Here is a 106,801-nt window from a genome sequence, read left to right as displayed (position 1 = left end):
CCAGCATTTGACTAACATAGCCTTAAGACCTAATTAGCATAACCTTACTAAAGCCAACAATTATGACTTTCTTCAGAATGCTTCTTTGGATTATAGTCTAGCCTAGAGAATGTACATGTTCAAGGTTAAGACTGTGAACATGCACTCTCTGAGAGCATACACACTAAAGAGGTTTGTAAACTTCAGTTACTAAATCCTAAATATTTTACACTTTGCCAGCCATACTGTCTATCACTACTTTACCTGGCCAAGGTAGCCAAAAAGCATTCAAAAGGCCAGTGTGTAAATGATTAGGATGTCAGTAAGCCTTACAAGGTCCATGAGGACTCAGTGGGCAGACAATGACTAATAAAGTGGAAGGAGAGAACTGACTCCGAAGTTGTCCTCTTGATTTCAACCTGTTCATGACACTCCCACCCCCACCCCAACACACACACACTTTTTTTTTTAAATTAGGCAACTGACCACATTTGAGTTATAGGCTGTAATTTGCTGACCCCCCTATGCACCCATCACATAACCTAAACCAGATGCTGTGCTGTTCAATAAACAAAACATCTGACAGAGCAGCGCTTTGGGAACTTCTACTTGCTTTACCTTGCAAGCATGACTGTATTCGTCCACCAGCCCATTTCCACAAAATCCAGAAAGATGAAACTGAGGATACGATACACCTTTAAGGGTGAACTAATCCCCAACACTTCCCTCACAAGCAACAGCATTTTTATCTTGATAGAGGTGGGGTGTAGTTCCAAGAGTCTCTACTTAAGTCTTTCTACTAAACCTGGACACCTTCCTTGGCAGGTCGTACAGAGACACACATTTGGATATTGGGGAACCGGTCAGAAGATGGAATCTGTAGATCCACTGTAAAGCAGATTTGGTCCAGCATTTCCTTGAGTATGAATCCCTTATTTCCCACAGTGAGGAATGTTTGAAGAGGAGACACTGCTGTGGTTCTTTTGATCTACAGACAACAATGTCTGTGTGTGATGAGTGTTTTATCTAAAAGTATGGGCACCACATGTATGTGATGTTCAGAGGCTAGAAAAGGGCATCAGATGCCTTGGAACTGGAGTTTTATATTCAACCCTTTGGGCACTAGGGCCCATATTCAAAGTCTTCTGCAAGAGTAGCAGGTACGCTTGGCCACTGAGCTACCTCTCTATCACCGTTATCTTGACATTTATTGGGTCTGGAATCGACCAAGAGACACACTGTGGGCAGATCTCAAGGGCATTTCTGCAAAGGACTCACTGAGAGAGGAAGGCCCTCCCCAGAGTCAGAAGCCCCTTCCACACTAGCAGTTACTACCTGCCTGTCTTGATTCTTGTACATCAGTCAATTCATTATTGTTGCTGCCATCAGAATCCAGCTCCTTTAGTGTCCCAACATGCACTGAAGACCAAGGCTCTCCAGAAATCTAAGTAGGTCTCCAACACCAGATTGGTGCTAAGGCATCTGGACTCCTCACCTCAACAAGCTCCCTAGTTCTAAGACTCCATCAGGTTAACTGCCACCATGTAAAGGCACCTGATGAATCCCGGTTGTAATATATTCATTCTATGGGTTTTGTTGCTCTAGAAAATCCTAAGACTGTGTTTCAACTCCTTTGGATGATTTTTCCTGAGAGTAAATGGCTCTCTGAATTGATAGTTTGTCAATCTTAGAACTCTTTGTGACTCAGATGCTGACCAAACTTACGATTTTCCTTTGACTTCAATTTTGAAAAGCTCTATTTATAGATCTTGGCTATCTGTCCTGCTCCTAGGAACACCTGTGTGCTACTAGCAATCTCCACTCAAGCTGTTAACCCGTGGCAAAGCTACCAATCTGCTTCTGACAGTTAAGTACTACTTTGGCTTTCTAAAGGAATATGGTGAGTTTTCCGGTTAGACAGCAAACACTGCATGTCCACTTCCTGAGTCCTTCTTGTACAATTCTGTGTAGTATCTATCATGTCTACTAATGTGATACCAGGCTGGAGGGAGGCTCAATGGTTAGGAGCTATCTGCTCTTTCAGAGAACCAGAGTTCAGTTCCCAACATCCATATATGGTGGCTCACAACCACCTTTTTTTTTTTTTTTTTTTTTGGTTTTTCGAGACAGGGTTTCTCTGTCTAGCTCTGGCTGTCCTGGAACTCACTTTGTAGACCAGGCTGGCCTCGAACTCAGAAATCCTCCTGCCTCTGCCTCCCAAGTGCTAGGATTAAAGGCATGCGCCACCACGCCCGGCTCCACAACCACCTTTTTAACTCCAGTCCAGGGAATCAGATGCCCGGTACACACATACATAGTCATATATACAAAATGATTAATAATAAATTAATAAATAATTATTAATTAAAAATAAATAATAAATTTTGTCAGATTAAAAAAAAATGTGGGCCATTTTTCCCCAAAGTTTTCAAAGCCATCCCAATGGCCTAGTTTTAGCCTATGGGGCCTTGAGAGGATGGTCTGAGGTCAGTGAAAACATACATCTTATATGGGTTTGTTTTATGAAACCTATCCAGAACACACAGAATTTTAGAAGGGCAGCTCTTGCAATCTTTGAGGACAGCTTAAAACTTCACCAAAGTTAAGCTATGTAATTTATTATTAATTATCAAGAAAGAGAAGCAAGGCCGGGCGTGGTGGCGCACGCCTTTAATCCCAGCACTTGGGAGGCAGAGGCAGGCGGATTTCTGAGTTCGAGGCCAGCCTGGTCTACAAAGTGAGTTCCAGGACAGCCAGGGCTACACAGAGAAACCCTGTCTCGAAAAAACCAAAAACCAAAAAAAAAAAAAAGAAAGAGAAGCAAACTAGAAAAAGTGCTAGATAACCATATACAGACACGTTTGTTTGTTTTTTTTTTTTGCTAAAGACCATGTTCTCCACAGGTAACACACAGGAGAGGACTTCAAGGGCCTAAGTACACATTTGCCTAGGCCCTGTGTAGAGACTAAGGAAAACCCAGAGCGGCATTATCCCATGAAGGTGTTTGGTTTTAACCACTGTATCAACTTGTGACATTAGGAATCAGAAATATACTGTCTAAAAACTTTAGTATTTGATATAGCTGTGAAATTTAATTATGTGATCAGTGGGCTTAACCTGTAACAGAGTCTAGACAGTTTAGGTGTTTTCAAATTTGTATACAAGTTGTATATAGTCTCAATTACATATCTGTCACGGGCAACAGATCCACATACTGATGCAGAGGGACTAAACTCTGGTCCTTTACCACACATACCTTGAGGAGGACTGCCCTAGGGTACCAGGTTTTATTCAGCTCTAAGTCCCAGAGTAATTCAAATGGTATTTAGGAAAAAAGTCCAACCCAAGGTCAACTTGCTCATGTTCAACCAAATTAAAATGAAAAAAAAAAAAAAAAAAAAAGTCTTGAAAATAAAACCATGGTGGACCACAGCATCACCAGCAGAAATGAGAATAAAGTTTGGCCAGCATGGCAATGAGAACAGTTCCAAGGGCCGATCATTCCTGTTCCTGTCTCCTCACCTGTCCTTGTCAAGCTTTTGTCAGGAGCATCAATAAAATATTGGCAATTCAGACCCCACTCATCACCACAGATCAGCTGGTACATTCATTTTCCCTTCCTCAGCGCATGGAGGAGTCTCAAATTCAGACCCCGAGTCTTCCGTTTGATAAGCTGTGCTGGCTGGGAAGTTCCCAGACCGAGGCCGCAAGCACATTTCCATAGAATATGTTGCATCCTTAAATGTGGTTTTAGCCCAGGGGAAATGATGTTACGAACTCGAAGTGACTCAAATGATAAATGTGAATTTCTTCTTGCCAAAGTTATTTTCCAGCAGGTGGGGTGGGGTGGGGTGGGAGGGTGGATATGATCAGGATACATTGTATACATGTATAAAATTCCAAAGAATAAATAAAAAATATATTTTTAAAACGTTATTTTCCAAGTGAACTAGCTAGGTGGCCTAAAAGAATATCCATAAAATATATGGCAACCATGGTGCTTAGAACCACTGTGAAAAAGCAGGTTGATTCAAAGTTAGATAATTTAGAAAACATGTTGATAATATATCAATCACTAACATCAGCTATATCGTAAAACGTTAAGACTGAAATAAGTGCCAAGGAGACGAAGACAGTATTCTTTTGCTGAGCTGGAGGGCTGGGCCATGGTAGAGCCTAACAACACTATACAGAACTATCCATCTCCTAACACATCTCACTCTGCAGTTTATAGAAACTAGGGAAGATTAGAAATAGACCTGGATGAAAAATAACCCACACACTTGCTCAGAATATTTATTAGATACTACCCCATAGGGCTTGCAGGGAAAAAATATTCTGGCTACACCCCTTTCCCAAGCACCTTCCTGAACCAAGGATTCCAGGGAATCTGATGTCCTATATATAAGCTAAAACCTATCTGGGTAGAATGGCCATTCATGTACCAGATCTGACACTGCAAGTATGTGTTGGCCAGGGAGGAAGGCAAGGGTCTAGGGAGAATGGTCCAGGTACTAGATGAAAGGAAACAAGATTGGCCTTCATCCATCACAGCACTGGTTAAAAGGGCAGAATAAATAAGACTCTAAACAGAGAGGACGTAAGGACAGTCAGGGAGCAAAGGAAGGCCAAGAGTTGGCTCCCCCTAAATCCCAGAGCTGTAGAAAGAACCAGGGCAGCAACATGAGTTCTCAGGAGGAAAGGGGGATTGGGGCTCAGCACCTAGGGACAGGAAAAGCCCAAGGCTTTGCTTCCAACCCGACCATGGCTAAGTGCAAAATTCCTTTCCCTTAAGAGAATTCCAAAGGAAGGCAAGGATATGCGGTGACCAGCCTCCAGCCCCAGCTCAGGCTACATTTCTCCTCTTCCCAGAGGCCCTGCCTAACAGGAGCACAGAGTCAGGACTCAGCTCCTCCTCCCCAGACACAGAGAGGGAGGAGAAACAAGGCGCGACGTCCCTGGGAATCAAGGGGAACATGAGTACTGCCATGTGTAACATTATTTGGGGAGTGGGAAGAAGTGAAATGCCCCACAAGGGATGCCTTCCTTCACCTGGCAGATAATTGGCCTGTTTCTAACAGCAGAAACCCTGATGGAGTAGGACTCATAGAAAAGGCCTACAGATCAGCTGGTATGGCACAGTCTTGAATGGGATGGAGAGTGTGGGTGGGGCAGCCAGCTCCCACAGATGATACTCCTGCCTCAGTTCCCAGTGACTCTGTTGACTCCAGATGTTCCCCACGGCTGGGGCTCAGGGAGGAAACTGTGCTGTGTTTCACATGATCAGACACTGTTCGCCATTAGCACCTGGGGGGCCCGACAGATTGAGAGCATCCAGGTCAAAGTTGAGGCCAGGAGGCTGGAGAAGAGACAAAGGGACTGAGACAATCACTCATATTTCAAGTCAGAGCTTCTGAAGGTCTGTCCCTAGCAGCCACAGTGATCACCCTATATGGATTACCTAAGGATTACTGGCGTCTGCAAACTGAAAACTGGGTTAAAATACAGAAGACAAACTCACCATCTCCCCAGCCAGCTCTTTTGGAGGATGGCCCAAGGCCTGTAACTAGAAAACGGAAAGAATAAGAGATTAAAAAAAAAAAAAAGGAAAAGTCCCAGAAAACACAAAAGCAACAAAAAAAATCAGGCTAGCAATCTGATTCCTGCTGGCCACGGTATGCAGTCTTTGTAGTGACATTTTTGAGAATTCTGGAATTTTTGTTTAAAAAAACTCAGAAAGATTGTAGGAATGTGCTTTCGCTTTAATCCCAGGAGTGGGAACGTGGGCTGCTTCAGACTGACTGCAGCAGCTGACCACAGTCTGCCGCATGTTCTAGCAGAGGCGTGGCTTTGCCAGCTGCAGATTGTGTCTGTGACTGTGTGAGGTTTAGAATTCCAGGAACTTTCCTGAGGGTACATAACTCAAGGGCCCCAAGGGGAGTGAGGGGTTGTTGGCCGTTTAGGGATGTTGGTTGCTGTTTGTTAGCAGCCACGATCAAAGAAGACACATAGAAAAGAAACTAGATTCAGGGGTTTCTTTCCCCTCTCTCCTTGTTTCCCTCCTATCTAGTGTTAGTGGGTGAATCCAGGGGTTGGGGGGTGTGAAGGATGGAAAAAAGAAGAGAACCCACAAAGTAGCAAAGACCAGTTACAAGTCTTCTTGTACTCTGTCCTCCACTCAGGTTAGGCGCAGCAGCCTGTGCAGACATCTCCCTGAGGAGTGCACCAGGGAAGGCAGTGTGAGGAGAGAAAGCCTTACCTGCTGCATGAGATCTAGCATGGCCTCAAAGCGAGCCCTCTGAGTAGCCTCGCTGTCTGTGGGCGTCTCGGCCTCAAACTGCTCACAGATTTTGACCATGACGCTGTGCTGCTGCTGGTACTTCTCAAACTGCTCGGGAGGAGTGGAGTCCTGGTGACTCTGGAGCCATTCTGGATACTAAAGAGAGGAGATGGGCGGGAGAGAGTGACGCAAAGCAGGAGGGAAGGGACCAAGAAGAAAACAAGGCTACATGAGCAAGCCCGACATGAAGAGCACAGAGCACTGTTGACTCCGACAGGTCATCAGGATACACTGGGGTACGCGGTAACTGCGGATTAGTAAACTAAAGCAAGAGTGTAAAGGGCTGTTCTAGTTTCATTCCTGATGCTATGATAAAACATCAAAAACAACTTGCGAGACCAAAGGGTTTATTTCATCTGACATTCCAGGTAACAGTCCATCACTGAGGGCAGTTGATTTTTTTTTTTTTTTTTTTTTTTTTTTTTTTTGGGTTTTCGAGACAGGGTTTCTCTGTGTAGCCCTGGCTGTCCTGGAACTCACTCTGTAGACCAGGCTGGCCTTGAACTCAGAAATCCGCCTGCCTCTGCCTCCCAAGTGCTAGGATTAAAGGCGTGCGCCACCAGCCCGGCTTGATTTTTAGCTTTCTTATATAGCCTAGGGTCATCTGCCTAGGGTTGGTGCCACCCACGGTGGGCTATGCCCTCCCACACCAACCATCAATCAAGATAATTCCTCACACACATGGCCATGGTCCAATCTAATCTGGGCAATTCCCCAACTGAGGTTCCCTCGACTCTGGGCTTTGTAAAGTTGACAGCTGCAGCTAACTAGGACAAGGGTCACATATGGTTTCTGTTGAAACACTGTAGGTCTGTTGTTGTAGTTAAGATTTATTTACTGTATTCATTAGTGTTTTGCCCGCATGTATGTATTTGTACCATGTGCACAGCTGGTGTACTTGGAGAGAGTGTCAGATTCCCTAGAACGGGAGCTGTGGATGGCTATAAGCCACTGTGTTGAGCCTGGGAAGTGAGTCTAGGTGACCCTCGGCAAGAACAGCAAGTGCTCTTTAACAAGCCCCCTCTGTTGTCATTATTTGTAATTTTGAAAAAACTCTATTTATTTGTACAAATGTTTGTCTGTACGTATGTCTGTGTGCCACGTGTGTCTCAGGTGCTCTCAGAAGATGGAAGAAGGCTTCAAATCTTCTGGAACTGGGGCCATGGACCACTGTGAGCTCCTATGTGGGTGCTTGGAATTGAACCTAGGTCCTCTGGAAGAGCAGCCAGTGTTCTTAACTGCTGAATTATCTCTTCCCTAGCCCTGGTGTTTTTAAACCTAAAAATATAAAACCGAGGAGGGCTGGAGAGATGGCTTGAGTGGTCAAGAGTGCATACTGCTCTTGCGGAGGACCCGAATTAGTTCAAGTTCCATTCCCAACACCCTTATCAGGTGGCTCACTGGCAGCTGTAACTCCAGCTCAAACGTGGTTTGATGTCTGTGGCCTCCATAGGCACCTTAACTCGTGTGCGTGTTTGTGTGTGTACACCTAATTTAAAAATAGTAATAAAAATAAATCTTTTAAAAACAAAGTAAAGGGCTGGTGAGATGGCTCAGTGGGTGGGAGCACCCGACTGCTCTTCCGAAGGTCTGAAGTTCGGATCCCAGCAACCACATGGTGGCTCACAACCATCTGTAATGAGATCTGATGCCCTCTTCTGGTGCATCTGAAGACAGCTACAGTGTACTTACATATAATAAATAAATAAATAAATAAATAAATAAATCTTTAAAAAAAAAAAAAAAACAAAGTAAAAACTACTCTTAGCTTGAGAGTCAGACTGAGGCTGCACAAACACTGGGCTGCAGACTCCTGGTCTTGCTCTTCAGTCACATGTTGCCCGTGAGGCTGAAGAACTTGTATTTCTCAACTTCATTTCTCTGGTCAAGCTATAGCTCTTTTAAGCATGAACCACCGCTTAAAGCACTCTCCAACGGTTCATAACACCACCACAAAATCCTGTGAGTCCCTACTGGAGAAATTAGTAAAGTTAAGAATATAAGAAGGAGGGCTAGAGAGATGGCTCAGCGGTTAAGAACACTGACTTTTCTTCCAGAGTTCAAATCCCAGCAACCACATGATGGCTCACAACCATCTGTAATGAGATCAGATGCCCTCTTCTGGTGTGTCTGAAGACAGCTACAGTGTACTTACATATAATAAATATATAAAGCTTAAAAATATATAAGAAAGAATGAATCAGTCAAACTCAAAGTCTTGAACTAATTTATAGAAAACTAGAGTGCAAATTTCCCCTTTTAGCTCAAACATTCCCAGCGTGGACAGATGGTCAGCTTAATACTCTCAATAACAACTGTGACAAACAAGGCGTTTTAAAAAACCGTACTTGTCCATTCAAATTACCCCTTTACTATGCATCGTCTCAGCAAAGTGGCCCACGAGCTGATACACTGAAGTGAGGATTCAAGCCAGCAATGGAAACTCACGAACCTTTTCTGTGATCTCCTTCAGGGATGGGTACAGCACATCCTTAGACAGGAGGTTCTGCATGATGCTCTGCATGATGGGGAGAATGCTCGCTTCCCCATCCCCCTCATCCATGCCCAGCCCTTCCATGGCTTTCATCAGCTCCTCTTCAGACATGCCCGAGTTCTAGACAAGAGAAAGAGAGGTGAACAGGCACCCTGCCTCCCTGAATGCTTACCACTTTTTCCGGTGGAAAGAACTATCTAAATTTGCCTGTAACAAAAACCAAAGGGGGCCAGATTTGGGAGAGATATCAGAAAGCTTTTTGTTGTTGTTGTTGTTGTTTTCAAGACAGGGTTTCTCTGTGTAGCCCTGGCTGTCCTGGACCTCACTCTGTAGACCAGGCTGGCCTTGAACCCAGAAATCTGCCTGCCTCTGCCTCCCAAGTGCTGGGATTAAAGGCGTGCGCCACCGCCACCACCACCACCACCCCCCGGCAGAGCTTTTTTAAAAACTTTAAAAAGTAAACTTTTTAAAGTTTTATCTTATTTATGTTTTTTTTTTCTTTTTTGACTGTGTGTAAATTTGTCAGAAAATGTGTGAAAATGTCAGAAGCCCTGGAACTGGAGTGATAAGACAGGCGTGAGCTGCCATGTGGGTGCTGGGAATTGAACCCTAGTCCTCTGGAAGATCAGCCAGTGTTCTTAACTGCTGAGCCATGGCTCCAGGCCCCCTCCCCACCCAGCATCTGTTTTGTGAGACTGCTTAGGAAGCACTGAGAGCGGCCTCCCCTCACTCCTTCCCCCTTACCTGCAGCTCAGTGGCGTTTTTGGCCAGGCCACTTAACGTCTCCTTTAGGCAAGAAGTAAACTCTTGCTGAGAACTTGCATCGCTGCCTGGGAGACAAAAGACCCAGGGTTAGCTAGGATCCTCACTGTCAGCTTGTCTACACCCATCTAGTTACCAGCCTGGATGGAGAGCATTTACTAGCAAGCTACTACCACTTCCAAATCTTAGTTGTTCTGTAGTTACCTTCACGGGCATGCCATGAATCTATATTGGTACTGTGTTAGCTGTTCTCCACAGTAACACTCCTTTAAAAGGGTTGCTTTGGGAGAATCGTATTGATTTGTGAGGATTTGTGAGGTACGGTCTCACTCTGTAGTTCCAGCTGTTGTAAAACTCACCATGCAGATCATGTTGGCCTCAAACTCATAGAGATTCGTCTACCTCTGCTTCTGATGTGCTGGGATTGAATAAGCCACTACACCTGGCTGGAATAATCTTTTTTCATTACTTTCCAAAATATCTTACCTTTTTCCTTTTAGTAAGCTAGATTCCCACAGCTCTTTCTCTTGCCTTACACCCCCCCACCCCCAGCCATGGCTGTGACATCATGATGGTCATCAATTTTACAATCCTGGTACTCTCAATCAGTTAAGAGGCCTGTCCAGTATTATGTTTGGGGTTTCCTCACCCACTCTCCCAGCTGCCTCTGAGAGCTTCTGGAACTGCTCCACCAGATGGGGCTCTTCCTCAGCCAGCTCCTTCATTGCCTTCTCAAACTCCGCAGTAGCTTGGGAAGCCAGCTCACTGTCAAACAGTTCCTGGAAAAATTTCTCTTGGGAGGCGAAGAGAGCATCCTGCAAGGGTGGGGTGGGGTGGGGAGGGAGACAACATTTGCCTCCTATAGCATCACCCTGGGGCTAGCCGCTTAAACGAGCTCATATTGGGAAATGAAACATCTCCCCTCCCACGAGCACCTCCACTGAACATTCCATCTACCTCTTCTCCGGAGGGCAGCAAAGACTGGCCACTGAAGGTCTAATATGAGGTAGCATACAAAGCCAACCACTTAAAACCGCTCTTTCCTCTTTCCTCGTTAGCCCTCCGTAAAACCACAGGTCCTCGTTTCATAGGAACTGAGGCCTGGAAGAACACTCAGCAGTGTGAGGCAAAGGCACCCTCTCAGCCACCCCTCTGGCCCAGAGGGCCCCCCATCCCTGCTCTGAGCTGCATGGCCATCCTCCCTCTCCCTTAAGTGGGGGAATTGATACTTTGGCAGTATCTCCTGGCGCTCTCTTCTGGGGTCCTGAAGCGTCGGGAGCCGAGATGGTCGGAGCATGTTCTGGGGAGGGTTTGGCTTTGTCGAAATCATCAAGAGCACCTTCGGAGACAAGAGAAATCATCAAGAGCACCTTCGGAGACAAGAGACGGACGTGGTGGCGATGTTGAGGGTGGAAAGGGCTAGACAGCCGTGTGATTTGAAACAAACTCTTAGGAAAATAATGATACAAAGTGCTGGCTTTCCTGGACTTCTCTCTCTTTTTCTGGTGTCTCTTCTGCCTGGACTACTGGCCAATAGGCTTCCCACCTTCCTTGAGAACCATCTAGTTTGTTGTGACCAGTTGGGAAGGAAACCCTTTTACACAGAACCAGTGTTCATCTCAGAATTAGGAGGAGAGAATTAAATAAAAGCTGTGCAAAGAAATCTCTATATGCACACTATAAAATTCCCTTAAAAAAAAAAAAAAACCCTGCTGGGTCGTGGTGGCGCACGCCTTTAATCCCAGCACTCAGGAGGCAGAGGCAGGCAGATTTCTGAGTTCGAGGCCAGCCTGGTCTACAGAGTGAGTTCCAGGACAGCCAAGGCTACACAGAGAAACCCTGCCTTGAAAAACCAAACCAACCAACCAAACAAACAAAAACCTACACATTTCATCTAACATGAAGAAGAGGGGAGAGAGAGCCTTATTTCTTGGAATTCACTCTGAGGCCTTAGCTAATATCGTCTGTTGAGGAAGCACAGAATATACCACCCGGCTTTCCACCGTTCTGACTACTAGGATACATTCGACAAGAAGGTATTAACTCTTAAATAATGCTCCAATTTAGATCGCCCTTAACAGGCACCTATAGCCTCCTTGGCCTCATATGCAGTAAGCCTGGGCCAGGCCAGTCACTGGGCACTCCTCACTTCATCTGTTCATTTTCTACCTGCTTATATCGCTGTGACTGAGCAAGAGATAAAAGGTTCACCTCTGCCCTGAAAAGCCTGTGTTGTCACCATCACTCTGCCTGCCAGGACTAGGGAAAGGGCACTGGCCTCACTGGCGCAGGAAACGGGAGTGGAGTGCAAGGCCAAGAAAGAGATGAAGGTCCACCATCTTTTCAGGAAGAGGAGACCTTTTCCCCTGGGGCTGGCTCACTTTGTTTTCTCCAAAGGATAAATAAGGGATGTCAGGCATTGTGGTGCCATGCGAGAATGCGGAGGAAGGGACTGGAAAAATCACAAGTTCAGGGCCACTCTACAGTACTCAATGAGTGTGAGGTCAGCCTAAAACTACACGAGACAGTCTCTCAACATCACACTAATTTTAAAAGGAGACTTCTTTGACTACTCGCACGAAAGAACTAAGGGTCTGGTAAAAGAATGAGGAAAGACTGTGCGGTAAAAAGGCGTTTCGGGTTAAGAAAGATACTATCATGGACATATGGACCTTTGGAGCTTAAAGATTATTTTGTTCTGTGAATCCTGCTACTGAAAGGAGAGGCGATTTTAATAATTTACAGAAGGCGATCCTGGTGGGTCCAGCCTGTGATCTCTGTACTCCCAGTGGCGGAGGCTGAAAGACTGCCGCGAGTTCCAGATCAGCCTGGGATACCGAGTGAGAGAGCCTTGCCTCAACAACAATCCGACAATCGAAAGCAAGAGAAGTTTGTAAGGGGCTCGTGAAACAGCTCTTTACGGTTAGTGTTCCCCTTCGCAGGGAGATGTGCGGTTTGGACACAGCCAGCTAATAAAGAGGGCCGGGGTCGAACTCAGACCACCTCCCCCGCTGACCACTGAAGAGATTCTCCCGCCCCGCTCAGAAACCTCAAGTTCCTCTAACCCCCACGATGGATCCTCTCCCCGATACTTCTGGTCTTTCCCATCGTGCACTCTTACTTTCCAGAAGCTCCTCCAGTTCCCGGTCGTCTTCGACCCCAACACCGCAACCTTCCTCAGCAGCCGCCATCTTACTGCCTCCGACTTGCCGTAGGAGGTGGAACCACTGGCGCCACCACATGCCCCGCCCCAACCCCGCCCCCATGACTTGAGCAGCCAATAATATCGTTCTACCGTGCAGGACCGCCATTTTTAAAGGGACAGGAGACTGGGTTTGTTTTTGTTTTTGTTTTTTTTCTTGGGTTGGGCCTCAAACCTAGGTTCTTGCACGTATTAAGCAAGCACTCGGCTACTGGAGCTACAGAGCCACAGCGGTTTGCCTTGAACTAGATAGATTGCTCAAGCTGGTCCAGAAATCGGGGTCTCCCTTCCCCGTCTCCACTTCCAAACTACTTGACCCATGAGGCCCAGCTGTATTGTGGGGGCGGGTCAGAAGGGGTGGGAGGGTTTATTGCGTTTTGCTTGCCCCATCTTTAACCTGGAATCTTTAATCTGGGTTTTGTTTTCAGGCAGGGTTTTCTAATCCTACTGTCTCCACCTCCCAAGGACAGAGATTACAGCACAGGGCTCAGCTAAAATACGAAGCTATTAAACGAGCAATTTTTCGCTTGAGACAGGATTGCCAAATTGAAGCAACCTTGGTTTCATCCTCAAAGCACACGTGGTAGGAGAGATGTCTATCATGTGCTGGCTCTGACCTCCGAATATGCTCCTTGACATATACACAAAACAGATAAACAAAGATCATCCAATTTATTTTTAGCGTATAATGAGCATCTACTGTTGTATACAATCGTGCTGAGCACAGTGAAATCTACAAGTGGATCAGGGATGGTCCTACCTGTAGAGGTTGACTGGAGATAGAATTGGAAACACAGATGTTACTTAAGCAGATTAAAAAACAAGCATTCTTTCTTTGAATCATTTCTTTCAGTTTTCTTTGTGTGTTGGGGGGATTGTCTTGTTTTTGTTTTATCGAGAATGTTCTGTATGTAGCCTTGGCTTTCCTGGAACTCTGTAGACCAGGCTGGCCTTGAACGAAAAAAATACTCTTGACTCTGCCTCGAGGGTGGTGGCATTAAATGCGTGTACCACCACACCTGTCTCTCTTTTCTATTCAGCTGGCAAGAAGTGGCAAATCCCTTTGGAGCTAGAGCAATAGGTGGTTGGCAGCCACCAGATGTGGGTGCTGGGAACTAACCTGAGTCCTCTGCAAGAACAGTCTTTGCTCTAAACAGCTAAGCCATCTCTTTAACCACCATGATATCTTTTTTTTTTTTTTTTGAGACAGCATCTTGCTCTTTAGCCAATTGTTCTGCTTTAACCTTCCAAGAATCCGAATTATGGCTGTGAATTGCTGTGCCAGATTCTTGCCTGACCTTGAAGGAAGAATGTATAAAACTTAAGAAAATATTCCCGTAATATACACATTTTTGAGAAAGCAGTCTTAGTTTGAGGATTATATTTAAGAAAGCAACTCTTAAATCTGAAAACACTAAAGTCCTGTGCTCTTTGGAGCAGCTTTTCCTCCTCAGTCAGGCACACTCCCCCCCCCCCACACACACACACAATGTATGTTCCAGTTTACTCATTGCAGCAATGCTGATAATCAGCATAAATAACCCAGATACTATGAGGAAAACCTAAACACACAACACACATATAAAACTTTAAAATGTCTTGAATTAAAAAAAAAAAAAGATTATGTTCCTGCCATGTATAAAAGGAAGGTGGGGAAAAACACAGTGATATACTTATAAATATATACTTTTTGAAGGCCATAAGGAAACTGGTAAGTAGTTACCTGTTTGGGGAAAACTAATAGGAACTGAGTGGCTCAGGAAAAAGATACACAAGGCAGTTAGTTTTTTGGGTTTGTTTTGATTTTTTTTCCTCTGAGACAGGGTTTCTCTGTGTAGCCCTGGTTGTCCTAGAACTCATTCTGTAGACCAGGCTGCCTCATACTCAGACATCAGTTGGCCTCTGCCTCCCTAGCGCTGGGATTAAAGGCGTGTGCCACCACCACTGGGCAGTAATTGTGAGTGTATAGGTGGAATGGTGCCTACACACGATGATGCTTGTGTGGAGGTCATGTGCTGCCCTGGGGAGCAAGTTCTCTCCTCCCACCATGCGGATCTCCATGATCAAACTCAGGTTGTCAGTCATGACCTCCAAGTGCCCTTACTTCCTACGCCATGTCACTGGCCTGACAGTAAAGGTCTAAAGACTGGTGTCTGAACTTCACGGATATATTATCAGTTGAAAAAAGAAAGGGGCTGGTGAGATGGCTCAGTGTTAAGAGCACCGACTGATTGCTCTTCCAAAGGTCCTGAGTTCAAATCCCAGCAACCACATGGTGGCTCATAACGAGATCTGACTCCCTCTTCTTGAGTGTCTGAAGACAGCTACAGTGTACTTACATATTACAAATAAATAAATTAATTTAAAAAAAGAAAGAAAAAGAAAAGAAAAAGGAAAGGATTTAAAATGGATTAAAATGAAAAATTCAAGTAATTTCAGCACTAAGGAGCTGGGAGACTGGAAGATTAAAAATTCAAGGTCAGTTCAAGGCCAGTCGAGGCTGTAGGAGAAGCTGTATAAAGAAACACAAAGAAACCAATACATATTTTGAACATCTTTTTCCTGTGGCTATAGAGAGCTCAATAGTAGAATACTTGCCTATCATGTGCAAAACCCCAGGTTCAATCACCAGTAACTAAATAAAATGTCTGCACTTATCTATTTTTAGGAAAGGGGTCGAATGCCATATGTCGTACTGGGAACTAAGTCCAGAACCCTGCCATACTAGGCCAACACCCTCCCAATGGAGCTGTCTCCAGCTGTGCATTTATGTGCAGTTGTATGTGCATTTGTGGACATAAGTGCAGGCGCTCATGAAAGCCAGAAGAAAACATCAGATCCCATGAAGCTGGCATTACAGGTGGTTGTGAGCCACCTTGCCTGGGTGATGGGAACTGAACCCAGGCCCTCTGGAAGTACAATACTTGCTCTTAACTGCTGAGCCACCTCACTAGCCTGTTTTTTGTTTGTTTTTGTTTTTGTTTTGTTTTTTTTGAGATAAGGTCATTCAGGCTAACCCTGAAACTAGCTGAAGTTATCCTAGGTTTAGAAAGTGGTATTTTTGTATATGAATGTTTTGGTTGTTACTGTATGTAGATCTGTGTACCATGTGCATGCAGTACCTGCGTTCACCAGAAAAGTGAGTTAGATCTCATGGAACGGAAGTTATGGATTGTTATGAGTAACCATGTGGGTGCTGGGGAATTGAACTCTGGAAGAACAGCCAGTGTTCTTAACTGCTGCTGAGCCACCTCGCCAGTCCCTTGTCTTGAGCTTTTCATTTTTGAGTCTCACTGTGTAGCCATTGGACCACTATGTAGACAGGACCAGGTTGGTCTTGAATTCTGTCGTCCAGCTGCTGGGATTAAAGGCATGTGCCACCATGCATGGCTGGTCTCAAACCCTTGACCATATTTCCATCTTGTAAGTGCTAGAACAGATGGAGCTACCAGGCTGGGCCTGTATTATGTATTTTAAATCAAAGGAATAATAAATACATCATTTATGCAATTATTCTTAGAAGCATGACACTCTGACAATTGAGATAGTTCCATCAATTTGACACCATCTAGAATCCCCTGGAGGAAGGACCTCAGACAATGTCTATGAAGAATGGTTTTGTTAACTGATATAGAAAGACCTGGCCACTGTGGGCAGCAGTATTTGCTAGGTCTGGGGTCCTGAATTTAAAGGAGAAAGCTACCTACCTCTGCCTGTCTCCAGAATGCTGTTATTAAAAGGAGGTAGACTTCTCTTTTTTTCTCCAGTCCCATCAGTCCTGGGCCAGCCAGGTCTACATTATCAAGTTCCACAGCAGTCAAGGGAGACTCTGTCTCACAAAGACAGACAACTCTGGCTGAGGACTGGCAGGAAGGCTTGAAGTCAGTGCTGCCCACTCTTGACCATGGGTATCATGTGACTAGCTGCTTCAGGTTCAGCCACCTTCCCTTCCCTGCAATGACGTACTGCCACATGGCATTGAGTCAAATGAACCCTGTCTCCCCTAACGTGCTCTTGTCTGGGTGTTTTATCACCCCAATGGGAGCAGAAGCTAAGACAACTATATGCTTCTAGTAAATATGTAATTTATTATGGCCACATTCTCTTTTATGTGCACATAATATGTAAAACACATAGAACAGTGATGGACACCAATAGGAGCCCAGCAAATTCTGGCTGTAATTTGAAATGAATAGAGTTGCAGTAAACATGGTACAGGGAACTCTTTACACCAGTCCCCAACAATGTAGGTGTTTCATATGTCTCTAAGAAAAACTGTATCATTTTTCCCTAGTCGAGGGTATTAGTTTAAAATGAATATAATGCATCTAATGATTAAAAAGTGATCCTGAGGCAGAGTATCTGCTCTGGTGAGAGAGACAGCTACAGTGTGACAGGGTCATGAAAGTGAGTGTCAAACAGGGAAACGGCAAGCAGGAGGCTCTCAGAAATTTACTTTATTTAGTGAGGGCAACAGAACATAACGACGATGGTATGTTATAAAGGATAGAAACAAATCAATGAAAAATGGTACACATTTTGCAAAACCAAATGGCTTCTTCTCAGCCTGAAGTGTGGGGGCCACATAAAGGAGGAACCTATTTATGACATTAAATGCCCAAGAAAAAGATGGGATAGTTAACAACTCGCGTGGCTGGGGAAAGTGGCGTTTATTGAATCCTTCTGTCTCGTACTGGAATTGACAGGAAGGTGGTGGGAAGGGAGGAGTATATACTAAGAATCTGATAAACAAATGGCCAGCACATAGTTTTCATTGTTCCTTGGAAGGCCTAAGCTGAAAGGCAAAGTCATCTATGATCACAAGCACAGTAACCGTCAAGGCAGAGGTCTGCAAGAACCAGAAAGTCAAGCTTGAAACTTCTGATTTGCAATAGCAGAGAGAGGACATGACGTTTTAGGGAGAACCAACATCAACAAGCTGAATGTGGCTGTAAGGGGAGACTCTGAAGAACAGTATGGGGTTAACCATGCACGCGAAGGAAGGGCCTTAGCGAAACTGAAGAGGACTGATCCTCAGCCCAATCACATCTTTGCCAATCTCTGTCACCTGTGGAAGTGGAAACAGCATCAGGTTAGAGAACTCCAGACGGCTTACTCCCTAGACCGCCGATGAGCAGTCAGATGGACGCTTGGTGCTGGGAAGCGAACAGTGGGGAAAGTGCTGGCTTTCCCAGTGTCCCTGCCTCAGGGAGCGGGGCAAATGCAGAGTGAGAGAACCAGCACCGCGCTTCCTTCTCCTGTCCCTTCCCTCAACATCCCACACACGTCCTTTTTTTATTGGATCCCAACCCTGCTAGACACATTCTTGAGGACAGTACTTACTGTAGTGACCCTGCAGATTTGCCCCTTGAACTCAGGGGAATAGCAGGCCCCACTGAGTGGACACTTCTCCACTGGTTTTCCACGGTAGATGGGCCGGTAAGATGCAGCACAAATGTCAAAGGGGTTGTGCATGTCATAATTGAGCTGGCAGGCATCTGTGGGGTTTTTCTCACAGGCAGATAAGATTTTTCTTGTCTAAAGGAAGGAAGGAAGGAAGGAAGGAAGGAAGGAAGGGAGGGAGGGAGGGAGGGAGGGAGGGAGGAAGGAAGGAAGGAAGGAAGGAAGGAAGATTTTATTTAAGAGTACAGAAAGCAACACAATCTCCGATACAAGGTGTAAGTATATGCTGGGCATGATGGCCTATTTCTATAATCCCAGCACACAGGAACAGGAGGATCTCAAGTTCTAGGACAGCCTGAGTTTATACTGAGACAGTCTCAAAAACCAGGACATGACAACGCAAGTAACTATGCTGTGAGAATACAGGTTCCATCCTCTGCACAGGACATATGTGAAAAAAATGACAAGGCCACTGTGCTGGTTGTACTGCTACACCCCAGAGCTCAGAAGGCAGACGCAGGAGGTTCAGGAGTTTGAGGGCCAGTTTGGGCTACACAGTGAAATCTTTCTCTTTCTCCAACATGGTTCCACTGCTCTAAAGCCACAATTCTGTCCACATCTGGGGATTAGATTATCAGGATTGGGCCCCAGAAAGAGTTGAGACAGGTTTCTAGTGCCCAAGGAGAATGTTTTTGGGTGGAATAGATACTGGAATATGAGTGAAAAGTATCAGAGGACAAGATGGGTCACCTGAAGCTTAAGGATAGGTGCATCACCTGCAAGGGCACTGGAGCTACTCTGGGTTGTAGCGCCACAGTAGAAGGGCCAGCAAGCCCAACACAAATGTCAAGTTAAAAATTAAATCAAGCTGGCTGTGGTGGTGCACACTGTTAATCCCAGCACTTGGGAGACAGACAGAGGCAGGCAAATTTCTGTGAGTTCAAGGATAGCCTAGTCTACACAGTGAGTTCCAGGACAGCCAGGGCCACAGGGGGGGAAAAAATGAAATCATAACTTGGACAATGTATTTTTCTTCTCTGTATTGCTCTCTCAGTACTAAAATACAGTCAGGTCAACTATAGGATCTACTCCATTTAAACATCTATATAGAGTATTTTAGAATGCCATATCTGAATAAATTATTACTTTGGTTTCAAGGGAAAAAAGATGCCCCAAGGTCAGTAAGTAACCAGAGGGCAGAACACTCTATTAGCTTTCTTGGGTTCAGTGCTGTATGTACATTGTTTCAGGGAGAAAGATATTGGCTTCTGCATCTTCCATTTAAGATCTGGTTCCCCTCAAGTCACTGATGGAATTCCCCTGTACCTGCTGAGCTACTTCAGGCTTGGGCCCAAGTTCCAGCAGGCGTCGGGCAAAGGTGGCAGCTGTCTTGAAGTTCTTGAGCTTGAAGAAAAGGTTGAGGGCTGTCCGCAGCACCAAGATCATATGCACAGGCTGCAGATTTGAGTGTGTGAAGTAGGCTGCCATCTAGTGGACAGAAAGGAACACAAAGCAGGCTGAAGTTCAGCTGTTGTTTATTAACAGCCACACAATTATAAAAAAAACCAAAACAATACAAAGCCAACACAACTATCTATAAGACAGATTAGCTCTTCCTCTTAAACTACAAGAACTCATGAGTGAGGACGACAGCGGAGAAATGGAACACCTCGTCACGGAGATGACCTCCAATTTCTCTTCCTCCCCAAAGCCAAGAAACTTCCAAACCAAACAATTTTAGCCGGAACTGAAGGTTATGAGGATGTGCCCACGTGGTGCTGGTCTCCCCATCTTACCTCACAGATGCGCTTCTGCTGGTCTAGGGTCTCCTTAGGTAGCTTCTTCCTTTCTATCTCCATGCACAAACCCACAATGTATTCACGGCAAATGGTGATGAGCTGCTGGGCCTGAAGAGGTTGCAGAGGACAGTCACGACATAGACAAGACTATGGAGGTGGCCAGGATCGAGTAAGTGGCTAGACTCCTCCTACCTCTGCAATCTCCTGTTTATTGTCCACAACAAGAAGAGGCACACTGAGTAGGATGGAACGGAATTTTTCCACAGCTTCCTCAAACTTGCCAACTGTGGTGAGCTGATAACACAGTTGCAAACGTTGGATCAGGTCATTAAGCTTTAGGCCTACAGCTGGTACTCCATTCTTTAGCCCTGCATCCTTCCTGGAAAGGGAAAATTATGAAGAAAGAAGAATAGTCAATAGCAAACTAGGATTCCGTTCTGTTCTTATCAAACACAGTCACCAACCCACTACTGTGGGAATAACTGGAAATAGGATGGCAGCTGGTATAAACCAAACCCCATGTCACTGTGGCTATCATCTGAAATATCCACTCTACTGAAACACACAGCAGAGAGCAAGGGGACTTACCAATTGCGATTAGGGTAACTATACATGGAGGGCAAGCAGGGCAGCGCTTGATAGGTGGTGCGGCCTCGGGCATATGTCTGTAGGAACAGTTGCTTATAGGGGCCAAACTGGATTACTCCCACCTGATCATGGAGAAGCTAGAACACAAGAAAAAAAGAAACATAGGGATTTGTTTTCTACCAAGTAAAAATTAAATCAAACTTGGGCAAGGTATTTTACTTCTCTGTATTGCTTTCTCAGTACTAAAATATAGTCAACTACAGGATCTACTCCATTTAAACACCTATAGAGAGTACTTCAGAGTAACCAACAGAGCGAGTGACAGCAAGTGATCATGGCTGTTGCGGTTGTTATGTCACCATAACACTTGGTACAATGTCCATAATAAACACCCACTCAGGAAGAGGTGCTGATTTTACTAATGTAAGCAGCAGAAATGGCTGACTGGCAAATATGACCATAGACCAAGTGGAGAGCAGATAAAAGGCCTTTATGAAACAAGTCTCTTTAACAAGGCCAACCACTGCCACGAATACACACCTTGGCCCTGTGGGTCACATCATCCCCATGTGGTTGAAAAGATGAGTCAACCATTCTCCTCAGGACTCTGGAATACACACTCAAGAGGAAGGGCCAAGGCTTTTAGGAAGACTTACCCGCATGGCTGTTTCAAAAGAACCTGCCAAGATGTGATCTACTGGAAGCTGGGAGTTATTGCACCAGATCTAGTAAAAAATATAAAACATAAGCCAAATGAAAAATCTCCTTTTTCTTTCCAATTCTTCTCCTCCATATCTGTTAAAAGCAGTCAATATTTTTCACAGTAATCAAATATTAAGCAGCCCAGAAGCACTTATCTCTATAGAATTGTGTTTTCCTGCTTACTTGCGTTGGGCTTGTTCCCTTGGTTGGGGGCACAAAGAACCCATCTTCAGCACTACCAGACACCCCAGAGGGTACATCCTAGAAGGAAAAAAGAAAAAATATTAAGGCTTTATTTATTTGTTTAAACAGAATATGACAGAACCTCAAACTCACTCTGTAGCAAGGATTGAATCCTCCTGCCTCTACCTAGAGTGCTAGGACTGTAGTCTTATGTTGCCATGCCTGATTTACATAGAGTGGGGATCCAATCAAGGGCTTTGTGCATGCTCGGAAAGCGTAATACCAATTGAGCTACGTTCCCAGGCGATTTTAGCCATCCAAGTACTGTGTTCTGGTGAAATCAACACACTACATTTAGATGCTAACCTTTGCTTGAGAAAAGAGGTGATGGTTAATGGAAAGACAGAATGGGAGCCACCTCACCAAGACCAAAATGACCTATCATAAGCTGCAGTTCAGACATTAAACACTTCCCTCTTTCAAATGAAAGATAAGCATTGGATTAGAGGGAGGCTGCACATCTCCTTCTCCTTTGCTACACATGAACTGAAACAACAAGGCAACAAACGCTGGCTACCCCATCTCAAGTGGAGCTATGTATCAGAATAGGAGGACTTTCTGGAACCTCTCCTTTGTGGATACTTCAGACTTCAGGATGGGCACACTACAAGGTGTGTGTGGTGTGTGTGTGTGTGTGTGAGTGTGTGTATGTGTGGAGAGAGAGACAGAGAGAGACACGCACCAACTTTTTATAGGGTGAAATCGAGAGAAACTGCAGAGCAGGAACCTCACATACCAGCTCAGGTGGGAGCTCCAAATCTTCTTCTACATCCCAGCCACCTCCTTCTTCTTGTCCCTTTCCAAGAACATCCTCTCCCAAACCTTCTGGAGCCTCCACAAACCCATCTGTAAGGATAATTCATGATCAAAATAGACTTGCATGGGAATCCCGCCCCAAAGGCAAAGTATCAGGATCCTATTGGCTCCATGAACCAGAAGCTTGTAGACTGCTCCACAAATCCTTTCTGCTCATGGAGCCCAACAGCTCAGCAGTCAGTCCTAAGGCAGCGTTCTTACCTTCATCCAGCTGCAGCTCTGCGTCCTCTCCCCAGCCTTCAGTGCCTACAGTGTCGATGTCAATGTCAGCAGCCAATGCTCCTCCCTTCCCTACCATGGCAAGGGCAGAGGGAACAGGTTAGAACCTAGCAAGTCTCAAGTGCAATTGATCTCCTCTACAGGCAAGGTGCGTGCTTTCAAAACTTGCTCAGAACTGTGTCCTCAGAAATATGTGTCCATTTAGAAACTGGTAACTGTGAATGTCAGTAAATATGTTTGATTGTATTGTTAAATCTCAAAACGAACCCCAAACAAAAGACAAAAATAATTGCCAAGGTTCTGTCTTGTTCTGCACTGTGTATCTGTGTGCATGTGTGGATGTGAGCAACTCTACTCGCAATGCTGGGGATCCAAACTCAGACCCTCAGGCTTGCATGGAAGTCATTATACTGACTGAGCCATCTCCAAAGTTCCCATCCATAGACTATGAGTTATTGGTTTTGTCATATATAAGTTATGCTAACTTGATACAGTTTCCACAAAGAGAGGAAATAGAAGAAAGATAGCCAGAGGTTTTTTTGGTGTTTTGTTTTGGTGGTGGTAGTGGGGGTGGGTGGGGGGGGGCAGTGGCAGAAAGCTTGTCGAGTATGCACAAGGCTCTGGCTTCAATCCCTATTGAAGTTGGAGAGAACAAACTCCCTGCCACCAAAACCCAGCTGCATCTGGCTGCCTACTCTTAGAATTTCTCTCTGAAATCTTTCCTAAGTGACTATTATTACAGTCTGCAGAGAAAGAGACATGGTGGGTGCAGGAGGTGAGCAAAGAATGGGCCAGACTTAGACTCAGAATGCCTGACCTCTGCTTAGACACAGAATGCCTGACCTCTGCTTAGGCTCAGAATGCCTGACCTCTGCTTAGGCTCAGAATGCCTGACCTCTGCGTTGGCTCTCGCTCAGAAGTGAACTAGGATAAGTGTGTAAGCAGACAGTAGGGCTCGGCTTGGATGCTGGGGAGAAGCATCGATGGACAGGAAAACACTAAGTGGAGATGCGGACATGTGTGGTGGAACTAGAGAAACACTCCAGTGCGTGCTCCGGATGTCAGTGGCAGTGCAGGCAGCCACTTACCATCATTTTCTACGTTTCTTCCTTTCTTTTATTTCTTTTTCTTTTTTTTTTTTTTTTGGCAGGGGCTAGAGAGCTGAGGAAGGGTTTCACATTGGCCAGCCTGACCTTAAACTAGCTTCTGTGATGGCTGGCTTTGAATTCTTGTTCCTCTTGCTTCAATTTTCTAATTGCTAAGAATACAGGTATGTGCTATACTAGGCTCAAGTTCCCTTTAAAAAGATCTCAAAAAGTTTACCTCAGTTTGGAGACATCCTAGCATCACAGTGCTCTGTGAAACTTCACACAGAAAGAAGAACAGGCAAAGCTGGTAGAGGGACTTTCTAAACAGTTTTTTTATTTTTAAATATTCAATTGTTGTTCAGTCCCCAGGTATGGCGGTATCAGACCCCTGGAGCTGGAACTACAGAGAGTTGCTGATGAGTTGCTATGTGGCTGCTGGGAGCTAAGCCCTGGTCCTTTGGAAGAGCAGCCAGTTCTCTTAACTGCTGAGCCATCTCTCCAGTCCCCCTGTTTGTTTTTAAGAAATGGTCCTATGTAGTCCAGGCTGCCCAGAAACTGCCTATGAATCCAAGGCTGACCACCAGCTCTTTCTGGAATCACAGGCACTGATCAGTCATGTGCGTGACGCTGGGGTCTGAATCCGGAGTTTTGAACATGCTGGGTAAGCACTCTGCTAACTGAGTACAACTCAGACCCACTTAGGATCGTTCTCTATAAAAACAGTATTTTTTTATAAAAAGTGCTAAGAGGAATGGGCACTTACCCTTGCTTGCAATGGAGCCTTCAAAGAACCCTTTGGACACGGTCAGTAAGGGCCAGTTTGTATCCAATGGCATGATAGGTGCAGGTGGCTGGAGCAGCTTGGCATTAGGATCAATGTCTGGGATCTGAGAGGTGGAGTAAGAAAGACGTTAAATGCAAATAGCTCTCAGGAATCACACACAAAGGGTTAAAATGCTTCCTCTCGACTTATCTCCCCTTCATACCCCCACCCTGGTAGAGTAAAATTTATGATTTTAAATTATCCCAAGATGGGAATGAATCCTGTTATCAGAGATGTCTGTGTAAATACTCACTGTCTCCTTCTCAGGGTCAAAGGTTTCCTTCAGGCTCTCAGCTTCTTCATCTAAGCCATGGGTAGCAGCTGAGAGATAGGCTAGGGATTCTACAGGAAAAACAGGGCTTGTGGTATAGGTACATTTCCAAAAGAACGCTAGTTTCGTAGGGATGACCGCTATCTCCTAGTATTCAAATGCTTGCATAATACCCAAACATAAGTGTAGGCTGAAGTTGTTGAGCAGCTTCTAATGGACAGAATATGTCAGAAGTGATGCAATGTCACACCCAAGATTGGCTTACAATAACTGTGGACTGTTTTGGGTGTCATCTTGTTAACCTGTTCTGAAAGAAACCAAGTGCCACGTTGTGAACTTTGTGATGGAGAAGGTAACACGGCAAGATGATAGATACTGTTTCTCAGACAAAGGGGAACAAAGATCCAAGAAATGCCCACACCCATGCACGTGAGAATGGAAATGAATTCTTTTCCCGTTGGGTCTCTGTGTCTGTAGGCCTAACAAACTTTGACTGCAGGTTTACACACACTAAACAAAAGCTAAAGCACTCTACCTGTGAGGGATGTATATTTTATCTGTTACAATCTTTGCATATTTATGGTGTGTATGTCTGTATGAGTCTCACAGCATGTGGAGGCCAGAGGACAATCTGTTGGGAGTTGGCTCCCTTAGTTGTTTTAACTTGGAAAGGAGCAATAGACACCACAAGTGTGGCAATCCTCTGAAACAGCCCAAGAAGTATGCCAGCAAGACAGATAAAAGGGAAAGGAGAAGAAACTTGAGGAGCTAAAAGAAAAAGCTAAAGGGGGAAGTAAGCAAACCTGGTCTATGCAGTAGGTTCCTGGCCAAGGGAACCTTGGCTGTATAATGGGACCCTGTCTGTAAAAAGAACCCTGTTTGTTCGCTGTGCCTGATGACAGTGATCCTTCATTCCGCACTATGTAACATCTGAGTTCACTGTCACAATAATCTGAAAAGATCTCAGTTCTTTTGCCACTTATCACTAGAAGTGTTATGTTATAGTCTATTACACATTAAATGTTTGTTAAAAATAATTTTAAAAGGAACTATAATTTAAATATTCTTTGGAAACTATGTCACGTTTCAGGTTTTAGAGATTTTCAGATTTTGTAACACTTGCATAGAAATTACAGTCTGAGTATCCTCATCTAGAAATAGGAAATCTGGACCCTCAAGAAGGCTCAATAGATAAAGACTTGCCACCAAGCCTGGCAGTCTGACTTTTCTCCCAGAAATACAGTAAAGGAAAAGAAAACCAGCTCCCACAAGTTGTCCTTTAACTTATGCACACGGACAGACACACACTGTACAATCCAGAGCAACTCCCAGAAAAAATCCTTGCAAAGGTCTCAAAGGATCAGGAAGTCCTGGACAAATACTTACTCTGCCCACAGTTCTTCAGGATCCGTACTCTCTCTGACACATCACCTAGGTATAGGGCATTCTGATAATGGCCACTCATGTCCTTTCGGATCTCAGCTGCAGCAAGTCAATGAGAAACCAATTTAAGCCTTCTCTCTAAAGATCTCTCTCCTCTATTTATCTTCCTCCTTCCCTACAAGTCCCACACTTCCAAACCATAGTTTAGAGAACTCACCGATCTTCATCATCTTTCGAAGTTTCTCCAGGTTGCCAGTAATAAGGTACAGGAAGGAAAGTTTGTCAAAGTTTTTGGTGCGCTGATAGCACATCTCTACAATTTGGTGATTGCCCTGTAGCAGGGCCACTTCTCCTAGCTTCTCCCAGCAGTTCTTGTCGTCCAGGGCTTTGGCTGCCTCTAGAGCAATCTAAAGAGTTCCCAAGGTCAGTGTTTAGTGTAGGCACTATGACTCAAAACTAGCGGAGTCTAACAAAATATTTGTCTCTAAAATTTCCCAAGGAATTCTCTATACTTGCAATCACTACTTTCATGCTATTTTTCTGGAGAATTCTATCTGCAAGTGTGATCTGAATTCACAAGATGAGGAGTCACACCATAGTGTTCTCACTCACCCTCCAAAGTTCACTAGTACAGTACAATCACCTATCTACTGTGTACTCCACAGAGCCAGTGCTCTCCTAGCCTAGTGCCTTAGCTTAGAAGCTCCACAGTAGCTTTAGGTACTTTAGGGCAGAGGAAATAATAAAAGAAGGAATGAAATACAGGACTGGAAAAGCAGCTTTCATAAGCTCCTTTATCCTTGAAACAATGTCTGGGCCTCAACATTTCATAAGTACTTCATCCAGCAAAACCAAGTGTCAAGGAAAATGAGCAGATTCTTCAAATTTCTTGCTATCTAGCTTCTATCCTAGAAACTCTTAAATTCAGTATGAATGGTAACAAGAGCGGAACTACTGTGCAGAAGAGGAGACAGGAAGATGTGAAACAGAAATAGCAACAGAAAAATAGCTCAATTTAAGTAAAAACATCCAAAACTCTACTCTGGCTAGAATGTAAGCAAGGATAGCGCTTCTGGGTCCAGCCTCTGGCACATTAGGTTACGCTGGTCCCGAGCCTTCCTTTCTCTACAGCTATCTGGGACTGACGACACAGTCCTCTCACCTCAATGTTTCCACACTCCAGGGCCAGGCTGAAACGAGTTTTCTCATCCTTTACAAAATGCAGCGCCACTTCAGGATAGCCCTTCTTCTGGAGATAAGCGATGATTGACTGGCCTACCAGCTTAGCGTTCCTCACCATGTGGAGTACCTAGACATTCGGTGTGATAGGCAGAAAACAGATCACTCATGAGGAAAAAGCAGCACTGCCTCCTTCAACACCTCGTTAGGTCGCTTTGCTTCCTACCTCATCATACTTTCTGTTGATCAGGGCCAGTTTGAACTTGAACTCAGTGGGATCAATGGTTAGCACCCGAGGACGACACTCTCTGTCTAGGCAGTATACATTATTGCCCTTCACTCTGGTGACATAGATGGGTAAATCCAGAGTTCGGATAATCCCATGGTCCCTAGGAGCAGGGGACAAAAGGCACAATTTTCAGAAGGGAGAAAATCCACCTTGTAAAAACGGAACAGAGTTAAGACAGCCTTTCCTTGTTATCCTTTCATCAAATGCTACCTAAACACTGGTACAAACAGGAAGTGTTTCAGAAGGATTTTACTCTTTTCTATGACAGAACAGGTGCTACAAACTTTTGCAGTTTGAGGAATTGAGCCATGGGCACTCTAGGAAAGCAAACTACCAATGAGCAGTCTTCCTTCAGAAATAAAAATCACTATGATATATGCATGCATGGATTACGTAGTGTAGACATGCATGCTGTAGTGCATTGGTGGAGGTCAGAGGACAGCGCTGTGCAGTCAATTCTCTCCTTCCACCTATACAAGGGTTCTGGGGTCAAACTCGGCTTGTCAGGCTCACACTTTTTTTTTTTTAAACCTGCTGAGCTATCTCACTGGTCCCTCCCCAGTTCTTTATAATTTTTTCCCTAAATTTTGAAATTTTTTATTTTATGTGTGTGTTTGCACACAATGCAGGTATGTGTGTGAGCTGGAGGAAAACTCTCAGGACCTGATTCTCTCCTGCCACTCTGAGCAATCTAGGGATTGAACCTGGGTTGTCTGACCTTTGAGAAACTGCCTCTACCCACTGAGTCAACACAGACACAGAGAGACAGGCAGACAGACAGGTAGAGACAATCACACACACACACACACACACACACACACACTCTGAGGAGTCTAGGGATTGAACCTGGGTTGTCTGACCTTTGAGAAACTGCCTCTACCCACTGAGTCAACACAGACACAGACAGACAGGCAGACAGACAGGTAGAGACAATCACACACACACACACACACACACACACACACACACACACACACACACACACACACACACACACACACACACACACCCCTTTAGCATATATATATATGCCCAGTTAGCTTTTTCATGAAGAAAGTTAGCAGAGAACTGCTGTTATGTCTCTTGAGTTAGTACAGTGATTGCAAGAAGCCACCTTCTCCCAAACTTTTTCTCAGATAATTAACTTACCCAGTGGTGACAGCATATTTGATGTGGTTGCTTGTGGTATAGATAAACACCCCACTTTCATCCCAGGCCCCACTCTTGACACGAATGTTCTCATGAATGTTACACAGAGCATCCAGCTTGCGGTTACAGATCACAATGGCTGTAAGAGGCAAAGGGCATGAGTGCTCTGTTGGACAGGGTGAGTGTAGTAAACTGGCAGGAGGAGGTGGCCTCTAAGACGGTGGATATGATGAAGCCTTACCATGCTTGGCCAGTAACGCTACATGAGACATGTCTGCCGACCAGATAACATATTTCACCTTGGAAATCTTCACTGATGCCAGAGTTCTGGGATAGCAAGAGAAAGGTAATCATGAATGGGCCTAATTCCCTTGTCTCAAACTATGACCTATGCCTTTTCCATCTTTAATCAATGCAGAATTCAACTTCTCAATGTAACACCAAGGAAACACTGCCTACACTGTAGTCAGTGAGCTAAAGTGTTTTGGCTCACACTCTGCACTGCCCCTTCCTCATTCTCTGTCTTCGAATCCCCTCCTCTTACTAGGCCTTTATCTCTATCAATTTTTACCACTAGACTTATTAAGTTCTTTAAGAACAGGATCTGTGCTATTCAACTTTGTGTTCTTCTCATCCCAAGAGCTGTACTCATTCCTTGTTCAGGTGTGTACTATAAAGACACCTGAACACACAGCCCTGGCTACACTGCTGGAATGCATGCACACAGTGGTGGAATAGCCATGGAAAGGGAAAAAGGATTACAAACAGTCTTGTAGGTGAGTGTACAAGAAGCAGCAAGGCCATGTGGCAAGCTTAGAACAAAGCCCTTATTAAAGATCCCCACTCTCCTTCATTACAAGTCTGTCTGTCAGGAGCATCAGTCATGTTACCGCTTCTGCTGGACGTCAAAGAGTGTGATGGAATCTGCATCCCGAAGCAGGAGGTTGCCTGTACCAGCATAGAAGATTTCATCACAGTTTGGCACCTGGATTTTCTTGGTGATCTCATTTTTCAGGTTTTTAATCAGAAGCTGAAACGAGAATGGGTGGAGTTACGAGAAGTGAATAAATAAGGCAAGAGCTTAAGATGCCCCTCAGCAATTGCTCCTTTAATAAAGAAGTTTTTCCCCTGTCCAAGTCATTTATACATCAGGTTGATTACTAAGACTCTCTCCAGGGCCTATCAATATTTATTTATTTGTTTGTTTGTGTGTGTGCATTCAGTGCGCACAAGTATGCTTGCAAGAACGTGTGGTACATATACTTCATGGTGTCCAAGTGTGTGTGTGTGGGGGTGTCAGAGGACAAATTGAAGAACTCAGTTCTCTCCTCCTACACATGGGTCCCAGGGATTGAATTTAGGTCATCTACTTTGGTGATAAGCGTTCTTACCCACTAAGACATCTCACTGGCCTCTAACCTCTTTCCCTAAAAAAAAGAGAGAGAGAGAAAGAGAGAGAGAACGCTGGAGAAATGGTTCAGGGGTTAAGAGCTCTGGCTGCTCTTCCAGAGGTCTGAGTTCAATTCCCAGCAACCACGTGGTGGGTCACAACCATCTGTAATGGGGTCAGATGCCTTCTTCTGCTGTGTCTGAAGACAGCAACAGTGTACTCATATAAAATAAATAAATCTTTAAGAAAGAAAGAGGAGAAGAGAAGAGAAGTGGAGGGGAGGGGAGGATATCCTAAGAGGCCTCAGAGTGCAGGCCTGTAATCTCAGCCACTTGGGAGGATTATAAACTCAATCTCTGTCTTGGCTGTAGAGTAAGTCCATTCCTAGTCTAGGCAGATCTTCACCAGTCTCATTGAGACCCTCAAAATCACACAACAAACACAAAATTACACAAATGAACACGTTAAAATGAAAGCTGGGGATATAGCTCAGTGGTAGAGTACTCAAATGAACAAGGCCCTAAATTCAATGCCCTGTACTTAAAAATAAACAAACAAAAAAAATCAAATAAAAGATATTCATGTAAATCTGAGTTTCTCAATCTACTAGAAAGAAAAGAGCCAAGGTTTAAACTTTCATTGAGTATTTTATTAGAAGACCCTTGCTTATCTTATCTTGCATTGAGCCTATCACATTTTATGAATGTCTGTCTGTCTGTCCATATGTACGCATTTCTCTTCCCAGGTACTGGGACTAAAGATGTCTATCATCATCTGGCTCTCTAATCTATTACATTTTAAGTACCAATTAGGGGAGTGGGACAAGGAGGAGAATATCCCTCTCATCTAATTCGTGTACTTAAAATCTGATGGTTTTAGCTTTTCCAGATTCAGAAGCCAGAGGTCTAGTAACACCAACCTAATCAAATCGACTTTCCCTCCCCAAGGGGTTAGTCTATGACTAGGGCTGATGGGAGACCAGGGAAGTATGGGCCACCATTACTGTACTCCCTAAATTAGTTTCCACTTACTGAATGCATGCGATCTAGGACAGCAAACCGATTCCGAGCAACCCAAACCGCTGTCAGGCCTGAGGATCGTTTCCCTTCAGGGGCTGAGGAGAACAAAACCAGAGTGTGGGAGCATGTGGTGAGCCACTAGCAGGTGACAGAGTCAGGTGCCATGGAGCTGCCATTTTGGCTTTGCCAGTTCAGCTGCTTCCTAACTAATTCAGCCATAACCTCGGGCTATTGTCAGTGACTTTCCCCTCCTTTCCCTCCAAACTCCAGCCCCCACCCCTGCCAAGCCTCTTATCTCTAGGCCAAGTGGCTGCATTTCAGCCAGCACTACAGACTGGCAGAGATGCTGCCCATCTTGGGAGACAGCATACTCCATCAAGCTAACGAGCAGAGGTTTCCTAGCCAAGCAGAGGCACAGCAAGCAGCCTGTCAAAGTCTAAGACCTCCTATCCACGTGCTGGAGAAGTGACAGAGCCCAACCCCAGGACTCAGCTGTGCTGCTGCTTTTAACATGCTAATGTAGGCCTCCAGCTCAGGCAGGGTAGGACACAGCACTTCCAGCTAAATCTTGACAGGCTCGTGCTGGGCAACACAGCATCAAGCTGTTGCTCGGTGAATGTCAATTCACTATTATCGCACTGAGGAGAGCTATAAAATGTTCCTCAGTTTGCAGCTGATTAGAATTTTGAAATGGATACTCTACTCTCTGAGAAGCTTGAAAGTATAAATTCAAATAGTCTTATCTGTTTTAGCAGTGGAAAACAAATCAGAAAACATGCTGGCCAGCCCGGTTTTGTACTTCTCTGGTACCTGGAGTGCCAAAGAAATTACAAAACAAAATTTTACCACAACCCATACTACTCCAGCGTCTGCTTTCTCCTCTCTGAAGTCCATCACTAGACCATACCTTTATAATTATTATTTCTCCCAAAGGATGGAGAACAGAAGGTCTAGTAATTGTTAACAGATATGGAAAAACAACAACAAAACCCAAGCTGGAGGTGGGTGGCATCAAACTGACTAGGAAGGCTTTGTGGGGGAGACTTTGCTTTATGGATCCCCAATATACACAGGTTTCCTGCTTCTGTCCTTATCTCACTCCAAAAACACTTAAAAGGCTGAAACGAGTTGGCATAATGTGTAACTCCATTACCAAGGGGAACCATGAGTTCTAGGCTAACCTGGTCATACAGTGAGACCTTGTCTCATACATATACATATACATATACATATACATATACATATACATATACATATACATATACATAGCCATAGCCTCTCCAAAAAAACAAAGTAAGCCAAAGAGTATTATAGTAATAATGACCTGTTGGCACTCACAAAAGGAACAGAACTAGCAAAATATTTCACAGAACTTTGGAGGGTATAAATATCAAAATGTACTAGAAAAAAGGAGGGCTTGTGGAATAAACTTCAGACTGGGTAAGGCCTGCAAACCCACTAGAAGAACTGCATTGAAAAGAACATAAATGCCAGGCGTGGTGGCGAACGCCTTTAATCCCAGCACTTGGGAGGCAGAGGCAGGTGGATTTCTGAATTTGAGGCTAGCCTGGTCTACAGAGTGAGTTCCAGGACAGCCAGGGCTACACTGAGAAACCCTGTCTCGAAAAACTAACCAAAAAAAGAGAAAAGAACAGAACATAAATGAGATTCCCATCCATCCACAGAATGTTCTGTAAGCAAGTTCTAATAGTAAGGATGTCAACAAGAGATGGTGGTGATAAAAGAGGCAGGCAGGGGTCTCAGCTGGATCCTGGGATCCCAGGTGGGTCATGGGGCTGTGAGCAGCCTCATCTTTTTGACAAGCAAAAGGAAGCAAATCGGATCTGGATATAGATAGGAGAGTATAAATCCCCACTCCCAGGATGAGACATTGCAAGACTGGAGCCACATTTTTAAATAAATGAAACTACCAGGGTGAAAGTCATATCAGCTGACAATAATCTAGGGTAACATGCTGTGCTGAAAGGGAAAATGGAGAGTTTCTAATAACCAAATTATAAAATATATATATCTAGCTGGGGTAATAAAATGGAGGCAGAACATGAATATTTCACACCACAATTGCCTCTGGTGCAACTGTCAGCAGCACCTGCCAACAGACAAGAATGATGTAGCCATGGCCTGGGGATGGGATGTGCAAAACTTGAAAAGAAGTGATGCTACCGCGGAGAGCTGGAAGCAAGCGGCACCTACCGTCAGGGTTCTGGGAGTCTGCGTCTTTGGGGATGGTGTATAGGTCGTAGGTACTGTTCTCTAGATTGCTTGCTCTCTGGAGGGGAAAAGGGGAAACATGTTTAGTGAGGGAGGCACTGCAGACCCTGGCTTTTCCTGACAGAAAAGACATTTCTCCTGCTTGTGTTACCTGCACCAGAGGGTGTCCTTTTCCTATGTAAGAACTGCAGTCTCCTCTTAGCCAAACAGCTAAGCACTGATGGCTCTGCTCTCTTTACTCTCTAAATGTGCAATGTTACCTGACGGAAACCCAAGGTTTCTCTATTCCACAAATTAAAAGATGATGAACCTGAGGTCTCATTTGATTACACTTGTCACATTAAAGAAAGAAAACAAAACAGATCGAAGGAGACTTTCAAGAATATGGTGGTGTTAGATATTAAAGGAGATTCCATATGCAAAGTTACCCAGGGGACACTTTTCATCTAGCCACCTGGGTCCTAAAGCTAGAATGACATTGCTTCATTTTTTTGCAACTTGTGTGGCAGGGAAAAGGGAGAGTTCTGATAAGTCTGATAACGTCACTGAAAGAACCAGCTTCCCAGCACAGGTCTCTCACGTTCCCCTAAGCAGAAGGACAGAAAAGGCACTCTTCTAAACAACAAACAAGTGCCAACAATCCTGATCACCTCACAACCCTTAATAGGTTACGACAACTGAAACCATCTAGTTTGAGCCTACGAGTGTCTACTGTGTTAGCTCTTATAATAGCTCTATCAGGAAATAGAGCTATCCAGTAAAAGCTCTATCAGGAAAGGAGACAACTTGCTTAGCAGGTACCCACATGTTTAACTTTCAGTACTGAGGAAAAAAATATTTTACGAGGCCATTAGAGGGCAGTAAGGGCAGTAAAATAGTAACAAACACTAAGGAGAGCCCACAGAGACTCGTAATTACTTACGGTGCAGAGCAGCACTGCGTTTTCTGCTGGATTGTATGACATGTTGAATACTGGAAACTTAGAACCGCTACATAAAGAGGAGGAAACAGAATCGGGTAAGAACAGACAGGAGAATCTATCGCTTCAACGTTTATACCCTCAGGACGCGCATGCACTACTTCCGTACTGAGGAGATAGATCCTGTATTTTTTCTCTTTCCATTAAAACTTGACTACTCAATAGTTCAAAGCACAGCAGAAGTTACACCATCGTCAGAGGTGGCAAGCAGTGATGGTTCGGCCTGGTACAAACTGCTGCACATAACTGCAGTGGACACCACAGAGTAGCATAATACGATCTCTCTGCCTGCTTTCTATCCCTGGGACTGTTTGCATAACCCATCTTTCTGTTGCAGTGAAGCTAGCGGGTGGTTACCAACCCCGAATGCCAGTGCTTACTACCATGAATGTTTCAGAGTGCTGCAGCTGGCATTCCAAAGCTCCTTTGGCCAGGCTATCATAGCTTGAGTTAACAGTTCAGAGACACAGTTCTGCTGTTTAGGCTTGTAGTCTTTTGTAAAGGTAGAATTAAGATAAACTGCAACTCCTAAAAATTCTCATTATTTTTTTATTATTCTGTACTGTAGTCATTTAGGTCTATCACCCCTCTCTGCCACAAGGTTCCTCAAGGCATAAATGGCAAAGGCAAAAAGTTATATTACCAAATCGGGCTACTCTCTACCAAGAACTTTCTGTAATCTGCAAGAGACTTTGCAGGCATCTGTAGTAGGATATCTTCACCACAGGGTCACTGGCAGTCTCAAGAGGAGACTTCTCAATTCTCCTCATAGACACCTCTGAATCTATCATAAAGGAATTTAAATTAAGGAGGTTTATTCAATGGGCAGTCCATATCTGACAGCTGAGATTCACAAGGTTGGTTTAAAGAGCCCTGCTTGAGGACAGTGCATTATGACAAAGATGAGAGGGTTTGGAAAGGAGAAGTCAGACTTGCCTCCGCAACTGCATCACAGCTACATCTTTGGAGCTGTTGAAATCCAGCTGACGGAGGAATCGGTCCTTTACATAATGCAGCATGTTACCATGAACAGCATAGGCAGGACGCTCACGTTCCAGCTTAAATACAATCATCCCACCATCATGGCCTAGAGAAAAGAGGAAACAATCAGCTGTTGGCAAAAAGGATTGCTAGAAATAGAAGAGATGCACGAGGATGATTATATTCACATGTCAAAAGGGTAAGGGGCATCTACTACAGCTTGGAGATGGACTGTGCCTAGGTTCACGTGGAGAAGCTTGCTGTGTGATACTGAGGTGACAGCATCTTTAAGAGATGAAATGTCAGTAGGCCATTAGAGGAGCACTCTGGGATTAATGTCCTCTTAGGATATGCGTCATCGGAAACCTGGGGAGAATGTTGATATACAAAGAATATCCTGAATTCTCTCTGGATTCCTGCCTGGTCATGTGATCTCTCTCTTGACCACTCCTTTCATGATGCTCTGTGTCACACTGTGACTGAGCCAAAAGAACCTTTACCAAAGGACAAACGTTGGGGCTGCTCCACCTTGGATTTTCAACATCCAAAATAGTGAATAAAATACCCCCCTTTTCAGATTCATTTATTTTTATTTTATATCTACATGTGAGTGCCTGCATTCACGTTGGAGCATACTGTCTATGCTTGGTGCCTGGGAAAGCCAAAAGAGGGCATCAGATCGCCTGAAACTAGAGTTATAGCTATAAGATACCACGTGGGTACTGGAAACACCTTTAGTCCTCTGTTAGTGCTCTTGACCACTGAGCCATCTCTCTAGCCCCCTACCTCCTACTCCCTTTTGGTTTTTCAAGACGGTTGTTTCTCTGTGTAGCCCTGACTGTCCTGGAAGTTGCTCTATAGACCAGGCTGTCCTCAACCAGACACTACCGCATGGCTCAAATCCCTTTTTAAAAAGTACACAGTGGCTGGGCGGTGGTGGCATACGCCTTTAATCCCAGCACTCGGGAGGCAGAGGCAGGTGGATTTCTGAGTTTGAGGCCAGTCTGGTCCCAGGACAGCCAGGGCTATACAGAGAAACCCTGTCTTGAAAAAAACCAAAAAAAAAAAAAAAAAAAAGTACACAGTGTGAAGCATTTTTGCTGTAGCTATAGAAAACAGATACAATAGCTAAATACATTCCATTAAAAAAATTTTTTTTATTAGGTATTTTCCTCGTTTACATTTTCAATGCTATCCCAAAAGTCCGCCATACCCCCCCCCCTAAATACATTCCTAAACTCACAGTTTTTAAAAACCTTTTCCAAATAGTTTTCTGTCACTCATCTCCCTGGTCTTCCTTCTCTTTCTTGAACCCAGGACCTCATACAAACTAGGAAAGCAGCCTGTGACAGCACAGTCTCCCTTTTCTCACTCATGTTCACGTTCTTGAATACCCACTATAAGCCTGTAGGCCACCACTGTCATCGTCCTCCCTTCCCTTGACTTTTTATTCAAGGCATCTTCAAACACACATCACTTTCTATACTTAGAGTTTACAGACCATCTCCCTTAAAGCTCCACTAAGGCAGGCAGTATTTATGCACTGCTCTGACACCAGCATAAAGAGCATGGGCTGATATTTTATTATGTATTTGACAAATGAATGAAGTAGACTTGGCTTCTACGTTCTCACTCTGAGAACTCTAAATGTTCACTATTAGTCTCCTATGAGCTCCTAAAAGCACATCACAGAGAATGAGCTTAAGGTCAAACAGAGCTTCATGGTGAAGATCACTAAAGAGCTCCATCTCCCAAAAGTAAGAGATGAGAATGAGAAAAGCTTCCGGTAGGTGGCTCTGAAAACTCTGCTTCTCTTTGTTTTCCTATTACCACTTATAAGAGACAAAGCTAAGGAAGAATCACTTTGAAATCTACAAACTTTCAACTAAATCCCAGGAGCGAGAAGAAGAAATGGTCCTTACCTGCTGCAAAGAGGTTAAGGTTGGGATGGGCAGCCAGGACCCAGAAGCGATCATGATCCCTACGGAAAGTCTGAACCCCAGTCCTAGAAAACCAAAAGGTACAGAAGAAACCGTTAATCAAGGCTCTTCAGTACAGCATGCACAAGGAAAGTGAGTAGCAGGCCTGGAAGATGACTTTACAAGTGCACTGGAGACAGGGAATGCTGTGCACTCAGCTAAGGATCAGGACCACACCCACAAGGAACACAGTGGGAGGGAAGGCTTCACACTAACCCAGGCCTAGGCAGGCCAGTTTCTCCCTTGTCTCTCCTAATGTACTTTTAGTTCACATTTCTACCTCTTTAGCTGAACAATGAAGGGAAGAAAAAAATATACTCAAATTTAGAGGAGAAAAAGAATACAGGGAGATTTGTACCTAAAAAATATTGTTGCTATTTTAGTCTCTAAGGGTTTTTGCTGTTGCTTGCTTATTTATTTATTTACTGCTTTACAGCAGTGTGGATTACATTTATGGCCTCATGCATGACAGGCAAGCACTTTAACCACTAAGCAATACAGCCTTAGAACTTCAGAACACAGGACTTGGTTTTTCATCATGCTGAAGAGAAAAAGAAGTATTCTAATTTTTTCCTTTCCTTTTACAGATATTAATATTGCATAAGGAGTGTGTGTGTGTGTGTATGTGTGTGTGCGCGCACGCACGCGCGAAGACAAAGGATAAGACAAAGAAAGGGTCCTTCTCTTGGGTTTGGTCACATGACATAAATAATTCCCTTACCGCTTAGACATATCCCAGACTCGAATACTCTTGTCTTCAGAATTGCTGAGGATCAACTCTTGGCGAGGGTGAAAAACAGCACAAGACACATTGTTGTAATGGCCCCGGCAGGTGTCAACCTCCCATGCCTTTGATTCTGAAGAACAAAAGGAATTGTTATCACAATTCTCTGTAATAACTCTGGGATCTATAAATCCAACACCCATTCTTTAAAAAAAAAAAAAAGATTTTAGTTGTGTTTTTAGTTTTGTGTGTATTTATCTGTATGTGGTTTTTTGCATCTGAGTGTAGTATCTGTGGAGGCCAGAAGGCAGCCCTTGGGCCCCTGGAGCTGAAGTAACAGATGTCTGTGAGCTGCCTGACATAGGTGCTAGGAACCAAACTCAGCCCTCTGTGGGTCCACTGAGCCATCTCTAGCCCCAGCTTTTTGAGGAGACAAGGTTTTGCTATATGGCTCAGGACGGCCTTGTGCTTGTGATCCTCCTGCCTCAGCCATGCATGCTGATACTGCAAGACTATACCATCATGTACATGCATGCTGATACTGCAAGGCTATACCATCATGTACATGCATGCTGACACTACAAGGCTATACCGTCATGTTGACACTGCAAGGCTATACTGTCATGTATATGCATGCTGACACTGCAAGGCTATACTGTCATGTACATGCATGCTGACACTGCAAGGCTATACCGTCATGCTGATACTGCAAGGCTGTACTGTCATGTACATGCATGCTGACTCTGCAAGGCTATATCGTCATGCTGATAGACATTGCAAAGCTATACTGTCATGGACAGCTGTGATGATGCTCTTTAAATGCAAGTGCTAAGTACTATTGCAAAATGCTAAATCAATTTTCCCCAAATGGGACAATGTTTTTCATGTAAGTTTCTTCCTCTTTATTTTATGTTTATTTTTTTTAGTTACTTGAACCTTTTTTTGCGGGGGGGGGGGGGTGTCAAGACAAGGTTTTGCTGTTGCTCAGGCTACCTTTGACCTCCTAGGAATTGTACTACCTCAGCCTCTTTTTTTTTTTTAGGAAATCTTTTTTTTTTAAATTAATTAATTTATTTATTATATGTAAAGTACACTGTAGCTGTCTTCAGACAGCACCAGAAGAGGGCATCGGATCTCATTACGGGTGGTTGTGAGCCACCATGTGGTTGCTGGGATTTGAACTTCCGACCTTCGGAAGAGCAGTCGGGTGCTCTTACCCACTGAGCCATCTCACCAGCCCCTACCTCAGCCTCTTGAGTAGCCACAGCTACCTCAGCTCCAAAATTCCTGTTTTTCTGTACATCTCTGTTCTTTTATTATGTACCTCTACTGACTGTAACAGCTATATTAAATAATTCTTTATGCTTCTACTCTTATTTTATCCACATAGTATATGTATTACTTGCTGATTCTGAGAACAAATATAAACTCTATATCATGGAAATTTTGAGTCACAATAATATAAATATGGCCCTAAACACAGTCTAAAACAAAGCAGCTACTCACAATTTGTCACATGAACTTTTACTCTTGACTATGCTCATATCTCTCAAAATCAAGATACTGCCATGAGGGGTGTGGAGGGGAGGAAGAGACAATGATCATGCACTTAGGAATAGCAGTAAATAATCAACTAAGGCCTAAGGCAGAAAAATAGGCCAAAGTCCAGAAAACCTGGCTACTTCCCCTTGCTGGCTGGCTGCCACTTTCTTGGCTATGGCAACATCGCCAGTACCTTACTCACCATTCATACGCCAGATCTTCACTTGCCGGTCATCTGCCCCAGATACAATAAGGGGCATAGTCGGGTGGAAGGCAGCCCAGTTGACTCCACGGTCATGACCCTGTTAAAAAGAGAAAAAGTGGGTCTTCTACAACAGCTGTAAAAACACAATTCAAAGAAAACCATGCTAGTGTTTATAACAAAATGTGTCTGTTTCTTTTTCTGTGATACGGGCAATCAAAGTCAGGGCCTTACAGGTGCTGAAGTCAGTACTCTATCACTGATCTATTTCCTCAGCCTCTGAAATACTCAAGGCAAAAGACTTAAGAGATTGTGCCACTGTAGAGATCATTTGTTGATATTTTATTTTCATTTGACTTTTTTTTTTTTTGTAACAAACATTTGGGTTTTTTTGTTTGTTTGTTTGTTTTGGCTTACTATAAAGCTTTGAACATTAGAATAACCATATCAACATGTCCAATATTAATTCAAATTCTCATGGGATGTTGCAAACATTTCCACAAGGAAATTCAGCTTTGTTTATAGTTAGGTTTTCCTTACTTTTTACTTGTCTATATATGTTTTATTTCTACAAGTAATTGCAACATCATAAGGATAAAGATTTATAAGTTAACGCCTAAATTCTCAAATACCTTGAAAGAGTCCTAAGATCCCACTGGAAAATCTACAAGTTCAAAGCTATTTTTCAAATCCTACTAAGATTTTATTTGCCTTTATTGTTATTCTCCATGACTACATAGTGGTGTTTTCCACAGGATGCATTATAAGTGATGACATCGTTGTTCTGACAGCTAATAAAATGTATGCTGACAAAATCCACATTTTAAAGGTTCTCAGGTTTAGGCTGGAGGTGTCATCCAGTAGAAGGGCATGTGCACAAAAAAACAAAAACAAGGGGCTACAGAGATGGCTAATCGATTAGGAGCATTGATTGCTCTTACAAATGACCCAGGTTGGGTTCCAAGCACCCAGATACTGTTTCTAACTTCAGTTCCAAGGGATATGGTACCCTCTTATGGCCTCTGAAGGCAGCAGACAGACAGTAACATGGTACACAGATACACATGCAAGTAAAATACTCCTCTACATAAAAATAAACTAGTTAAATTAAATTCTTATGAAGCTTTAAGAGTCTAAAGGGCATAAAGTTAAGGACGCTAACTTCATGACAGTCTCTATGCTATTTACACGACCGTACTTCATTTCTTTGGCAGAACGATGCACATGGCAGTGTTGAGTGAGAAGTGTTAGGGTATTTTGTATTTGTAAAAACATGTGGGTTTTGAAGTTGGAGCCCAGGATTCAATGCATACAGCTGGACTTTGGGGAACTGTAATTTTTCTAAATCTCTTTTTTTTTCATCTGTGGGATTAAACAGTTCACATTTCAGCGAGTAGTTTTATAGTAAGACTTTAATTTTAGAAAACCTAGTTTCTTTTCTTAGGCTTTTCTATTTCCCACCATGAACAAGTTTCTTACATCTTACACATAACTGGCTCTTGGTACTTCTCACTGATTTTCTTTGGGATCTCTCCTTCTACAAGGTCTAAGAATGGCTTTGCTTCATGACAGTAATGGGACACATGTCCAGCTTTCTTCCTACTGGATTTACAAGATGCTATAACTCTCTCTGAGGTGACATGTAATCTTCCTTTCTCTGTTGGCTTACTTAAATTCTATTCCTCAAATCTCAGACGGTCTCTGACACTTAAATATTTGCTGAAAGAATTGAAAAATAAACGTGGGCCAGTGAGATGGCTCAGTGATAAACTGCTTGCTACTCAAGGCACAGTTCAAATCCTGGGACCCACAGAGAGAACTGAGTGCACAGAACTGTCACTGTGGACTCCTCACGGGTGCTGCAGCACACATGCCCACACACATCACACACTCATTTCCAGATGAAAATTAAATCAACAGCATACCGAGATTGTCTCTAGAGAGTAGCATACCCTCACCCACAGTGAGCGACAGAGATAAGTACCTCTAGCACATGCTTCACCACGGCATCCGTGGTTCCAAACAGATCAACGCCAGTTATTCCTCTCACATCCGACTCCACCGCACCAGGAGACAAGTTTTTCTTCCTTAGACCTTTGGAGGGTTAAGGAGTGGGATGAAAGATGCAAATATAATGTTATCAGTAAGAGCACAGTAGCAGAATCACGAAAGGTACAGCGAAAGACTAAGATAAAATGAAATGGGAAACTACAACTAGAGGGAAGGAAGAACCACACTCACAAGCCTACTTACCCCTCACTAGCTCTTCCCTAACACTCAACGATCCCTTAGTGGGAGCCAATCCAAATTCTGACACAACTAAGTTCATTAAATCTCACCTCCAAGAGCTGTCTATTTTAGATTAGTAACACTACCCATTCTTTAATCTTCCCAAAATGTGGCCTCAAATGGTAATCATTCAATGTCCACATTCAGGTTCATAAAATCTATACCTTTTTCTATCACCTTAAAATTTTATTTATTTATTTTATTTTTACCTTAATTTTTTTAAAAATGTATTTTATTAATAGATATGTATGGATGTTTGTCTGCATGCACATCTGTATAACACATGTACGCCTGGTGCCTGTAGAACCCAGAAGAGAGCTACAATGTCCCTGGATTTACAGGTGGTTGAAAGCTGCCAAAAAGGTGCTGGGAATTGAAGCCAGGTCCTTCAGAAGAGTGGTCAGTGCTCTTAACTGCTGAGCCATACCTCTAATCCTCATAATAAAAAATTTAAAGAAATGCTCCTGGGGAAGATCTCACTTTAGTGTTTTCCAAGCTGGAAGCAATTTACAGGAAAGTTCCAGATGCACTGCTGAAGTAGACATAATAAACAAAACAGCTGTCTAGCTTGGAAGAACTATTACAAATACTATGAGAAGATATGGCAAAGAGTCCTCACACTTCCTACTTACCTCCTGAAAAGGACATCAAATAATTAAAGCCGTCAGAATTCTTCATGTTCTTGCATAAAATGCTGATTATAGATATGAACATACGTATTTTTTCCATTAAAACCTACAGAAGCTATTTTTCACTGGGAGGAATTATTAGCCCATAATTTTTAATGATAGGAAACAAAGACATCAGGATAAGTGTCTGATCTGTGGCGACCCACGCTTATGACCCATCTACACACCTTTAAAGCCTGAGTGCTTGCATTAAGGTGTGGCGGGTCATACATGCAATTTCTACAATCAGGAGGCAGAAACAGGAGTACTGTTTTAAGTTGAGCCTGGCCTACAGAGAAAAGTCCTATTCCAAAAAGCAGGGAGAGGTAGGGGAAAGCTGACTAACTGTATTAAAACCAGAACCAAAATTATAGTACAAATACCAGTTTCATCAGATTTGTTTCTGATAACAACCTTTAAAGACAGGTAATAATCATATATAATTATACCAAATTACATAAAACAAAATTAAGACTAAATTCCTACCTTTTAAAATATTTGGGAAAGAAAATACCTAACATTTGTTGAAACTTTTTAAAAAGACAGTATTTTAAAGCAAAGACTAAATAAAACATATCATTGAAAATAAACCCTGGGCTGAAGAGATGGCTCAGCAGTTAGGAGCACTGACTGCTCTTCCAAAGGTCCTGAGTTCAAATCCCAGCAACCACATCGTGGCTCACAACCATCCATAATGAGATCTGATGCCCTCTTCTGGTGTGTCTGAAGATGGCTACTGAATACTTATAATAATAAATAAATCTTTGGACTAGAGCAAGCGGGCTGGAGCAGAGGTCCTGAGTTTAATTCCCAGCAACCACATGATGGCTCACTATCATCTGTACAACTACAGTACACTCACATACATAAAATAAATAAATAAATCTTTAAAGAAAGAAAGAAAGAAAGAAAACAAACCCTAAGAAGCTCCACACTAAAATGTGTAGAGAAAGGAAAGAAGTTCAAATGACTCATCTTGCCAGTGTTGTAAACTATTTTGTATTTCTGCTAGGGTAGTGCCTAATGCCAGCACTGCATAAACAGTTTTAATTATTTTATGCCCAATTTAAGAGATGCCTTAGCCATAGGCATAGAGACATAAACCGGATGAAAAACAGGAAGTGTTTTCCTCACACTTCCTAAATACATGATCACAAGGATGCCTTACACTTATTTCATTTGTCCCTTTAATAGGATCTGTCAACTTTATCTATTGAGTGAAGTGTATAAAACAGGTTCAAAAAGATACAAAAGCAGACAGCTGTGAGGACCTTCACCTCCAGTAAGCGTCAACAGACACATTAAAGGGAAGCTGTGGGGCAGAACTGGGCCTTTGTTGCGCTTGCCTGCAGTGATCCAGGAAAGGGGAAGGGCGAGACAGATGAACAGTGACAGGCAGTGAAAAGATACTTAGAGATAAAGTGTTTGAGCCTTCGACAAGGCACTCACTAGGACTGAGCGACAGATGGAAAATTTCTACAGCAGCTACCCAAATCCAGAGGGAGAAGAGCACACTCTCAGAATGGACCAGTTACGTTTGCCTCCCAGTGGGGACCAGGGATGCAGAAGAAAGAGAGGGATGAGGAAAGGATTTGGCAGCATATTAATATATTTTAGTGGATATTTAAAAGAGTGAGCCTGAATTACATGGGCTTGACATGCAAAGATGTAAGCATATTAAAATAATTTAACTGACAGTTTACTTAGAAGCACAAGCTGAAACAGTAACCCATCTTCCACAGTTAGATTTTAAAACTCTTCCCCTTTAAACAGATGATTTTAGGCAGGCTAACAGAATATTCAGGTTACAGTGAGCTCCAGAGGCCAAATCCACATGGGAGAGCTGTTAAGGGACTGCTCTGCCTTAAAGAGGTCTCTCTACTTTCTCTTGGTGTTACCCACTAGCTCAGAGTGTTCTTTTCAAAAGAGAGAGCCAAAATTATCAGAACTTCACCAGTCCCCTAAATTTGGGAGTATTCATCCCCTTATTTTAAATATACTTTCTTGAAAATGTTAATGTCACTCCCTAAGAGACCAGGAGAGTTGGTTTCTCTTCCTGTGTTCAGACGTATTGGAAATACAACAAAATGAAATCCTGAAGCATATGCTAATTTTGAGGAAAGGGCAATAAAAGTGTAAAAGTTTAACCCAAAAGCACTTCCACTTAAATACCAAAGCACCCCCCTTCCACTCTGGTTAAAGGATTTAAAGTCAACAGAGTCAGCAGAGAAACAATAAAGGACATTCACATTAGTGTAGCAAGTTAGCACAACATTCCCACTGGAGCATCTACTATTTATAGCAGTTGCAGTACCACATAGCAGTCCATGCAATTCACACATTCAAGAGCAGCACAAACCCCATAAGGTCATACTCTCCTTCACACCTCTAATCTAAGACCATTAATTTTGATGTAAACATGTTTCCTTCCTGCAAATGATGATGAAGGGTACTTCTTGCCTTGAGCATTTTCATGGTCACAGATGAGAACCTGGGCACCTTACTTGCCCAAATTGCTTTCTTATTTTAATTAACAGATTTCAAAAAAAAAAAAATGTTATTTCTCCAATCACTTTAGCTAGACCACAAGGAACATGCTGTGCTGGCAGCAGGTAGCACAAACCACCACCACTTTAACGTGGGGCAGGACAAGGGTCTTCTCAGTCCAATGTTCTGGGGATGAACCCCTGGAACCTAAAATCAGCAGTTTAGGCACAAAATTAACCCAAGGAATTAGATGTACACCATTCCTGGGAAAACTGAGAAAAGTCACTCAAGGTGCTTCCTATTGCAACTTTTTCACAGAACTCAGACTATTCTACAGAACTGCCCCTGATTAGCTGGGACAGCAGGAGCTGGGAACCAACCTCATTAGGGGTGCGTCTCCTGAGACCCTCCTGAGAGGGTGTCTTGAATGTGTGCATGGTGAAACCCCACAGAAAGCCACAGCTAGGTTATGGAGAGAGTGAATGCTAACCTCTCCAGTACTGGCAGAGAGGAGAGGGCACAAGCTCATGATGCCTGTACCAAGCTCCTCCTGTTGGCATGGCTGGTCACATCTGGGTGTACTGCAAATAGCCTAGTCGGTCTGACGGAAAACTGCAATGGCAAAGCCCTAGAGAATGAACAACCTATCTCCAAAACAATCTTGTTTACAGCACTGTCTTGTGACTTGAAACTTTTGGAAACTGCATGGGACAGTGCTTCCACTCTCTAACTGCCCTCCTCTTTCTTTGGTTTTGTTTTGTTTGGTTCTTTGAGTCAGAGTCTCGTGTAGCCCAAGCTGGCCTTGAACTCATTGGGTAGTCAAGCATGACTGTGAATTCCTGATTCTCCTGCTTCTACCTCCCAAGTGCTAAGATGATAGCATGTAAGACCATGCCTATCCCCTTGGTTTATTTCTACAATATATAATATCATCACATCCCAAATAGTGTATTCAGGAATTCAATTGTTTTACTTGCTGTTCGCTAATGGTTTATAAAAATAGCAAACACTAAACTGCCGTAGCCCAACAGTGTTACAGGGAAGTTGGGTAGTCACCACCATAGCAGTACAATGGTGGAAATAACTCCTTTATTTCCACAAAGAAGCAGGTAAGGGACTAGAAGGGCCTTCCTGCTTTGGAAAGAAACACTGATTTGTATATCACCACTGACATCCAGAGAACTCAATCTCTAAGGCTTTCTGAAGTGGCAAATAAAAATAACTCAGTGAGTGATTTTTTTAAAATAATGTAATTGGGTAGAGAAGCACAGCATTTAGAGTCTCAGCATAGTCCCGATCCCAGCACAAACCCCCTCCATACGCCACAGATATCTCTCAGTATTTAAGTTCTCTGTGTAGCTACATTTTAGATCTCTGTATGACACTCAAATTTCAACCCTTATATCAAAATCACTATTTGTAAACTATGACAGGAAGAATTAGCCTAGTTATCCAAAGTCTATAAAGTCTTAGAAAGCTTATTAAAAGTTTTCTGGATAAAAACAGTTGTAACTTCTTCCCACTCTATGTTTCTTACTATAGAAAAAAATCTAATTGGTAGACTTTTCCATTTATAAATAAGGCAACAAAGTTCATGAATCCTGTTTACCTGCAAAGTCTCAATTTTTTTTTTTTATTTTTGTAAAATACGTGAATGGAATAAAATTTGTAAAATATTTGAATGGAAAGCTTGGTTCTTAACCAAATAACTCAGATGTACATATTTTAATGAAAATCTGAGGTAACAAAAGAAGTTAAAAGTTATTTAAATCAAATTAGCTTCCTAGAGTAAGCCACTTTCACAGAAAATACTAACATGAAGAACTTTCAAAGCAGATCTGACACCTTCAAAAATAGGAATGGAATATTCTAATTTTTGTTGTTCTAAGCCAAATATGCTTGCTATTTTAAGCAATTGCAGTTTTGCGCCAGACATGACCAGACTGTCCCCTGAACTTGGGTAGCTCACCAGAAATATCCCAAACGCGGACAGTCTGGTCCAGGCTAGCTGATACCACCAGGTCTTCAGAGGGGTGGAACTGAGCACACATTACATAATGGTTGTGCCCCGTTAACACACTGCAAAGAAAAAAAACATATGAAATTAAAGGCAGAAATCAATAGCCTCCCTAAGTTAAATAAATACCTTTCTTCATAGTCAACAAATGCTTGTCTAATTGTATTTTGTGGAGGCAAGGTAAGTCATCTAACAACTCTGAACTAGTAATAAGCAATGCCACCTGTGCTAACAGCTTCTTTAAAACACGTATTTCTTTTTTGTCCAGGCTGTGCTGGTGCATGCCTTTAATCTCAGAACCCAGGAAGCAGAGCAGGAGGATCTCTGAGTTCAAGGCCAGCCTAGTCTACAGACAGACCTCCAGGACAGCTACGGCCACACAGAGAAACCCTGTCTTAAAAAATAAAACAAACAAGAGGTATTTTTAGTATTATTTTCTCATTAGGGGAGCAGCAGCAGTGGGTACCATGCAGTCAGTTCTCTCCTTCCACCTTTGCATGGGTCAGACGCAGGGTGCCAGGCTTGCATGGCACCTTTCTCCACTGAGCCATCTTTGCCTGCTCCAGGAAGTCTCTTCCTGACATTAAATGTTTAAAATTCAAATTTCATGGAACAGAGATTATACAATTCTCTCAGATTAAAGACATAAAAATATGAAAATAAATGCAATCTTAGTAATTCTTATAAGAAATATACTTTATAGACTTTAGTAGGATACCTCTAAAGGCTGTGGCTCTACACAGTCCCTACCTCTTATGTGAATTCTGGAGGACCAGTTCAAACATGAAGACCTACTGCCCAGATCCCAATTCAAGTTTTATAGGACTAGAACTGAAAAGCAGCTTAACATTCTATTCTAAAAGCCTACTTACATGCCTTTCTTCCTGCTAAGATATTACAAATCCAAATTGATGATATTATACTGAAAAGGATCCTAAAAGATGATCAGCAATCAATCGGCAGACATGGCCCACAAAGGAAGGAAGATGAGTGATCTGAAAAGCAGCTGACTATAAAAATCTAGAAAGAATTAAACCTCTTTTGAGGCTACTGCCTCTTGGTTTACCAGACACAGGTTCTAGACTGCCAGTTCCACACCCGAATGGTCTGATCATCTGAGGCGCTCAGAATCCAAGGATATTCCTGAAAGACATTTCAGACAAGACTCTGAACAATCTTGTGCTGTCAGGCCAGAGCCTTGTACATGCTTACAAGTGTTCCATCATCCCCAGACCTTGGTTTTTCAGACAGGGTCTCACTATGTAGTTTAGGCCAACAGCTACTTACATGATGGAAAAACGTTGTACGGATATAATCCAAGTGCCCGAGCAATGTGAACAGGCAGCGCCGAAGTTTGTAATTCCAAACCTGCAAAGACAGAGATTCAACAAAAGCCGATGTAGATGTCTTGGGCTCCTGAAAGGTTTACCAGGTTTCTTTTTGTTTGCTTGTTTGAGACAGGAGTTTCACATAGCCCAGGTGGTCTTTGCACTTGCTACATAGCCAACAATGACCTTGAATTGCTAATTCTCCCGCCTCCACGTCCTGAGCGCTAAGAATTACAGGTGTACATACCCAGTTTTATATGCTGCCCAACTTCATGAACACTAGATAAGTATTCCACGTAAATGAACCATACCCTCAGGCCCGTCATCTGTTTAGAAGTCTGATGTTGCTGTCCTGCCTTTTGCTTTTATTACAGTGAGTCTTCACAGAACTGCCTCCGTCCTAGTTAATATCACACCTGAGAGTAAGGCGCTAGGATTATTCACGAGCTCCTAGCTTGGCAATCTAAAGGCTTCTTCTTAGCCTGGATCTCGTTCTGACCACTTTATCTTTCCCCGATTTCCTTCCTCCTTGGCATCTTAGAAGGTTTGCTCTTCGAAGCTTGGTTTATCTCCAAACTATAAAATTACTCTGTCCTATATCAATGCTTCTTTCCCCTTTAGGGTTGGTGTTTGATAAAGATATCCCTTTTTCTTTTTCTCCCCCCACCCCCAGGGTTTCTCTGTGTAGCCCTGGCTGTCCTGGAACTCACTCTGTAGACCAGGCTGGCCTTGAACTCAGAAATCCGCCTGCCTCTGCCTCCCGAGTGCTGGGATTAAAGGCGTGCGCCACCACAGCCCAGCAATAAAGATATCTTAATGCAGACTTAAGCACAAGGGTTGAGAGAAAGAGAGGTACCCAGAAGAAAGGAAGACACTCCCAAGAACTTTTCAAAGAGAAGTCACAGAATGTAAGACACACCCACATGTGGGCATGGGCTCCTCAAGGGAAAGTTGCCTCTGTCTTTTAAGATGATCATTTGCCCGTTATTCAAACTGTTCCCTGTGCAGCGTCTTCCACACTAGGACTTTAGCTCCCTCTTTGACAAATCACAAATATTCAGTGAGTCTCTTAGGTAGCGCAAGCACATCAGAGCCAATGTAGAACTATGCATTCCCCCAAACTCCAGAAAACTGTACCTACTCCAGCTTTGTCTTTGCAAGTTAATGACATCCTCTTAGGGCTGAGGATGTAACTCAGTAGTAAAGTACTCGCCGAACACACGAGGCCCTAAGATCAACTCCCAGCACCGAGGGGAAAATACAGCAATGGTGTCTCATCCACTTTTCTCCCTATCCCTCCAGCAGTCATCACAAGTACCCTTAAGCTTTCCTCTCTACTCAGATGGTGTTGCCCAAGTTCAGGCTCTGCTCACTTGCCAACGCATTTATAAGATAATATTCTTATGGGTATCTATCTCTCTAGACCTTCCCAACTCATCCAATACCAACTGGAGATTCTCAAACACATCCAGCTATGCCACGTCCATCTCTGTACCTGGACTGTTCTTTGAGTATTTATTATTATATCATTCACCAAACTACACATATTATGTGAGTGTACATTTATCCCTGTGTTAAAGTCTCTTTGAGAGCAGAAGTCACTTTGTATCTATCTTTCAATCCCCACACAGTAAGCTTCTGGCATACAATAAGTGTTCAGTAAGCACTTGCTGGGGAAGTGCTCTGGATAATGTTAGAAGTCAAAGTTTGTACACATGAATTCTGTCTCTCACTTCTTTCCATAATTCTCAAACCTGACCACCACATTCTCGTAGTTATTACTCCCAGCCATGACAGATCCCCTGTACCTTAATCTTATAATCATCGCCTCCAGAGACGAACAGTGGCTGCTGCTTATGGAAGTCAATGCCACGCACTGGACCTAGGGAAGGAGACAGGCAAAGACCAGTAAGGAAAGCTATCCTCTAACGTCTTTGTCAAAGGTGTTTTAAAAAATGATTTATTTGTGTGTACGTGATTGGGTGCCCATGTGCAGGTCAGGAGACAAGCTGCAGTCAGTTCTCTCCATCTACCATGTGGGTCCTGGGGATGGAACTAAGGTGTTCAGGCTTGGCAGCACTGCTTTACTCTGAGCCACCTCACCAGTTCCTACTACGGTTCTTTCTCTTTTAAACAAAAGCACAAATCCACTTCATATATTTAATTTTCTTTAGTTTAAACCTGGGATGGGTACAGCATCACCCATTGGACAAATTCTCTGTCCAATGGCCTTCGCAGGAAGGTGCTTCAGAATTCGGCACAAATCATGCCTCTGTTTCTCTGGCCGGAGTTACTTTCCCTGGGTCACTCTGGTCGTGTTTGGTTCGCCTCCAGGAGTCTCTGTACTGTTTTTGCTTTATACACATACGCACACCTCTTGCCCAAGTAGAATTCAGTTTCATCTCAGGCATAAACACCTTCAATTTCAAGAAGAGCTGTGTGCTCTCTTTGGCTTCAGAGACCTCACTCCTAGTTAGCAAAAATGGCCTTGCACCACAGCCTTCCAAATATTTTTGCTTTTTAGAAGTCCTGTTCCCAGCAGGCCTCCATAGACGCACTAATATTATTATTTTTCTCCCTCTTCGTCCTCCTTTTTCCTCCTCCTCCTCCTTTTTTTTTTTTTTTTTTTTTGAGACAAGATTCCTGGCTGTCCTGGAACTTACCCTGTAGACCAGGCTGGCCTCAAACTCAAGAGGTGTGCCTGTCTCTGCCTTCTGAGTGCTGGAATTAAAGGTTTGTGTCACCAACACCTGGCCCTACTAAAACTCTTATTTGTAGTTTTTGTCTGTTTCTATCCCCTTTTACTTCCACATTCTTTACTTTTAGGGGAAATCCTTATCAAACTAGGATTCTTATGGGGGGGGATGATAAATATTTGCCCTTTAAAAAAAATTCACGGGCTGGTGAGATGGCTCAGTGCGTAAGAGCACCCGACTGCTCTTCGGAAGGTCCAGAGTTCAAATCCCAGCAACCACATGGTGGCTCACAACCATCCATAACAAGATCTGACTTCTGGAGTGTCTGAATAATATATAATATTTATAATCAATAAATAAATCTTTAAAAAAAAATAAAAAAAATAAAAAAAATTCACTTTTATTTTGTATATGTACATGTGCACATGTGTTTAAGTGTCAGTGGAGGCCCAAAGAGAGTATCACATGCCTTGAGCTATAGTTCCAAGTGATTATGAGCTCTGGGTTGATAGAGATATTTGAGTTCAGGGAAGTGCACTCAAGTCTTTTGGAAAGAACAGCTAGCACTTTTTACTACTGAACCATCTCTTTTAATTTTTCCCTAGAAATTAACTTACCATCATGTTCATCAAATTTGTCAATTAGGGTGCACATCCGATAGTCCCATAACTGGATGACCCCATTGTGTAAACTGGTCAGGATCCAGGGTCTTTTAGGATGAAAACTAAGGCCTGGGGAAGGGAAAAAAAGCAGAAAGGTATACGATGAGGTAAGATCCCTGATATCTTCTTTTGTCATGTATGAAAAAAAAAAAAAGGAACAACTAGATTTAACCAGAGGCTATCTATCTATCCCTTCAACATTCCTGATAACTTTTTCCCTGATTTTTAAAGATGCATCTCTGTGTAGCCCTGGCTGTCTTGGAATTTGCTCTGTAGACCATACCGGCCTTGAACTCACAGAGATCCACCTGCCTCTGCCTCCCTGAGTACTGAGATTAAAGGTGCACAGCGTCACCACCCGGCTGATAACTGCCTTTTTATTGGATACCAAATACAGTATTTTTTTTGTTAGGTATTTTGTTAAATATTGTTAGGCTTTGTTCTGAGGTGCAACTCAGTTGATATCAACAGATATAACTTGGCTTTGTAACTGTGGGTCTACAGCTACCAGTACAGTTTAGGTCTAACTTGGAACCACTGCTAAGGGAAGACCCAGTGGAGGGTCTATAGGATGCTCAATACTATCAAGAAATCTGCTTTTCTTATTGAAGCAGAGACTATTTCTAGCCTTATGTGAACTCCAAGGAAAGTTGCTTTCTCTTTTTATTTAAAAATTACTATTAAGATTTTTTAAAATTATGTTTTAACTATGTGCAGGTTTGTGCCTATGTACAGGCATGTACATATGAGTGCAGTTATTTATGAAGGCCAGAGGTGTTGAGTACCCTGGAATTGGAGTTACAGGTGGTTGAGAACCACGTGGCATGACTTCTGGAACCTCAATTTGGGTCCTCTTGAAGAGCCACAAGTGCTCTTAACCACTAAGCCATCTCTCTAGTCCTCAATTATTAATTTTTCTTTCTAAGAAAAGACAGACCTCACTCTTCTGTCTAGGCTGGCCTCAGAATCACAATCTTCCCACCTTAGTCTCCCAGTCCTAGGATTTTAGGTATATTCAATTACCATAACTACCTCTTAAGTTTTTAAATGTAATTTTTATGTGTATGGTCTTTTGCCTGCATGTGTCCATGTGTGCCACATGCATGCCTGGTGTCTGCAGGAGACAGAAGAGAGGGTCAGATCCTTTGGAAGTGGAGTTACCAACGGTTGTGAGCTACCACGTGGATGCTGAGAACTGAACCTGGGCCCTCTGCAAGAACAGCAAGTGTTCTTAACCACTGAGCCATCTCTCCAGGCCCACAACTACCTTTTGATGTTTTTTTTCTTCCTAAATTTTGGATATTTTTCATGCATGCATGTACCTATCAATACTCTGACAAAGGCTCGAGGGAATCCATACAGACCTCCGGCGCGCTCCCTTTTCTGGGCTTTTCTAAGCATACTTTAACATCTTTGTTGCCCCAAATGCTGAGCTCTGCTCCTCGGCTAGACCACAGGGTTCCTCCCTCCCTTGTCCTTCACTGCAGCCTGGTGTCTCTCTCTAAGCACTAACCTAAACTAACATAAGATCCGTCCTGTTTATATTCCTTCCCTCAAGAAATAATTCCCAGTACTCTTTACCGACCAATGTCTGAAACCATTGTAATTTTGTTTACATGTTTAGCAATTTAAGGCAGGAAAACAAATTTAGTCCTTGTTACTCCATCAGGATGACAAAAGGAAATACTACAAGAAAGGACTGTTAACAGTCTGAAGTGTGCCCTTCAGGTTTTTAGTGCAGATACATACACACACATGCCTTATCATTTTGTGAACATGGAATTATACCCCTTTCTCACTTAAATATATGACATAAACCTTTTCACACTTCATTTACCAGAAACTCATTCTTTTTTATAGCTGTAAGGAACAACGGCACTACACTTAAAAATTTTAATGACACTTATTTACTATCTGTGCACGGTGAGTTTTCACATGGACACACACGAGCCACAGTGCATATGTGCAGGTCTGAGGACAACTTGCAGGTGTCAATTTCCTCCTCCTACCATAAGATATGGGCCCTAGAGACTGAGCTCGGGGCATTAGGCTTGGTGGTAAGCACTAACCACTGAGTCACCCCACTAGTCTATCACATTTTAGGCTGTTTTGGAGATGGACATTTACTTCAGTGGAAGAAGACTGGCTTGTCTAGCTCTGCGTATGATCACTAAAACACGCGCACACACACACACACACACACACACACACCTGTAATGCTACATCTGGGAGGTTGAAACAGAAACACTGAGTTTGAGGCCCAGGTGGGCTATTTAGTGAGGCATTGTCTTTAAAAAACAAAACAATACAACCACCACCACCAAGAACAACAAAACCCTTACTCTTAGAAAACATTAAAATTTCACTTTTAGTTTCTGACTATAAAAAAGATCTACTGAAGGCAGGTGGTGGTAACACACACCTTTATTTCTTTGGGAGGTAAAGGCAGGCAGATCTCTGAGTACAAGGCCAGCTTAATCTACACAGTAAATTCTGGGCAAGCCAGGGCTACATAGAGAAATCCTGTCTCGGAAAACAAACAAACAAACAAAACCACCAAACCAAACCACCAAACCAAACCAAACCAAACCTACAAACAAAAAGGTCTACAGAAGATACTTCTATAGATAATCTTGGCCAATTGGTGACAGGCACCTTTACCCACTGAGCCCTTACTGGCTTAGAACATGTACATTTAATGTTTTGGTAAATTTTTTTCAAGTTTTTTCAGGGCTAAGGTTTCTCATTGTAGTCCTAGCTGTTTAGTGTAGGCTGGTCTCAAACTCAGATATCTGCCTGCCTCTGTGCCACCACACCAGGAATGCTTGGGCTTTTCACAACATGGCCTCACATTGTTGTCTAGGTTGGTCTCAAACTTGCAGCAACCATCTTGCCTTAGTCTCCCATGTGCTGGGATTACAGGAGTGAGTCACCACATCCAACTCTGGTAGCTAGTCCTTAGTTGTAAAAATATTATATGAATATACTCTCATAGCAAGTTAATGAAGGCACTATTTTGCATGATGTTTCTTTTATTTTTACGGTAGACTCTTTAACACCGTCCCGTGGAGCGGGCAGTTGTGAACCACATGTCATGAGTGATGGGAACGACATACTGTGCGGACAGTATGCCCTCTTAACTGATTCAGCGATCTTAATGAACTCTCAAATACTGATTTCCCTAATGCCTTTCTAGTGCACAAGAAGAAATCTGAAAAGAGCTCATAGAAAATGAAGACTCATTTCAACTACTCAAATACCAGAGACTCGTTTGTGTTTGTTCTTTTTATTAAGTACATGCACAGGTGAGTTCAGGTGCCCACAGAGCCCAGAAGAGGGGTCAGGTCACCTGGAGCTGGAATTACAGGTGGATGTGAGCTGCTGAATGGGGAACCAAACTCATGTCCTCTGAACAGACAGTAAATCTTAATTGGGCCAACTCTTCAGCCCTAGAACCTTTTTTTTTAGAATAGGATCTCAGTGTGTCTCAGTGTAGCTTTGATTGGCCTGCCGCTCGATACGTTGACCAGGCTAGCCTCCAACTCACAGAGATCCACCTGCATCTGGCTCCTGAGTGCTGCAATTAAAGCCACCATGACTGGCACCACACATGATAATTCTTTTCTCTTCTTCTTTTTTTGCCATTTCGAGATAAGGTCTCTCTATGTAACCCTGGTGGTACTAAGAATTCTTACTGGCACCCTTTATAATCAAATTTCCCATGACACTTAGAAACTGCCCAGAATATAGCCTCCATTAAAGAACCTCCAGTTTCTGAATTACTAAGTCTTGCCAGGCACTATTATAAACACAGTTAATGTACTTTCTCATTTTAATTCTCTTTATAAGAAAGTGTTAACTATCCTTATTTTTAAAGATAAGAATATAGAGATTTAGAGATAGTAAGGAGACACCTTAAGGCGGCTTGTTAGTAGACGTTTCAGAATTCCTAAGCAAGTCTGACTGACTCCAATAAACAAATTCTGAACCACTTCACTATAATGCATATCATGAAATAGTCCAGATATATTTTTTATCAGATTTCCATAGACTTAATTTTTCTAATATCGACATTTTCAAAGAGTGTGATCTCAGGCCTTTGTCTTTCAAGACTTATCACCAAAAATTTAGCTGTTTACCTGGTATTCAAATCTAACACAAAGCATCTGTATTTCACCGGACAATCTTACCCAGGCTCGGGACCTGGTGGGGCAGTAGGCCTCCATTCTCTCACTCCAAATAGGCCAAAAATAAATAAATAAATAAATAGTCCAGCGGAAGCACTGGACATGGAAATGGAGCAGACGGGCTACTGGAGTAGCCAGTGACAGAAGCTGAGACTCAAACCCCAGAAACACTCCATACAACCTGGTTATCAGAAAGCATCCAAGTCATAAGGCCTTAAGAACAGAAAGGGCTGGCACACCCCCCCAGAAGAGGTGGCTGGAAGGAGTAGGGAGCCGGCCTAAGGTTAACGAGCCACGACACGATAAGTTCCAGGACATACGAAGCAGCACGGACTGCAGACTACTCCACTAACCCTAAGCCGCTCCCTCGGTTATTCCTCCGGGTTCTTCCAGGAGGCCCGACGCGGTCAGCGAGTCCTGCCTTAGTGACAGCACCACTACCCCCAACACCCAACCTCCGCTGTTCCCGTTTCTTCTCCACTACCTTTGACCCGCGCGCTCTTCGTCTCGAATTTGGTTAGCATCCTTCAGGCCTCGGGCTCCTAGGTCAGGTTAGCGGGTCCCGCCGCTCCCGGTGGCACTCCCAAGGCTTCCACGTCAGCTACTCCCGGGTCGCGGCTCCCGGAAGCTCCTCGGACAAGGACTTCCGGTCTCTGGAGCGCTGGGCCACAGAGACGATGCTAGCGGAAGCCTAGAGAGGCCGCTACGAGTCTGGAAGGGACCTGAGGCTTCCGCCCAGCGGAGAGGCAAGATGGCTACGACTAGGGGCGGCTCTGGGCCTGACCCAGGAAGTCGGGGTCTTCTTCTTCTGTCTTTTTCCGTGGTACTGGCAGGTGAGGTCACCCCACCCCGGAGCTCTGGTCTTTAAGAGGAGCCGTCCGGAACGGCCCATCGCTAGTGCAGGCAATGCCCTTCTGGTTCCGATTGCCCCTCTGTCCCCCGCCCTGGAAATCCTTCTTGTCTTTCGTTCCCATGACATAAGTTCCTCCTTTGCCTGGACCTGCATTTCCTTAGTTCTCTCCAGCCCTTTTCTGGGTTTCCAGCCTGATTCTCTTCAACCTTTCTCGCATGCCTCGTTCTCTGTTTAAAGCCCAGCCACCCCATCAGCCATCAAAAGGGACAGGTGTGAAAAGCTCAGCCCCCTTCCTCCGGTTTAGTATGTTTGAGATCAAAACAGTCTCGTTTCGTGGTCTTTGTGCGACGTTGAAAAAATGAGAGCCCCCGTTTCCTCCTGTTGGTTCTAGCCTAAATTTGTGTTCCTTGTTTTCTTAGCTTACTAAAGTGAGGCTAACGTTAGCTTAGCTGCTTTAAACTGTTAAGAGGGAAGTAATGATTCAAGGAATCTTAGACGTTTAATGTATATGAATATTTTCTTTTTTTCCAATCTAATGTCTATTTAGTGATCTTTAAATTATGAAGTACAATCAGTAACACACCTGTAATTATTTATAGTGTGTTCAACTAAGAGTTAAGCAAAGATATATATATATATCTTTCTAGGTAAGCCCTGAAATGCAGCCATTTCCTTGTATAGCCATGACTCCGTCTTTCTCAACATTCACATTGCTTTTGATTAGCTTCAAGGGAGGAACTGTAGCTGTCCCATACTCTAGGTGTGTGGGCAAATGGTCTGATATTTCATTAACTGACCAGGTGTGTGGCATAACGTTTCTTCTCCTAGGTCTGTTCAGATTCTTAGGTGGTTTTTGTTGTTAGTGCTTTTCTTTGTTTGGTTTTGGCAATCTATATTCTTAGACCAGAGCTCTTTTGATAACTAATTAGTAATGTACAGGCAAGCTAAAAGAAGCAGACTTGTTTAGCCCTGAAACTTGACGCCGGCACATCTGAAGTCAAAGACTTTTGACAATCACCTTTTAGCTTTATAATTAATCGATCATCATGGAGTCTAATAACTTTCTAAAATACACAGCTAGGTCCTCTTTACAATACTTATGTTCCAATAATGTGGCCAAGAAGTGAAAAGAATGATCATTAATCTTGTGTTAGACAGTATGATCGTGAATGCTTTACTGAAACCATGAATCGAGCTGATGATGATAGAGGCTAATACCAAATTATCTTTCACTTTTTCCTAATACTGTTTATCTTCTGATCAGGATTGTGTGGGGGAAACTCAGTGGAGAGGAAAATCTACATTCCCTTAAATAAAACAGCTCCTTGTGTCCGCCTGCTCAACGCCACTCATCAGATTGGCTGCCAGTGTAAGTTGGAATTGGAATTTGTATTTGTGGTCATTAATAATTCAGTTTGTATCCTGGATACTCAGAAATACTCATATCCTGCTTAGGAGTCTTGGCATTCAAATTACAGTGTATGTATAGAAGGTGATTATCATCTGTCAAACCAGGCAAGATAATTAATAAGAGCTGAAACTTAGTAAATGCTCTTTTAAAGTGTGCATTTTATTTTTGCCTCTGCAACAATCCTTGTTATTAACACTGTACAAATGATGAAACTAAAACTTGAGAAAAATGGATTAACTTTCCCAGCAGGATCATGCTAGTAAGAAATCAAACTAGGATCTTGTCTTTGTCAGGGTTTCTATTCCTGGACAAAACATCATGACCAAGAAGCAAGTTGGGGAGGAAAGGGTTTATTCAGCTTACACTTTCCACATTGCTGTTCATCACCAAAGGAAGTCAGGACTGGAACTCAAGCAGGTCAGGAAGCAGGAGCTGATGCAGAGGCAATGGAGGATTGTTACTTACTGGATTGCTTCCCCTGGCTTGCTCAGCCTGCTCTCTTATAGAACCCAAGACTGTCAGCGCAGAGATGGTCCCACCCACAAGGGGCCTTTCCCCCTTGATCACTAATTGAGAAAATACCCCACAGCTGGATCTCATGGAGGCACTTCTCCAACTGAAGCTCCTTTCTCTGTGATAACCCCAGCCTGTGTCAAGTTGACACATAAAACCAGCCAGTACAGATCTGAACCTGGTGGGATTCTCAGCTATCTTACCATAGAGTTCTCTAAGGTAAAAGAAGTCTCGTAGTCTATGGGGTCAAGTCATCACTGTGTCCTCTGAGTGATCTCTTTTGAACCAAAATGATCCTTTCCCCCCCTTTGAGACACAGACTTGCTAGGTAACCCAGGCTGGCTTTGGCCCTCTGCTGAGTTCTGGGACTACAAGCATGTGCTGTTTGCTGAGTTTTGTGCCAAACATGGGCCACTGTTTGCTGTTGTTATTTTGTGATGCTATTGATTGAATCCCTACCATCAAGCTAGTATCCCAAACCCCCAAATCGGCCTCTTCAAGAGCGATAAACTAGTTGAAGCAAAGGCATGCTAAGTAGGGCTGGAGAGAGGACACTGCGATTGAGAGAGCACTTGCTGCTCTTGGAAAGGGCTGATTTTTGGTTCCCAGCACTCACATGGTAGCTCTCCTCCATCTATCACTCCAGTTCCAGATCTGATGTTTCTAATCTCCACTGATATAGGCACCAGTGTGCACATTATATACATGCAGGCAAAACACTCATACACAAAAATATTCTTTAAATTCTTTTTTATTTTTATTTTCTTAAACCAACTGAGGGCTGGGGGAATGACCCAATAGGTAAAAGCTCTTGGGCACGCATGACAATCTGAATTTGAATCTTTCTAACTCACATTTTAAAAAAAGCTATAGGCATAACATGACTTATAATTCTAGCGCTTCTGTGGAGAGATGGGAGGCAGAGACAGAAGAATCCCTGTTTACTTATAGGCCAGCTAGTCTGTTGTATACAACAGAAAAACAAAGAGATCCTGTCTCAGATAAGGTAGAAGACAAGTCAAGAATATGTACCTGAGATTGTCTTCTGGCGGGCATTCGCATATAGGAATGTTCACACACATACACACAAGGGCCAAATAAGGGCTGGGGGGTGTAGCTAATTGGTAGCGTGCATTCCTAGCAAATACACAGTCCTGGTTTCAGTCCCCAGCACCATATAAATTGTATACAGTGTCACTGTCATAATCCTAACACTCAGAGGTAGGTTGCTAAAGCCAGCCTGAGCTAGAGACCCTATTGCTCCTCCCATCTGCCAGATAGTTGCAAGGAAAAAGAAATGAATGAAGTATTTGGAGTTATCCTTGTGCTTTGTGAATGTGTTGCAGAACAGAATACGACAACGACACTACCGTCCTCAGCACTGTATACATTGCTGGAAATGTAGCTCTGTGGTCGAGCATTCACCTAATATGTGCAAGGCCCTGAACTCAGCCTCCGGGTACTATACATATTAAGGAAATAAAATGAAAATCACAGCTTGTTTTCTGCTTAAGCTATCATCAGGCTTTAGTCTTTTACAGATAGCAGCTCTGTGAGGATATAATTTTGCAGATAAGCAAGGTCCGATCTTGGCTTTACCATCAGATTGATCACTTCTGAGCCTTAGGATCATTTTAATAATAGCTATAATAGTGATGCACGAAGCTAAACATCAAAGGGGCGCTTTTTCTCTTTTCTCTCTTTTTTTCTTTTTGTCTTTTTTCTGTTCTTAAGACAGGATCTCAGCCGGGTGTGGTGGTGCAGGCCTTTAATCCCAGCACTCAATAGGGAGGCAGAGGCAGGCGGATTTCTGAGTTCGAGGCCAGCCTGGTCTACAGAGTGAGTTCCAGGACAGCCAGGGCTATACAGAGAAACACTGTCTCGAAAAAAACAAAAAAAAAAGAAAAAGACAGGATCTCATTATATAGCCCAGGCTGGTTTTGAACTTCTAACCTTTTTGCCTCAGACTCCCTAATGCTGAAATTGCAGGCATGGTCCTCCATTCCCTGATTCAAACACATTTTACGTAAATGTTTGTTATTGCTGTGGAATAAAATGTCCACCAGTATTGTGTGATTGCCAGGAGCCTTCCACCTTGGTAAAAAGAAACCCAGTTCCAGAAAAGTAGGGAATTTGCTCGGGGAAGTGGGTATTACTTTCCACCTATACTTCTGAGAGCTATAGTACAAGCTAATTGTTCCATTATCCCTGTACAGGAAGCACTGCAATTAGATTCACTGGTTTCATAAAGCCTCAAGGTTTTTGTTGGGTTTAGTTACTTATATCTGAGCTGTGGATGAAGGAGAAGCAGGTCTAGGACAGGCTGAGATCAGACCTGACTAAGGACCCCATCATCCTGAAGCTGGGCTCTAAAGACTCCCGGAGAAGAGGAATTTCGCTGCAGGTTCTTTAAGCAGCCCTTGGGAAGCAAAGCGGTAGCCTCGAGAGATAAAGCCAAGGCCAGTGCAGAGAGGAAAGGGGACTGGAGGGGCGGGGCTGGACTCTGGCCATTTCCTCATGAGGATCTTGTTTCCTTCTCAACCTACTTACTTCTGAGTCTTGCTTCATCTTATCTGTCCATTCCTTCACAGGCAACACCCTTTTTAATTAGGGTTGGGAATGAAATGAAACTTAAAAAAACAAAAACAAAAACAAAACAGAACAGAATGGAACTCTGGATTTGACTTTCTGATTGTAATGACCCACTTGTATGGATCCTTAAAGAGAGCTATGTAACTTTGTTTTCCCTCCCTCCATCCCTGCTGTCTAAGGTGATAGGGATAAGAAAGTTGTTTCTTGCTGTAGGTCCAGAGAAAGCAAACACTTTACTTAAAACTATGCAGTCACCAGTAGGGATACAGATGGAAATCTAGGCTTTTCTAGTCCAGAGTGACAGTTTGTTTCCTCCCTGTCCTCCCTGGCGCTGAAGTTACTGTTATTGATTTTTAACTCGCCACACTAGCTTTTCTTTTTCTCACATCTTAAGAGCTTCAGGAAGTATTGTTTTCTTCTTTTATTGTTGTTTTTCTTAAAACCTTTGTTAGTATCCTCATCTTAACTAAAGCTGTCCCAGGCCCTGCTATTCTTCCATATTTTATTATTGCCACAGACATAAAGTTAAGTATTTACTGTGCCTATACCATAGACAGACCTTTCCAGACCCTTCTGCTATATTTACTTTTTATTAGATTGCCTGGAAGAAGAATTCTATTTGGTTAATAATTGTGAAGTACATGATTTTTTTTAAAGATTTATTTATTTATTTTATGTAAATTACTACATTGTAGCTATACAGATGGTTGTGAGCCATTGTGTGGTTGCTGAGAATTGAACTCAGGACCTCTGCTCGCTCCGGCCCATCTCACTCGAGCCCAAAGATTTATTTATTATTATATGTAAGTACACTGTAGCTGTCTTTAGACACACCAGAAGAGGGCATCAGATCTCATTATGGATGGTTGTGAGCCACCATGTGGTTGCAGGGATTTGAACTCAGGACCAGAGCAGTCAGTGCTCTTTTTCCCACTGAGCCATCTCACCAGCCCTAATTGATGGTTTTTTAATCTTCTGTGAGTTACAAGTATTTTGATGCTGTGGTCTAGAAGCTTAGTTCTCAAGTCTGATTGTGTATATTGAAGAATTACATATGGTAATTTTAGAAAATACACATATCAGCCAGGTGTGGTGGCACACGCCTTTAATCCCAGCACTCGGGAGGCAGAGGCAGGTGGATTTCTGAGTTCGAGGCCAGCCTGGTCTACAGAGTGAGTTCCAGGACAGCCAGGGCTACACAGAGAAACTCTGTCTCGAAAAACAAAAGAAAAAAGAAAAAAGAGAAAATGCATGTATCCAGGCCCCATCAAGAAAAGGCCCAACCAAGTGTTTATGTTTTCCTAAAGGTGTGGCTAGAGTACAGCTCTCTGGCAATGGATTATTGTACACCAGGCCTTTGACTGGGTCCTTAGCACCAAAATAGTGGAGCAAAGAAGACCTTCCATTGTGGTTCTATCCCACAGTCTGTGCCGAGGACTAGTATCTAAAATATGTCTTGAATAGCTCATCACAGTCTTCAGTGAGGAGAAAATTCTCAGGGAGATCCTAGGACGTCTCTACATGGTTCACTAGAGTCTCAGGATAGTATGGTAAATTCCAGACACACTGGACCGTGGCTTGTCAGTCCTCTAAGACAATATTTCCCAGTCTTGGCCACATCATGAGCTGTGTAGAATGATAGAATTTAGCATCCTAACACGTATAAAGATGACTCATAGACTCTCCTGTGTAAATAAAGCCTGCGCTCATTTGGACAGCTCAGGGTCTTTGCAGTCTTAGGTCAAGAAAGACCTCAGTGGTTATCAGCAGACCTTCCGTCCACTCCAGGCCTACAGTGGGGACTCCGCTCTCCAGAACTCAGAGTTCTAGATTAAACCACCTAAAACCGACCAGGAGCAAATAGAGGTATTCCCAGATGAGGCTGGAAAATGGTGACCCAAGAAAGATTAAGGCCACGGAATCTATGCCTTTTCAAAGGAAAATCAAAGCTGTAACTCTGAGCAGGAAATGTAGAGTCTGACATTTTCTAGAAGGAAAATGCAGATTTTGAAACTTGAGTGTCTAATGTTGTAGAATCTTGTGTATCTAGGTAAGTGTTGGAATTGGGCAGAAAAGGTAAAAATTGCAGAGCCGTTCCAGCGTCTAGTAAAAGGCCATCAGGTCAGCAAGGTGACTGCGAGCGGAAAGTGCTGGCTATAAAGACCTGATGACCCAAGTTCAAACTTAACCATTTTCCAGAAGGACCTCTAATGAATCCACTTGGGCTTCTGTTCTCCTTTTCCTCCTATGATGGAGCTGGGGTAGTGCAGCTCTTCACGTCTAGAAGTGGCAGTGTTTACCCTAATATTCTATGACATCCTTAGAGATAAAAGATCTGCAGAAGCTGGATGTGGTGGCCTTGAATCGCAGGACTTGGAAAGCAGAGGCAGGAGGATCACTGCAAATTCAAGGCCAGCTTGGTCTACACAGTCAGTTCAGGTCAGCCAGGGTTACATAGTGAGACAATTTAAAAAAAAAAAAATCTGCAGACTTGTCAATTGTGGGAGCTTTAATATGACCCATTCTGTTCTGGCAGCTTCAATTAGTGGGGATACAGGGGTTATCCATGTAGTGGAGAAAGAAGAAGACCTGAAGTGGGTGTTGACCGATGGCCCCAACCCCCCTTACATGGTTCTGCTGGAGGGCAAGCTCTTCACCAGGTAAGAACTGGTTGTGTCTTCCCGGGATTGTGTGGAAAGAAAGAGTTGGTCCTTATACCGAGTGGCAACTTCTGTTGCTTTAGTCTTATAGGGGACAGGAAGCAGGGTTTCTATTCAGAAAAAAAGGAGATGCCATCAAAAGGAATCCTCTTATATCAAAATTAGACCTTCAGGGAAGGACTGTCCAAAACCCCTCAGGTAGAGAAAACATTGAACTCAGGTTGGACTGTAGTCCAGACTCAGAAGTTAAGCCCCAACAAAAGAAAAAGTGGTAGTTCTGAGTCCCTAATCCTCCAGTTGTTTCCACCCTGAATATTAATCTGTCTGATACCTTCATGTCTTCTTTCATGTCCTTCTCTCCATCCTAGAGATGTAATGGAGAAGCTGAAGGGAACAACCAGTAGAATCGCTGGTCTTGCCGTGACTCTAGCCAAGCCCAACTCAACTTCAAGCTTCTCTCCTAGTGTGCAGTGCCCAAATGATGGGTTTGGTAAGAACCTCAAAAGATCCTGAGACCCTTCTGTTGCTCAAGACTAATCGTTACTCCAGGGGCAGGGGCAGTTCACACACGTCTGTATGGACTGTGAACAACTTATATCTCTGCTCCCAAACCCCACCCTCACCCTTTTTCGACACATGCTTAGATACTGAATCTGCCAGCCTAGACTTCGCTAGTACCAGTTTCTCTATTTTGGCAGGGTTGGTGGTAGATTCATGACTGCTTCTTAGAGTTGCTGCCTCCTCTTGTACTCTTAGCTTCAGGCCAGTGATATCCTAACTTTCCCACTTCTCCTGGTCTCTAAGTACTTGGTACTCAGTAAACCGCTCCCTACACTGCTCCTGCCTCCCACCTCTCCTGGTCTCTAAGTACTTGGTACTCAGTAAACCGCTCCTTACACTGCTCCTGCCTCCCACCTCTCCTGGTCTCTAAGTACTTGGTACTCAGTAAACCGCTCCATACACTGCTCCTGCCTCCTCTCCTCCAGGTATTTACTCCAACTCCTACGGGCCAGAGTTTGCTCACTGCAAGAAAACACTGTGGAATGAACTGGGCAACGGCTTGGCTTATGAAGACTTTAGTTTCCCCATCTTTCTTCTTGAAGATGAGAACGAAACCAAGGTCATCAAGCAGGTACTGCCTCTGCCAGCTCAGGCAGTTCCCATGAGAAAGAGGAGTATTTTCATGTTCTCGTGTCATTTGGAGGGAGGCTTGTTCTGCTCCTACACACCTTGAAAAATGGCTCCTCAAAACAGCCAAGGAGCTTAGTCAAGTGTGGTGGTGCACGCTGCAGTACTCAGGTGGTAGAGACAGGAAGTGTCAAGCCAACCAGGCTGCATAGCAAGGCCCTGTCTCACAAACCAACACGAACTTGGAAGTTCATTATCTACTGTCCTGACGTTTCCCTCGATCATGTCTTTCTCGTCTGGTATTATAGTAACGAAAGCTTTAGACTGGTCAGAAGTACGTGGAAGGAGAATATGAAACAAGGTGTTCAGCCCTGGCTAAGCACCAGATAAAAAGAACATTGGACCAGGCATAGGCAGGAACATTGCCGAAAGTCCAAGGCCATTGTTCTAGGCCAGCCTGGGCAACAGAGTGAGAACAAAGCAAAACTAGACGGGAAAAATTAGACTAGACTAGGAGTTGAGTTTAGTAAATCCCCGAAGTTCTGTGTGTGAGTATGGGGGGGGGGGCTGTATATATGTGCACCTGTGTATACATGTGCGTGCGTGGGAACACAGTGTCATGGCTAGAGGTGCACCTCAGATGTCCTGCTCTCTCACTCTCCACCTTACACCCTGAGACACTCACTCTCTGGACCTCAGCTGGCAGCCAGCAGGCACCTACACTCAATCCTCTCGTCTCCCAACGTTGCTGGGGTTGCAGGTGCATGCTCGGCTTTTCCAGGGCTCGGATTGGAACAGGTTTCATGTTTGCTCAGCAAACGCTCTTACCCACTGAGCCATCTCTCCAGCCCCTAGGATCAGTCGTTGACAGCTCTAATTGGTCCTACTTGTGTCTAGTCTAGCTTCTTCATGTTAAGATCAGTTAAAAGATCTATCTTTAGAGTGACAAGATGAGTTGCTGGCCGAGCTGTTGTGAGTTGTGATTTCTTATTTCTAGCCAGTGCCTCTTATATCAAGACACACTAAAGGCAGTGGCCAAACCCAGGCATGGTAGCGCACACCTACTGTCACTGCTCAGGAGTCCGAAACAGGATTATGAGTTGAGGCCATTGTAGACTGTTAGGGTTAAGTTAATCTGCTCCAACCAATCTCTTGAGTCCATGACATTTGTACTGATTGAGGAATTTTTCTCTTTGACCTTATATGGTTATCCCAGGACACCTGTAGCTTGGGGACTTATGTCTCCCAAAAGGGAGTGGCTTAAGAATGGAGCTGGGCCTTCCTCTCCCTGGAAAGCCAGAGAGGGCCTCCACAGCTAGCGGTCTCAGTGGGGTCCATCTCCTCTCCAGTGCTATCAAGATCACAACCTGGGTCAGAATGGCTCTGCACCAAGCTTCCCATTGTGTGCTATGCAGCTCTTCTCACACATGCACGCCGTCATCAGCACTGCCACCTGCATGCGGCGCAGCTTCATCCAGAGCACCTTCAGCATCAACCCAGGTAGGTGGCTCCAAGCCGTGCAGGTGGACCCAGGCAGCAGGCACTGGGTGGGAGAGTTGTGAAGAGAGCCGGAGCTAGACCAGTTGAAGGTGGAGAAATGGCCCTTGGGGTATATGAGGACTAGTCTGAGGTATCTTGAAGGCCTTCTCCATAACTACTCTCTCCCTTAGCCCTATTGATCTCTGTTTGTGTCCCACTCAGAAATCGTCTGTGACCCCTTATCCGACTACAACGTATGGAGCATGCTTAAGCCTATAAATACATCTGTGGGACTAGAACCTGACGTCAGGGTTGTGGTTGCGGCCACACGGGTGAGTTCTGTCCCTCTGCAGCATACTTTAGGTATCTGATTTCAGGAAGCTGGGAAAGGAGTGGGAGCTGGGCTGTTGGACTCCTCAGCCCAACACACGTGCATTCTCTTGAAGCAGGAGAAGGGGCTTGGGCTTGGCTCTGATGGTCCAGTTTTAAAGTGTACCACCCTTTCCTATCTTCTGCTGTTCCAGCTGGATAGCCGGTCCTTTTTCTGGAATGTGGCCCCAGGGGCTGAAAGTGCTGTAGCCTCCTTTGTCACTCAGCTGGCTGCAGCTGAAGCTTTGCACAAGGCACCTGATGTGACCACTCTATCCCGAAATGTGATGTTTGTCTTCTTCCAGGGGGTAAGGGCTTTCTGCCTAGGGCATGATGACAAAGAAGAAGGGGATGGTAATGGTGGGAGAGGAATTATTGATCTGAGCTGTTAATCAGAGTTTCTGCATGGGTCTCTCTGTTTCGCTTTGAAACACCCCCCGCCCCCCTATTTTTAGGAAGCTCCTATTTCCTGAAATTACGTCTCCTTTCTTCCCTATGTTGATAAGATTTATTTGAGGCTTCTTTTCATGTTTATTGTCCCAGTCCCTGTGGTGTGACAGCCTGGCTGTAGTATAAGTTAATAGCAGCCAGAACTGTGGAGAGTAGAAGAGTCTAGAAGCAAGTCTGTGACAGCTGGTGTTTGCTTTGAGCCTTCACAAAGGCTGCCTTCCCCATGTCTAGGCCCAAGAAATCCCATGGTGCATACATGCGAGAGACAGATGGTTAAGTTGTTGTTGGGGGATGGTAGAGCCCATGGCTGTAAGACGACTGGCGGCTGAGATGACCCAAGAAAGCAGCCAGCTCTGTTGACCTCAGACTGCCCTAGTCCTTGGGAATCTCTCCTGTCTCCACCCTTCAGGAAACTTTTGACTACATTGGCAGCTCACGGATGGTCTATGATATGGAGAACGGCAAGTTTCCCGTGCGGCTCGAGAACATTGACTCCTTCGTGGAGCTGGGACAGGTGTGTGTCTTCCTCCACCCCGTCCTTCCTTGGGCTTAGGCTCTCTGTTGGAGGGCCTGGCTGCAGACACTACCCATCCCTCCCCTTGACGTCTGTGTCCTAGACAGACCATACATGTTGCTCTTCATCTTCCCAGGTGGCCCTAAGAACTTCACTAGATCTCTGGATGCACACAGATCCCATGTCTCAGAAAAATGAGTCTGTGAAAAACCAGGTAAGCCACAGATGAGAGAACGCAGTGGTATCCCTTTGGTTCCCTGGAGTAGGCGGTTGGTTCTCTGTGCTCGTTCAATACTGAGTACTAGTACTCATGAAGGACAGGTGGGTGAGTACTTGCTCCTCTTTCTCTTTTTCTTTTTCTTTTCTTTTCTTTCTTTCTTTTTCTTTTTTTCTTTTTGGCTTTTAAGACAGGATTTCTCTGCCTAGCTCTGGCTGTACTGGAACTGGCTCTGTAGTCCAGGCTGGCTAGAACTCAGAGATCAACCTTCCTCTGCCTCCTGAGTGCTAGGATTAAAGGTGTGTGCCACCACTACCCAGTGTGACTTGTTCCTTTTATTCTTGCTGTCCCATGGACCCAAATTGTCAAGGCTGCCTGCTGGAGTCCTGCCTGCCTTAGGCTCTTGTCCAAATTGCCCTGCACTTTATTGGTGGGGCACTGGCATTAATGTATTTTATTTTATATGTATGAACATGTGCCCACATTGATGTGCACCACATGCATGTGTGGTGCCCACGGAGGTCAGAAGAGGGCAGATCCCTTGGAAGTGGAATTACTGATGCTTATGAACCACCATGTGGTACTGAGGCTCAAACCTGGGTCCTCTACAAGAGCAACAAGTGCTCTTAACTGCTGAGCCACCTCTCCAGCCAGTGCCTTCCCTTTCCTCAGGCGTAGTCAAGGCTCGTACTACCTACCTACCAATGCAGCTGCAAGCCTTCCTTTCTCCTTGGAGCACTCCTGTTGCCGCTCAGCCTTTGCTGTCTGTCATCCCTGCTCTGGATTCTTGTAGCACTTAGAGAGTTCTTTACATATTTGGCATTCCATTGTTGATTGCCCCCTTCAGTTCAGTTCCGAACAACAAATGATACGTGGAAGACCCACTGAGGATAAGGCTGAGTTCTGAGGACAGAGCTTGCCCATAGATGTGGAAAGCCCAGGCCTCTTCGTGCCTTAATCTCCTAACTTGGGAACTATAGGAAGTTCAGAGGATCTTGTCTAAACTGTTTGAAGACTGTCTAGGAGAGCGCAGGGCTACTGAGAGCCCTCCTGCCCTTGCACCCCACCTCCCAGCAGTCTGCTTCTGTGACACCCTCAGGTGGAGGATCTTCTGGCCACTCTGGAGAAGAGCGGTGCTGGTGTCCCTGAAGTTGTCCTGAGGAGACTGGCCCAGTCCCAGGCCCTTCCACCTTCGTCTCTACAACGATTTCTTCGGGCTCGAAACATCTCTGGCGTGGTCCTGGCTGACCACTCTGGCTCCTTCCACAATCGGTGAGTCACCTGGCTCTGTATGCTCTTTGTTTTCAGAGGAAGTCTATTCTGTAGTGTGGAGGAAGAATGCTGTCTTCTCCCACCTCATACACTGCCTCCAAAAACTCCCAGGAAGTTTGGATTCTTCCTGTAATAGCCGATTCTCAGAAGGCCTGGAACCCTGGTCCTTAACCTCCAGCACCTCCTGGTACAGTCACCCTCTGTGATGGTCCCCCTTCTCCCAGGTTCTCCTGGCACCTGAATTCCCAAGGACTCCACAGAGGGCATCATCTCAAGCCACGGCATGGGAGATGGAGGGTAGTGTCTTGGCTGGAGGACAAGAGTGGTCCCTCTCTGGGGACCACAAGCAGTGTTCTTACTTTATAAAATGTGACATGTTGTCACCCTGTGGTAGGTACACGTAGCTGAAGATAAGAAGGCACTGCTAATTAACTCTCTCTGGTACTAGATTCCCTCACGCTGCTCCTAACTTGAGGACAGGGAAAACTGGGGACTTGCCACTCAGGCTAGATGGCTCCAGCCTCCTTGGAGCCAAATGAGCTTTTAAGTAAAAATGTTGACACTGATTCTCTGACCCTACCAAAGATCCTTCCTCACTGTGTGAAGGGAGTGACAGTTCTAGATTACTGTCTGTTTTCTAAATCTTGTATGGGGCTTTGAGGTAAGAGATAATTGGTTGTGTAGTTGACTCGGCTCTGTGTGGGTCAGGGATTTATCCCTACATAAGGGGCGTTTAAGTAGAAAAGCTAGGGGTGCTGTTTTAAAATCGGTCACGGTGATTTGATCCAGTGTATGTGTATGTGGCTGTAAGCATGCCTGATCACTGTTAGCATTCATTAGAATGTTCATACAGGGGGCCATTTCTCTGGAAAGCCAGCCAGCCCAGACAATTAGAGCCCCCAGTGCTTAGGGGCTGCTTACCTTCTATACTTTGTCCATCTGCAGGGGCTTCAAGTTCCTTTACCCCACCCACAGTCCTGCTTCCCCATTTCCATACCTCTTTAATAATGGACCCTAATTTTCTTTCTCCTTTCCCACTGGGCAATGAAGAGTTAGATAGCGAGTTCCCACGTGAAGGGTGTTGAGATAGTCATGCTGACTTCCCCGGCAGGTATTACCAGAGCATTTATGACACGGCTGAGAACATTAATGTGACCTATCCTGAGTGGCAGAGCCCAGAAGAGGACCTCAACTTTGTGACAGACACTGCCAAGGTAGCACTGACCTGGGCTGGGTGGGAGCATGGGAAATACAACAGAAATACAAGGGAAGAACCGGGAGAGGCTGAGCATCCAGCCCTTCTCCTCCCCTGCTGCAGGCACTGGCGAATGTGGCCACAGTGCTGGCGCGTGCACTGTATGAGCTTGCAGGAGGAACCAACTTCAGCAGCTCCATCCAGGCTGATCCCCAGACAGTAAGAAAAGATGGGCCCCGTTCCTTTCTGTCTCTGTTAACCCAGGCTGCCCCCATCCTCTATGGTCCGTGCCAACTTCCCAAACTTTGGGATTTAGCATGCCCCCTCATGCCTGCGAGGATGATACCTCTGAGAGTTCTTGAGTGGGCTTTATCTACATCCTTTCGACCGGCCACCATCTCCCAGCCCCAGGAGTAGAGTTCCTGTCTTGTAACTGGGCTCTGCTCATTGTTTGCTTGGTCTTGTGACAAGTTGGAGCATTTTCTTTTTTCTATGTCCCGATCCTAGGTTACACGTCTGCTCTATGGGTTCCTGGTTAGAGCTAACAACTCATGGTTTCAGTCGATCTTGAAACATGACCTAAGGTCCTATTTGGGTAAGCATCTGCTGTGAGAAGGGTGATCCCCACCTGATAAACTATGCAGAGAAAAAAGCATCATTTTGCTTTCATTTTTCTTTCCTCTACTTTCTTTCTGCCTGTCCTCCTTCCTTTTTCTTGATGTTGTTTGGACCCTCTTTTTCTAACGTGCTCCCTTCTGGCCAACACTGGGCTCTTTCTGTTCCCACCCCACTTGTCCTCACCTTCCAACTCCTCCTTCCCCTTCGGCCTACAATCAGATGACAGGCCTCTTCAACACTACATCGCCGTCTCCAGCCCTACCAACACGACTTACGTTGTGCAGTACGCCTTGGCAAACCTGACTGGCAAGGCGACCAACCTCACCCGAGAGCAGTGCCAGGATCCAAGTAAAGTCCCAAATGAGAGCAAGGATGTGAGTGGCGGTGGGTGTCGGAGGTGTCCTGGGACCTCTTTCCCTCGGAGAAGTTGGGACTCTCTTGGGCAGATGCGGGATTGACACGGAAAGGCAGAGGGGTAGGCCTAGGAACTGGAGTGTTGTGGGATGAAGAGTTGCAGCCAGTTGGTGGAGGTGGTTGGAATATGGTGCCAGAGGGGCGTGGGGAGCAAGAAGAAGAGTGCCAGCTCAGCCCTTGTGCCATGACCTGTCTTCCTGTGCAGTTATATGAATACTCGTGGGTACAAGGCCCTTGGAATTCCAACAGGACAGAGAGGCTCCCACAGTGTGTGCGCTCCACAGTGCGACTGGCCAGGGCCTTGTCCCCTGCCTTTGAACTGAGTCAGTGGAGCTCCACAGAATACTCTACGTGGGCGGAGAGCCGCTGGAAAGACATCCAAGCTCGGATATTCCTAATTGCCAGCAAAGAGCTTGAGGTAAGACCGGCCTGAAGGGAGGCGGTGTGGCCCCATGGCTTCTCTCCTGACCCTGCCTGTGGTCTGTCAGGCTCCTTGCTGCTGTTGCTCATTTGTCCCCAGATTGGTAGCAGAACCAGTGCAGTGTGTGCCGGCTCTGCCTGTGCTTCCCACTAGAAGTCTCCTCTACACCAATAGCTTGAGAGCATACTTAGGAGAGCTCTGTTGGACCTAAGAAGGTCTTCTAGTCTCTCACTCCTGCCCAGCCTCTACTGTCTGGCACAGCTGGGATGAGTCAGTCAAATAGTTATTGAGCCCCTGTTATAAGTAAGTCACAAACATAAGTAATAAGCACAACTCAATGCCAGACAACCAAAGCCATGGGTCCTACAAAGAGCAGAGAGAGCCCGGTCTGCTAACTGGGAAGGCGCTGCCTGTGGTTGGTGCTTGTTCCACTTTAGTGCCAGAATCGTGATGGCGTTTCTTCCCGAGTTACCTAAGGCTGTGGCCTTCTGAGAACGCTTTTCTTCCCTGCCCACACCCTCACCCTTACAGTTCATCACGCTGATCGTGGGCTTCAGCACCCTTGTCTTCTCCCTCATCGTCACCTACTGCATCAATGCCAAAGCCGACGTCCTTTTCGTTGCTCCCCGAGAGCCAGGAGCTGTGTCTTACTGAAGAGGACTCTAGCTCTCCCTGCCTGCTCTGAACTTTACTTCCCAGACCAGGTGTCCGGCTGGGAACAAACCACTAATTTGTCACTGGACTGTCTCTGGGCCTGCTTAGACGGGGATTGACACACAGAATGGAACTGTGAGTGGAGAGATGAATAAGTTGCCCCCCCAGCCCCCCTTCCCATTTGTTTCTCCTTCTCTAATCCCAGGGACTATGGTAGAGACTTGCTGCTCCTAACTCCCCAGTTACCCACCCTCCTCTGCCCTTTCTCGGGATACCTTCTGTCCTTCCATCCTGCCCTGTACTGCCCTCTGACTCCACTGTCACCCGACACCCCTCCCCCATATTCAGCCACCTGCTGCACCAGGAAGAGGGTGTGAAAGATTGTGCATCTGCATTCAACTACCCTGAACCCTTAGGGAAGAAATGGATTCCCTGGCTGAGCCAGTGTCTCTTTCCCACTGTCCTTTCTCCAGGTGTGCAGATGGCATGTTAGTGTGGGCACGCTGTTAAGTGGGTATCCCACCTCCAGCCCACAGTGCTCAGTTGTACTTTTTATTATTAAACTATAATTATCTATTTTTGTTGGGGTTTTTTCCTTTTTTTTTTTTTTTGTAAGTATATAAATAGCAAGTTTCATTAAAATTATGCAATACAATTTGTACTTGTTGTTTGGTATTCTTCCCAGGCCACCGTGTCCAGTGACCCTGGACCAGAATGCAGTGTGTGCTGCTTTGCTGTTCAGAAGGAACATAGCGTTAAAGTGCAGGGGAAGTGAAGAAGGGCTCTGACAGCCCCGGAGCCCGCTTAGGAGAACAGCGTTAGCGTTAGCGTTAGCGTCGTTCCTGAGTATTCCTTCACTCTGAGCAGGTACAGAGATGAAGCTCACACGGCCCTTCAGCCTTGGATTGCTTGGGGCTGGAGTGAGAGACAAGGGGAGATTTACGAGTAGATGTAACATTTAGGTTAATAGACGAAAGCTTTGTGATGTCTCCGTCTGGGACTCAGGGCACTTGAGGTGACCGAGCGTCAGGATTGACAACTCCCCGCACGCAGAAGCACTGTGAGCAGTGGCTCATGTCTGGGAAATGCTAAGTTACCCAGTGTGCTTGAACCACAAGGATGAGAGGATGAGGCAGGGGCCATACCCAAAGGTGCTTGGATGGCATGCTAAGGAGTTTGAGCCATCCGTTAAAGAGCTCACGTTTTCTAGGTGACTATGGGAGTGGTTTGGGACTGCTTCAGAAAGAGCCTCAACTCTAGAATAAAGATGCCCCGTGTTCTCATGGAGGCAATGTTGTAGAGTGGAACCGAGCTGCAAGTGAACATGGGCGGAGGCCGAGTCAGTTGAGGGCAGGAGATGAGAGCCAGCAGGAGTGGAATCCTAAGCAGGGCCCTCTTTTCTTGTTGCTGGCCGGGAGGCTGTTGCTCACACATGCCTAGAGACCAGCAGAGATGGAAAGCTGGCTGTTTGCACAGTTCAAACACTCCTTTTTCCTTGGTTTAGCTGTTCACCTTCTCGAGAGTCCTGCTGAGAGGAAATGGTTTTTCTCCGGGTTTCTCTCCAGGCTCCCTGGAGGAGGCATGTTTGGGGTTCTGAGATGGGAAACGTACCCTGCTGCTTCCCCCACAAGCCCCCAGTTGGAGCTGGGGAAGCTGTGTGTTGCGCTGGCACTGGTGGGAGCCGAGCACAGCTGCTGCCATAGACTGGGCCAGCTCTATGCCTCCCTCAGCCAACGGGTCTCCCAGTGGACTGAACAGTAAACTCCCTCATCCTGCTGGCAGCTTCAGGAAGCGCGGACGGACGTGGCTGGGTACCAGAGAGGGGGCTCAACAGAGAAACAGAGGCTTGGGCAGAGTCAAGGGACCTGGGTGGGTAAGAAAAAAGAACACAGACTACGAGCTTGTCTTCTGGCTTCCGTGCTCCCTAACTCTGTACTGCACCACTGCCTACTCCACACCAACCCTCCCCACACAGCTCCTGCCAACAGCAGCAGAACCCAGTTCATGGGCTTTCCAGAAGTCAGGCTCCATAGAAGGAGCACAGCCACCGAGGCTCCCACGGCTCCTCTCCGAGCGGTGTGCTAGCCCCTCACGGCCTGCAGCATCTTAGGGGCCACAGACTTTGTAATGCCCTGGCTTTCCTTTGTCCCCTAGACAGGCCTCATTACCCCGTGCCTTCTGAAATGTTTCATTTCTAGCCCCTTTCTGTTCCCTAAGGGCTTCCCTCCTGCCCTGCTCTTGCTGGGTCATAGTGGTCCTTCTCTCCCAACCCAGGCAGGAAGTGGAATGAACGCCCACTGAAGTCTCAGTACCAGCCTTACTACCCACTGGGGCCCTCCTCCCTCCAGTAAAACTGGAAGGCTTTTCTCCAGCCAGTTTTGCTCCAGTTTATTTGAATAAAGGGATGTCTCTTCTTTTTCTAACGTCTTGGTTGCTGTCCAGACATGCACTATAGGAGGGGGTATTTACTATTTGTGTGTGTGCACACGTGTGTCACAGCATGAGTATGGTCAGAGGACAACTTTGGGGTATCTATTCTCTCCTGTCATGGGACCCCAGAGTCCTGGGTGGCCAGGCTTGCATGGCAGGCACTTTTCCTGACTGAGCCATCTAGTTTAAAAATCTACATTCTGTTGCTCTGTACTAAAATCCCACTTTAGTCAATAGAACTTTGTGCTGTTGAGGGGATTGATTGATTGATTGATTGACTGACTGATTGATTGATTGATTTGAGCCAGGTTTTCACTATGTGGCCCTGGCTAGCCTGGCACTTGCTATGTAGAATAGGCTGACTTCAAACTCACAGAGAGCCACCTGCCTCTGCCGCTCCCCTCCATGTCTGCTTAGCAGGGTGGCAGGGAGTGGAATGCAGGACCTTGGTCAGCAGTGAGTGCATGTGCCAGGAAAGAAGGTACACAAAGCCGGGAACAGCTTCAGAGAACTGGTTCAGTTTAAGGGGAAGGTGGTATTTATGCCCCTGGGGAGATGAGCAGGGTCTCTGGGGCTAGGTTTGTGTGGCTGTGTACAACTGGCTAGGACCAGGGTGTTGGAAGATACTTTATCTCCATATTCAGGGGCTGGGGGGTGGGGAGGTCTATGGAGGAAAAATCCTATAAAGTCAAACAAGGAATGAGGCCTGATAACTCTCAGGGTAATAAATTCTTACTAGGGTTGATAGTGGGGACTTTCTGGCGCCAGGTTGGGGGAGGGGAGGGAGCCAGTGCCTGCTGTCCTCATATGAGGTATCTGGGGTTGAAGCTCTCCTCGACCCTTCCCCCATTTATTCTGGGCCATTAAGATCCAGACCTCTGCTTTCTGAGTGGTACATTTTAAGGAATGTGCCATAGCCAACTTTTTTTTTAAGTTAGCATTCAAAAAAACTTTGGCATTTTCATACACACACACACCACATCATCATCACAAGCATCATCATCATCACAAGCATCATCATCATCATCATCATCATCATCTCTCTCACTCCCTGTATCCAGGGACTTGGGTCTTTCTCTTTCCCTTTCCTTTTCCCTTTCCCTTCCCCTTCCCCTTCCCCTTCCCCTTCCCCTTCCCCTTCCCCTTCCCCTTCCCCTTCCCCTTCCCCTTCCCCTTCCCCTTGCCCTTCCCCTTCCCCTTTCCCTTTCCCTTCCCCTTCCCTTCCCCTTCCCCTTCCCCTTCCCCTTCCCCTTCCCCTTCCCCTTCCCCTTCCCCTTCCCCTTCCCCTTCCCCTTCCCCTTCCTCTTTCTTTCTTTCTTTCTTTCTTTCTTTCTTTCTTTCTTTCTTTCTTTCTTTCTTTCTTTCTTTCTTTCTTTCTTTCTTTCTTTCTTTCTGACAAGGAAGGTCTTTCTTGGTAGCCCAGGTTAGCCTCAAATTTAATCATTCCTGCCTCAGTATCTTAAATACTGGAGCTATAGGTAGGCACCACTAGGTCCAGAGAATCAACTCATTTGACTTGATAAATGGGGAAAACTAGCACAGAGGAGTGAGGCCACTTGCCCAGGGACAATAAGGGAGAGACTGGGTTGAGACTAGACCATGTCTTAGATTAGTGCTGGCAGCCATAGCAGTAGTAAACACTTGCTGAGCCTGGCCATAGAAGAAGCACTTTGCCCATCTATTGTTAAAGCATAAGAGAGCTATGACATCTTTTCTTTAAGACTCTGAGGTTTGGATGCAGGGAAGAGATGTGACCCATGCTAAGCCAGCAAGGCTGTGTATGTTCCATACCAGATCAGTGAGAGACAGGTTCTACCCAAGTTCAGAGGACAATGGATCTGCTTCAGGACAAGGCCACTGGTCAGAACCAGCAGAGGTTTTACTCTGCTGCTTGTGTGATGTTGGGAGGGGCGGTGCCCCTCTCTGGGTCCCAGCGTTCTCTGTGGAGTGTAGACTTTGACAAGGAACTGGTCTCTAGTCCATGCTGGCTCTGCCTGGTTCTGTGGGGTTTTAGCCTCCTCTTTCTTCTCCCTGGGGCCCTCAGCAAAGGGAGCCATTTGAAAAGATGATCAATTCAGAAACTCTCAGAGACAATACAAGGATCAATGCAAAAAAGGGACACCATTGTCCCCTAGCCCAGGAGCAGTAGAAATTTGGGGAGTATGGTATCATTTCCTCAAAAGAAAGTGGGAGGGGAGGGGAAGAAGAGAAGAAAAAGAGGAATAAAACAGAAGAAATAAAAGAGAAGGCTGGATTATCTGGAGCCCTTGGAAGGCCAGGGGTCCAATGTGCTCCTGGATAAATTTTTATTCTCCGTGAACTTAAATTCAGGAGGTAGAGGAGCCTCTCACAATCCTGGGTAGCGAAGGGCAGTAGAAGCTGTGGGGCCAAACCCAGAAACAGAGAGCAAGAGTGAAGGGTCATCTCAGGGGGCCTAAGGAGCCTTTCACCTGAGCTGATGCAACTGTGAGCCAACATTACCATCCTCTGTCCCAACTAAGTGGTTGCTCAGGGGTTAGGGGCTGGGACCCTGGAGTCCATGCTCCTCCCTAACTCATAAGTGAGGGATGGTCAGAGAGAGTAGAAGGCTGAATTCCAAACTGAAGTGAGGGAGACATCCTGAGAAAGCAGCTTATGAAAGGAGGCAGGAAGTAGGGTTCCTGCTAGGCCTGAAGGAGGAAGGTGGACAGGGAACTGAGCCCAAGGGGAGAAAGGCCAGGCGGGTGTGGCCCGGAGGGGAGTAGGGCCCAGTGCTGGTGGTGACAGATGGGAGGACACAAAGAGGAGAGCTTCAGGGAAGACAGATGGATGGGGGAGGGAAGAGGAGAGGAGAGGCCGGGGGTGGGGGGTGACAGTGGTTGGAGGCCGAGGCTGTAATGAGATTGGAGATGGGCTCTGAGCTGGGGAGAGGTGAGTGAACGGAGGAAGAAAGGGGAGGCCGCCTTAGGAGACAAAGGCGTGAAGGCCTAGGGGGCCAGGGGCAGAGGGCTCGGGCTGGGTGCTGAGGGGGGGGGGGACACTTCCAGCTGGGCTGACACACAGAGAGTGACAGATTGTGTAGTTAGCCAGAGTGGAGACCCCGCTGTCACCTTCTAGAGGCACAGAGAGGTAGAGAGAGAAAGACAGACAGACAGAAACCATGTGCAAACCATTCGAAGGTGAAGACACACTAAAGCATGGCTGCCTTTTCCAAGTAGTGGTAGCTTCTGCTCAGGCTTCCCTTGCCTGCATTGCCTCCTGTGTCCCAACACAGTCACTGGACAGACTAACACCTCAACCACAGCAGCTCTCAGAGAAGGGTCAGGTGGCGTGGCACAGCAAGAGTTAACACGGTCTGCTCTCCCTGCCAGCCAGTTTGCCTGGTTGGGTCCCCAGGGCTCCCCACATATGTCATCCCCCTCCTGCCAAGCCCACTGCTTCCTGGCTTCTCCAGGCCCTCCCCTTACCCTCAAGGACTAGCCCTAGCCCCTGTGTCTAACCTACCCTCCGACGTCCCTCCCCCCAGGACCTCACAGGATGGGGAGAAAGAAATTTGTGAACCACAATCTGAAAAAGTGAATATCTATAAAATGCAAAATAACAACCACAAAGGTATAATCATTTTCTCTGTCCCCAAGGCCTGCTCCTGCTCCACTTGTCTTCCCTTGCAGGTAAGATCACACACACAGACACACACACACACACACACACACACACACACAGACACACACACACACACAGAGAGAGAGAGAGAGAGAGAGAGAGAGAGAGAGAGAGAGAGCTCCCAACATGGAAAGCTCTCCTCAGCTTCCCTCAGTCATATTTTCTTACATATATATGGGTGACACTTTCTGGACCACCATGTAGGGAGTTGGGATGAACACAGTCTCCAGTGAATTGTTTCACTGGGTGTCACAAGAGCCCTATGGCAAAGGTGACAGTTTGCCCACGTTACAAGTGGTGAAAAGAATCCAGAGAAAATTACACAACTTTCCAAGGTCACAAGGACCTGGACCCAGGTCCCGCAGACTTGGGACTCAGTAGACACGGTTGCTTTCTATAGTATGATGCTATTAACTCCTCTTTGTTACCCTTCAGCAACTGCCCTCAGAGTTCCTGAGTGAGGCTTGAGACTGGGAGTCCCCAGAGCCTGAGATCTTGGGATGACAGATGCAGAGGAGGAAGAAATAGTCCCCTGAGTACACGGGACAGCTAGGGCTGGGTGCTTCAGGGACCCAGGTTGTGGGGCTGAAAGTATCTGAGCTACACAGCACATGAGCGGGGAGGCACAGCACGCGATGGGGGAGGCTGGCACCAGGAGTTTGGCTCCTGCCTCTGCCACCTCTGCCATTACTTTCTGCCTGTGGTCTCTCAAGGTTCTTCTGTGTCCTTTACCCTTTGGGATCTCTGTCCCCCATTTGGATGACGCCTTAACACTTGATTATGGTGTCTCCCTACCTTATAGCCCATCATTTTTTCTCTTTTTGACAAACTGTTTGCTCTCTACTTCCTCCATGTCTGCATCTCCTTTCTGCTTCACGGCTTCTCTCAGTCTTGTTTACATCTCCCCTTTCCTGAATATGTTCCTCCATCTGAATCTCCATTAGTAGTCTCCTCTTTTCTAGTTTCTCCCCAAGTCTGTTATCTGTTCGTCTGTCTGTCTGTCTCCCTATCTGCCTGTCTCTCTGTCTCTCCATCTCTGTCTTTCTGTGTCTTTGTTTCTCTTTCACACACACACACACACACACACACACACACACACACACACACACACACACACACACATTTCTTACATCTCTACCTTCTGTAAAGAATTGACAACCTGGCCCCATCCCCCCTCCCTACCTCTCTGTCTTCCCTATGTCTCTGTCACCCTGTGACCACATCTGCCCACTTCTCTGTATCTCCTTCATATCTTAGCATCTCCTCGTGTCTCCATCATTTTCCTCGGCTTCTCCCCATCTTCTCCCATCATCTCCCCCATGGCACTTTCTCCCACTTTCTTGGATGGGTTGGAGGGCAGGAGGGTGGGGGAAGTAGGCTTGTTGTTGCTGGGGGCTCATTAGGTGGAGATCGGTTTTTAATCAGCACCATGGCAATGATGATGCAAGAACCAAGCCGCCACCTGATCCCCTGCCCCCCACCCCCTCCTCAGGCCTTCGTTCCCCTCCAGCTCAGCCCATCTGCTGGCGCCTGGGCACCTGTCTGGGCCTGCCCAGGTGGGAGTTGGCACCTCCCAGGCCTGGGGGTGGGGAGAGGAGCGTGAGCTTGGGGAGGAATTATAGGACTCCCTGTAGGGAAGGCCTCACCCTGGAGAAAGCCCAGAAAAGGTTGAGAAGACACAGGGAAGGGGCGAATCCTTTGCACCACCTGTGCTCCTACTACGGTCTACACTACTACAAACATCATCTCACTTGATCTCCATGGCAACCTACACAGTTATAATTTACCCTATTTAAGAGAAAAAGGATATTGAGGCTCAAAGGTCATTACTTGTCCAGGGTCATACAGCTGACAGAGCCCCCTATACTGTAGCTCACTGTGCCTGGGGTCCTCTGTCTCTGATATGGAGGCTCAATGAAGATGTCCTACCGCTGAATCCATGGGAGAATTTCCATGCTGAAACCCAGCCCACTATTTCTCTGTGCCTCCCTGAGCCCCAGAAACTGGCTCCCCTCTCAGGCCACCCTGCAACACACCCACTCAGACACAGAGCCACACATATGCACAGGCAACAGACCCTGGAGGCGGTTGAGCTATTGGCGTGAACGTAATCAGTGTTGATTTGCACATGATTTTCTATCTACTTTTCTTGTTGCTCATTTGGTGGCCTGCACACCCCGGCAGGCAGCCTGGACTGCCCTCCCCTCCTCTCTCCTCATCTTTGCCCTGCCTTTCTTGGATCTTCCACCTCCGTCTCCTATTATCTCTGTCCTCCCCAGCCCCTGATGCTCTGTAGATCCCTAGAAAAACTCCTTGTGGGGGGTCTCCACCCAGACTCGACTCCACAGCTCGCCTGGTAAAGGGGGCAGGTAGGAGAATAGGGCCTGAAAGAGAGACGAGCAGGTTGCTGAAGTTCCAGGATAAGGAGGACTAGGACCTGACCGGCAGCAAGAGGCAGCCTGTTAAGCTGTGGGTGCTATCTGTTTGAGAACTTTCTTGGGGGAGGGAGGACCTTCAGGTTACTGGTTACTTAGTCTGATTACTGGTTACATAGTTTCTCTCCTAGTACTTTGGAGAGCCTTCTTCCCAGGAAAAGGGAGACAGAGAAGGGGCAGTCAGAGCCACGCTGGGACTCAGAATGAAACCATGACATTTAAAACCAGCTTCTTTGGAGTCTCTCTGCCCTGCTACCTCTAGTGTGGGAGGCTGAGGGGGTTCATCTGTGGCCCTGCCCTGGCTCTTGCCTCAGCCCCACCCCTTCCCCAGCTCTCTATTTCTTGCTTATGAAATATGCATGGAGAACAGATGTCCCTGCTCCCCCACTCCCCGCCCCCCCTCAGGGCCAGCCCCCGCCCCCAGCTCCCAAGGGGTTCCCAGATCCCTCTGCCAATGGCTGCCTGGCCTGGATGTTTAATATTGATGAGGGGGGTGCCTGGGCCAGCCAATAGAGAGCTGGGGGTGTGTGTGTGTATCTCCATATATATACACACAGAGAAGGCTGGGCCAGCTCAGGTGTGTGTATATGTGTCTGTGAGTGTGTGAATGTGTAGGTGTGTGTATGTATGTGTGAGTGTGGGTGACTCCAGTTCTGGACTAAGTAAGAGCATCCCTTTTGCCTAGGCCTTACAAATCCTCATCATGTGTACCCTTCTCATCTGTCCTGGATCCTGTTCAGCCACAAGCTGCCCCTAAGAGCTCTAGAAACTGCTCACTAACTTTGCAGACAGATGACCCTTGAGCAGCGAGAAGAGACTGGGGCTCTCTACGCTGTCCCTCTCACTTGCCAGCTTGGATCCCTTGGCAGAGTCCTTCTAGGTAAGGGGGAACCATGGGCTGGGGAAGGGTGGTGCACCCCTCCTAATCTCTGACTGGAGTCCCTTCCCAGAACCTTTCTCCAGGAAGGGTCTCTCTCTCCATCTCTGCCTCTTTCCTACCTACTTATCTTGGATTCTTTGGGCAGCATCTGTGAGGGGCAGTTGGAGGAAGCAGGGTGGGAATTCCTCCTATTGGATCCTTGGAATCCTTGCTTCCTGCTTCTCAGAGCCAGACACTTTGAGAGCTGAGGGAGGAAAGACTTGAGAGGAATATGGAAGCTGCTGCCTGCCGGGAGTGAGGTGGGGAGAAGGGAGGGGCAGGTGGAGATGGGTCGTGACAGATGGGGAGCAGGAGAGAGAAAGGGAGGACACGAGAGAGTGATGGAGGACTCGGGGACATGGGGACTGGGCAGAGGTGGGATCTCTGGTTGTGATAGATGTCCTGGGAACCCCAAGGTTGAACTCTTGGTTTCAGTCCACTTTGAGAGTGGGACATCAGGGACACTGAACATGGATGGGAAATGCTCCCCCACCTTCCTACACTCTTGGTGTTCTCTTCTCTTCCTTTGGATCCTACAATATGGAGGATGTTCATAATTTCAGCATTAATTAGGTTGTTTTATGTCGCAGTCGGTGTGTAGGTGTAGGTGTCAGATGCTGGTGGTCTTGTGTACGTCCCCTTAAGCCCTTAGTAACCGCTCTGGTCTTGAACCTGTCTTCTGTGACAGTAGGGTGGGGCAAGCCTAGGAGAAAGGGTGGCTCCTGAGAGCCTGTCAGCTGCCAGCTGTCAAGCCAGGGCTGGGGGCGGTGGTGACTGGGAAGGATCCCAAGTGTTTCTACTCTTTCTGTCTCTGTCAAGGCTGAAGTCACTGGGAAAGGCCCAGTGGTTCTGATATAAGCAAACTTAGCTGAGCTCCTTAAGGGTGGCTCCAAGGAGCTGCCTATGCCCTCCTCTGCAGGCCACAGCACAGGCTGTGGGTGAGTTTCTGAAGTCTTCCTTACAGAATCGCCAAGAGGGTCAGGGGATGGCAAGGGCTAAATGTGCTAAGGACAGAGCTGGGGGATCTGGTAGTCCTGAGCAGGTAGGTGCACGTGCTGAGAAGAAATACCTTTTCTTTGGTTCTAATGGGCAGAATGGGAGGGCCTGTCTACTACAGTGGTGATGTAAAGGAGGCTGAGGGATTGTGAAGGACTGAACCAGGTGCCTGTGCCAAGGTCTGCCTTATATCCCAGTCCTCCCCACAACAGCCATCTCTGAGTTTGGCCCTTCCCTCCCTCAGCGAGAAACAAGGGTGCAGAAGGTTCCAAAGCCCCCTCCCCGCCCCCCCCCCCAGTTGTTGCTCTACCTTTCACTTTAGTATTATGTAAAAACCCCCACTTAACACAATTTGCTATCACAACAAGTGAGTGTAGACAGAGCCGGAGCAATATTAAGCATATTCTCATTACGTGAAACTCATCTCCAGAACTTTTTCATCTTGGCAATGTGAAATTCTATACTGTCTAAAGAATGGCTAGCTCCCCTCTGCCTCAACCTCCAGTCCCTGACCACTGTTGGGCCACTTGGTTTCTGTGAATTGGACTACTTTAGCAACGCAAAAGAGTGGAGTCACAGTATTTGTCTGACTGTTGACGTCGCATGGTATAATGTCCTCGAGGGTTAGTCTCCTTTGCAGTGTGACAGGAATCTGCATTCAAGGCTCACAGTTTATTATGAATACATCGTTTCTACATTGTATTTGTGCAGTCCTCTAGTAGTGGACGGTTTGAGTTGCTTCTGCCACTGCTCTGAGTGAGAGCATTCAGGTACCAACCTCTCCCGAGTGCTTTCTGAGGAGCATCCAGGCGATGGCCCGTAGCAGGTGAAACACTTTCAGACAAGGGTTTTCATTTCTTCATACTCTTGCCAACACTGGTTTAGTTTTAAGGGTTTTTTTTTTAAATATTTTTATTAGGTATAGTTTTAAGGGTTTTTTGTTTGTTTGTTTGTTTCTGTTTTTGTTTTTTAAATACATTCTCTGTCTCTGGTGGATCTGAGGTGAGCTTTTACGCTGGTTTACTTCACATTTTTAGTGGTCAGTGATGTGCCATGTATTCGCATATGTATGTTGGCCATTTGTGCATTATCTTTGGAGAAATGTCTGTGCGAGTCCTTTTCTCATTTTAAAATTAGGTTTTTCGATATTTTGGTTACTCCAGACTTTTCCTTTTTTGAGACTGACTATCCGGAATAGTCTCAAATTCACAATCCTCCTGCTCCAGCCTTCTGAGTGCTGGGGTTACACAGGAGTGAGCTGCCACGCCTACGTAGGAACTGCTTCATTCATATGCTTTGCATATTAACCTATGACCAGACTCCTGGTTTGGGACCGTTCCCTGATTCCATAGGTTGAATTTTCACTGTGGCAATTGTCTAGCGTTCTACAGTTAAGTTTGGCGTCGACTTCTTTTTTTCTTTTTTCTTTTTTCTTATGCTTCTGTTCTCATATTCAGGAAATGACAGCCCAGTCCAGTGTCTCGAGTGTCTCGAAGGACTTCACCTCTGTTTACTTCTAGGAACTCAGCAGTTTTAGCTTTCGGTCCTCGGTCCTCTCGTTTGACATTTGCTTGCTTGCTTTGTCCTTCCCTCGACTTTTCTCTTTCCTCTGTTATTCTTCCTGCTCCTTTCCAACCTGCTGGTCTCTCTAGCGTTGGACAACTATGAAGCCAAGTTCGGCTCTCCTTTACCACAACTCCCAACTCACACCTCAGCTTCCCCCGACCCCCTCCCCAGCCACACCTTTAGCGGCCAATTCTCAATTCGTCTTTCTCTATTTCAGGCTCCAGGCTGGAATCTTGACCATGGAACTTTGAAGTAACTGCTTCCCAGAGCTCAGTGGCAGACCCCGGCACTCCAGGCCCTTGCTGCTTTCCTCCTAACCCTCTTTGAAGCTCCTAAAGGGAGGGGTGGGGAGAGGATCCGCATTTCCCTAGGTGGGGGGTTTTCCACCATGATGCTCAACTCCGATACCATGGAGCTGGACCTGCCTCCCACCCACTCGGAGACCGAGTCGGGCTTTAGCGACTGTGGGGGCGGACCGGGCCCCGATGGTGCTGGATCCGGGGATCCAGGAGTGGTCCAGGTCCGGAGCTCAGAGCTTGGAGAGTCCGGCCGCAAAGACCTGCAGCACTTGAGTCGTGAGGAGCGCAGGCGCCGGCGCCGCGCCACGGCCAAGTACCGCACGGCACACGCCACGCGGGAGCGCATCCGCGTGGAAGCCTTCAACCTAGCCTTCGCCGAGCTGCGCAAGCTGCTGCCCACTCTGCCCCCGGACAAGAAGCTCTCTAAGATTGAGATCCTACGCCTGGCCATCTGCTATATCTCCTACCTGAACCATGTGCTGGACGTCTGAACTCAGCCCGCATCCCACCCTGGATTCTCCCCATTTCCCTGGGCCTCTCCAGAGCCCCCTGTCACCATACATTACTTAGAATGGCCGGCCCCCTCCCATCCCAGAGGACCAGGCTCACATCGCTAGTCCTGAAGGCGGTTTCTTTTCATTGGCCCAGGAATGTGAAGGATGTTCTTATGGGTTCCTTCAGAGAGTTGTTCCGGCCTAGCTTGGTCAGAGTTGCTTGCCAGAGTGGTCAGAATGGAGTCCGTGCTGGGTTTACTAAGCCTAGCCTCTCTGCACAGCTGCTGCCTCATCTATCCTATGCCCAAGTTTTCAGAGACCCCAGACCCTAACTCTCTTTCTGGCAATGGTGGGACTCAAAATCGGAATGGGAACTGACTAGCGGCAGAGGTTGAAGGAGCGGGTCCCCAACTCCCAGACTTTTCGGTCCATTGGGGGGGGGGCAGTGGCGGGGGTGGGGGGGGGGAGGAATGGGCTCTTGGGATGGCAGAGAGATGACGGAGGTGAATCCTGGGTAGCCAGGGATTATAGGAAAATTCTGCCTTTCTTTTGTCTCTCTCAGTCCTGAGGCTTAGGATATACAGACCTCAGATCTAACTTGGTAGTGAGTGCCTTGCCTTCTTGGAGCTGTCCGGCCGCTCCCGGTCCCCTCCCACCCCTGCCACCCAGAATTCTCCCTTTCCCTGTGCCGGCTAGAAAAAGGAAAACCTTAGTCCTGGGATAAGGATGACACCCCCAAACAGCCCAGGGCACCTTGCAGAAGGCTCAGGCCCTGGGTGGGGCCGCTCCACAGCAGCTCCTTCCATCCCAGGGGACCCTTGAAAACATGCAAACCCCATCAGCTCCTCCCTCAGATGCAAGGGCATGCCTGCTACTGCCCTCTACGAATGCTCTAGGGCCTTCTTATTACATTTTTCCCCTTCCTTTCTTAAACCGCCGTGGGAAGGAAGGTGACCCGCCCATGCTGCTGAGCCCCACCCACCTGCCCATTGTAGCCTTGCGACCCAGAGTCTATGGGCCTTAAATTCCCTGTAGAAGAACTCACTGCTTTTCTCTGCTCCATCCATCCTCACACCAAACTCCTAGCTCTACAAGGATATTTATTTATGTATTTATTTATTCACTTATTTATTTATGTATTTATTTATTTATAAATATTACTATTTATTACCGAGTTATGCACTTTGGGGTAGGGTGAGGGGGGCTCCTTGCAGCTTGCTTTAGCTGAGGTCCTCTTGCTCTCTCCCGGGTCACTTCTCTTCTTCTTTCTCTAGTGCAAGTATGTGTGGGGATCCCTTCACCCACCATACTGGTACCCCTTCTTCAGCTCCATCTGTCCCTATCCCCTTTCCTCTGGAATAGTGTCCCTTCTCAGCCTCCCAGCTTCTAGGGGGTCCTTTCTCAATCTCTCCCTGCTGCCCCCACCCCGACAATCCCCCTCCAGTCCTGTGTACTCCATTCCTCTTACCAGCCCTGCTTTTCCCCAAACCACCAAGAGCAGACCCTGGGATCTGTGTCTGGTGTCCTGTGTGTCTTTGTCTGGTTGCATTCCTAATTTCCTACAAAAAGAAAAATTAAAGTGACCTCGATCTAGTACCAGATATGACTGTGACTCCTTTGTGTTGGAAAGCTGGCCTGAAGGTTATGTAGGGCAGCTATCAACAGTTCTGGCCATGGAAGCCTCTTGCTAGCGTCTGTATCATGAGAGCTTCAAGTCATAAGTAAATGAAGACACAGAAGAGGGGCGACAGAGAAAAAGAAGCTATGTATCGTTTTAGCATTCTCGGAGTGATTCTGCTTTTCACATCCTTCTCCCCGTGGTCTTGAGAGAAGACAGCTGAATGTCCTAATAGAACCTAAGTTAAACCTGCGTCCATGGGTCCCTGCTGCCGGAGAAAGCCAGGGCATAAAATCAAAGCATTTCCTTTTCGTTTACCATCTACATCAAAGTTGCTTGGAACTTCAACTCCTGGTGTGCTCCGTGCTCCCCAGCATTAGATACAGGAGAATCGTGATGGAGAGCGTGTTACTGCGAGAATGAGGATGGGGGCAGTGCTGAGTGGCTGGGCTTGTAAGGCTGAAGCAGGTAGTCATGGGTTCAAGTCTAGCCCCAACTAGAATCTAATCTATCCCCAAATCCTGCCCAAAAACATCAAAGGGGGGAAGGCGCTGAGCTGGCATCAGAGGGATTCTAGGAAGCCCCTAAAATCATTTTGGAAAGACATTTAAGCCCAGAGAACACCTTGCCCAGCTATTTTTTTTAAGATTTATTTATTATTTATTATTATATGTAAGTACACTGTAGCTGTCTTCAGACACACCAGAAGAGGGAGTCAGATCATGTTACAGATGGTTGTGAGCCACCATGTGGTTGCTGGGATTTGAACTCTGGACCTTCGGAAGAGCAGTTGGGTGCTCTTACCCACTGAGCCATCTCACCAGCCCGTCACACAGCTATTAAGGACACATCTAAAACTCAGACCCCAGATGTAGCTTCTTTTGGGGGATGCGTGGATCGATTGAAGACAGGATCTCACGGAGCTCAGACTGGCCTTAAACTTGACATATAGCTAACGGAGATCTGAAACTTGAGCTCTTGCCTGTTAAACCTCCCACGTGCTGGGATTACAGGTGTTTACTGCTATAGCTGGCCTCCCTAAAGAGACCCAGCCTGATGGGTGGTGCTCTTTTGGACCCCCTGTTTAACAGGAGAGATAAACAGAGAGGACCCCTGCATGATTAAGAAGGCAAAGGTCTGGAGACCACGCTACAAAGGAAGTAGAAGATATACAGGGGGAAGGGACCAAAGGCCTCACACACTTATCTGTCTTGACAGGAATATATTTAGGGGCTAGAATATTATATAAATAAATATATATATAATATATTATATTATATATATATATATATTATAGTATGTATTAAGGGCAGTTAAGTTGGTAAAGTATATGACTAGCATGCCTGAAAACCTGGATTTTTTTCCCTGGAGTTACATAAAAGGGGTTGTACTGACACCTCTAATACTGGCACACTAAGGTGGAGGCAGTTAGATCAAAGTTACTCTCAGCTACTGTTGAGGATCTGTGAGACTCCGTCTCAAACACAAAGCAAGCAAAGAGCAGATGTGGAGGTAAAAACCATTCTCATCCCTGATTACTAAATGAAGAAAATGGACGTCCTGTGTGCGGCCCCACACACGTCATTGTCAATGTCACTGAAATGGAGCTCTAGGATAATAGATTTTAACTCCAAGAATAACTTTGCGGTTGTTGTAGTACCCGGAACTGTTCAGCCTCAGAAACACCCAGTCTAACAAAAAGGAATTCAAGTAGAGGGGCTGGAAAAATCCAGTCTGTAGAGAGACACTTAGAGCACATTCCCACTTCAGGTGAAACACTCTGGCTGGAGACCCTGGGAGAGCCTCTCCTGGCTTTGCTTGTAAAATGGCTGAAGGTAAAGGCTGTGGGGAGAAGATGCAGAGATGTCCTCCGGTGCTTCAGATATGACTACTGCATGCCATCAGCAAGAGGGGTTTAGATCAGGGCTGGGAAGGAACTCCCAAGATTCCATGTCTGCTTCCTTGTGTGTGAGTTAAATGAAATATTTTATGCCCAGAGCCTGGTGAGAGCGTGGGCTGAACTGAGACCAGGGAAATCTGAGAACTCCAAGAGACTAATGTCCGAAGGACCCCGGAAGATCACCAGGTCCAGTTTTTTCCTCCCTGCCTCCTTACCTTTCTTCCTGCCTGCCTTCCTTCTTTAACTTATAACAAACCTCAAGGCCAGGTATCTCTATGTAGCTCGGGTTAGCCTCTGACTGGCCATCCCTCTGCCTCAGTCTCCCCAGTGCTAGAATTACAAGGGTACACGACTGTATCTGCCCAACAACTTCAACTGTTTATTTATTTACTTATTTTGAGACAAAGTCACATTAACTAGCCCAGGCTGGCCTTTAGCCTGCCATCCACCTGTTTCTGCCTCCCGAAAGCTTGGATGACAGGTGTGTGCCACCATGTCTGCTAACATCCTTTGTTTCAAAGACAAGTGCCTATATTGAGAAAGGTACCGTGACTTCCTATGATGATAGTCTGGGATTATAACCCAAGCCCCAGGGGCTGGGGTGTGATTCCAAGTATGAGCACTATGCCTTGTGCTCAGGGAGCACCTCGTGGTCCCTCCCAGGCTGGAGAGCGGAAGGGTCAGGGGCCCCTCCCCTCCCAGGTCCCTCAGGGCCTGAGGATGGCGAGAGGGGACCGCTGCAGCTGTTCTGCTGCTAACTCCAAATTTCTTCAGATAATCAATTGGCCTCGGCTGCCGGCTGCCGCTCTGCTCTGCGTGGCAGGACAGGGAAGGAGAAAGAGAGGGAGGAGAGCATAGGAGATTGGAGGAGGGGCACACGGGGGTGGGGGGGGGAAGAGTGTGACATACAAAGTGGAGTGGTGAGGGAGATGGCAGTCTCTGGGCTGAGGGAAGGAGAGAAAAGTGGGGGCTGCAGAGCTAACGGGCAGGGAGAAAGGAAAGGGACAGAACACCACGGTTCATCTCACACTGTTCCAGAACCAGCTCCTGGGCTCGAAAGTAGGGTGTGGTGACTCCTGGATTCCCAGGACCAGGGAGGCGGAGACAAGAGAAGCCCCCCCCCCCAAATTTGAAGCCCAGGCTTGGTTATATAGAGAGTTCTGGGCCAACCAGGGTTACATAGCAAGATCCTCTCTCAAAAACCCAAAGAAGAAACAAAATGAAAGAAGACAGAAACAGGAAAACAAAACCCAGATCCAGAGGCAGCGGGTTGTGAGCAGAGTGTGTGTGTGTGGTGCCGTGGGAGGGTAGGTTATGAAGGACCCAGGAGGGGGACAATCTGACTCGGCACCCCTCTTTCCTCTTCTAGCTCCCACGCACAGCATGCCCCTCTTTCGGCTGTTCATGCCCCGGTGACCACAGGCCCCTGATTTTCTAAGTCCTGTGTCTGCTATAATAATTGCTCCCCTGCCCTCTGTCTCAGAAAGCCCTTAAGTCAGTGACAGCAGAAGGCAAGACCCCAAGGGCTTCATAATGGGGTCTCTGAGCCAGCCCTTCCTTCTCTCTCTCTCCCTCTCCCTCTCCCTCTCCCTCTCTCTCTCTCCCTCTCTCTCTCTCTCTCTCTCTCTCTCTCTCACTCACACACACACACACACACACACACTGTGCTGTAGACTGGCAGACATATGGCTCCTTTGTGCCCACACAATGAGGGTCCTGTTTGTGCCCCTTTACAGCCTGGGCATAGAATGCCGGTGCTTCTCTCTCAGCTCCCCCCACCCCTTCCTTCTCAATGCCCGGAGGAGGGCTTGCCTTCCCTGCCTCCTCCTCTTCCTCTTCCTGGAAGGCCCATCCTTTATCTTCCTGCTTCTTTCTAAAGACCTTGTCTGTGCTCTCAAGTTAGACCGGGTGGAAGGCGAGAGCTAACAAGAGAGTCACCTCTACAGATCATTAACACAGAAGAACACAGAAACCCATGGGCCTGTAAGACTGGGAGGTGTGGAGTAGGGGGAGAAGCAGGCCAGGCAGCAGGCAGCAGCAGCAGTGCTGTGCTAGAGGGGAAAGCCCAGCCCATGCGTGGTAGCCAAAGGCCTGGTGGTGATCCAGTTCCCTTCCCTCGTCCCTCTACTCCTCCCTCGAACCCTCCCCCTCTCTCTCTTCTTCCCTCCATCCCTCCCTTGGTCCCTCTCTCCCCCTTCCCCCTCCTCTTCCTATTAGTATTTTTGAAACAGAGCCTCTCACTATTCAGCCCAGGCTGACCTTGAATTTGCTGCAATCCTCCTGCCTCAGCTTTCTGAGTGCTGGGATTAGGGGGTAGGGGTGGGCTACCACGCCTGGTTCATCTTTACCCTTCACACACAACAATAAACAGACTGCCTGCTCACCTGACAGCTTCTTCACCTGTGAAGTGGGAAGACAATCAAGGCCTGTCAGAGGGCTAGGGGGATTAAATGGGGTCTGCATGAAAGTGCTCTGTATGCCGGCAGTGGTGCTGCAGGGTTTTAAACCCAGAACTCCAGAGCTGGGGAGTGGGGGTGGGGGTGGGGGAAATCTCTGAGTTTGAGGCCAGCATAGTCTAGGACAGCCAGGGCTACACAGAGAAACTCTGACTTAATAAGAGACAGAGAGACAGAGAGAGACAGAGAGAGACAGAGAGACAGAGAGAGACAGAGAGACAGAGAGAGACAGAGAGAGACAGAGAGGCAGAGAGAGACAGAGAGACAGAGAGAGACAGAGAGACAGAGAGAGACAGAGAGGCAGAGAGAGACAGAGAGGCAGAGAGAGACAGAGAGGCAGAGAGAGAGACACACGGAGAGAAAGAGAGAGAGACACACACACAGAGACAGACACACGGATCTATTTATACAATACATATCAAATGATACCTCGGGGAGCACTAAGGGCCAACCTGTACTTCTGCATAGTTTGTTCACTGTGCAAAGCAATAGAAGCGAAAGGGTCTGACTTTCAGCTCTTCCACCAGATGGTGTGTGTGTGTGTGTGTGTGTGTGTGTGTGTGTGTGTCTGCTTTAGGGAGAATGCATACATCCTCAGAGAAGAGGCCCTGAGTTCAAGCCTCTCACATGCGTTCCTCAAAACTGGGCAGGAGTTAATCTTCTTTAGAGAGTTGGGAGTAAGAAGTCTGTGAGTTATACTAAGCTAGGACTGGAGAAATGATAGATAGCCAAGGAGTTGAAAAAACCGAAAAGGGTGTCAGAGGCAGCTGTAAGGGGCTTTTCCTCTTCCTTCCCCAGGCCGCTGTAAATCTCAATCATTGCTTGTTGAACACTGCCCCCTGCTGGCCACTAGCAGAGATGGTCTCCCCCACCGCCCCCAGTCTTCGTTTTCCTGGTAGAGAGGGGTTAAGAAACTGAAAATGGGGACAAAGAGCAGAGAAACTGCTGGTGGGGCTGCAACTCAGGATTCTGTTCCTGGGAGGTGAGGGAAGGTGGTACTGACTAGGTACATCGACTAGACTTTGCGTTTTATGCATTCATTGACTAGAATCTCAAATCCTTTAAGTCTGTGGTCGTTTCATTTGGTGTGTGTATGCACCTACATCTTGATGCTTGTTTCTTGTGCCCTTCCCCCCCCCCATTATTTTTAGTTGTGCGTGTGCACTTACACACATACACACACGCACACACGCACCTGCACACAACAGTGTAGGTACCACTGGAAGCCAGAAGTGCTGGATGCTCCAGGACTGGCGTTATACTCGATGTGGGTGCTGGGTACCGTACTCCTCTGCGAGAGCAGTGCACACTCATATCCTCTGAGCCACTGTCCAGTCCTTTCCTACCCTTCCTTATGTAAGAACCTGGGTGGCAGCTGTCCAATAGGGAGCTGTTTTCCCCACTTCCCTTGAGGCGTCTGCTTTCCCTCTGACTTTTACTTCTTTCTTTCAGCTCCATCAGCCACATGGCTGTTTGCATGTTCCAGTTTTTGGTCCCCCTCCTCCTCTGGTTTCTGACCCACTTCATTCTCAGTTCAGATTCCAGCTTTTGCCTAGCATGGATCACTTGATCTTCCAAGAGAAGCAAGGGGAGAGAGGTCTGAGGTCACAGCCTGTCTGCCATCTAACTCTTTTTCTTTTTCTTTTTTTTTTTCTTTTTATCCTCCATGGCATTCACATCCAGCCTTCCCTTTTATAGTCTTAGAGAGGATTGTATTTCGTCCAGTGCAACATGTATCTGCTGCAAACTCATGTGTATCCAGCGTTGCTGCAGGTTCTACTACAGGCTCTGTGCCACTCCCCTCAAATCTACTTAGGATGGGATGTGGGGGGCATAGACTTGGAAATGCATGAGATATGTGTAAGGAACAGACGTGGTACAAGGAAGGCTGATGGGGGCTGGAACAGGTAAGATCCAAGCTGGATTCTGAAGGCAAATGGGCTCCCAAAGGTTAGCAAGGTGATTATAATGAGAGCTATTGCATGCTGCCAAGAGCTCCATCACAGATTCCCTTCTCTGGACACAGGCACTCTCTTCCCATGTGTAGGAGTGCTGATTCTCTCTCCAGGACTTGCCTTGGGAGGGAGGAAGCTCCCTCCCTGGGGCGTCTGCATGCAAGGACTGGTTCTTGTGGGCTATCCCAGCCTGAGAATTCTCGTGGGATCATCGGAGACCTTTGTAGCAGTCCTATGGTTACCTCACACCTGGGAGCACTTGCCTGCGTCCAGTGTCAGAATCAAGGAACCCAGCTCCCCACTGTGGATGCGGCTTAGCAGTAGCATGCTGCTCGCTTACCACGCCTGTGTGAGGCTCTGGGTTCAGTCGCCAGGAATGAAAATAACAAACAGAACACATAGGACAAAACAAAGCAGGATTCTAGCAGGGCATGGACAATCCCAATGCTTTTGTAGCTAAGGGAAAAACAAAACTAAACAAAACAAAACAAAAGCCACGTCTATTTCCCAGGGAATGATCCTTGGGACAGGAATATTCCAGGCAGAAGGCAGCATTGATGTGAGGGGTGTGGATCCCTGAGAACGTTTTTGTTCTTGTTTTTTTTCCTAACCAGTTTGCTATTACCAGAACAAAACCACCAGGTGGAAGAGGAATGGATAGTGGTCAGGTAAGGCAGATAGTGTTCAGTCCTTGCTACCCACTGACAGGAAATCAGTAATAGGGTATAGGTGTCACCATCATTTTTTTATGTTAAAAATGTCACTTTAAGAGTCTGCAAAGACAGTCCAGCAGTTAATACTGTACACCGCTCTTGCAGAGGACCCAAGGTCTGTTCCCAGCATCTAGGCTCACAGCTGCCCAGGGGATTTGACACCCTATTCTGGCCTCTAAAGGCACTACATTTATGTGTACATGCACACATAATTAAAAATAAATTAAAATCTTTTTTTTTTTTAATGTCACTCTGAGGGTGGGAGAGATGACTCTGCAGTTAAAGGCACCGACTGCTCTTCCAGAGGCCCTGAGTTCAATTTCTAGCAACCACATGGTGGCTCACGACCATCTGTAATGGGATCTGATGCCCTCTTCTAGTGTGTCTGAAGAGAGTGACAATGTACTTGTATACATAAAACAAGTAAATCTTTTTTTTTTAAAGTGTCACTTTTGGGGCAAGCATACTGATACACTCCTATAGGCCAGGTACTCAAGAGGATCATGGGTTTGAGTTTAAGGCCAGCCTGTGATACACAGCAAGTATGGTTTAAATGAGAACAGTCCCCATAAGCTCATATGTTTGAATGCTTGGTACCTAGTTGGTGAAACTATTTGGGAAGGGTTGGGGGATATGACCTTGTTGGAGATGTGCACTGGGGTGGGCTTTGAGGTGTCAAAAAGCTTATGCCATTCCAGTTGGCTTTCTCAGCTCAGCCTTTGTTTGTGGATCAGATGTAATCTCTCAGCTACTGTTCCAGTGCCATGACTGCCTGCCTACTGCTGTGCACTGCCATGCTGGTCATGGACTCTACTGTCTGAAACTGTAAGCAAGCCCTCAATCAAATATGTTCTTTTATAAGTTATTTGGTCATGGTGTCTCTTCCAGCAATAGAAAAGTAAATAAGGCAACCAACCAGATCTTGCTTCCAACCCCATATATATATGTGTGTGTATATGTATATATACATATATATAATATATATGATATATCATATATATCATGCACACAGAGCTTGTATATAGTTAAATATAGAGATACATTGTGATATGTAACGCACACACAGACACACACACTATAGGGGTTAGACCTATGTAGGGTGCAGTTTTAGGCAGCTGCTGCAAAGCTAATTGCATAAAGTTTTGTATTTGGCCTGTAGCAATGGGGAAAGGAAAACAGGTTTAGGAAAGCTCTTTAAATGGTAAATCAATAGGTTGTGGTAACTTTGTGCACAGGTATGGTGGGAGAGGTCAGATGGGGTTTGTGATGGGCGTGGTGGCAATAGAGACAAGCAACAAGAGAACATACAAGCGATGTCTGAGGCTCCTTCTATGGAGCAGTCTAGGACATTTGCTTCTTGGGTTTGTAGCTGAAGAGCTGGGTCTCTTTACTAGAGCTCATTCCAGAGACCTCCAACTCTACCCTAAAGAGGCATCTTATCTTCTGCTCCCCACACCTCTCCTGCCACGGCCCAGCGGGGCTGACAGCGGGCAACCACCATTCCATTGCCCTGGCTATCACCCCTTCCTTCTCTTTCCTCCCCCCTGCAGCCTGTCGTCAGCTTGCCCTCAGAGGCTACCATCCTATCTCCTAGATGAGGCTGAACACTCCCGCATGACCACCAGTGCCTCTGTTTTCTTTCCAAGGAGTTCTGCAGTTGCTTAGATGCTCCCCTTACCTCCCGGGTCTCTCTTCTCCAGTCCACCATGTAGTCTGATATCAGATTTACCCAATCACAATGCAAATCTAACCAGGACACTTCTGTATCCAGGTCTTTTTCATGGCTACCCATTATTTCTAGAATAAAACTCACATTCTTTAACAAAGAATGAAGTTTTGGTTTTTGGTTTGTTTTTGTTTTGTTTTGTTTTTTTTTCATGGTAGCTCTTCAGCCACTCTGCCCAGCCTGAGATGCCACTCCATCTTTTGGTGGTTTTTTTTTTTTTTTTGTTTTTGTTTTTGTCTTTTCGAGACAGGGTTTCTCTGTATAGCCCTGGCTGTCCTGGAACTCACTCTGTAGACCAGGCTGGCCTTGAACTCAGAAATCCGCCTGCCTCTGTCTCCTGAGTGCTGGGATTAAAGGCATGCACCACCACGCCCGGCTCTTTTGGTGTTTTGTTTTGTTTTGTTTTTGATTTTTCAAGACAGGGATTCTCCCTTTAGTCCTGGTGTCCTGGAACTAGCATTGTAGGTCAGGCTGACCTTGAACTCATAGAGATCCACCTGCCTCTGCCTCCCAAGTGCTGAGATTGAAGGCGTGCGCCACCACTGCTTGGCCCATTCCTGTATTTTATGGTCTGGCAGTTCTCTTAAACTCAGCACTCTCTGACAAGTGCTGCACTGTGGAGGTTTGAATAGGAATGCCCCCCATCCCCACCCCATAGACTTACGAGGTGTGTGAATGCTTGGCCCACAGGGAGTGGCACTATTAGGAGGTGTGGCCTTATTGGAGGCGGTGTGGCCCTGTTAGAGGAAGTTTGATCCTGTGCAAGTGGAGCTTCTACCCAGGGTGGAATTCCAGTCTCCTCTTGGCTGCCCGCAGAACACAGTCCTCTTCTGCTTCCTGAAGACGTAGAACCCTCAACTCCTCCAGCATCATGTCTGCCTGCAGGCGGCCATGCTTTCCACATGTATGTTTTCTGTATAAGAGTTGCCTTGGTCATGGGGTCTCTTCACAGCAGTGGAAACCGTCACTAAGACACAGCATATGTCCTACTTCAGTGTGTAGAGTAGCCTGGTTCCTTCATCAGCCCTTACCCGGTAGCATCTGTGCTCTGACCTTCATCTGTGTAAGTCTTACTCATCCTTCATCTCCACGACCTTCTGAGATGCGGCGTCTTCCAATAGCAGCAAGGCAGACCCCACTCCACTGTGGTCCTTCTCTGCGTAAGCGTCTCTCTGTGGCTGCCCTCTCTGCATGGAGATTTATTGCTCTCTCACGTGGATGTCTATGTAACCTGGGATAGATGTTTTAAAGTCTCTGAGCAGCTCTTTCCTTACCAGGGATAGCATGTACGTCCCCACGCTGGTGCACGACAGTGCTCAACAAAACGGCATCTGTAGCAGGGTCATTAATGCTCGTATGGTCCAGTGCTTCCGACTGTTGAGTTGGCTCAGCGTCTGCTTGCTGCTACCCACCTGGACAAGATGGGTTTGTTTCTCTCCTCAGATGGGGCTTTCACAAGTTATTTCCTCCAGAGCTGTATCTTGGTTTTTTTTTTTTTTCTACTTCACTGGGATCTACAAGTTAGTTGTTTGTTTGTTTTTAAATCATGTAAAAAAATTGACAAAGTCACACATGTCTATTCCACACCATTCAAAGAGTGCTTAAGTATGTGGAGTTTGAACAAACATCCAAATCAAACCCCTGAACTGCATGCGTGTGTGTGCATGCTTGTGCAAACATGCACATGTCACTGTGTGTGTGTGTTTGTTTGTGTGTGTATGTGTTTGTGTGTGTATGTGTTTGTGTGTGTGAGTGTGTGTGTGTGAGTGTGTGTGTGTGTGTGTGTGTGTGTGTGTGTGTGTGTGTGTGTGTGTGTGTATGAGGAGACAGTTGTGGAGTGGGTTCTCACCTTCCACCACATAAGTTCTGGGGATCAAACTCAGGTTTTCAGGCTTGGCAATAAGTTCCTTACCTCGTGAGCCATCTTGTTGCCTCCCCAAAGTAATTCTCTCTCTCTTCCCTCTCTGTTTTTTTGAAAGAGTCTCTCTCTGTAGCTCTGGACATCCTGGAACTCATTGTGTAGACCAGGCTGGCCTTGAACTCACAGAGATCTGCCCACCTCTGCCTCCTAAGTGCTTGTATTAAAGGCATAGACCACCAGGCCTGTCCCCTAAAGTAACTCTTGTTAGCCATTTTGAGAAGGTTCTTTCAGACTGTATTTTACAAGTATTTGTAAACCTTGGAGCGCTAGTTTAATATTATAAGATAAAGTTGTCTTTATGGCCTGGAGAGATGGCTCAGCAGTTAAGAACACTGTTCTTCCAGATGACCCAGGTTTGATTGCCGGTACCCACATGACAGCTCCCAATTATTTATAACTTCAGTTTCAGGAGAGCCCACCATTATACCATAGGGATACCAGTTGTTTCTCCATGTTTTCTGACTTTAGACAGTGTGGTCAGACTCCTCATCCTCCCCACAGGATTGCATCCTTTCTTAAACCCTGGCTTAAAACCTGTTGCTCCTGTCAGTCACAGCAATAAGAAAAGAAACTAACAGACACACGCCACTGTTTAGTTTTCTTCTAGGGATATATTATAAACACATTCTATAACACCTTACACAGAGACTAACACCACTTTTACAACCCATACATGAGGCATGTATTGTAATCTCTTAAACTATTTCCTGCAGATTATCCATGCACACAGTTAAGCAATTGTATTTTTTATTTTTTGTTTTTTTTTTTTTTCAAGATAAGGTTTCTCTGTGTAGCCCTGGCCATCCTGGAACTTGCCTGTAGACCAGGCTGACTTCAAACTCAGAGATCCGTCTGCCTCTGCCTCTCAAGTGCTGGGACTAAAGGTGTGCACCACCACAACTGACTCTGCACATTTTCGAAAGTAGATTCCTAGAAAGCAATGTAACGAGAATGTATATTTGAGGTCTTTACATCTGTTGTTGAGGTGTGTGTGCATGTGTGCAGGTCTGCACATGCCAAGGCACATTTGTGGGGTCAGAGGACATCTTGGCTGCTACCTTTGCTGAGGCAGACCCTGTCTTATTTCTGCCGCTTTGTGCACACTGCATGTTACCTGGCCTGGGAGCTTCCAGGCTGTTCTTTGTCTCTGCCTCCTCTCTTGCTGCAGCAGTTCTGGGATGACAGATTTAGGCCACCACATCCAGCTTTTTACATGGTTTCTGGGGACTGAACTCAAAGTATTGGGCTCATCTTACAACTGGCAATTTTACCCACTGAACCTCCTTCCTGATCCTACATTTAATAGTTTGATAGGTACTGACAATTGTTCCTCAAAAAGGACAGTATTTTATTTTATTTTTTTTCTGAGTCAGGGTCACACTAGGAAGCACTGGACAGCTTCAAATGTTCAATGTTGCTTCTTGCCTCTGCCTCCCAGGTGCTAGGATCATAGGCCCGAGCCGTCATGCCAGCTTATCTGTCTTCTATTTTGAACCATGGGTGAAAGTTCACAATCCTCTACATGCTCATCCTACAGATACAGTCATCCTTTTCTTATATTGCCAATTTGCAAGGAAAAAAAAACCCAGGAAATTTGTTTTTAATTCAAAATTTTCTTATGATTTGAAGTTGATGCATTTTTGGATATTTCTATTTCTTCTATGTGTCCTAGGCTTGCTGAAAGTTTTGTTTCAGTCATTTAGAAGAAGTTTAGCATCCTTTTAGTCCTAGTACTTGCAGAGGCAGAGGCAGAGGCAGAGGCAGAGGCAGAGGCAGAGGCAGAGGCAGAGGCAGAGGCAGAGGCAGAGGCAGATGGATCTCTATGCCTATGAGGCCAGCCTGGTCTACACAGGAAGTTCCAGGCCGGCCTAATGGATAGGTCTAGTTCTAGCTACTCAGATGACTGAGGCAAGAGGAGTACAAATTTAATGCCTGCTTGGGTTGCAGAGTAAGTTCAAGGCAGCTTGCTCAATTTAACAAGACTCTATCTCAAAATCCACATTTACAAAAGGGAGGGGAAGGGCTGGAGAGGTTGTTCAGTGGCCCAGAGCCCTTACTGCACTATCATGAGGACTGTCTGGATCCCATCACCCACATCAGGTTGCTCACCAACACTTGCAATCCAGCTCTGAGGGAGCCAATGTTCCGTTCTGGCCCTCACAGGAGAGTGTGAGTGCACACACACACACACACACACACACACACACACACACACACACACACATCATAGGCCTGAGCCGTCATGCCAGCTTATCTGTCTTTTATTTTGAACCATGGGTGAAAGTTCACATTCCTCTATATGCTCATCCTACAGATACAGTCATCCTTTTCTTATATTGCCAATTTGCAAGGAAAAAAAAACCCATTTGTTTTTAATTCAAAATTTTCTTGTGATTTGAAGTGAAATACACACACACACACACACACACACACACACGAAAAACACACTCACTGACATACACATAAAGACTAAAATAAACATTTTAAAAAAATAGTTGGGATGTAGCTCAATGGTAGCATGAAGTAGAAACTTGAAACTTAAAGTTTTTTTTTTTTTTTTTTTTTTTTTTAGAAAGTTGGTTAGATGGTGTTGGGGGCAAACGGGTGAAGAAATGTTTAGCTAAAGTAGATATGGATACAGATGAAAGAATAAGACAGATTTATAAAAGAACGTTTAGTTAAAATAGATATAGGTGGAAGGATATTTTGTTAAAACAAATATGTGAAAGGACACATGATAAAAGATTTTTTTAACAGCACATATATATTGGTTTGCCTTATATTGTGTAGTTGAGTTACATTTATTGGGACTCCATAGAGAGAAATATATCAAAAATCTTTTGGTGATGTGTTACACTTTTTTGTTGCTTCTGTGGACTCGGCTGATTGGCAGAGTGATGTCAGCTGAGACAGACATACGTGCTGAGACAAGACACGCAGCAGACAGTGGCAGAGGCTGAGTTTGGCTTGTTGGTACAGCTAGCTGTGCAACACTTGTGGGTCTCGGGTCTTCCCTGATCTTTACTTCCTTGAGAGAGGCACAGCTGAGAACTTCTGGTGTTCCTGTTGGTCCCTGATGCTGACTCAAGCTGAGGCTGAGGCCTGGCTGTTTCTGCTAGGTAGTGCCACTGCTGCTGATTCGTGTTTGCTCTCCTGACTCTACTGAACTGGACTGCTGGTGTATCCGTGAAGTGTTTATGAGTGGATCGGGCTGCTGCTGCTGACCTGTGAACTGAACTGCTGATTTCCAGACAACACAGACAGGAGTTGCTCCAGAGAACCTTTCTAAACAGATCCTCTCCTTCCCTCCCTCCCTCCTCCCTGCAAACCCCCAACCCCACCCCACCCATATCCTTTCTTTTCCACTACCTCTGGTGGGTAGTGGGCTAAAAGAGAGGTTAAAATGTTTAAAAATCATCATTAAAAGTGGATTTTTGGGCTGGTGAGATGGCTCAGTGGGTAAGAGCACCCGACTGCTCTTCCGAAGGTCCTGAGTTCAAATCCCAGCAACCACATGGTGGCTCATAACCATCCATAACAAGATCTGACTCCCTCTTCTGGAGTGTCTGAAGACAGCTACAGTGTACTTACATATAATAAATAAATAAATAAATCTTTTAAAAAATGGGTTTTTATAAAAAATTAAAGTTACAATAGAGTGCTTGGCTAGTACACATCAGGTCCTACACATAATCTTTTTGAAAATTAAAAAAATTACATTTATTCATATATTACTGTGTGTATGTATTTATTATATTTATTCCTTTATTATTATCTCTGCATGTGTATGTAGCCACGAGAACACGCGCACCTGCCATTGCACATCTATCGAGGTCAGAAGACAGTTCACTAGAGTTGATTGTTTCTTTCTACCATGTGGGTCCCAGGATGAGCACTTGGGCCATCAGGTTTCGGTGGCAAGCTTCTCTACCTGGAGAGTCATCTCACTGGCTCCTAATGTTTTGTTTTGTTTTTAAACTTTGATATTCCTGTGTGTGCATGCGGTGTGCTGTGTGTGCTAGGTGTGTGAATCTTGACCCACCTATGTCTTGGTATACCTGTGTCATGGCGTGCACACCGAAGCCAGAGGACAACCTTGTGAAGTTGGTTTTCTCTTTTTGGTTTCAAGCTCTGGTCCTTGGGCCACAGAGCTGTCTTGCCAGCCCCATTTTTTTTTATTTGAGGTAAAATAAAAATATTCATGTTCTTCATAAAATGTACCTGCTATAACTGCCTCTATTCCTTGCTCACTGCTTTTGTTCTCTTTTTTTCCATTTTTAACCCCAGTCACCTTGTCACCCTGCCCATAAACAGGCATTTATTTAGTGCACGCTTTTAAGTCTTTTCCTTTCTGTATTTGTATATAGAAGCGGTAAATGCATTAGTCTGCATATTTTACATTTCAAACAATATTATATTGCACACCTTACAATGTTTTCTCTTTCTTCCTTTTCTCTTTTTATCGAACCTGTGTTTTAGTATTTTATTCTTTTAAAAATTATGATTTAGTTTTAGTTTTTGAAATTACAATATAGTTACATCCCTCCCTCCCTTAACTTTCTTCCTCTAACCCTCCCACGAGCACTCTCTGCTCGTGGCCTCTGTTTCTTTAATTGTTGATACACACATACATCTTACTCAATTCATATAATGTTACCTTATGTATATTATTTCGTGGCTGACCACTTGGTATTGGTTAACAAATTGGTGTGCTCTTTCCTGGGAAGACCATTTCTCTTGTTCTCAGCATTCCTTAGTTGCCTGTAGTTCTTTGTCTAGAGGGAAGTCTCTTGAGCGTCCCCCTTGCTTGTTAGCACATCTATGGGTATCACTGTTCAGATCTTGTTTAGGCAGCCACGTTGATGAGATTTCAGGGATGCAACCTCTTTAGCATTTCTAGGTGGTATAACCTTACAGCAAACTTTCTGTTCCTTTGCCTCTTACAATCTTTCTGTCCCTTCTCTTGCAATGATCACTAAGTCTTAGATGCATGTATTGTGTTGAAGGTGTATCAGCTGGGACTGGGCACCACACAGTCTCTTGTTCTTTGCATTTTGATCAGTTGTGATTTTTGTAATGCTCTCCCTCTGTTGTAAACAGAAGTTTATTTGATGAGGGGCGAAAACTACATTTATCTGAGGGCATAAGGGGAAATATTTAGGATACAGTTGGGGATTATGTTGGTTTGATAGAGTGGCTTTTAGGTTCTCTTTCAAGGTCTGTGATTTCTCTTGTTCTGGATGGTTGGCTATATTTACAATACCAGACATGTTCTTCCTCTTCTTGATCAGGACCTAAATCCAATTAGAGGGCTGATGATTACCTCCAAGGTATGTGTGCCACTATTGCACCCTTATGTTATTGGGACACGTTGGTCATTGTTGTGGTTCATAGGGATCTTGGCTGGGTAGGTCTGTTGATTTCTTCCTTCTCTTGGAAGCTTGCATGACATCTTCCTGTACATGAAAGCTATTCCTCAGGGAGGAGACTTTCAGGTCCACCCAACTCAGGTCCTCTGAATCTTGTGTCTTCAGCAATAGGAATTTAGTTTCACCTCTGAGGGACACATGAGGGCAACAGCAAATAGTCAATAATGTTTTGGAAGTCTTTTGAATTGACTAACAATTCAAAGGGGCCTTCTCATGCCTGCTTTTGGGGTTTTGTTAGATCCATACTCTATGGATCTTGAGGAGAGCATTCTGGCACAACGACCCTATTTTTGTACAGTGGATGGAATTTCAAATGCAGTGTATGATATACAGTTCATCTTTTATGTGTACATATATTATGTGTATGCTCTGCAATCTATCATATAAGATGTCCCCCAGTTTCTGCAATAAACATCCTTGATTATGCTATTTTGTGTATCACAAGATTAGTTAATAAAATGTGGTGGTTTGAATCTGCTTGGCCCATGGGAAATGGCACTATTAGCAGGTGTGGCCTTATTTGAATACATGTAGCCTTCTTAGAAAAGTGTGTCACTGTGTAGGTGGGCTTTGAGGATGCCCAGTGGGCAAGCTCTGCCCAGTGTGAAAAAGAGCCTCCTCCTGACTGCCTGTGGAAGACAGTTTCCCTCTGGCTTCCTTTGGAACAAGATGTAGATTCTCCAACACCACATCTGCCTGTGGGCTGCCATGCTTCCTGACATAATGATAATGGACTGAACCTCTGAAAGTGTAAGGCAGCCTCAATTAAATTGTTTCCTTTATAAAGGTTGGCTTGGTCATGGTGTTTCTTTACAGCAATAAAACCATAACTAAGGCATACTGTATTCCTAAAAATGGAACTGGAGGGGCTGGAGAGATAGCACAGTGGTTAAGAGCACTGGCTTCTTTTCCAGAGATCCTGAGTTCAGTTCCCAGTTCCACATGGTGGTGGCTCAAAACCATCTACAATGGGATCTAGTGCCCTTTTCTGTTATTCAGGCACACATGCAAATAGAGCACTCATAAACCAATTAGTCTTTAAACAATGCAACTTGTCATATAAAACACGCAGATCTATATCCACACTAAGCTCATGTTGAGTCCCATTTCCTTGATAGGAAGACTTCATTGACATTTGATATTATCCAACTATTAAATTGTACTTCTTAGGTAAAGTGATATAATGTGAAAGATATTATTTCTCTGTTTGATTGTTTGGAATTTTCTAACTCATTCTAAGGTCTTTAGAATTACAAAGTTGCAGGAGCCACAGGATGATAGACAGTAACTTTTTGCCATGCCGAATTTAGTTAGTTAATTTTGTGTTGTTAGGGATTAAACCAAGGAAAGACAAGAGCTCTGTCACTGAACTAGATATCCAGTACTATTTTTACTTCTTATTTTGAGACAAGCTCTTACCAAGTTGTCTAGATGGGACTTTGTAACCTAGGTAAGATTTGTACTTAAGATCTTCCTGCCTCAGCCTCCGGAGCAGCTGGTTCATGGGCGAGAGTTACCAGTCCCAGTTTATGAAAAAAATGTTTGTATTTTGGGTCTTAGTCTTTTCTGCTCTAAAATTATAACAGGAAGAAAGAAACATTACATATCTTAATGATTATTACTGTTTTATCGTTTCTTGTCCTTTGGTACTGGAGGCCAAACTCAGAGCCTTATGCATACTAAGTATGAGTTCTACCAGTGAGCTTATCTGCAGCCCTACTATCTGTATTTCATTAGATGTTAAAATTTAGGTAGCAATCCAACTTTATTTTCTCCATGGATCACTCTATTATCCCATATATTTAATAAAAGTCAATTAAAATATTACTTTGCAATATTTTTTATAGATTTCTTCCTTCCTTTTCATTTCTTTTCTCTTCTTCTTCTTCTTCTTCTTCTTCTTCTTCTTCTTCTTCTTCTTCTTCTTCTTCTTCTTCTTCTTCTTCTTCTTCTTCTTCTTCTTCTTCTCCTTCTACATGACAAGGTCTCATGTAGCCTAGATTGGTCTCTAACTTCTTATGTAGTCAAAGATGTCATTGAACTTTTGATTCTCCTATCTCCTCTTCTTCCTCCTCTTCCTTCTTCTCCTCCTGTATCTCCCCCTTCTCTTTCTCCTCAGTCCTGAGATTATAGGTGTACAGAACCATGACCAGTGTTTGCGGTATCAAGGACGGAACCCAGGGTCAACTCATGCTAAACTCTTCACTCGTACTGTACCAACTGAACTGCATTCCTGTTTTGAGAATGTTGAGATTTGAGACATTAAAAATGTGTAAAGCTTTAAACATTTATCTTAGTATGTAGGTACATACACATGTCTATTTTTGCACATGCACATGTGCTAGGTGAACATGTGGCCAGACAACTTGCAGTCTGTTTTCTCCTTCCCTCATGTGGGTTCCATAAATCAAACTCAGGCATCAGGCTTTGCAGTAAGTTCCTGTGCTGGATGGTTTTATGTCAACTTGACATAAGCTAAAGTCACTCGAGGGGAGGGAATCTCAATTAAGAAAATGCTTCACTAAGATGGGACTCAGGACCTCTGGAAGAGCTGTTAGTGCTCTAAACCGCTGAGCCATCTCTCCAGGCCTTTTTCCAGCCCTTTCGCTAAAATTTTGAGACGAATCCCTGGCTGGCCTTGACTTGCTGTGATCCTCCTGCCTTGGCCTCCTACACGCTGGGGTTTCAAGTGTGTACCATCGTCATACACATCAGCTGAAAATTAAAATCTTAATTTGTGGAGTCTTGTAATCCGTGAAAGCATGCACTGCTTCAATGATTTAGACCCTCCTTGATTGCTCTAATTAGTGTTCAGTAGCTTTCAGTGAACTTGACTTGAACATTTTTTTGTTAGATGTAACCCTAAACATTTTATTATATTCACATTGTGTATGTTTTATGCTCTTATAAATAATATTTTTAAAGTAGTTTTATGACCTAGTCCAAGGCCTCATGACCTCTGCCATGGGGCTACATCTTCAAGCCCCACTAACCTCCCTGCTTTTGAGACAGGGTCTTTCTATGGCCTATAGACTGGTCTTGCATTCCTAGACTTTAGCCATCCTTTTGACACTGTCCCAAGTAGTCGGGAACATAGGCTTGCAATAGTGTCCCCCAGCTAAACTGTTTCATTGCCTGTGTATTCATTTCTTTTCTTTTTTTTTTTTAAGATTTATTTATTTATTATATGTAAGTACTGTCTTCAGACACACCAGAAGAGGGAGTCAGATCTCATTACGGATGGTTGTGAGCCACCATGTGGTTGCTGGGATTTGAACTCTGGACCTTCGGAAGAGCAGTCGGGTGCTCTTACCCACTGAGCCATCTCATCAGCCCATTCATTTCTAATGTTAAGGGCTGTGTTGTATTCCTTTAACATTACACTTGAGGGTTGGCGAGATGACTCAGGTTCGGAGCACTGGGTGCTTTTC

At 45.3% G+C, this 106,801-nt stretch overlaps 4 protein-coding genes across 11 annotated transcripts; 2 read left to right on the top strand and 2 right to left on the bottom strand.

Moving 5' to 3' along the window:
- Window positions 1-3,047: 3,047 nt before the first annotated feature.
- Pex19 (peroxisomal biogenesis factor 19) lies at window positions 3,048-12,790 on the bottom strand. Of its 4 annotated transcripts, none has more exons than NM_023041.3 (8): window positions 12,697-12,790; window positions 10,805-10,914; window positions 10,225-10,390; window positions 9,558-9,643; window positions 8,772-8,933; window positions 6,239-6,415; window positions 5,501-5,545; window positions 3,048-5,338 (listed from the first exon to the last, which is right to left on the bottom strand). In NM_023041.3, exons 1-8 carry the CDS (start codon window positions 12,764-12,766, stop codon window positions 5,255-5,257), a joined length of 900 nt encoding a protein of 299 aa, NP_075528.3. In that variant the 5' UTR covers window positions 12,767-12,790; the 3' UTR covers window positions 3,048-5,254. The 4 variants fall into 4 exon arrangements, with proteins under 4 accessions (NP_075528.3, NP_001343442.1, NP_001343443.1 ...); NM_001356513.1 differs by having other exon boundaries at window positions 3,048-5,286; NM_001356514.1 differs by lacking the exon at window positions 5,501-5,545.
- A 4,422-nt stretch (window positions 12,791-17,212) lies between these two features.
- On the bottom strand, window positions 17,213-57,016 carry Copa (coatomer protein complex subunit alpha). Of its 2 annotated transcripts, XM_030245513.1 has the most exons (34): window positions 56,596-56,702; window positions 51,880-51,993; window positions 50,375-50,448; window positions 48,526-48,606; window positions 48,305-48,381; window positions 47,191-47,300; window positions 41,762-41,871; window positions 39,778-39,877; window positions 38,031-38,166; window positions 37,253-37,335; window positions 35,286-35,436; window positions 34,993-35,133; window positions 34,293-34,359; window positions 33,353-33,428; window positions 31,151-31,233; window positions 29,620-29,759; window positions 28,971-29,056; window positions 28,730-28,868; window positions 27,518-27,680; window positions 27,275-27,421; window positions 26,330-26,519; window positions 26,116-26,211; window positions 24,712-24,800; window positions 24,399-24,522; window positions 22,530-22,619; window positions 22,249-22,358; window positions 21,453-21,530; window positions 21,224-21,292; window positions 20,568-20,704; window positions 20,172-20,358; window positions 19,977-20,087; window positions 19,507-19,668; window positions 18,121-18,315; window positions 17,220-17,845 (listed from the first exon to the last, which is right to left on the bottom strand). In XM_030245513.1, the coding sequence occupies exons 12-34, from the start codon at window positions 35,049-35,051 to the stop codon at window positions 17,786-17,788; spliced, it is 2,658 nt and encodes an 885-aa protein (XP_030101373.1). In that variant the 5' UTR covers window positions 35,052-35,133; window positions 35,286-35,436; window positions 37,253-37,335; window positions 38,031-38,166; window positions 39,778-39,877; window positions 41,762-41,871; window positions 47,191-47,300; window positions 48,305-48,381; window positions 48,526-48,606; window positions 50,375-50,448; window positions 51,880-51,993; window positions 56,596-56,702; the 3' UTR covers window positions 17,220-17,785. The 2 variants fall into 2 exon arrangements, with proteins under 2 accessions (NP_034068.3, XP_030101373.1); NM_009938.4 differs by lacking the exon at window positions 34,993-35,133 and having other exon boundaries at window positions 17,213-17,845; window positions 56,596-57,016.
- Ncstn (nicastrin) lies at window positions 56,756-73,532 on the top strand. 4 transcript variants are annotated; one of them, XR_373613.2, is made up of 17 exons: window positions 56,756-56,944; window positions 58,229-58,333; window positions 64,017-64,140; window positions 64,509-64,630; window positions 65,127-65,272; window positions 66,618-66,768; window positions 66,970-67,079; window positions 67,272-67,424; window positions 67,976-68,080; window positions 68,217-68,294; window positions 69,397-69,569; window positions 70,681-70,783; window positions 70,888-70,983; window positions 71,272-71,359; window positions 71,602-71,766; window positions 72,002-72,214; window positions 72,749-73,528. XR_373613.2 is itself a non-coding variant. In NM_021607.3 (17 exons), exons 1-17 carry the CDS (start codon window positions 56,863-56,865, stop codon window positions 72,869-72,871), a joined length of 2,127 nt encoding a protein of 708 aa, NP_067620.3. In that variant the 5' UTR covers window positions 56,796-56,862; the 3' UTR covers window positions 72,872-73,532. The 4 variants fall into 4 exon arrangements, 3 of the variants coding, with proteins under 3 accessions (NP_067620.3, XP_006497015.1, XP_017177361.1); NM_021607.3 differs by having other exon boundaries at window positions 56,796-56,944; window positions 71,602-71,756; window positions 72,749-73,532; XM_006496952.4 differs by lacking the exon at window positions 56,756-56,944 and adding an exon at window positions 57,087-57,234 and having other exon boundaries at window positions 71,602-71,756; window positions 72,749-73,449.
- Window positions 73,533-81,948: 8,416 nt separating this feature from the next.
- Window positions 81,949-87,253, top strand: Nhlh1 (nescient helix loop helix 1). The gene is made up of 2 exons (NM_010916.2): window positions 81,949-82,258; window positions 85,077-87,253. The coding sequence occupies exon 2, from the start codon at window positions 85,248-85,250 to the stop codon at window positions 85,647-85,649; it is 402 nt and encodes a 133-aa protein (NP_035046.1). The 5' UTR covers window positions 81,949-82,258; window positions 85,077-85,247; the 3' UTR covers window positions 85,650-87,253.
- The last annotated feature ends 19,548 nt before the right edge of the window (window positions 87,254-106,801 follow it).

Source organism: Mus musculus, chromosome 1, assembly GCF_000001635.26.
Source record: "Mus musculus strain C57BL/6J chromosome 1, GRCm38.p6 C57BL/6J".
NCBI lineage: Eukaryota > Metazoa > Chordata > Mammalia > Rodentia > Muridae > Mus > Mus musculus.
The sequence above is the reverse complement of the archived record's forward strand: the minus strand, read 5'-3'. Positions and strand labels throughout refer to the sequence as shown.

Excerpts from the sequence above, each read along its gene's own strand:
- Copa (NM_009938.4), bottom strand. The coding sequence starts at position 56,635 with ATGCTAACCAAATTCGAGACGAAGAGCGCGCGGGTCAAAG. Across the intron at positions 47,301-48,304 it reads CAGTCTAGAACCTGTGTCTG|TGTGTTAACGGGGCACAACC; the intron begins GTAAACCAAGAG and ends TTTTCTTTGCAG. Across the intron at positions 31,234-33,352 it reads AGACTCCCAGAACCCTGACG|CCCCTGAAGGGAAACGATCC; the intron begins GTAGGTGCCGCT and ends TGTTCTCCTCAG.
- Pex19 (NM_023041.3), bottom strand. The coding sequence starts at position 12,766 with ATGGCGGCTGCTGAGGAAGGTTGCGGTGTTGGGGTCGAAGACGACCGG. Across the intron at positions 10,915-12,696 it reads ACTGGAGGAGCTTCTGGAAA|GTGCTCTTGATGATTTCGAC; the intron begins GTAAGAGTGCAC and ends TTGTCTCCGAAG. Across the intron at positions 10,391-10,804 it reads CGCCAGGAGATACTGCCAAA|GATGCTCTCTTCGCCTCCCA; the intron begins GTATCAATTCCC and ends CCACCCTTGCAG.
- Nhlh1 (NM_010916.2), top strand. The coding sequence starts at position 85,248 with ATGATGCTCAACTCCGATACCATGGAGCTGGACCTGCCTCCCACCCAC.
- Ncstn (NM_021607.3), top strand. The coding sequence starts at position 56,863 with ATGGCTACGACTAGGGGCGGCTCTGGGCCTGACCCAGGAAGTCGGGGT. Across the intron at positions 70,784-70,887 it reads TTGTGACAGACACTGCCAAG|GCACTGGCGAATGTGGCCAC; the intron begins GTAGCACTGACC and ends CCCCTGCTGCAG. Across the intron at positions 71,757-72,001 it reads TCCCAAATGAGAGCAAGGAT|TTATATGAATACTCGTGGGT; the intron begins GTGAGTGGCGGT and ends CTTCCTGTGCAG.